At 39.3% G+C, this 144,179-nt stretch overlaps 6 protein-coding genes, 1 long non-coding RNA gene, 1 other non-coding gene and 1 pseudogene across 11 annotated transcripts; 4 read left to right on the top strand and 5 right to left on the bottom strand.

The window, feature by feature from the left end:
• Positions 1-8,506: 8,506 nt before the first annotated feature.
• On the top strand, positions 8,507-8,588 carry Trnal-aag (transfer RNA leucine (anticodon AAG)). The gene has a single exon. It is a non-coding gene; the product is annotated as a tRNA-Leu (tRNA).
• A 7,680-nt stretch (positions 8,589-16,268) lies between these two features.
• LOC146456153 (retinol dehydrogenase 7-like) lies at positions 16,269-24,275 on the bottom strand. Its single transcript, XM_085093409.1, has 5 exons — positions 24,268-24,275; positions 23,832-24,186; positions 22,465-22,650; positions 20,597-20,836; positions 16,269-16,860 (listed from the first exon to the last, which is right to left on the bottom strand). The coding sequence occupies exons 2-5, from the start codon at positions 24,181-24,183 to the stop codon at positions 16,637-16,639; spliced, it is 1,002 nt and encodes a 333-aa protein (XP_084949535.1). The 5' UTR covers positions 24,184-24,186; positions 24,268-24,275; the 3' UTR covers positions 16,269-16,636.
• Positions 24,276-24,732: 457 nt separating this feature from the next.
• Positions 24,733-29,505, top strand: LOC146456152 (uncharacterized). 2 transcript variants are annotated; one of them, XR_014858851.1, is made up of 4 exons: positions 24,733-24,924; positions 28,392-28,579; positions 29,034-29,119; positions 29,450-29,505. It is a non-coding gene; the product is annotated as an uncharacterized LOC146456152 (long non-coding RNA). The 2 variants fall into 2 exon arrangements; XR_014858850.1 differs by lacking the exon at positions 24,733-24,924 and adding an exon at positions 25,477-25,597.
• A 16,331-nt stretch (positions 29,506-45,836) lies between these two features.
• On the bottom strand, positions 45,837-75,550 carry LOC146456151 (uncharacterized). Of its 2 annotated transcripts, XM_085093293.1 has the most exons (18): positions 75,242-75,550; positions 72,073-72,150; positions 71,481-71,594; positions 69,998-70,054; positions 68,940-69,054; positions 67,934-68,094; positions 67,375-67,457; positions 61,025-61,150; positions 60,412-60,484; positions 58,646-58,754; positions 56,694-56,765; positions 54,480-54,545; positions 54,008-54,052; positions 53,086-53,163; positions 51,612-51,686; positions 50,721-50,795; positions 49,432-49,713; positions 45,837-48,244 (listed from the first exon to the last, which is right to left on the bottom strand). In XM_085093293.1, the coding sequence occupies exons 1-18, from the start codon at positions 75,311-75,313 to the stop codon at positions 48,096-48,098; spliced, it is 1,830 nt and encodes a 609-aa protein (XP_084949419.1). In that variant the 5' UTR covers positions 75,314-75,550; the 3' UTR covers positions 45,837-48,095. The 2 variants fall into 2 exon arrangements, with proteins under 2 accessions (XP_084949419.1, XP_084949420.1); XM_085093294.1 differs by lacking the exon at positions 51,612-51,686.
• Positions 75,551-77,645: 2,095 nt separating this feature from the next.
• Positions 77,646-105,119, top strand: LOC146456150 (ubiquitin-like modifier-activating enzyme 6). The gene is made up of 37 exons (XM_085093289.1): positions 77,646-77,739; positions 79,127-79,280; positions 80,021-80,115; positions 80,275-80,303; positions 80,632-80,726; positions 81,604-81,712; positions 81,956-82,036; positions 82,810-82,932; positions 84,005-84,128; positions 84,749-84,855; positions 84,993-85,055; positions 86,140-86,216; positions 87,540-87,606; positions 88,119-88,265; positions 90,235-90,302; positions 90,942-91,020; positions 91,493-91,567; positions 91,681-91,758; positions 91,945-91,993; positions 93,062-93,091; positions 93,756-93,861; positions 94,309-94,375; positions 94,496-94,534; positions 95,133-95,222; positions 95,419-95,499; positions 96,335-96,463; positions 97,051-97,102; positions 97,177-97,240; positions 97,710-97,779; positions 98,772-98,843; positions 99,662-99,776; positions 100,365-100,444; positions 100,754-100,867; positions 102,384-102,511; positions 102,629-102,716; positions 104,044-104,138; positions 104,565-105,119. Exons 2-37 carry the CDS (start codon positions 79,237-79,239, stop codon positions 104,680-104,682), a joined length of 3,048 nt encoding a protein of 1,015 aa, XP_084949415.1. The 5' UTR covers positions 77,646-77,739; positions 79,127-79,236; the 3' UTR covers positions 104,683-105,119.
• A 1,244-nt stretch (positions 105,120-106,363) lies between these two features.
• On the bottom strand, positions 106,364-114,332 carry LOC146456149 (uncharacterized). 2 transcript variants are annotated; one of them, XM_085093290.1, is made up of 6 exons: positions 114,069-114,332; positions 111,532-111,988; positions 110,749-111,004; positions 109,636-109,748; positions 108,345-108,514; positions 106,364-107,209 (listed from the first exon to the last, which is right to left on the bottom strand). In XM_085093290.1, the coding sequence occupies exons 2-6, from the start codon at positions 111,961-111,963 to the stop codon at positions 106,510-106,512; spliced, it is 1,671 nt and encodes a 556-aa protein (XP_084949416.1). In that variant the 5' UTR covers positions 111,964-111,988; positions 114,069-114,332; the 3' UTR covers positions 106,364-106,509. The 2 variants fall into 2 exon arrangements, with proteins under 2 accessions (XP_084949416.1, XP_084949417.1); XM_085093291.1 differs by lacking the exon at positions 114,069-114,332 and adding an exon at positions 113,451-113,589.
• Positions 114,333-115,722: 1,390 nt separating this feature from the next.
• LOC146456147 (uncharacterized) lies at positions 115,723-126,667 on the bottom strand. Its single transcript, XM_085093389.1, has 2 exons — positions 126,541-126,667; positions 115,723-117,411 (listed from the first exon to the last, which is right to left on the bottom strand). The coding sequence occupies exon 2, from the start codon at positions 117,394-117,396 to the stop codon at positions 116,926-116,928; it is 471 nt and encodes a 156-aa protein (XP_084949515.1). The 5' UTR covers positions 117,397-117,411; positions 126,541-126,667; the 3' UTR covers positions 115,723-116,925.
• Positions 117,568-120,222, top strand: LOC146456148 (uncharacterized; annotated as a pseudogene).
• Positions 126,668-133,230: 6,563 nt separating the features above from the next.
• LOC146456146 (uncharacterized) lies at positions 133,231-141,272 on the bottom strand. Its single transcript, XM_085093413.1, has one exon. The coding sequence runs from the start codon at positions 141,241-141,243 to the stop codon at positions 135,244-135,246; it is 6,000 nt and encodes a 1,999-aa protein (XP_084949539.1). The 5' UTR covers positions 141,244-141,272; the 3' UTR covers positions 133,231-135,243.
• Between the last annotated feature and the right edge of the window lie 2,907 nt (positions 141,273-144,179).

The raw sequence follows: 144,179 nt of genomic DNA, 5'->3' as shown, positions 1-144,179 counted from the left end.
TTTTAAGGAAGGACAAATGTAACGAGAGATTTTGCGTTTCACTTTAATACGCTTAGCAAGCGCCGTTCCATAGCTTTGCATTTGGAAAAGGCATCTGTTGAGACCTCGTGCTATTACAACATGTAAGCCACGTAAACAAAAGAAAGTACTTTAACCTTTCGTAATCAGTGAGTATATAAGCGCAAGGCTTACACTAGTTATATAAGTCTCGGTTACATCGTGGTTACATTCAAGATAACGTCCTGGGCTGAGTTGCTCGAAGAATGGTTAGCGCTAACCATTGGTTAAGAGGTATTAAAACCTATAGGTTGTTATGGTATTTAATCCGGGTTAGCGCTAACCATGCTTCGAGCAACTGGGCCCTGGGCTGAGTTGCTCGAAGCATGGTTAGCGCTAACTATTGGTTAACAAGAGGTATTAAAACCAATAGGTTGTCATGTTATTTTAACCCGGGTTAGCGCAAACCATGCTCCGTCGTCACACTTGCGGTACTTGTTAGCCTGTGAACAGGCTGCGGTAGGGGATAGGACGAAAGAAAACACCGCGAGCGAAGCGAGACGGGGTGGGGGGGGAAACTGTGCCGGGGGGGGGACTGGGGGGAGGAAGTGCCCCCGTCGGCCAGCTTTACTCGGCTCACTTCGCTCGTGGCCTTTTCCTTCGCCATTTCCTTCGCCCTATCCGGCTACGGGAGCTTGTTCACAGGCTAGGTACTTGTATGTAGACCGGCACAGCAGTGCCGTGTCGTCATAATTTCTTTGGATTCTGTCTTGTTAATGTTTAAAAGAATATAATCTTTACTAATAATATATAGGATGGATTGTAATAGACAAATTTATAATGGATTGATAGATTTAGGGGAAATTAGTTGCGCTTTCTGTAATAAACAGCTACAAGATATATCAGTAAAACATGACTTATGTTGTGATAAACAAGATATAATTAATAATAATGGTATGAAGCTGTCGAAGCTGTGGCGTAGTTCATGGTTATGATAATTAAACACTACAAGCTAATTCACAAGTTTGCTGATTGGCTGAAAAAAATCATACGTGGTATGGTGAGAATACCTTGGGACCCCCCTAAAAAGCACAAAGCGTCTTGAAAATAAATATAGTTTTCCAGTTTTTGAAATCATGGCAAATTCCAATGGCTTTGAAAAAATGGAAGTGAGTTTTTGCGATTTTAACCACCGCAACGCAATGTAAGACAAGCTTCCCACTAACTTGGGGTCATAAGCATCCTATAACGCATTTCAGTCGATCCCATTTTGTTGTTTCAGAGCTTAGATTCAACGTTGTTTTGCTTTTGGCCTTGAATTCTATCAGGAAAGGTTGCTCCTATTTTATTCGCTGCTTTGCGCTTCGTTTGCAATAAAAAGTAAAGAATAAACTGGAAAGGACCGAAAGCGAAAATGTTGCAATTATACGCGGGATCTGTAAAGCTGTGATTATGGGCAAAATGTTCGTAATTTTCATTACAAAACGAAGTGTTAAGCAACGGATAAAACATTGGAGCAACGTTTCCTAAAAAAATTCAAGGCCACATGCAAAACCTCCGGTGAATTAAAGTATGAACACATGCAACGCAACTTTTGCCGTATTTCCAGCTTTCATGCAGTCAGGTTAGTCTACTTATAGTCTTACCTACCGGACAAAGCACAGGTAGCCCAAGCTCAATTTGAGAGCACTTGCCTGACCCAAACATCGGCGGTGTACGCTGTGTTACAAGGATTTGAATTGCGTAACAGCCGGTAACGGCAAAAATTTAAGGATTTGAATGGGATTGTCATGAATTGGTCGAAGGACATAGAAATAAAGTCGTAAATAAAGTGCTTGTTACGTTGGCTGACTGCATTTGAACGGGGCCGGGACAAAATGTGTCCTCAACGGTGCTCGAACTTATAACACCATCCCGAGAACCATTAGACAGGTAGAGGCGTTCAGTAAATTTAAAACCAAACTAAAGTGCCATCTTAAGCAGTAACGCCCGCGGTACATGCTACATTTATGACTTAATTATTTGTCTAGTTTTTTTTTTTTTTTTTTTTTGTTTCAATGTTTTGTGTTTTGTCTTGTGCTGTGTCAGGGCTCCATTTAAACTAGCCCTGCTAAATTGGATGCCCCTGGATAAATATTGAATTAAATAAATAAATAAATAAATAAATAAAATATATAACTGGCCGCTGACCTCAGTGACTCGCTCGCGTGACAAAGGGCAAAGGAACGAAGGAAGGAAGGAAGGGAAAGATCAAAATCAAAAATGCCTCAAGCCATCAGGAATCCAGCAATCAAGTTTACCAAGGTAGGTCACTGCCGTAGTGAAATAACAATTTCTATTTAAATTTTCATTCAAGAAAAACCATGTCCGATAGCGTTGTATGTTCTTGACGAGCGTGTGCGGGCTTGCTACACTAGTATGCATGTTTAACAGCCGGCCGAGGGTGTAAACTCATTAATATAAAGGTTCTAATTTCCCTTTGCCATTCTTACAAATATATCAATTTTTCGTTTGTTTGAATTCTTAGACACCCAAACACCCGCAGAGAATCAGCCCTTTTTACTGAATGAGAAAATTAATATTAATGTTGGATTTTGATTTGTGAACACTCTTTAATTTAAAGGGAGGGGTTAACGGTTCTGCGCATGTCCATGAATCAAAATACTTTTTCGCCTTTGCTCGCTATGACCCAAGCCTGTTTACCGGTAATTTATTTCGTTGTTTGTGAACCATTCGGAAGGGAATAGGTAACTCGGGTGGTAATTTTTTCATATTTGCGTTATTTTGCATGCAAATAACTGTAAACACATCTTGACTGTGGAATAAATCCTACGGGTCAACGCTAAATTGAATATCAACAATATGAGTACAATCCACTAGCATTTTCTGTGAATTTTGGTCATCAGTCATTTTCAATTTGGACTCACTTTGTCTGGATCATCCCCTGTCCTCAGTGCAGATGGGTACACATTCATCTCTGACAAGGAGAAGATCCTTGAGCGCTGGGCGGAGCACTTCAACAGCATACTCAACTGTCCATCAGCCATCAACAGTAAAGCCATAGCAAGACACAAGTCCCAGTGGAAGAAACGCTTGCAAATCCATCTACTGAAGCGGAAGTAACAAAAGCCATCAAGTGCCTGTCCAGCGGAAAGGCACCTGGTGCTGACTCCATCCCAGCCAAAATCTACACCTCCGGGGGACCAAAACTGATCGAGACCCTCACCAGCCTGTTCAACTCTATGTGGTCTCAAGAAAGGCTACCACAGGAGTTTAAAGGCACTTCCATAGTCCACCTCTACAAGCATCAAGGGAACAGATATGCCTTCAGGTGATACCAGTAACCACCATGGCATCTCCTTGCTTTCCATTGCCGGAAAGATCCTGGCCAGCATCCTGTTCAATCACCTCAACAATCACCTGGAATGCAGCCTGCTCCCCGAGAGCCAGTGTGGTTTTCGCAGAGGACGCAGCAAAGCTGATGTAATTTTTCGCAGCTCGGCAACTGCAAGAGAAGTGTCAGGAGCAGAACATCGGACTGTTCACCACCTTTGTGGACCTAACGAAAGCATTTGACACTGTCTGCCGTGAGGGGCTGTGGAAGGTCATGGCCAAGTTCGGATGCCCCCCCCCCCCCCCCCAAGTTCATTGCGATGGTACAGCAGTTCCAAGATGGCATGAGCACGAGAGTGCTGGACAACGGCGTGTACTCCCAGCCATTCCCTGTCACCAACGGAGTTAAGCAGGGCTGGGTGCTGGCATGCACTCTATTCAGCATGATGTTCTCTGCCATGCTGACCGATGCCTTCTGTGACTGTGACATCGGTGTCAGCTTTCGGTATCGTACAGACAAAAAGGTCTTCAATCCTCAGAGGTTGCAAGCAAGGACCAAAGTGCACAAAGACACAGCCCTTGATTTTCTCTTTGCCAACGACTGTGCACTGAACGCTTGTACACAGACTGCTATGCAGGGTAGCATGGACTTGTTCACTAAAGCCTGTGATGACTTCGGTCTCACAATCTCCATCAAGAAGACTGAAGTCCTTCACCAGCCAGCCCCCAGCAGCTCCCTGCACAGAGCCTATATATACCTTGGAGGCACTCTCTCATGCTTTGCCAATATTGATGAGCAAGTGGCCTACAGAATCGCAAGAGCCAGCACTGCCTTTGGCAGACTAAAGGACAATGTCTGCGAGCGTGGAGGACTGAGCTATGACACCAAGCTCAAAGTCTATAGAGCAGTAGTTCTAGAATCCCTGCTCTATGCATGCGAGACTTGGACAGTCTACAGCCAACTTGCCAAGCAGCTCAACGTCTTCCATATGAGATGTCTCAGGACCTTGCTCCGTGTGACGTGGTGTGACAGAGTTCCAGACACCGACGTGCTTCAGCGGGCCAAAATGGAGAGCATTCGCACCATCCTTAAGCACTCTCAGCTCCAGTGGGCTGGCCATGTCCACTGCATGGATGACTGCCGCCTTCCCAAAAGACTACTCTACAGCAAGCTGTCCACAGGCAAGCGCTCACTTGGAAGACCGAAGCTGCGCTATCAAGACACACTGAAGGCATCGCTTAAGCAATGCGGCATTCCCTATACCACCTGGGAAGAGTCCACTGAGGACCGTCCTGCCTGGCGTTCCCTTGTAAAATCTGGCGTGGCTACCTTTGAGGAGAGACGCATCAGGGACAAAGAGAAGAAACGGCAGAGCAGGAAAGACACTGAGAACTCCTCCTCCAAGCCTGGCTCAGTGTATTCCTCCAGACAAGAAGAAAGGTGTTAACTTGACACTTCAGGTCCAAATAATTTTCCCACCCCACCCATGTAAAGTTCAAATCCCCCACCAGGGCTCTGGACTGGCCTTTCATATCAAGAATGCCCTTCTCCCCTGAGGTATGGTAAATGGTCAAATTCCCAGGATCAGGATATGACTGGGGAGGGGTGGGGGGGGGGGTTTGCAGTTTCAAATTGACTTGTGCATTTTAATGCAGCATGTGGTTTGGAGCTAAACGTATATTTGTCATAAAAATACATGTTTTGGGACTGTGCTTTTCTTTAATTTTGTGGGCTGGTTTTTTTTTTGCCTGTTGATCGAACATTTTGTATGTTTTTTAACTAACTACATGCTTTTGGGCTGGATGTAAGAGGGCTATGGGTACAGATGTAACAGAAAACCACTGATTGGTTAAGATGCATGATGTAAACAGTCGTCATGAAGTTTACGTGTTTGGGCAAAGCCTTTTATGCTGTTCAAAATCTAAAATATGGTGGACAATAGGTACATAGTGTTTTGGGGCTAAGAAAGCCTGCCCTGGGAACGAGCAAGGTTGAGCATTGGAAAACCCAGAAACATATAGAAGGGAATGTTTCTAGATAAGACTGGACTTGTCTGGCAAAGTAAGGATTGGTCAAACATGGACTGGTAAAATAATAACTAAAGTTGATAACTGCCATTCACATAATGTTAAATGGAACTTGATGTCTCACAACAACTTTACAACAACTCTAAAAGTCAGTTGTCCGTTAGAAATCATTGAAAGTATTCCTAGATGTAGATAATTTCTTTCTGCCTGTTTAGTACTAACAGCTTCTATTAATTAAACCAGGTAGATTCATAATTAACTTATCTCTGTTTTTTTGGTGCCCTAGCTTGTGTGCCTGCTGATCGACTTTGGTAGAGCACTGCACTGGCAACGCAGAGGTCATTGGTTCAAATTCTGTTGAATCCTGAAATTTTTTTCAGGTTTTTTTGTAACAGTCTGGTTGTGTAGATAACTGCGAGATTCTTTCTTCTATATAAGAATTAGAAATTAATATAATCTTTCATCTGCAGTACGCATACATGCTTCGTCAATTTACATATTCAGACTCCTTATAAGACTTGAACTTAGTAGCACATGATGATCAGTAACAAAATAAATGCAGGCAGACTCTGCAATCTGTCCAGGTTTAGTCTCGGTCTTGGTGTCCAGTCAATAGACAGTAATTTTGTCATAAAGTGAAATAAATGATTTTGGATTTTCTAATAAAATTATAAATTATGGTTCTGATTTTAGAGGATGATGATTTTGTTTGTTTTCATGAATGAACCAGGTCATTGGGCAAAGCCATTCGAAGACCTGCCCAGATTCTAATGCACCTTTCAATGTTAAACCTAAGGTTAGTCAGGGAGGGTGGGGTTTCTGTGTAGATGGTGCCGACAAGTTGTCTATTTTTCTATCCCCACCCCCTCCCCCACCCTGACTGTTATGACCTGTATCAATATTATTGACCAGTATAGACTTGAATAATTTAAGAGGAAAAGATCATGCCTGATATCCTTTGTGTACAGTCAGTTGCCCATGACCCACACTTAGGCCACCCAGATGAGAGGATTTTAGACACTTTTTGGCCCCATGGAAGGGATTTTGATTAAAGAAAAATCCTGCGTAAAGTCAAATGCCCCACATCTGCCCAGGGTTCCCTTTGGGTTGAATTAGCATTTAAGGTGCAATATCACTCATTCAATATTGTTGTTAGACTCTAAATTTATAATTTATGCTATCAAAGCCTGAGTTAACCATATGCATTTTACTCTCAGGGACACACTGGTACAATAATAATATTGTTAAACAAACAAAAAAAAATACCAACTTTTATTTTATAAAATGTCAAGAAACAAGCAGTGCGGACAGAAACCTCTGCTCACTACTCCTGTCACTTTCATTTGGGTGATCCCAGTTGGTGTCTCAATGCACATACTACATGTTCGCTGTTCTCGTTCAGGGTCCTTCTTTATGGAGTTCTTTGCCTACCAACATTACTAATTCAGAAACCCAATCTTGTTTTAGGAAAAGACTTTTAAACTATCTATTGTATACATTCTTGTTAATATTTGTAAAATTAATTATCTTATATATCGCTGTTCTTAACCTAATTGTATTTACACAGAGCTACCATGAGGAGGATCCTTTGGTATAAGCCCCATGGTTTCTTGAAACCTCCTTGCCACAGTTTATTTTCATCCTAATTATTTTGAATCTCCTTATCTGCAAACTTTTAAGCAAATTATTCACACTATCTACTAGTAACTGTCCCCTTACCTTAAATTAAATAATTTGTTATGTCATTGTAAAAACACTTTGGTGGCAAAGAATAATAAAGTAAAAAAAAGATACTTGAAAAATAGAACCACCTAGCTGTACAGCCCCAGAAACAGTACCACAGGAAAGTAGTCTGCTCATATTTGTTATCAGAATGGTCACGCTTTAGGATTTGATCCACAGTTAGAACCATGCCACCTTGTACAGTATAAAAGTACCACAGGAAAGTTATAAAAAAGAAAAGAGATGTGTGGGAAATGGTTATAACAGAAGCTAACATCATGGGGGAAAGTTCTTGGTATTGTATACATAGGAACCCAGTTTGTAAACTACCCACCTAAAATTTTGCCAGCCTGATAAAAAAAAGAGGAAAATGGTTAGTTGCATGTTTAGGTCTTCTTAAGGGAAAATCCTCATACCACTCAGTGTTTAATACAATTAAGAAGATCTCAACTTGTGTTTTCTTGATGAGGGTAGGGAGGATTACCCCCTGCATAACTATGAAGGCCTTCCTTAGGGGAAGTGGGAAGTTACTTTCCCCATTCATTCTTCCCCCCCCCCCTCCCCCAACCCACCCTTTAACATGTCTTAACCCTTTCTGAGCATTTTTTTTTTCTCTGTTATTTGTTTATGAACAACGGGTAGATACTGGGGGTAGATGGTTGATGGATTGGGTCTTTATCTAAGTCCTATAAGTACGTTCCTGATCGTAAAGCGCAAAACTAAGTCTAAACTTGCCTCAAGTCGTCTTATTCTTATGCGCTGAAAAACTGGACGGACTTTGAGAAAGTCTGAACTAGTTAATACACAATCACGCGTGATTGCGTGACACTTAACGTTCAAGCGTCACACCAGGCATGTCACCTGTTGTGATTAATGTCCCGAATGAATGGTTGATCGAACGTTTCATTGAACATAGACTTGAATGAACCAGTAAAACGATCGAATGTTGTTCGGTTACGTGAAATGCTGATTGTAATTGTGATTAATTGCCCACGTGGCTTCCCTCTCTTCGGATGTTTGTTGATGAGTGACGAAAACGCGTCCAGCAATCGTTGTACAATTTGTGGCCAAAGCTAGGGCTTGATGCATTGTAGACTATGATTGATAACAGCGTTTTCCGTCATAGCGACTTGTATCGCGCGTAGCATTTCGTAGCGTTTCTAAAAAAGTTTATCGCCCTTCTCTATCCCGATGGGTCTTCTTAATACCGCTCGCTCGGTCTACAGGTCCAGTGTTGCAGAACTTTTCTAACGACGTGGATCTTTATCCTTTTGAGGACAACTTACTTTCTTTGAGAACAGTAAGCTACTTTCAGGATTAAAAATGTAGTTTGAGGCATTAAAATACTTTTCAGAGAAGTGGGTTAAGCAATTGTTCATTGCAAAACAGTTCAAGTAAGTTAATTTCCTTCCATTGACTGTCAGTTGGTAGCGTGGCCGAGTGGTCTAAGGCGCTGGTTTAAGGCACCAGTCTCTTCGGAGGCGTGGGTTCGAATCCCACCGCTGCCACTAATCCTTTTTTTTTTTTTTCCTTTTTTTTAAAATTACATGTATATCTTTTTTTTTTCTTTTAAGTATTGCCAATAATTACTCAATCTGCGGTTCAAATCTATTTATATGTTAATATTGGTATAACCTAGTGATCTACTATTTGGTTAAACCAAGTTAAGGACGGTGCCTACTATTGTTACTGCGCATACGTTCTGCGCATCGCGAGATACTCGGGTTTCCTATGGGTGGTGCCTACTAATACTGGAATATTTTTGCGCAGTTTAAAACTATACGGAGAAAGCAGAACTTACCAAATGCTTTTGGTATCTCAAAAGAAAATTGGGGGTAACCATGCATTTTTCAGAGATAATTAAGCTTCAATTTTGGAAAAAATCCCATACATTGCTTTATATTTTGGCGTTTTTTAGAGATATTTTTGCTTAATTATCTCTGAAAAATGCGTGGTTACCCCCAATTTTCTTTTTGGATTCCAATAGGCCTTGCTAAGATCTGCTTTTCCCGCATAGTCATAAACCGCACAAAAATACTTCGGTATTAGTAGGCACCGTCCTTAATAAGTGCAAAACATTGTCCATATCAATAAATTTTAAACACTCTTTCTTTTTTATAAGAACGTCTAATTTTGGGGCTGAGGCTGAAAGTTCTTATTTATTTACTTATTTTTTGCCAATTTGAGGCTAAAAAAATTCTTAAAATGCTATAGTATTTCAATAAATCTATGCGTTCGTGACCAAGACACCTTCATTAAGCCGCAATGTGGTGTCAAGTTGTTTGTGACATGCTCTGCTGGGTTATTAAACTGGACTGTATAGACTGAAGTTTTAGATTTTATCTGTATTTATACAATTCATTTTAAAAAAATTGGTTTGGTCATGTTCTTAACTGACTCAGCCTAGGTAATTTTCATTGTATGATCTCAAATTTTAGTTAATCTCAGCCTAAACGTTCTCATAAAAAAAGTTTCTTATATAAAAAAAGTCAGTGTTCAACACAATATATATCAACCACGTAGACTTAAGCTATTAAGTTAAATCGTTATTTAAACCCACTTACGGCCCTATAAGCGGTGAGGGTAAAAGGAGGAATGAGTTTGTGGAATGGCATGTGGAATGGCGTGCGGAATGGCATAATTATGCGAAATACGATTTACGTGGGAAATAAATTAACTGCAGAGCGCGTCATGTTTTCGCGCTAATTTTATAAGAGCAGCAGCTTTTTTGATGCTGCGGACTCTTGCTGAATATTAACAACAATTCGAGGATTTGATCGTCTGATTGTTGATTTGGAAGAAGTGAGGGTAAAGAAAGCGATGAAAGCTGTTTATATTTTTCGCATTCAAGGAACCATGAGTAAACCCGTAGTAAATTAAATTTCATGTTCACTTTTCTCCATGGTCTCCATGCGACTTCGGTTGACAAAAATAACGTGGCAGCGTGCAGTCTTATCAGGACAAAGATTGATCCTTTACCGAGGGCAAATAATAAACATTTTTTTCTTTTTTTAAACCCTCGGCAAAAGATCAATTCTCATACCCTGTATGCTCGATGATTCATTTATCATGAGCGGGAAAATTGGCGCTGATTAATATTGAGATCTGAAGGGTATGAACAACAATTTGACCAAAATGCATTTGTGATAAGAATAGTTTCACAATCTTTCACACAACCAGTGTCGATAATTAGACACCATACTTGTCATCTCCTTTTTTTCTCTGGGGCTTTTTCGCTTTTAAATCTCATTTTATGTTGGGACGTCTGGCACTGAAAGACCTTGATTAAAGACGGATATGTTTAGTTCGATAACGCGTAACTGAACTATAGTTACCTGAATCGCCGTATTGAAGCTCAGCAGCTCAACAGTGACTTGCGTACTCGTAGCTTGACGAAAATGTAAGGTGAGAAAAAGTAGAACATATTTTTCCCATGAGTTGTACAAATTGTGACCGTCAAAGAGTCTGATAAAATGACCGAGTTTAAATTTAAAATTTCTCACATAATAGTTTTGGCCTTGGACTGATGTTATTTCTCCAGTCTGCTGTTGCTTGTTGCCTAGGCTACTCGCTGCCACGTTCTTTTTGTCAACTAGAAAGTTAATTTATTCTTAGTTCCTTGACTGCGAAACTTCATCGATTTCTTCAATCTCACTTCCTAACCAGCGATCAGACATGTTCTATCCCAGGCCTTTATTTTCTAATCCACGATCTGTTGTTTGGTTGTTTAATAGTCTGCAACGTCGAAAAAACTGCTGCTCTTATAAAATTGGCGCGAAAACAGGATGCGCATGGTCTTCAGTTAATTTATTCCCCGCGTAAATCGTATTTCGCATAATTATGCCATTCCGCACGCCATGCCACATGCCATTTCCGCATCTTACCCTCACCAAACAAAATTAGACGAACCATGCATGCACCACAGGAATGTTTAAGGTGGGGGTTCACCTGAAAGCCGTTTTCACGCCGCTTAAAATCGGTCAAATGGAAATACCTTGTTTGCATTTCAAGCAATACAAAAACCCTCCATTCATAACACAAATCAATGATTTGGGGTGTTTTATGAATTTTTGGGTGATTTTTAGGTATATTTGGAAGGAAATAATTTTTCTTGAAGGATTGGTAAAATTAAAAGAAATAAGAAATGTTGAAGATTTAGTGAAGTTTTAAAATTAGAATTTGTAGTTAATAATTAATAGACGAATACCAAGTTAGTCCACTAGCAACCTGGGGTGCTCTTGCGTGGTTATCGACTGTCTGTTAGTGTTCCAAAAATCATTTTCTTTCTTCTATCCATTCTTAAAACCTCTTCAAATTTCACTCAAATTCAGGCAGAGCCCCACCTTAAGTACAAGTTTAAGTTCATCCTGCGATTCGCAAAACCCCACATAGAAATAATAAAAGTCTGTAATTTACTTTGAGAGCTCAAAGCTGATACGTTTTCATGTGTGTCTAGGAATTTACCAAATCATGATTTAATCAGTATGATTTACCAAAAAAGTAATGCGGCCTTTTTTTTAAGTGAAGAATCTGGACACTGATCGGCGCTGTGTTTTCTGGCTTTGAATGCGTGACATCCAGAAAACCAATTCACCTTTAGGGGCTTATGGTTCCTGCTGGAATCTTTTTTTTAGTAAATCGTAAAATGATTTTATAAGTTAACTCACAGATCTTCAGTTGAGCAAAAAACATTTTTAATATCTTTACAGACTTTTCTTACTGGTTCGCGCAAAGCAAACAAGGATTGGGACGAGCCGATCAAAGTTCATTTCGCCTCGTGGCCGAAGGACAAGAGTGGATAAACCAAACTGATTGCAGGGATGACACTACGGCAAGGGGCTTATTTGTTTGGGCCAATATTTCAACTAGTACAACTAGTCTTCTTCAGGGCCAGAGTTACAATGAGAAAAACTAACGGCTCTAGAGCCTTTAGTACTGTTTTTAACATTCAACTGTGTTGGATTGACTGAATGTTCTCCAGCCTGAGGAGTTTCATCATACACGATTTAAAATTATTTGTTTTGTGATTGTATTTCATAGCTTCAGATTTGTGTGTCATTCTCTTGAAATCCTGAAAATTCCAAGCTATCCCTGTTTGGTTCGATTTCCGTTGTTTTGAAATGCTCTATTGTCCAAACACGTGATCTTATTGGCTGTACGAACTCAAACGGTTCATGCGGGTTTCCTCTACGACTCGTGCTGGAGGGAAAGAATATTCGTGATCGCTTATTGCTTTCTCACTCGACTCCTGCTCAAATAAAAGGGGGGTTTTCATATATGAAAACTGTTCTTCGCGGCGCGCAATACATCTTGGGTGAATGTGGGCCTTTAAGGTAGAATTACAGGCCCGTAGCAAGGCTAAAGTAACTGGGGGGGGGCCAAGCAAATTAGTCAAACAAAACTTCCCCCCCCCCACCCCGTCACTAAAAAAAAAAAAGACTTATTAGGGAGTTTAAACTGATTCAACGAGAACGTACAAAACAGCAGTAGATTTAATTCTAATCAGTAAGCAAAACAATAACTTTGGCTCTTGAGAGGACATATTTGTGTGGCTTTCCTGACAATGCCCGAACTTGTTATAAACTAAGGACATTTATATTGCTATCAATAGTAAGTAAGTAAGATCCTTTATTTAAACACGATCAACAGAATACAAGCATTACATGCTTGAGGGGTTGTGTGCAATTATCCTTCAAAAAGAAATGTATAAAATACATCGAATGGATAATCAGACTTAAAGGTAAAAGTATGACGATGCAAAATGACTTTGTACTTTAATTTGTAATTTTTATGCACTAGTAAATCTGAATTCCCTAAATGTGGGATCAGATTGGACCTTTCTGTGAAATTGCTTAAAACTACAAAGTCTTTAAAATAATCTGAGACAAAATTCCATAATACTGCGCCTCTATAGCGAGTAGAATTTTTCATAAAATAGGTGGAAAATCATGGAACAACGGCCTTTTTATATCCTCTCAAGTCATACGGACTGTTGCGCCATACAGCTAAATCTGAAATCGTTGAGGGCATATTATCGCTAACTATATGTTGTAAAATAGTTTAACGAGACTTTGTGCAGATCATAAATCCAGTCCCGTTGTGTGAGTTCAAGAGAGGATCAAGGGTACCCCTTGATCCTCTCTTGGTGAGTTCCATAACTTCTTCTGATGGTGTATCCCGTGGTAAATTAAAAATTAGCCTTCCAGCACGACAGTGTAGTGCCTGCAAGGATTTAATGTAGTCCATGTTGTTGCAGTTACCCCAGATAGTGATGCCATATGTCACAGATGGGAGAATCACCTTAAAATATAGGTCAGCTTTCTTAGAAAACAATTAGTTTATTTCAGCAGCTTTATGACATGGCTTGAGATTGATTGATTTCGATCCATTTTGTTTCTTATTTCCCGATTCACAAGGTAGGAGTGCCTTTGTTGCTGTTGTATACAGCTGTTTCGGCAAAGGCTGTTCAAAAAAAAGCGTAAAAGCGTACGCGACAATGCCAAAAGGTAGTCTGGGAAATACCCAATAAATTTCAATAAAAGTTCAGAATCCATTGTGCCCCAACCGTAAAGCGAAGACTTGAGATGGCGGGCAATATGGATTCAATATGGTGGACAACCTTTGTCGAAATAGCTGTATAAAAAGCAATGTTAGCGAAGGAAACTGACAGGTAGTAAGCAGATTATTAAAGGTTGTGAAAAGGCACTTGCAGCATCAGAATTCAAGACTGCTTGATGCACATTAATTTGTTTTAATCATATATTTTTGGCAATTTTTTTTAACTTCATAATATTCTGGGGGGGCTCAAGCCCCCCCTGCCCCTCCCCCTGCTACGGGCCTGAATTAGAAGTAATCCTGATGCAAGTTAACCCAGTCAGTACAATGTAAGCATGGTATGACTGCATGCGTGAAAACTTCACCAGCATATTTTTTTTCATCTCACATCTCGTACGAGAATGACGGTTGCCCTGTTATCATGTAACAGTCCATCTCGTTCAAAAGTGACTGTGACAGTCAATTGTTAATTATTAATCTAAGTACATCAAATGTACCTGTTAGTAGAAATTTGGTTGATATTTTAGAAAAAGCAAGTTGCAGTCTGTTGTGGTAGTACATATTCACAATCACAATTTTGCCGCACCAAAATCCGTTGATCAGAAAAAACTGTTGTTCTAACGATTACAATTAAGCAATTTTGTCGCACTAGGTAAAAAGCTACTGCGGAAACGTTCAGAGAGTTAAAGAGTTGTTCCTCTGGGCAACGGGATATGCCTTGAAAGATGCCCTCCTTAAGGTATTATCTTTGCGGTTTTCAGGCATAGGTCCTCACGTCTTCAGGGCCGTAGCTAGCATGAGGCAAGACGAGGCAGTTGCCTCGTCTTGATTTTGGCCTTTTTTTTTGTAAGAAACGTTTAATTGAGAAAATAATCCCTAAAAAAAATTGGATTATTGGTTAAGATAAAACCAGCTAATATAAGGTGGATGGATTGAGGGGAAAAGCGTTAATTCGTTTCATGTGAACTGTGAGTAGCGGTTTTTCAAATGATTACAGAGGGGCACAGGCCGCGTGACATCAAAGGTCACCATTATTCCCGTGTCTTATCTGCGATGGCTGAGAGCCGGTGTGGGAGCTTTCTTTACTTATATAACTGCCGTAAAAGAACAAACACTATAATGCAAACACTATAATATTGAACGTTTCAGCGAAAAGAAAATGTAAAAGAATAGATTTTAAAAGATTTGTGGATCAAGCCTTTCTCGTTTGTAATGGCTCTTAAAAGAGCCGTTAGCACAGTTTTGCCTCTAGAACATCCATACTGTCTACCATTGAGGTGATGTTGTCTTTCAGACCAAAATAGGTTTCTACTATCCGTCGTAAATAATCCTCTCCCAGTACAGCCGCGGTTATCGCAGAGGTGCTTTTCAAGACATGCAGCAGGCTTTCGATGTTCTTCAAAGGTTTCCAGGAAATCGAGGCGATCGTCACGGATACGGTTTATCTCTTCCACGACTTCCATCTTGGTGGTACAGTGAAATTTTAAAGCGAGAAGCAAGTCAAGATTTCGCATACGGGTATTAAAATGCAGATTATTTAAAATGCAGATGGTCATAAACTTGGCACCAGCGTCGCTAAGCAATAAAAAAGTGAACTTCTACACTTGCCCAAGATTGACTTTTCTCAAGAAAAATGCCACGGAAAATGCTTACAAGAGCATTTCTGAGCCTCTAAATTTCAAAATTTTCTGGGGGGGGGCATGCCCCCACACCCCCCTAGCGGCTCACGCCTTCGGCGCTCGAAACTTGCCTCGTCTTGTTCTAAAGTCTGGCTACGGCCCTGGTCTTTCGACAAATGTTGGACAATTCAGAGTCCTACAGGTGTCCTTGTAATTCGATTGTAATGCGAACACTTATAATCCTCATTGCTCTTTTCCGAACTCGTTCGATAGTTTCAGACAAGTACAAAGGGATGGAGTGATGCCAAACTACACAACAGTATTCCAAAACAGAGCGGACAATCGCAAAGTAGATGACAAGGAGGTCTTCAACAGGAAGACCTCCACGGCGCAACACCCTAAGGATGTGGAGGCCCTTTGAGTTCTTAAGGGGGGACTTAACCTAAATTTCAATGAAATTTGAAGTGGTTTTAAGAAGGGATAGAAGAAAGAAAATGATTTTTGGAACACTAACAGACAGTTGATACCCACGCAAGAGCACCCCAGGTACTGAGCTAGTGGACTAACTTGGTATCCGTCTATTAATTATTAACTACAAATTCTTATTTTAAAACTTCACTAATTCTTCAATATTTCTTATTTCCCTTAATTTAACCAATCCTTCTAAAAAAACTATCTCCTCCCAAATATACCCAAAAATCACCCCAAAATTCACAAAACACCCCACAACATAGATTTACGGGATGAACATAGAGTTTTTGGATCGCTTGAAACGTGAACGAGATATTTCCATTAAAGCCATGTAAAGTGCGGTAAAATGGCGTTTACGTCAAGTCCCCCCTTAAGTGGTAATGGCTTTCTGTGTTCATTCCATTTCAAGTTACTTTGAAGGATAAGCCCAAGTACCTTGCTCGATGAAACAGATTCTAATTTTTGCCCATCGATATAAAGTGGTTGTAAGTGGGGCTTGTCTTTGAAAACACACACACGAAGTTCCTTGCACTTCTTAGTTTTATAAGTTGTAATTTTTCTAAAAGTGATGCACTAATTTGTTTCACGGCTAGAAAAATTAATACTGCCGGCTGGACAAAACGTCATACAGTTAAATGTTTTGCATTTTGTTAAGCTTAATTTTCAGCTGTTTAGTACATGTTCTCTGTAGCCCTCCTTCTCTCGTTTGAGCAGAGAGTATACAGGCACAAGAAACGTTTTTCCCATCCTGCATGGTGAAAACATATACCGTTTTTAGTGGGCCTTGCAATTATAAAGGATATGAATAAATATTCAGTGTCAACCTTGTTTGATATAGAACGTTCATAGTCAAGTCATTACTCCTATTTGGGAGACAGTCTGAAATGAAAAGCAGAGTACAAGACTCCAAGTCATTCCAGACATCCTTGTGGTCGAGGCATTTTATACCCAACTCGCAGGAGAAAGTCGGCAACGCGTGCTGGTAAATAGGTCAGCAGCAGGAGCCCATAGCGAGCATCTGGGCCAACTACAAAGCGGTCAGGTGGTGAAATTAAGGTCAGACCATCGACTATTGTATTAACAACTGGACTTATATCTGAAGAGCGAAATACCATCTTCCAAACTTTTTCAATCACTGAAAACAAAAAATACAAATACTGTCAGTAGTAAATCTACAGTAGATTGTAACAAAGTTTGCCTTCAGTCTGAACGTGTCATCTTGTTGTGGTGGTAGGGCTTGTTTGCCTCGGAGATCTAGAAGCTATGCTGTGTTCAGGGCCTTAATTAGCCCCTGGTAGGTTCAGTCTCACTAGATCACGTGTTCAAGAAAGAGGGGAGAGGCATTACATACTAGGGCATGGGGCAGCACCCCTATAAAAAATATAGACTCCTTCAGTACCAGATCACAAATTATAGTATTCCTTGCCTGGTAAAGTTCAACTTTTGTTAAATGTGGGTTACAAAAAATAAATAACAGGACTAATCTGCAAATAGCACTTGCTAGTCTAGGCAGGTAGGCAAAAATGGGTTTTACAGTATTAAATAAATTAACAAACAAATAAACTAAATAATTGATTACTAACAGGAGAAGCTAAAGGAAAACAATAGTGTTATAAACGAGAGAAAGAAGAGAACATTACAAAGGACTGAGAATATTAAATTTGTGTACAGTCAACTCTCTCGTAAGCTACCACCCTTGGTGCACGACAAAGTGGTCGCTTACGGGAAAGATCAACAAACTAAGCCTAATACTGGATTGATTAATTAATTACATAAAAATATTACCTTAGCAGCTAAAATTAGGCAAATAGAAACTAATTTATTTGATTTTTTCACATCTATTCATTCTTCTGATGGAACTGTATAAGATGGTTCATGGTTCATTTTGGAACACATTACTGTAACAATTCCCGTTTACCTACAGATCTAATTATAGCCATCTTCTCTGTCTGTAAACTGTCGTTATCTGTCAGCAGTCCGGGGAAGCGTCATCAAAATTAACTTCTGTCACTTCTGAGTAATGTTTTACAAGCGATCATACGTGATTATGTTGGGTGGTCGCTTACCGGAAACAGAAAACAAAAGAATATGTGTAATTTCTGGCCTTAAAAGTTAAGATATTTGAGTGGTGGTCGCTTACGAGAGAGCTCTTGAAACAGTATTTAACTGAGAAACAAAACGGTTGTTTACGAGGTGGTCGCTTACGGGAGGTGGTCGCTTACGAGAAGTGGTCGCTATGAGAGAGTTGACTGTATTAGTAACTACTTGAGAGGTTTAATTAACTTTTGCCATAATTGTGGAGATAGCTATGTATGAATCTTCTTTTTCCAAAACTCTGGTCAAAATATATGGAGGTTCTCGTATAGGAGTTTTTTTTGGTAGATCAAAAGGGAGATGGTTCAGCATGCTCCACACCTCGGTGTGAACTTTAGCCACACAAAGCATCTGCAAGGCTGAAGTGCCACTTGAGGTGTTTACAAGACCCAAGACTTAACTTGTTACAATAACTGTCCAATTTCTTGGACGCTCATTGGGTAATTTTTTGGGTAATTTTTATTTAACAATTATTCCATGAGCGGGCGTTGGATATGAGATGGTAAATCGCGCCGAGTTGGCTATAACTAATCTCATATCCAACAAGCACGAATGGAATAATTGTTTTATTAAATTCTCCGCGTTTGGACATTGCTGTTGAAGTTTACCGAATTTTTATATTTTAAAAATTTAAACGACCGGATATTGAGGCAACCTCCGACCAAAGCGCGCGAAACCTCATGATCACATGACACGCGCGGCACTTTGCAAACGGAGTTGAATGAAAAATCGAAAGCGAAGAAAATCGGACACAGTCGGACATCTCAAATTCAAGAAACGTTTAAATGTACGAATTATAACCTTTCTGAGACTAGCATTCAAGGGCTTTTGAAGTTCCAGCTCATTGAGAAGCGTAATAGTTGTGCACATTTGAGCAAATGCTCTGCTGTGTGGTGCCGAGCGAAGGAAGAGATCAGGGCAAGGACGGCTTTTATCATGCTGAACTGAATTCCTCGCGGACGATTTAAAACACTTCAGGCACGTCCAGGTGTACGAGGTACAACCTCAATGAGACAAGCATTCAGTGCAAGTTTTTAAACTTCAAGCTTATTTGAGAAGCGTAAGAGCTGTGCACGTTAGTGCAAATGTTTTGCTGAGTGGGGCCGAGAGACGGAAACGAACACAGTATGGCCGCCGCGCTTGTACGGATTTCATAGATCCATCTGAAGTCCTCGTAAATTCGTAAAAACATAAAGGCAGGCATGAAGCACTTCCTGAGAAATTTCTTCGATTGGCTTTAACCTCTTACCGCCAGGATTTGCAAGCCATCCTGAAATTTTTGAAGGTAACCGGTTGTTATTGTTGTTGTTATGTGATCTAAAAAATCGTAAAATCTTGCAATTTTGAAGATTTTAAAGGAAACTTCAAAGATACGTACCATTAAGGACGGTGCCTACTATTGTTACTGCGCATACGTTCTGCGCATCTCGAGATACTCGGGTTTCCTATGGGTGGTGCCTACTAATACAGGGATAATTTTGCGCGGTTTAAAACTATACGGAGAAAGCAGAACTTAGCAAGTGCTTTTGGTATCTCAAAGGAAAATTAGGGGTAACCATGCATTTTTCAGAGAGAATTAAGCTTCAATTTAGGAAAAAATCCCATACATTGCTTTATATTTTGGCGCTTTTTAGAGATATTATTGCTTAATTATCTCTGAAAAATGCGTGGTTACCCCCAATTTTCTTTTTGGATTCCAGGAGGCCTTGCTAAGATCTGTTTTTCCCGCATAGTCATAAGCCGCACAAAAATATTTCGGTATTAGTAGGCACCGTCCTTAAATAGTGTCATACCGAACTTTGTGGCTTTTATTGTTGTTATATTGAGATGGCATTGTTTGGTATTTCTTTCTTTTCCTTTTTTTTCTACATTTTTCCGAAGAAACTTTCGCTTCCCGCCGAAAAATTAAATTAGCTTAGTGACACCTGGGGCATTCGTTTTCCATATAAGGTCAAACTACGGTATATGAGCTGATAACCGAGATTTAGTGAACCAATCAGAACGCTAGAAATGCAATATCCGAGGCTGAGAATTTAATATCAGTTAGAGTACAGACGGAAGCAGATAGATGAAAAGTTGGAGATGATGCAGTCGGCAAAAAAGTTATTATAACAAACTTTTTAGCGTTCTGTTCGTGTTTTGGGAGAGGACTCAGAATCAGTAAAATAAAATTCTTGAATGAGAGAATTTGCTGATTAATACTTGAGGTAAGACAAGAGAAAAAGCTCTGGAGTGGAAAGTTTAGGATCTTTGTTGAGGTTTGACCTGCAAACTGGCGGTGAGCACGCATCACTGTTGAGACTGAAATTACCGGAGCCGAAATAAACAGTGTTTTAGAGGACTTTTTTGAGAACATTGTCAGCTGGAATAAAGGTTAGGTTCAAATTTTCGATGTTTGAGTGCATAGTACTGAGTTCTCAAAGTTTGCTGTAGATCCATTCACCTGTAGACTGGCTCATGGATCTATGACAACTTTGACAATGTTATAACGAAATTTATCATGCGACAGACACATGAAAAACTGATGTCAATTTCTTAACCAGACCTATGGGCAATGCACAGAACCTGAGGATTAGCAGCTGGTTTGATGCCAAGAGACAGAATTAATGGGGACTTTATTTTGTCATATTTAAGACTGAGATGACAGCTGCTTATAAACACTATCTGCAGAAAACAGTAAAACTCAACAAACATATCCAAAAACAGAGTTATAACTGTACCTAGTCTGAGCTATCAAATATTTTAAAATAAACAACTTTTAATGAACAATTCAATACCTTCATTCAAGTACTCTTCTCCATATTCAGCCTTCAGTTCATTACTCAGTCCGTCCCACCCCTCTCTTATTTGTTTGTCAAACATGTCGGGGGCAATGATCTTGGTGGAAAAGGCTCCAGGCTCTAGCATACTGACTTTGATTCCCCAGGGATCCATCTCACGCCTTAGAGCATCAGAAAATGCCTCCACACCATATTTGGTCACAGAATAAGATCCAAAATGATTTAGTGATATTCTCCCTGTTAAAATATGTGAGAGTAAAAACAGTCAACTCTCGCCTTGTGGACACCTCGTTATTACGGACACACCGATAATACGGACGGCAGCTAAATCACCGGAAAAAATAAATTACAGTCGTTTGACTGAAATAAATTCCCGCTATTAAAGACTCTTGCTATTAAGGACATTAACTCCTGGTCCCAAGGGTGTCCGCAATTAAGGGAGTTGACTGTAGGCTGAAACAGGTTTGCAAACAACAACAACATTATCCTAGGTCTGTAGACACCGTTACAGAACCCCAGGCATCCTGCTTTTACACTGCTGACACAGCAGTCAGCAGTCATCTCAGACATCACATTCTTTTCTCTTGGTTAAACAAAACAAAATCACACCTTCCTTCCATCTCCACTACAGTGACAGTCAATCTATAGATATCATGACATTTAATTACTTGTTTCAAAAGAAGTCACTGATACCTTTAAGGCAGCCTGTTTAGAAAAAAAACACCTCAGTTCATTGCACCTAGCTGCACTATTGCATATGACCTTTGTCAACCTCATTCTCAGGGTCTCTCTTTGATCTTCCTGCCCCAGGGAATGAGTGAGAGAAGGGAACAAGAGAGCAGAGCCTTGGGAACAAGCAAGGTTGGAGCTTTGTTAATTTGGGTGGTTATACAAACAGGTTGGCTCATCTCATAACCTTGTTAAGGGCCACGGGGTTGGGGGGGGGGGGGGAACTCCCATAAAAAAGTGATGGGGGTGATCGTCATACCTTTGGGGGCTTGAATTTCTCTTGGGATGTTAAAATCGAAAATGACTTCCATCAGAGGTATGGATTGCACCTTTTAGGGTATTGAGCCGAAAAATACGAGAGGAAGTTATTATAAGTAACTGTCAGTCAACTGATTTGGTAATAATAATAATAATAATAATAATAATAATAATAATAATAATAATAAATTATAAAATGGTACCTGTTAGCAGTAAAAAACTGTTTGGACCACGCCCACAAAACAGAATTCTGGTACCTTTTAGGGGTTCTTTTTTAAATTTCCAACAACCACCCCTGTCACATTTATATGGGAGTCCCCCACCCCCTATTAACTAGTAATGTTTCAGAGTCATTCGCCACTGTCACTGGAAAATGCTAACAACTACCTCCATATGGTTCAAAAATTTGCCAGGATATTTCTTCTTGGACATTAAACTGATCTTTCTCAAAATTCACAGTTTTCCACAAATCAAGACTCACCCTTAGAATCATCACCATGGCAAATGTCTCCAAGTCAGCATTGTGCAGTTCCAGAAAAAATCTATACCCACCCCGTGCAAGGTCATCAGAAATTAAGGGGTCTTAGAAACCAAAATTTTAGAAGCAAAGTATGAAGCTAAACTGGAATTTCCTGGGGGGAGGTGTGGGGCAAAACAAAAAAACCTTCTGCGGAACTGCACATGATATTTAATATATATCATCTCAAAATGGAGGCTATTATAAATGTTGTGTTTTATTCTGTCTTGAAAAAAATTGTGATGCCTTAATAGCCTGCTAATGACAAGGGTGAGACATCATTTCAGAATGAAAGCTGATAAGGGAAGAAAAAGAGAAATATGAAATAAAAGACAAAAAATGCACAAACCACTATCCTAACCTGCCATACTTGATAAATTAACCACTCGTCCCTTGGATTTCTTAATCAGTGGCAGAAAGGTTTTGGTGACATCAATCATTCCCCACAGATTAACATCTGCAGTGCGTTTAAAGACATCCAATGGCGTCCATTCAATGGGGGACAAAAACAAAATTCCCGCATTATTTATCAGGCCCCATAATCCAGCTGAAACAAGAAATAGACACTATAACTTTTTAACGAAAACATAAATTTTAACTACTCTCAAGAATGCTGGGGGGGGGGGGGTTGAGGGGGTTAGGGGAGGAGGTGTTTGAGGCAATGAAAACAACAGAAATAGCCCTTGATCTATGCCAGTAGGGTAGGATAGGATAGCTGCTTTTCTTGGAGGCTGGGTTTAAAATCTTACCTATAAGTGTGGCAACTTATATTGATCAATTTAGTCTTAAAATCATTCAAGGAAGTTGCTTGACGTAATTCCATTGGTAAACTGTTCCACAACTGAGCTCCACTGTATGTCAAGAAACTTTTCTTCAAATAATCAGTGTGGGGTATTGGAAGAGTTAGCACGTCTCACAATATGGACACACCGATAAGACTGGAATGCGTAGCAAGATCCTTACGTGCCAGCCACAAACCGTCCCGCTGATTGCCCCTTTCTGATTGGACGATTGTTAGACAATCGTCGTCTAATTATCAGAAAGGGGCAATCAGCGGGACGGTTTGTGGCTGGCACGTAAGGACGCTGCTACGCATTCCAGTCGCTCGAATACTGTGGGATTTTGATTTTCTTCGAGGACTAGCTCCGGGCCGTTTGGATGGATTTTCGATTGGAAGGTACGAGAAGAATCATGAATTATCTTTTGACCTTTATGCTGTGAAGTTTGAAAGCGGAGCGATGCGTTTTTTGGGGGAAAAATCGCTCCGGCGCTGGAATACTTTCAAAACTTTGATTCCTCCCCTCTCCTTCTTATATATGGAACAGTCAACGGCGAACTCAAACTCCTTCAAAAAACCGCTCAAAAAACCGCTTTTGAGGTAAAAGGACGACTATATACCACAGATAAGGTAATTCAACGTTTATTTATCATTGATTTATATACATAGTTAGCGATATATCGCTATAGGTGAAGCAAACGGTAAATCCAGACACATTGTGTGGGCCCCCTATGGTACGGGTACCACTCTTAAACCGTAACCTGAACCCTCGACCTCGGGTTAGGTTAGGGTCAGGGTTAGGGTTAGGATTGTACCTGTAACCTGTTAGCTGTGACCTGTACGTCTATTTTGGGGATGTGGGGTAAGGGGTGCTTGAAAATGATAGCTACCAACCCCTAACTAATGAACATATAAACCCTTATACATGACTGCATAAGTGAACGACTTACCTGGTGAGATTTCCTCCCAGATCTCTTTGTACACATCTTTGATCTGCTTCGAGTTTGTTACATCCATCTGGTATGTTTTCAGTCTGTCACTCGTCACCGATTTCAAACTCTGTTCCCCTTCCTTTGTCAAACAAGTCGCCAACACACACGCTCCCATCTTGTCCAGTTGAATGGCTGTTGCACGGCCGAAGCCAGTGTCACAGCCCGTAATCAGAACGTATTTTCCTTGCACGTCAATTTTAGGCTTTGGAAAAAAACAAGTGAGAAGATAAATGGTAAGAAGGGCAATAATTATCAGCAGAAACCATGATGGGAAAGGAAATAAGTGTTTTCCGGGATCCATTTCTAACATAGTCTCCCTCGCAGCCGTATTTAGTGTCGTCACGCAACGCTCCACACTAAAAACGGCTGCGAGGGAGACCATTTCCAACAGCACACCCAGAAGCCATTGCCACCCGAGTGCTGTCAATCGTGCTTGAGGGGCTGTACCCGGAAGCCGAGTATACATCAGGCTCCAGTTGTTCAAAGGCCGAATAACTTTATCCTGAGGATAAGTCGCTATCCGACAGTTTCAATCTGTGTAAAGATTTCAGTATTTCCTCTTGTACAAGCGAATATGCACACTCTAACCGCAGTTAAGTTTGGGAGTGTACGAAAACCTTGGACAGCGTTTAACGTGAAGTATATTTTAGACCCCGAATAGTGCCTTATCCAGCGGATAAAGTTATCCGGCCTTTGAACAACTGGGGGCAGAGCAATAGAACATCATAGTAGGTTTAAAGTAAGTTTAATTGACAGAGATAGACAAATTTCTTATTCGCAATGACTGGGTGAAGCTGGGATCGAATGGAAGAAATTGCCATGGTAAAATGACATCATAATGCAAATGTACAAAGCATACTGGACTTCTTGCAGATTGCTTTCATTACCATGTACCAAAAGTTTTGTCTTAGTGGTAATGCGTAAATGAGTACAGTCTTACATAAGGTAAAAAGGGATAAAAAGACAGAAGGACAAAGATCGTAAATTCAGAATCACAACATCAATGGCTGTGCTGACAGATTGAATGCCGGAAAACATTGGGTGGTATGCGGTAAGTTCTTTGAAAGTGAAATTTCTTTTTCTGATTCGAATTGGTAAGTTCAGCGAACTTAATTTTGATGAAACAATTTTAGTAGCTTCTATCTGACAGCTATTACCCCACTTCTTATTTGCGGAATGGTCGATCTTCCAGAAGGTATCCGGCCCGCGCACTGTCACTTCGACATGTATTTAACTTTACTTAAGGTAATGTCACACGCGACATTTTTAACGCAACACAGAAAGCGGGCAACTTTTCATGCAAGATTTTATTGCGACAAAGTGTTGCAAAACTTGCCACAAATTGCTTCTTTCAATTTTTCGCGTGCTATGCTAGAATCAGTTGCATTACAAGTCGTTCCGTTGAAAATCACCTTACAGTTTGCAAGCGCCTGGTCGCAAATCAAAGTTGTTTTGTAAACGTACATTTGTCAACAAGCGCAAATTCAAACTACTGCGGGCACACTTCTATCACGTGGCTACAGAAGATCTGATTGGCTGATTAGCGCGCGCGCGTTTCTCTTCCTTTGTTACGTCATAAAGGAAAGTTGTCAGTTGCAAAACAAAAAGTCACTTGATTCAGCTGTGTTTTACCAAAGAGAGAAAAACGTTTGCTAGATAAATCGAGAAGAGAAACATGTTCTATTCTTTTAAGAGAGAAAGAAGCAGAAATTGGTAGTTGAAAGGTATGTCTAATTCAAGTTGCTTTTCAACCATTTTTAGTGGACTAAAGTTAAGATAAAATTTAAAGTGCCACGGGGCGGCAAACTAACATTACAAACTCCTGCTGGCAAATTGAAGTTGACGTTTTTTAGTAAAATAAATGCGATGCTACTTGGCTAAGTACTGTTTAGCGTGCGTAGACCGATGAAGAAAACAGTTTGTCAAAATATTAGCACTATTTCACAATATAACAGCAAACCTAGTTTAATGGCCTTATTTCCCACGGGTCTTCTGTAGCTCAGTGGTAAAGCATCCGAACTAGTAATCGGAAGGTCTTAGGTTCGACTCCTGGTAGGAGCATTTGGTTTTTCTTCTTCCGCGTATGCTTGTGTCACTTACATCATTTTCAGCAAACCGTTTTTTCCGAGTTTACAAACTTAGGTTTGGCATGCGGAGCCTTCGCACTGCAAATTTAAACTTGCAAACTGGCCTTAAGTCTGTCTTTTCATATACCAGTATCATCTGTCTTCTGTCTTGCCTTTCTTCTTAAATACCAGTTGGTCAATGTCTGTTGTGAACGTACGAAAGTCAGTTTCTGAGCATGCGGCCTATGCTGTCTGTCCTCATTTTGCCAGTATGTCTTTAGCACGTCACAGACACTAACAAAAAGTTGGTGACCTTCATTTTTCCGTTGGCGAAACACAGTGTCTTCTGTGTGCAGCATTTTACTAGTTCAATGGCATTCGATAAGACAAGTTTGCCTCTTTTAACCAAGAAAACAACAACAAAAAATCTCGTTCAAGCTTGAATTGTTTGAGACTTTCTTTTCGCAGCGTTTAAGTTGCATACACAGCTACGATGCTCTCTCATGTCTTAAATAATGATCCTTCATCCGCAATTCAACTGTAGATGATAGTATTTTATCATTTTAGTTTCACATTCAAAATGATTCTTGCTATGATTCTTGCTGGCTGTTCACTGTTACGCTCAGGTTTTGATCTTGGAAACAAATTTTGCTTCCATGAATGGCAAATAACCGTTAACGCGCAAATGTGGAAAGACATAGGGACTGAACATTGAAGTTAAAACATTGCACACATCATGGCAAGCATGCAACTATTAAACTTCTCCTTGATTCCAAGTTGTTGTTTTTCTAAAAATGGCGCGCAACGCGGATTCTGACTTAATGACATTAATTTTCATGTACTCTGCTTTGTTTATCAGTGGTCTTCTACTAAACTGTTACCTGCGTGTTTTGACAATTATTTCACATTTACTTCCTCTATTCATTCCTACGGAAATCATGCAATGAAAATCTCTTTGCAGCTTCCGTTAATTTCTCTAAATACGGTTTATGCTCCCTTAAATTTACTAGGGCTCGTCTTTGGAATTCCTAACCTGAAATGTTACAGATGCCCCAAGTCTTCCAATTTTTCGTAAAACTCTTAAGGTTTCTATGCTCTCTAACTACGCTGGTTAATATCAGTTTAGTCTAGCAAATGAAGAAATACTTTTTCTATTATAAACTAATAGTTATTAATGCCATATTATTGTAATTTTTATACTAGAATAGGATCTTCATTGGATTAGCTGATGTAATATATCCTTATTTTTTAATCAAGTATTTTCATTTAATGTAATTTGTTCTGTTCACCTATTGCAACTGTCTGAGTTGAGTTAATAAATTGTATTGTATTATTGTATTCTTTTGAAAAAATGATGGAGTATTATCAAGAATGGACACATGCTACCACTCTTTCTGGGCAACCAATTTTGACTGCGAAGTGTGGCATAATTCTTTTAGTCCCCTTTGGGATTCGAAGCTTTTCCCTTGTTCTGGACAACTAACTGTGCCTCGCCCCAGATTAGATCCATCTCCATCAGCTCCGTCGTGAAAGTTCCTCGCCATGTTGCCTTCCTGCTGAATCTTTTGATCAGGCCTTTAGGCGTCTCCCTTCATTTGATTAAAGGGACTGATTAGATACATACATACATACATACATACATACATACATACATACATACATACATACATACATACATACATACATACATACGTACATACATACATACATACATACATACATACATACATACATACATACATACATACATACATACATACATACATATACTTTATTTATCCTCGAATTTACAGAGTAGCTTTGAATAGCTAATATCTTCGAGAAAATAAATATTAGAAAGGAAGAGTAAATCTCCTTTACTGAGACATTCTAACTGTGTGTCATTGCTTTGAGAACATTGCTGTGAAATTAAAGGCCTCGGGAATTTCAATGTTTCGGAAAATGTTTTCTCGGTGTTTGTGCGCAAAGAGCTTTTGATAGTTCACGTTCTTGTGTTCCGAGAAGCATAAAAGGAAACAGAAACATTATTCCTTTCTCCTTTCCTTTTATGGGTCTCGGAACACAAAATTAAATGAAAAATAAATTTTGTGAATATGGTGTTCGCAACAATGCTTCCTTGTCTCAGTAAGGAGACCATCTTTTTAGACGATGAACTTATTTTAACCCAGAGATTATTTAAATAAACAGTTTAGTTTATTCAACTGCCTGGTAGAATAAATAGGTACTAGGTACATAAATTTTTTTATTTGCACCTTTCCGCTGCCTCAAACCTTTTTTGAAAATGAATTTGCTAAAAAACGTCTTGGAAACCCAGGCGAGTATTTTTGCGTTTTGATCTGAATTGCAAATTATATGCTAAAATGTACCTCTCACCTTCGACTTACACTGGTGACCGTTAAAGCGAAGAACAAAATATTGCTCTGTAAAGGCAGTTTTTCTGCCTTTTCTTCAGAGCTTTTGCTACGATAAATCCTTGGTGATGTCCCATGTGGCGGCAGAAAACAACGAGAAAAGTACATAAGGACAAAATCTTCGTTGCCATCGAAGAAACTCAAAAAATCTGAGCACGTGGAAGCTGGATCGTGGTCGTTGAAGAATACTCGTCAACTTAACTTCGAAAACAACCTCGTCCTACTCCAGGTAATTTTCGTTGTTCTATTTTACGTAGAATTTTATAAACTTTGTGACGCAAGTAAATGTTCTACTAGATTTAGCTCTGATAATTAAGAGCCACACAGAGCCCGCAACTGGTTAACGTTTGCTTAGTAAAGTAAAGAAAATTATTACAACTGTGCCGAGACCACATTTGTAGCACGTTAAATAGCACCACAAGAAAGTGTTATACTGCATGTTCGCTGGGTTTTAAAGGATCCACAATTTAAACAGTTGAAAACACATAACGAAATTATTTTAATAATTTTAATAGTTTGTTCCTGCTGCAGTTAGTATCGTTCATGTCTTGCCGAATAACACGTTTGTGGTGGGCTACTATTTTATTACCACTCTGAGTACCGCTTTTCTATATGACAAATACTAGAACTAGTGCATTGAATTATGAATTATTTAAGTAATAAAAGGTGTCTTCGTTTTGAAGGGTGGACACAATAAATGCAATGGAGTGAAGATTTAACAGAGCTTCAACGCAGCGATCATGAAGACGAACTTTTCTAATCGCCAAAGGTGAGCTTTTTCAGTATTTACATAGAATCCCAGTGATTTCTGTTATTAGCTGTCCGCGATCTGTTGTTGGACCCACTGGAATACACTTAAGTGAAATGGGCTCCCTGAGTAAATATCATCATCATCATCTGATGATGATGATGATGATGATGACGACGACGATGATGATGATGATGATGATGATTATTATTATTATTATTTTGTTGTTGTTGTTGCTTTTGCCATTGCTGGAGGGGAAAGTTACTGTTTCGTAATTATCTCCCTCATGTTTCACTCGATTAAAAGACATGTCATTGTACCAAGTCTAATTTAACTATTACTTATTTCCAGTCCTTAAGTGTCTGACAAGGAATAAGCAAGCGTTACAGCGGACCTAGCCATTAAAGTTAAAGAGGTGAGACTTCACTTAACAGGTGTATTATAGGATAAATATTTTTGGTACACCCTCTTTTTCAGACTGGCCTAGTGGTCAATCCGTTTTTCCACAAAAATGGCAACGAGTCCTGTCTTCTGGCCATTATCTCCATGAATTACAGCAAAACTGTCAAAAATTTTGTTTACGATAGAGAAATATATATATGCTTTTTAATTTTAGGCAGTCATTTTTCGCTCAAGTTTGTTTTGGGACAAACTCCAACAAAGTAAGATTTTTAGAAAAACATACAAACAGGGAGACTTTTTTCTTTTTTATTTATAATCTATTAATTTTGAAACTAACGCTTGTGGGACCATGTTCAACGAAAATGATCTTTACCTTAACCTCTGAAAGAGAGGAACGAGAACCATGTTTTTCATAACTGTCCCTTACCACTTCACTTACAGTCGCTGATCCTCTTTAACTCTTTTTCTCCAGGTAAACTTCAGACATGGGATGGGAAAACACGAAAGACGCGTGAATCTAGAAATTACTGTCATTTATAATAGATATATTTATAACTACTCTTTGGTGATTCATCATTAACTGAATACATACAATTACAATGATTGATAAAATCTTTCATAAGAGGTTTTGGAGTTACCAGGATGCAAAATGGGTCTTGAATATCGTGCGCACGCTAACGTTTGCAGATATGTCTCCGCAAATTCACACGAAGAGAAGTACAGAGGCTAGAAAAAATGGAAACAAGTGGCAAAATGGCTTTGCAATTCTCCTATTTATCTTAATACAATAACCAGTTCTTAAGAAACATCAGTATTCGAATATTTTTAACACTAGCAACACTAATGATCCAAATTATAGATGGCTGACATACATCATAAAAAGGGCATATAAAATTGAGGCAGCCTTTAAATTGTTAATCAAATACTTTTAAAAGTAGTTTAACTCTTTACTACAATGCTGTCCTTGTCTTGTTTAATTTAGTGATCAACAAATTTTTGTTTTCTTTCTATAAAGGATCCAAGTAACTTTCAGATGCATGTCAGATTCAAACAAGCAACAGAGATGATCACCTGTCGTAATAAAGCAAGCAATACAAGTAGAGGTAGAGAAACAAATTTTACTTTAAGAAGCGCAAAAAGAATTATCGTATTTACTCACGGTTACGCAGCTCGAATTTGGAAAAAAATACAGTACAAGGTTTAAAAGTTAAGAATGCAGATTACAAACGAAGACAAGCAAATCTGTATACTTTGTCTGTTTTGCAAATAGTCCAGCGTTAAGGCTGCGGTTAAAACGCGGGCAGGGCACAGCGGGTAACAGTTGGGGTGTGCGTGCAGATTAGGGCGTGCATATGAGTACGGCCTATATGCGTGAGTAAATGCGGTAGTTTTTGCTTTAGTTTAGTCGCTTGTTTAGCAGCCGAACAGTTAAGACAAATTCTTTCGTTTCAAGATACAGTGCAATCGCAGATATAAAGAACCCAGCATAGAATATAATTTTCAGGGAGAGATAATGAATGCTGAAATTGCGCATCCAAAAAGTTACAACTAATAAACAGCACGAATTTTCATTTGGACGGTCACATTTGAGAATTTTATGTTAAACCTTTGAGGCGTTTTGTTTTCTTGTTTTCTTAAGTTTGACTTACCATATAAATCATTTTCACGATGACAAACGATTTAGAAAGATTTATAGGAACGAGAACTGAGCAACTATGCATAGAAGGTATTAGGCTAATTGTCTTTTTCTAGTTTTGAGGAATGTGCACTATTTTTCAGTGTACTTGATGCAATTATCTTTCTAACAGTGTGTGTCAGTTTTTCAATAATTACTCTCATTATAGCTTCACAATAGCTCGTAAATGTTTTGAAGTGAAAATCATGGACCATTATGATTGTCTTTCAATTCGGTCAAATGTTGTCTGCTTGTCAGCTTCGAGTGGAGGTTTTGATGTTGAGAAATTCCCAAATTTACCCAAAACGAGAAATCTACAAGTTCTTCCGTTTATCTCCATTTCAGAATAACATCAATCCAACGCAGCCTTTAAGTTAAAAGCCATTTTTTCTTTGCTATTACGTGATATTTATTCAGTGTTTTTCAAATGCAAATCGGATTTAGTCCGTTAACATTTAGTGTTAAAATCCGTGCGCCGATCCTAATCCCTGATGAGGGACCATGATCCCAATCTTATCATAGGGTGGGGCGTAAGTGAAGCCGCTAATTAAGCCTTTTAATTTGTCTTTAAGGCCAGCCAGCGATATGTTTCACTGAAAGGCTTCAGATTTGAAAAACAAATGTGACCTGTTTCCCTGAAAAGCTTTGTTTCTTAGCCAGTTTTCATGTATTAGTCATGCAGAATGGGGGAGGAGGGGGTTGAAAATCATTTACAATTTCTGGTTACAACTATTTGCAGGCCACCATTAACGGTCTTGGTACCATTTAAATTTGGGGAGCTCACTGGTCCGCTTTCACTAAACATTCTGTCGTTTATGGTCGATTCTAAGTGATTCTCAGTTTTTTGTTTTCTAATAAAACTTCAATTTTCATTAAGGCGGGGGTTAACCTGAAAGCCGTTCTCACGCCGCTTAAAATCGGTTTAATGGAAATATCTCGTTCACGTTTCAAGCAATCCAAAAACTCTCTGCTCATCCCGTGAATCTATGTTGTGGGGTATTTTGTGAATCCTTGGGTGAAATTGGGTATATTTGGGAGGAGATAGTTTTTCTAGAAGGATTGGTAAAATTAAGAGAAATAAGAAATATTGAAGATTTAGTGAAGTTTTAAAATTGGAATTTGTAGTTAATAATTAATAGACGGATCCCAAGTTAGTCCACTAGCAACCTGAGGTGCTCTTGCGTGGGTATCAATAGTCTGCTGGTGTCCCAAAAATCATTTTCTTTCTTTTATCCCTTCTTTAATCCTCTTAAAATTCCATTCAAATTCACGTTTATCCCCACCTTAAAGGAGTTGAGACACCATTATTCAGTAAATTGTTAACCATTTTTCACTTTGTGGTAGAAAATTGAAGTGAAACTATCAGGCAATCCTCCCAGTTTGGGACTTGAGTTTTAGGGAATTTTATTTACTTTTCCACTTAGTTGGCTATAGAGAGTGAAGTTCAAAAACCATGATTTCTCAGTAAATTTACTGGCATAACCCAAGACCATTGACAAGTTTGGCAGTTTCAATATTTTTAAAAAGTTTTAACAAAGACATTGATCGTGAAACACCACTGACTGATTTCTTAAAGATAACTTGGGGGCTATTTGGCTGTTTTCACTTGTTTGGTCTTAAAATGATCCAAAGCCATCGGCCTTACTTTCTTCATTTTGTTTGGCCTTGTCTCGTTCTTTTTGGGCTAAATTTTACCAAGGATGAGTCGAGCTTCAGTGTAAATGTTACATTTTCCGACTGTTCCTCGTGGAGATATCACCCTTATTGTAGGCAACGAGCTGTTGTGGTCGGCTTGTTATGTTGGCCTTAATAGTCTAGCTTTGATAAATCTAAGGATTCTCTGGTTCTTTCTAATGTTGAAAGGTCATGTTGGGAATCAAGTTTGCTCTGCACTCCTTTCTTTTGTTATCTTTGTCTGTTTATCAGTTTGTCAGTGTTTTGTCAAAGTGACTTTCCTGGTCAGTTTCCATGTCGACTAAGAAGGCTATTAAAGTGATGCTTTAAAGTGGCGTTCGATATTTCCGAGGGAGACTAGCTATTTTATAGACCATGCAAGAGTCCTCTTACCATAAAATTTTATCTTTTGCTTAATGTTATTATGTCAGTGTTAGAAGTTTAGGGCTCAGATATGATTTCAATGTGATTTTAGCTGGTCAATTTCCATGCTTGCAGTATTAAAGTATCAACCCAATTCAGCATAGCGGGGGACACAGTGTCTATGCTGACCTGGAGTATTCATCGATGCCAAACTTGATGATTTCGTGTTAAGTGTACCTGAATATAATTTGTTATAGCATGTAATTGTTGACAGGACTGATGTTTCCATGACAACAAGATTTTGACAGCCTTGTTTCTCAAAATTTGTATTTGTTTAGCTTTTGTAAAAAAGATGTACCTTTGTTGCTTGTACATTTTTATTCCATTCGAGCGTTTCTTTATTGGTTTTAATTATTTTGGACCTAATTTGAACGGATTTCTGTGGTTTTGAAGATATCAAGAAGTCCAAGATGGCGGCAGTCAACAATCATTGACGTAACGGCTACTATGCCACTTTGCCAAAATTGCCATTTTGCGGGCTCCAAAGGAAACAGTTTTGGACATACTATTTACCAATCAGGTTCCATTGTCATAGCTTTAATGCTCTTCAAGTTACGAAGGGGACGGACACAGTGTTGACAACTGGTTGAATTCTGCCATTAATTTCAACTTTCTTTATTTTCAGTCAGACGATGTTGCATATTTATCAGTTTCTATGAAGGTTTTTATATCACCTAAGACGTGTTTTCTAAACGAAAATTTGAAGGTATTCAATCATGAAGGCTTTTAGTTTTTCCTTTCTTTCCGCCGGCAGCAGATAGAAAACAAAATTTGACTTTTTTCAGTGAAAATAGAAAATACCGATCAAGTTTAAGATCTACAATTCCTCAATAACTCAAGGTGTTAAGTTTCACGGTTTTGCAGCTGTTGACGTTTCAGTGATTAAATTTAAATCCAACATACAAAATGTTTCTATTCTCGTCCATTTGATTTGTCATATACCATAGTTCAAGGATTGAGTTATGGCTTTTCTGATTCAAATCTCAGAAATTGCGCAAATTTACAGTTTACTGATTTCGAGGTATTTTTTTGTTTATCGTTGTCATAGTAATATCTATTTTCCCAAAATATCAATCCTGACAAACGTCAATCCTAAACCAATAAGTGGTGTAAATCTCACATCTATCGGTATCGGTGAAGACTACCTAGTAAAGGGTTTAAAATAGTGAGGTACGCTCTCTCAAAAACTGTATCGAAACGTCCATCTTTTGTTATCTTACCGGCTTTTTGGCAAGTCTTTTTTAAGTAACATAACTAATCACTGGCAAAAATTGACCTCCGTCTATTTGTGTTCAATTTACGTTTTGACTGTTTTTAAAGGGGCACTGTTACAGTGTGACATGCGCAGTACTGTTCCCTCTCAGAGAATCTCTCGGACTGTGTGTGTATATTGGTCGCCAAAAGGATTTGTTGCAACTGATGGTTTGGAGGTCAAGAGGTGTGAAACAGCCCAGAAACTTTGCCATGTTTCACTTAGTTACCGTTGGGTTGTAACACGATCCAATGTTGGTATTGACACAGTCAGTGATTTGCTAACCTTTCACATAAACTATTTTCTCTTACACATCTCTACAAATTGCTAAGGTTAGTACATCATTTGAAAGCTAAGAGAATGTCGATTCATTTGTACGCGATAATTTGGAGGTCAAAGGACACTAAATAAGCCAACAAATTATGCTGTGTTTCACTCACCATAGGGCTCAATGTAACGCAACCGGAACAGAGTTAGTAATTTCATTCTCGGTTCACATGCAAACGTCTGACAAATATATTTTTATTCAACATATCTCAACAGATCTCTTAGCTTAAGGTATTTCGATACAGTTTTTTGAGGACTACACTTCACTTTTTCAACCGGCTATTTGATAGTCTTCCACGGTGTCGAATCGATGTTAAATTTACACCAGTTTTAATATTGGTTTTTGATTGAAGTTTGTCAGGATTGATATTTTGTTAAAATCGATATTGCCATGACGACGATGAAACAAGAAACCTTGCAATTAGTTAAAGTGCACCTAACCCCCAATTTTTTTTTTCGCTTAATAAATCTTTGCACCTGTTCGAAACGCATTGAGCCTTTTTGCGTCTTTTTTCAACCAAATCTTGACTTTTTATAGGCTGTAAAAGTTACGAAATCTAGCCATCATCTGTCCAATGACCGAGCTAGTAAGGGGCATGGGTCTATTCCTTATTTGACGTCACAAACTGATTTGCATTGTATCAAGTCTTTGTGAAAATGCATGCAAAGCAGTTTGTGACATCATGTAAGGAATAGACCCATGCCCTTTACTAAATGGTGATTGCTGTAAAATATCTCAACAGATTGTTAAGTTCAATACACCACTTGATCGCTAAGGGACTGTATATTTATCTGCAAATGACGATTTGGAGCTCAAGAGCCGCCAAATTGACCTATTCCACTCAGTTACCACCGGTTTGAAGTGCGTTTGTCGAAATTGGCACTTCATACTTGAAAAATTAAGCCTGAGCTTTTAAAGTTTCGATTTCTTTCTTTCTTGAGGAGTTGGCGATGCGATACAAAAGCGAACGAGTTCCGACCACTTTCGACATCAGTAGATTTGCATTTGATTTTCACCTGTGGAAGTTTCAGCTAAGATGGAAATATTAACACTTCAAAATTTTGCCTGCTGAAGACCAAAAGCTTTTCAATTAAAAATTTGATAAGCTGTAAGTTAATTATAGGAAATACCCGGGTTAGCTCCAAACAAATAATTCAAGGAATTATTTAAAGTTTCACGTGCTGGAGTTAGTGTAAACATTGCACTTTAAATTGAAACTTTGATAATTTATTCAAATTTCTGCATTCTTTCTCTCCCTACTTTTCAAATTAGCATATTTCGAAAACATCAATTCTTTAACTTTCCTTGGTTTAAGCAATTATAACAAAACTTCAAATTTAATCTCAGAAATTTTAAGTTACTGCTATTTCCTTCTGATTGATAAATGAGTACTGGTTTTTCTGGAATAAGTTTGATAAAATTATTCAGTCGTAATTTGTGATTTCTACTTTAAACTTTCAACGGTTTGGAAAATTTACGTTGACTTCGCTTTTGGAATTAACTTATTTTGATCATCTCGTTCGTCAGTTACATCTGTGTTGCACTGTATCAATAAGCTAGCGACAATTTACACGGTATGCATTTGTTTACAACAGTATCACGGCAGCATACTGCTTTTTAGACGACAAATTGCCAATTCGTAGACAATTGTAGACGTTCAACATGACTTCTACTGCTGAAAAGTTTCTTCGGCGTGTTCCAAAAATTTTTCCTTTTGTAAGCAAAAGTCGAAATCGTTGTGGTTACGTGACAAATTGTCGTAAGCAAGTTTAATTTGAGAACAATCAAAACTCGTATAAATATCGTTCATAAAACTAAGGTTTTTTCGCCATCAGAGAATCTCCTATAACATAATTCTATTTCATATTTGCATTGTTTATAATGTAATCATTTTTTATTCAAAGATCTTTTTTGAAAAATACTGTCATAATTTATTTATTGCCAAAATCTATACGAATATTTTACTAGTCTTGCAGTTTTGATTTTGTTTCTTCATTGTTTTGTCTATGGTGAACTCCGTTCAAATTACTCAAATTTTCCCGCCAAAAAACTTAGAAAAAATACAGGCCCTCAAAATACGCATGCGCCGTTTTTTTTTAAATTAATAATTCCAACTAGTTATGCTCTTTTAGAAAATTTTATATTTTCCCGCCAAAAAACTTGAAAAAAAATACGGGCGCTCAAAATACGCATGCGCCGTTTTTTTAAAAAAAATTCAAGGTAATATTTAATATATATTTTAGTTGTCATGTATTACTTATAAATAAAAGACAAATATTAAAACAGTTGTTTGAATTGTGTTCTTTATTTTCTTTCTATCAATATCTTATTTCTCTTAACAATGCTTTTCAATAATAAGTTAATTAAGTAAAGGTGTGACAAACTTTTTCTTCCTATATATACTAAGTCTTTTGGCGGGAAAATTTGACAAAATTTGCACAGCGTTTTCCCTGGCAACAATTTTGGCAAAAAATTTAACGGGGCACCCATTGAAAATTTTTTATCACAAAAAAATTCAAAGAGTACCCCTAAAAATTTAAACTCGCCAAAAGAAAAAGCATACACTACTTCGCAAAGAAACGTTTTGTAAAAATTGTTTAGCTTTTTGTTGCCAATTTTTAGTCTTGAATTTTAGAACGTTTTGGACGAAATTTATTTTTTGAAGTAAAGTTTGCGAAGTGGTGTACACCAAGAAAGCGACATGGTAAGCTGTTAAACAGTTTGGCAGCAGAAAAAATTGGATTATGGCGAAAATTTTGATAAGATTGAACGAAACAAACACAAAAACCCTTATATTTTTGTTTTCCAAACTTAATCTACATTTATAACAGCTGCAAAACCGATTAGCTTACCATGTCGCTTTAAAAGAACTTGTTCAACTAGCAAAGTGTAGTCAGCACAGTGTTACAGAGGACAGGACGAATTTAACGAGTGAAAGCAACTTTTTGGTTGAAATAATCAAGTTGGAACTTCAGGATGTTTTGAAATATCAAGATACTTTATTTCGTTTTGAAGGTGTTTTTATTTAGCGTTACTTGAATGAATTTCTCAAGTTCTCATGCCTATATCAATGTTTTCAAATTCAAAAAATAATATCTCTGGTCGATCCATTTTTAACCTCTCTTCAGTGACATTTTGGAGGATAACAATACAATATCTGTAATGATATTTGATATCTGTTTGCTCTGAAGTCCAAGAAGGTGTTTTGCAAAATATCAAGACAATTTCTCCAAGTTTTTGTTGATAGTTGATTTTTTTTATTTTCCAGGTAAGATCTTTGCAAACATCAAGACAATTCTCCCCAAACTAAGTTCACTTTTGGTTCGTTTACTTTCAAGTTAAAGTAAAACATTTGCCGCATTAAGAAGACAATTTCTTTTTTGTTATATTTGGTGAGATTATTTTACCTTGAGAGAAATCACTTTTTGTGAATATTGATGAATGTCTCTATGTCTTTGATGACTTTGTTTACCTTCCGCCTATGGATAATTTTAATGGCAAATGTCAAAATAGTTCCATTCCTTCAAGTCTTTGATGATTTTGTTCAGTTCGAGTTAAAAATAAATTCGTGATTTCACTCGTTTTTCTTGTCCCATGTAACACTTATTCAGTTGAACAAGATCTTAAACATAAAAATCAATTACTAGATAAAACTAACGTCTGGTTGAAATTATGGGAAAAGAAGAATTCAAAGGCGAAAATTAACAAGCCTCAACGTTGAATTTTCGTTCTAGCATAAGTAAGAAATATCCGTTGAAATTTCGAATTGATGAATTTTGTATCATTGATTTGTTCCACTTTTACTGTCAACAGGACCACAAAGGACAGTACAGATTTTGCCACCAAGCTTCACACTCGAAGAATTGTGTAAAACAAATAAATAACCTGCGCCTTCAATGAAAACTAGATATAAATATTATTTCTTTTTCCGTGCCTTAAGGATTTCCTGATATTTTTTACACGTTACAAAAGTGTGAACAGCAGACAAAACTCTCGTGAATTATTTTGTAAATTTCAACTTGGCTGAAATTATAATCCATTTAATTTATCACAGCAAAATTCAAATTTGAATACAATACAACTGTATAATACTCGGTGAAAATGAAAAATTTGAATTTGTGCATATACTTGTACAGTGCATCAAATTTGTTCAAAGTTTTCACTTTTTAGTGCAACTTCAAGCGTTTAAATCACAACTTGTTTTATGAAAATTGCGAAAGTCTTTCTTTCTTTCTTGGCTTTAAGAATACTTGAAGAAAGTTTTATGTCCTCTGAAACTGTTGTTTTGCTCGTTTGTGGTGACAAATGAATGACCTACTTCTTGAAGCGCCCTTTCAGTTTGCCTTACTGACATGTTTTTAATCATTAAAAAAAGCTGTTTGCGAACGAGAAGCAATTCGAGTGGAAATTATTTCGGAAAAAGAAGAATAGAACAAAAATACAAATGTATGTTTTATCTTCTGCCGGAAACAAAATGGTGGGAAAACCATTGAATCTTTTGTGGTCCGTAATTCTAATTTGGTGCAAAATATTTGCCAGAGATGTTTTCTATCGTTTAGTCCACATCATTCCAACCAGACGCTTGTTTTACCATACATACTACAGCATGTAAAGGGAACATAAGGAACAAAAAAAAGCATCCTCCATAAGGTTTCGTTTCCAAAAAGTTAGAAGATTTTTTACCTAAGAACGTTTTTGTTAAATAAGTCCAATTATTGACGCAACACTGCAGCAATTCAATTGGTAAACACGTTTCCATGGGGATACTCTGTAAAGCCTTATGTTCCCTTGGCAACAGCAAATGGGAAGGTGGAACTGCTAAGTGTAGAGCCTAATATTTATATTTATTTCAGCCACGTGAATTGGCCAAAACAGGGAGAAATCCAAAGCTTCAAGTTCAAGTTTCTTTCTAATTCAGTCGAAAAAGAAAGGCCATCAACAAAGTTTCCATTTCACAGAGCAAACAATATGAATTTAAGATTTTGGTAGATAATCAGACAACTTTATATTCTACTGACCAAAAACCAATTTCATATCGAATTAACCAAGACGCAGAGAGATTCAAAACTGATCTTTTTTGAAATTTAAGATTCCATTTCCTTTCTAAATCCACTCAAAAAATCAAGCTCATCAACAACGTTTCCATTTTACTGACCAAATAAACTTTTCAAGACTACCAGTAAACAATCAGGCAATATACTGACCTTCGAAAACAAACATTTCTTTTGGATGTGTTCAATTCCATCGAATTATTTTATAGTTAAGAAAGAAAACACATTTGCTAGTCTCATCTCTAGATGTCTTTTTTTCGTGTTGTACTTAGCCTTGAACTTGGGTTTTAGACTTCAAAATTTTTCAAAGAGAAAAGAGAAGCAATTGTTTCTTCAGATTTTGATAGAGCTGTCCTTTTAACTAGCGTTTATTTATACAACTCGCAGTTCCACCTTGGCAACAAAATATGACTAAAAATATCTCACTGAACCGACTTCTAAAAAACGTAACACTGAGCGATCGCCGATGTTGACAATTTCCAGATGCCAATATTACTTTAAAAAGAGATCAACTAAGATTTAAGTTGTATCTATGCTAAAATGCTAAATTGAAATCGCAAAAAATTTGGCCTTAAGCTACTTCAGTATGGACTAATCGCTCAGAGTTAACGCTAAAATGCCTTAACCGATCTGCAAAGAAATACCTTTAAAAGATAGTTGCTGGTATATTTCAGAAAGATTGAAACTGGAAATTCTTAGCTGCATCGACAGTGTTTCAAAAATTAAGCTACTGTATATTCGCGCGTCACCATTTTTTTTACTAAAATTATCACCTAATCTCCCCGAACCCGTCTTCTCACAAAATAGTTGCACTCTTATAAAATTGATATTTTAGTGAATAAATCACCCTTTGAATATTGCTGAATTTACTGTGAATTAAAGATTTCAGTATGTTTTGTCACATACCACCACCATCTTTTAAAGGCACTTTATTTATACAAAAATGAAATCTTATCTTTTTCCGGTTGCTTGAGGTCAGCGCTTTTTCCTCTTTTCTGATCCTTTTGCTCCTCCTGTTCAGTCTTCTTTCTCGTGAAAACGTCCTTTGTGAAAATAAAACAAGCAAAAGACATGAGTTTGTGTTCAACAAATATATACCCATACAAAACCAACATATGTACTATGCTAAATACTTTGACACTTTAATAAAGTTTATCGCCGTCGTACGTCATCATCATCGTCATCACCATGAGAGATTTCAACTTGACTTTACAACACTTTGACACTCAGAAGAGCTCAAAATAACCATTCGAGAATGTTACCCAAGTTTCATTTTGCAAAGTAACGAAAAACAAACAGCACCACAGGAAAGTAATGCTCAGTAGCTTTCATTTGAGTGGTCACACTTAAGGATTTCATCCGAAGACTCAAAAGTTAAAACTATCTTGTACAGCATCATCAATAGCACTACACACCGAAAGTTGGTTAAGCGAACCGACAAATTTGAAGATTTTAGGTGAACTGATAATGAAATTGTACCCGATTTTCAAGAGAACAAATTGATTTTACATGAACAACTATACTGTCGTATATTTATGAGTTTTTCAAAGCGACAGATTAATGAAAATACGAAATCATTCAACGCATTTTCAACTCGATGCAAAACAGTTGACGAAATTCGCAGCACGTGGCCTCTTCGAACAATTTGGAAAAGTTTTCTTGCCACAGAAAAGAGCGTAAACTTAGTTTATTTATCGCTAACTTTTCTGCAGCTTTTATATACTTTTGTTTCTTCCAATCTTTAATTTGTTTCATTCTAAAAACTCGCAGAGCGAACAGTAATTTCAATAAAACCGAACTCCAAGACGCGCTCAACGATTGACCTCGGAATTTTACGCACTGAAAACATTTAACGGAATTCGACACTTACCATTGGCATCTCAGTGAAGCGAATATTCCTTTCTTTAAAGTCCTTGATGCTCCTGGCGTATCAGTAAAGCTTCAACGACGGAGGTCATCTTCACACGTCCTCACTCGCCAAGTAGTTGCTCGGTTTGAGACGCGAATTCTTCACTTTGTCATGAATATGGATTAGAAGCTGGAACCAATCATTAGCTGATGGAAAAGGCATATTTGAAGCGGAATTTAATTGATATGCTTCAATGACTTGACATTTTTCATATTGTTGTTTAAATTCAAGCCTGTGGGATTAACAGCATGAAAAAAAAACCGGTTATTTTCCGCACATCCAAATCATGCTTCTTTTAAAGCCTTAAAATCTCTTTTCACATTTGTTTCACAAAATAAAAATTCATATACTCTTGCACTATATGATAAAACAAAATTGCTCTTATGAGTGAAAAGTACTTCATATTTAGAGAATGCTTTACATCTCCATATGCCCTAAAAATATCGACTTAAAATTATATTGGAATAAAAACATCAAAAAAGATTTACGACAATTAATAAAGTTTTATTTTCTATTTTTTATCTTACCACCTTAAAACAGATAGACATACATTATATTAACACGGTTGCAATTAAATAATAACAGTGCTTGAGGCGTCATTTGCTAGTTGGGACAAAAGGTCAAGTTAGAAAAAACTAGAGTGAGAGCAAGGTTTCAGCTTTGAAACTTAACATCTTCCACTTACTGCCTGCGTTTGAACTGACAAACTGTTCAAATTACCCTTTTCCAATGGGAGAAAAATTGAATTTGCCTGATTAAGTTTTTATGGAATAGAAAGACATTTAAGATAGAGAAAAAAGAGGAAAATATTAAACATAGAGTACATATATACACCAAGAGACATTCATGCTTAATAGTTTGGTCAGCATCCATCTTGCCAATATTACCCTTCCCCCGCTTCTCCTTTTTAGCTTCGTCTTCTAAAAAATATTTCAGACTTTTCTGTTATTCTTTCAAATTTTTATTTTAAAAGCCTGTCAGAGATAAATGGGGGCTTCCTAGGTTGCATATCTTGCAGAACAGGCGTTATTATTATTTTTGGGGGGTTTTTCAGGCGAGCGGAGGCAAGCGCGAGTCACGCACGACGGGAGGGGCGCCCCTCCCGTCGCGCGTGACTCGCGCTCCACGCTCGCCTCACGCTCGCCTCCGCTCGCCTGAAAAACGCAAAAAAATAAATAAATAAATAAATAAATAAATAAAAAATAACGCCTGTTCTACAGGCTAAGGTTGCATTGCTTAAAACTTGGAAGAAAGCTATTCTTCAGTTCTGGGAGAACTACTTGAAGCAAAATGTGCAGATTTCCCGCCCTTTTTTTCTGGATAAAGAACTGACTACTTCACAAAAGTCCTCTCCCCAGTCCCTCACTGTTTTATCGAAGATGTGAAGAAAAAAACAACAACACTGGGATAAAGGATTCTTACAAGTGTAGCTTTTGTTGAAAACGAACCAGAAAACGTACCCCACTTATTCTGTAATTGTCGAAAGACTAGTTCCTTTTGGGACAACCCAATTACGTGGCTCTCCTTTTTCAATGTTTTTGAAAAAGAGTTCAATCTTACCTCTGCAGTCGCTCTAGGATTGAGGCCGGTTTTTCCAAAAGTCATGGGGCTCCTAAATCTCTGTCTGCTAATTGCAAGATTGAGCGGTTTTCAATTGAGTGTCGTAAAACCAAACCCAAAGTAATTACTCTGGCCAATCGCAGCAGATGTAAACAACACAACGTGCCAATCAGAATTCGAAGCAAATACATGTAACTGACGCCAATCGCGGGAAAACGCGCGCGCGGCCAAAATACGATTGGTTTTGGTTTGGATTCCCATTGGTTGAGAAAGTGGCGCGAGTTTTGCTAACCAATCACAGAGCGTAGTCATACAAAACTAAAGCAAACGCGAAATAACTTTCGACAATCTATTGAAAACCGCTCTATTTCATTTGGCAATGCAATCAACACACTCCAGAAGGCTACCTTAGCCGCCTACTAAAAAGATACAAAGATTTAGATCTTGAATAGAAAAAGCCAGCGTCAACTAATAATAAAAAAAATATAGGGACCTTTGAATAAATGGACATAGACCCTAAAAATTGCGCTAACTTCTTTGTTTTGTCTAATCTCGTTCCCAGCTCTCACTCTGCAGTTTTGGAAACGTGAAAATGCGTGGGAGATGTGGGTACGAGATTACGTTTTGTCCTCTCTCTCACACCCAACTATAACACATAAACTTTAATTTACGGTGAAAGCAGTTCATATATCCTTTAGTGAATGTGCAATTTTTTCCCTTATCTTGTTTGTACTAGGTGCTACAGTATGTAAAAATTTTCCTGTATATATTGTAGTCTATTCATTGTCCATCAAATTTGTATTCAGCAAAATAAAGTATTTTTAGTATTACAAGTATAGTTTTAGTAGTGGAAGTATAGCAAGTATTGTTAGTATTGTAAGTATTATATTATTAAGTAGTCTAAGTAATGTTTTTTCTTGTAAATGCTGTATTCTGTGTCATGTAATAAGGCCAATAAAAATTGTAACTGAAAAAATATATCTATGGTGTGACAATTTATCAGGATTATTGTCAGCGAGAGAAAGACACATTTAGTGGAACAATTTAATTACAAATACCTCAAAGATCCTCATGATAATGCAAGAAGGTTGGTAAAATAAGAATTGTAATTTTGTTTCTTAAAATAACTGAAATAAATGTTTTCTGACAAGCGTTTCTCCTGGTGAAACATCAAGCCAACTCTTTCGCCACGTTAATTAATCGTCACACGATACAGTAACACCGGGATAACGGTCTTTTCTTACGACAACAACAAAACTCAACATTGATGTTCTTCCAGTAGTTCCCTAAGGCTCACTCTAGAAGGGAGGATACGGCATTTCATGATCAAATGTTATGAGGTGGCGCCAGTTTTCTCTACTAACCTTGTAGACTAGTTTTTGTAACCTACCGTTTCTAATTGTACCCTTAGTTGTTCTCTGTCCTCACTTTGTAATCTCTTAACGAACTGTTACAATGTCTTTACGATTTGTTTACTGTCTCTCTACGAACGCCTTATAATCTCAATGCAATCTCTTCACGAAATCTTTGCGGTTTCTTTAATTTCCGAACCCTTGACTGCTTCTTGACGGTCTTTTCAAAACCTTTTTACTCTCCATTACAAATCTCTTAACAATCTCTGTACGATCTTTTAATAGCATTTTTATTAACGTTTTCCAATCTTTTATGACCCCTGCACATTCTCTTTAGTCTATTTATTTATTTATTTATTTATTTATTTATATTTTCGATCTCCTTCGATCTCTTTACAATTTCCTTACACTTTTTTAAAGGTGTCTTTTCCATCCTGTTACAGTCACTTTATGATCTCCTTACATTCTCTACGGTATTTTTGTTGCTTTACGATCTTTCTTTACGACCTCTTTCCGCTCTATTCCCGATCTCCTTCGATCGCTTTAGCTTTTATACTTGCGAAGTTATGAAGGGGTGAGGAGGGGGGGGGGGGGGGGGGAGGGCGAAATCCGCATCCCCAGCCCCACAAGACATTAAAGCCTGGTCTATATAGGGTTGTGTTACTTTCGTACGGCCAAGATGACCATGTTGAAAATGTGAAAAAAAAAAATTTGCAACTGAAATGTGGTCCGTAATTAAACGCGTGAATAGGCCGTGTCTGTTCTAGTGACCTTATGACGTCATGAAATCCAAACCAATCGCGAGGCAGGCGATAATAATAGCACTCACAACCTCGTGCCTAGAGCTTTCTCCGCTTCAAGATGGTGGCATATTGCGAAGGTTGATAGCATTGAATTTTTATTGAATGTCGATAGCCCAATTTCGACCCCGAAAATATTAAAATTCGTAGTTGCCCTGGCTACGAGGCTAAGGAAAATTCCATTGTGGCTCAGGGATGAATAATTTATTTTGTTTTATTCCCCAAAGCCTCGTTGCCAAGCTAGAACCTTAATATATCGAAGGCACGAAATGATCTAGAAATGGACCACTGCAAAGGAAAGAATTACAATCATTTTAAAGATTCGTTACATATAGTTTCTGTTTATTACTACTTTTGTTATTTTTACAATTTTCTAAAAAGCGTTACTTGAATTCTAAAGTACAGGTGGTGTATGAAGAATCTGGACAACCACATAAACTTTACAACCTAGAAGACTATCTGCCTTTTGAAGAGCCCTTAAACGGTCATCAAGAGTTTGAATCACTCAACAGTAGGCCATTTTCGAGTTGCTTTGGACCTTATTATGAAAATGAGCCTCCATGCAAAGTTTTTCATATGAAAATTAGTTTTGTTTGAATATGAATGAAAACTAATTTCATAAAAAAACCTTTGATCGTAACCTCGCTTTCATAACGAGGTTTAAGCGCTAACCTCTCCAATAGGCCATTTCTGAGCTGCTTTGAGCCTCATTTCGAAAGCGAGGCTAAGTGCAAAGTTTTCATTTGAAACTTAGTTTGTTTGCATATGAATGAAAAATAATTTTCGTAAAACTATGCACGAAGCCTGGCTTTCATAATGAGGTTCCAAGCAACTCGTAAATGACCTATTGATTTATTGGAATAATGAAACGTCTGCTACAAATGTGACTACATTATTTTCTATCTACATAGTTAATTCACCTCAAAATGACAGCAAAGCAATATAATCCTAGGGGAGGTGTCAGAATCAGTCCCAGAGTCGGACCTTGTTGGTGTCGTTAAAATTCATTTTCACCCTAAGAGGAACCAACTCTTTCCGACAGGCCGATCACATCCCAGATATGTTATTCTGGCCAAACGTCCAACCATGACGGCAACACCAACGAGAACGTCACTAAGAAATACATATTAATGTTATCTCATCTACTTTGTGGTATTAACATAGTAACGGCATTATAAGTTCTGAAAGAGAAAGGAAAATTCACCGCCATGAGTCCACTTCTCTTTAAAACTTCATGTGGTCATTTCTAGTTGCTGTTTTGCAGAAGACGTCAAAGCAATGTTCTCAACATTTTTAACGCAAGCTTTTGGTTTTTGAGGTTCTCGTTTCCATCGCCGTCATGTTTGCGAAAGGCCAACATTAAAGTTATTAAGTTTATTTACTCCGTTGGTATCTCTTATAGGTAAAACTTAATTGAGCTACGCCCACAAATTACTTTGTATGGGTTGCTTTGAAATTTCTGACCGTTATCCGGGTCAGGTTCAGAGGAAGCCACAACCCCCCCCCCCCCCCCACCTCCTCAGGCAGGCTCAGAACAATTTCTTCACCCCACAGTCTTATTAAATACTACAAAATTCTGAGCACAGTGTTACTTTAAAAGATAAACAATGCAACTGTTGGCTTGTACAAGTAGTCAACATTTTAAAAGCAGTGTTCTAACAAGAGCCATGATATAGTGCTCTTTCCTCTTTTGAACAATCAACCGGTTTTAAAGGAATCCTGTCGTTTTGTTCAGCGAATTACAATTTTAGCCCATCTGGCACCTAGGGAAAGGTCAGGGAGAAGAGAATTTAACAATCTTCTGTTACCTTCCAATACTCTTTGCGTGCGAATTCCTGTCCCCTCTCCCTCCTTGTACCTGCCCCACAGGCTATGCAAATTTAAATTGTGTGTATTACTAAGTCTCTGCAACTCTGCGACAAGTTGCATCGGAACTTGTTTTCTGGTTAGCCTAACTGTCTCTTTAAACACCGCTTTGTACATAACAAACTGTTTTACAAATTTGCTCTATTGCCAGGTAGAACCAGGCAGCGTCAGTTCTGCCTCTAACAACGATTGTGGCAATGCTGCAACAAACTTTTAGAGCAGTGCACAGTGTCCCATGTTTCCTGGAAGTTTGTCATGAAACGTCACAGTGCTTAGAGTAACACAACCTTAAATCCGAAGTCCCAATCGTGACAAGCAACTGATTTCTCCTTACAAGATCGAAGGTCTTGATTTTTTAACAATTCTTCAAACTAGATTCATAAGAAATATCTGGGGAAAGGTAAGGAGATTATGCTTGTTGATATTAGGACTGAAAGGGTTAAGGCTATGTTTAAGTTAGCTTTTGTCCACGTATAAAATACTGATTTCAACAAGACTTTGTGCTGGAGTACCCGTACTGCTAAGATCGTGAAAGTGTAACACTCTCCTATGGATCAACAGATCGGCGCACTATTCAAATGTCTTTCACGGATTTGCTATGCCATGAACCAAACTACCTTGTGCCCAGCTTCTCCGTTTTGTATATAGAAGATTGTTTTCTGTACTGGCACCGAATGTATCTGGTATAGTGTGAATATAATTATCCTAATACGGTCCCTCGTCTATGTTCATCTTCCCCAAAGTATTCTCTATAATGTGAGCCGGCAATGTTGTTGCTCGCTTCATTGGAGGAGGTGGACCACGCCCAGGAGGTGATGGAGCCCTCATACTTCCATGAGAATGGCGACCGTGTGCTGTCCAAGGAACATAAACAGTACATTGTTACCTTTCAGGCCGTATACGCTGAGCAGAATCTTAAGACTGACTTTAGCATGAACTACAGTAAATGACTTTTGGCCAAAAGAGCGATGTACGCCTTGTTCATTGGTGAAGCCTACAAACGCATGCAATGTAGTCTAATCAAATTCTTGCAGCTTCCAATTCCACCTTTCGCTGATTAAAGGCCTTAACTGCTGGCAATATTGCTAAGCCACGTGGCAACTGTACTTTCAAGCTGTCAACAGTCTTAACAAGGCAATTTCTTCTCAACCATTTCCCTCCAGAAATTAACCTTGAACCAAAAAATGGATTTTTAAATTTAATCTCTTTAAGTCTGTAGATGAGCTCCATAACTTTGGTCTTTCAAATAAAAAAAATAGAAGCTACTTAGCATTCCTTTCCTGTGGTGCTGTTTATTTTGCTGTACAGAATGGTTCTAACTTTTGAGTCTGTGGATGAAATCCTAAAGTGTGACCATTCAAATGAAAGCTTGAACGCTACTAAGCTGTACTTTCCTGTGGTTCTGTTTATTATGCTGTACAAGTTGGTTCTAACTTTTGAGTCTGTGGATGAAATCCTAAAGTGTCACCATTCAAATGAAAGCTTGAAAGCTACTGAGCAGTACTTTCCTGTGGTGCTGTTGTCATGCTGTACAAGGTGGCTCTAAGTTTTGAGTCTGTGGATAAAAACCTGCAGTGTGACGACCAAAATTAAGGTACAGAACAGATCTTCCATGTATCAATGTTTGCTTCTCAATATTTTGCAAAACAAAAAATAAACAAAAACATTTGAGACGTTGACTTTTAACGTGACTGCTTGGAGCTTCTCAAACTCATTAATAATTCATCAAGAGAAAACAAAGTAACAAAGAAAATCACTCCTGTGACCCTGGTTTGGATATGTGTTCCTAATTACCATAACATTTTGCCAACTTAGCCTTGAATTTCTCCAAGAATTATTGATCATTTACGAAGCCATATCAAACATTCAAAGGTGTGTTTCATCAGATATCCAACCACCTCGAAGTCGTTTAAAAAAAACTCGGCTGCGCCTCGTTTATTCAATCTGTGTCAGTGTTTGGATATCTGATGAAACACACTTTCTCGTGTTTGATTGATATATTACATAAAATGCCATCAAGGACACGACACATTGAGCATACCTTGTGATGGAATATTCTGATAGCCTGGCGGTAAGGACCTGCTATTTGATGGCACATTTTCATAACCAAGATGATTGTGTCTTGGACTTCTGGCTGGCAGCTCAGGAGGGTCACTGAGTGATCTCTCAGCCTTTTGTGGTAAATTTACATACCCCTCACCCGTGGGTTCTCTTGGAGGCAATGCTTTTTCAGGGAGATTTTCATATCCATGCCCAGACTGGTTTGCAGGTCTTCTTGGTGGCAAAGTGGGGGGCTCATCAAAACTTGAATTTTTGGGACACCCTAGTGTAGCATAAATGTAATATAGAGAATTATTAAAACGTGATCATTGGATAATGCAATTACAGTGTTTTGATTGGCTTAGCGGCCATGGGATATGACCCATTATACCATGCCAGAGAAACAACGGCCATTAAATTGTTTTCTGGTTGTTCTTGCAAAGTGAAATCAGCAAGATCTACCGATATTTCTGGGCTGTTTTAAATAAAACAATATTATTATTCCACTCACGTTTGTTGGATATGAAATCATTATAGCCAACTCAAACCCTCTTTGGCTATCTATCATCTCATATCCAACGATACTGGAGGAATAATTGCTCAATACAAATCATGTTACGAAACATGTATTTGAAGTCTGTATTGGCAGAATACTGGTGATGTTCTTTTATTGCAAGTTTACCGACTGAGCAAAAGGCATGGTCCATAACCTTGCAGAAAAAGAACGAGACCGATATCTTGCCAATACAGACCAGGAAGCCTGGGACCTCTAGTTCAAAAAATAAGCTTCCTTTTTGCTTTTCAAGGGTCATCTGACCACTTTCAGGTTTTTGAGAATTCACAGAGATAAAGTTCAAAACATTGAGATAAATTGAAAAATTATTTATTAATAAGGGTTTTTTTTTTGTGAAAAAATTGCCACTGTCCCTTGTACTCTGTCTCATGATAAGTCGCATGTTCAGAGGAATTGTTTTCATTGCAGGCAATTTTCAGTTGAAATGACATCCAACTATGAAAGATGATGTTATTTTTGGGTCCAGAAACTTTTGAGGATCTACATGCATATCTGATCACTCATTTGCACCAAGATGATCAAGTAAAGAAAATCGAGGATTGACAAGACATGTGGGGATATCCAAATATGTGTGGGTAGCAATTAGTCTTCCATGCATCTACATTGGCTTGAAAAATCAAGCAGCCTTTAAGATTTTTGTGCATCATATAACCCACCCCTGTGCAATGCAAGTTGTACACTGTTCATTTTATTTAAAAAAGGTAAGATTCACAAACCGTTAGCTGCCATTCTCTCATAAGAGTCGGGATTGCCAGGCAAAGGCGAAGGTCTTCTGCCCACTGGTGGCTGAGCTGCAAAATAAACACACAGGGTCAGTTATTAAAAGACAGTTCAGACGGTGTTTAACAAAACCACATTCAAAGTCATTTTCAATTTTGCCAACAGTCATATCTAAACATTGTCTGCTGCCGATGGTAACAAGAAGGCTTGCAACCCAGACTAGAAAACTATTTACCTAATTAAAAAAATCTTATAAACAGATTTAGAGGCCCACTGATTGTCTTAAGCTAAGGCCCATAACCTTGCAGAAAAAGAAAAAGAACAAGACCAACATTTTGCCAATACAGACCAGGAAGCCTGGGACCTCTGGTTCAAAAAAAAAAAAAAAAAAAAAAACTTCCTTTTTGCTTTTCAAGGGTCATCTGACCACTTTCAGGTTTTTGAGAATTCACAGATATAAAGTTCGAAACATTGTGATAAATTGAAAATTTTAAGGGTTTTTTTGTGGAAAAATTGCCATTGTCCCTTGTACTCTGTCTCATGATAAGTCACATGTTCATAGGAATTGTTTTCACTGCAGGCAATTTTCAGTTGAAATGACATCCAACCATGAAAGATGATGTGATTTTTGGGTCCAGAAACTTTTGGGGATCTACATGCACATCTGATCACTCACTTGCACCATGATGATCAAGTACAGAAAATGGAGGATTGACAAGGCATGTGGGGATATCCAAATATGTGTGGGTAGCAATTAGTCTTCCATGCATCTACATTGGCTTGGAAAATCAAGCTGCCTTTAAGATTTTTGTGCATCATATAACCCACCCCTGTGCAATGCAAGTTGTACACTGTTCACTTTATAAAAGAAGGTAAGATTTACAAACCATTAGCTGCCATTCTTTCATAAGAGTCGGGAATACCAGGCAAAGGCGAAGGTCTCCTGCCCACTGGTGGCTGAGCTGCAAAATAAATGCTGCTGTCTAGTTATGCAAGTGGTATTTTTCATATACATGTAATATCCCATAAGTGACTAAATTTTTCTGCGTGCACATGCACGCATAAAGGGGCAGTGTCACCTATTTTTAGAGTCACTATGACTGGCCAAAAATTTCTGTTTTTGGTCCAAGACTCCTAACTTTTGTCCAAAGATTTTGGGAAATGTTTTGCGCTCAGTCTGTTGAACATTTCTATCAGCACTATTTTTAAAATTTTAAAAATGACAGAAGTACTAAACTGTCTTTAAAGCTGTAAGTTATTAAAAATAAAGAAAGCTATTTTTAAAGGGAACCTCCACTCCAACAACAAATTGACCGTGAATTGTTGGACATAGTTCCTAAATTCTAAATTTTACTTTAAATAGCAGAAATGACATTTAAGTGTGCTAGAAATTAGATATGATTATCGCCTGTTTTGGATTTTAAATTTCCCGGGCGCCGCCATTTTGGATTTTATGACGTCATATGGTTGCCGCTATTGTCAGTAAGCAGAAGTTCTTTTGTGTGAAACAATTGAGCAACCGTTTTACATCAAGAAATCCAAGATGGCGGTGCCTGGGAAATTTAAAATGAAAAATAGGCGATAATCAAATTCTGTTTTGTGCGACCGCCAGAAATACTATTTCCATGTTTTCCAACGAAATTTGAAATTAGATTGTATTTTCAACAATTTAACGTTAATTTATTTCAAGAGTGGAGGCTTCCTTCAACAAATTGAGGGGCTAATAGCATAACTCTCCTGTGTTGAATTTTAGGTCAATTTTTCAAGTGACTGAATTTTTGCATATAACCTTCAGTTTAATATATGAACATCACTCTGTTTTTTCTCCCCAAAGCAAAGTAAAAATTTGACATAAGAGACTTATGCCCTCATTCCTTTAATAATGAAAGGCTGAGGGCATAATCAACCTAAATCAGGGCTGTCAACCTTCCACATCTTCAAATATGGAGAATATGACTTCCCAGCCAGCAATGCTAAACCTTTCAGATTTTATTCTCAGAAAGTCGAGTCTATGACAAATAGCAAACTTTGGCAATTATCAGGCAGATTACAGACATAAATCTGAAGACCGGAAAACACGGTTCAAAATCTGGAGATTACAGACATAAATCGGGAGACCGGGAGATACGGTTCAAAATCTGGAGTTGACAGCCCTGCTAAAATTTTGCACTTCAGATTGCTTTTTGTGGTTTTAGCTCACATTCACTGGAGTTCTTCCATGAGGCATTGAATTCCTTCAGGAAACGTTACTCCATGTTTAATCCGCTGCTTTGTACTTTGTTTGAAAAAAAAAAAAAAAAAAAAAAACCTCTGATTGTGGGCAACATTTTTTTTGGAAGACAAAAACAGTTTTCAACAGACCTTTGGGTGGCAAGTTCTCATATTTATATGTAGGTAGTACAGGTTCTGTCATTCGACTCTTTAATGAGGGTGGTTGAACTGAAAAAAAAAATTATAATAAATAGAAAAATAGAAAAGGAGAGAATCATAAACTACTGTTCAGCAAAGTTTCAAAAGTAATAATTACAGGTCCTTTATTTTAACGCTTTAAACCCTAACAGTCATCAGCATTAAATTTCTCCTTGTAATATCAATGCTTTTCAACCCCTGTGGTCAAGGAAATTAAGGATATGATCACCCAAGGCGAATGTTCTTGATATTTTAATAACTTCTCCACAGTACTTTTGTAAGAAAAGTATGGGAACAAGATAAGGGAATTTGCTCTTTCATATTAGGGGTTAAAGGGATTTACTTACAAAGTTAATCCCTAAATTAAGGGGCTTGCTCTTCTTTGCAAACTTTACAGTATTACAGTAACTACAGTAATTATCATCCCTATCCTACAGAACTATTGATTGTAATATATCAAACTCCAGCAAGAGTGTTTCATCCAATTTCCAAACAACAAGAACTGGGTTGAAAAAAAAAAAAAAAAAAGAAAAAAACCCGAGACGGAGCCGAGTCTTATTAACCAACTTCAAGGTGTTTGGAAATTGAATGAAACTTTCTTTCAAGTGTTTGATATAGCTTCTCAAACTATTAATAATTTTTGGAGAAATTCACAGCAAAAGTTCACCAAATTACCAAATTTCATGATAATTAAGATCACAATATTTTTCCAACCCTCCTTCGCGGTAGTGATTCCTTTTGTTAAATTCTCTTCATGAATTATTTATTATTAATGTGTTTGACAAGTCTGGTATAAGACATTCCACTATTAACCCCTTCTAGAGAATCATGATCAAAATGCCATGAATCACAATAAAATGAATAAAATCCAAACCTTTTGGCTTATTGGGAAGGTTTTCATAGCCATGAGGGGGTTTTGCTGGAGGAAATAACAAGAGATATAGTTGGTAAGATAAAACTCAAGACATGACTAACAACACATGAGCTATCATGTTAGGAGATGTACATGCCGGCTGCCTAAATTCAAAAACTTGTTATGCAGCAATTTCTGACAGCTGGCATGTCCTTGCTAAACTTTTGTCCAGTGACATACACATTTGTATGTATAACTGCAAGACTTAGAACCATTCAAATATTGTTGAGATCCAAACAGCACCAAACGACTTGGTTTTCTTTTGCACTGGTTTTTGTTTCCAAAAAAGACTCCACAGTTGAGAATACCCACCATTAAAGGCCTCTTTCTAATTTTCTTCACATGGATTTATTATGGCTTGTCACAATGTACCCTTACAGGGACTCAAAACTAAGATGAAACATGCTAATAAAAATAATCTTTTACAACTTACGTGATGTAGTTCCGCTTGCACTCTCTGTGAATGTTATGTCTTCGCATCCTACTGCTGGGGGGCGCTCTAAAAGAGAAGATCATGAACGCCCTGTAAACTTACTGGTTTCTTCTTAAAACACTGCTTGTAGTTCAGCCTGTCTGCCTTTTAGTATAGTAGTTTATAGAAGTTGAGCTCTAACAGTTTTTACATGGGCCACAGTGATTGGCTATGCTGATGTGGAATCCCAGCCCTCTGTAATTATTATTTTTTTAATAATAACTTTATTGAACATAGACATAATAGAGTTGGCATGATGTCCCATACGATTTTGCGGACATTATGTATTAAGATTTAGATTTAGAATACAATATTACAAGATACAAATACAAAATATAAATGCAGTTACATATACTTTAGAATACAAATTCATGCTTAAATCAAAGAATCACCGAATAACTTACAATACTAAAGACAACAAAGACAAACAATAGGGACGAGAAAATAAAACAAGGAGAGGCAATAGGGAAAAGAGCAATCAGTGTTAAACTTAAAACAAGCAAGCAACAGCCCTTTTTGTCACAAGCATGGAGAAGTAAAGAAAAACTGATTCCCTCACAGAAGTTGAACTTCTGCACAACAGTGTAATCTAGCAACTAAGCAACAGGCAGGTTGATAGCAAGCTAGCCGGATAATAATAATTACTAGATGGAAACTAGAAGACAACAACTGTAGTTGACAAGAAAAGAAAATATGACATTACAGGCAAATTAACAACCTCTAAATAGGTTGGGAAAGGTGCTCAATTCTTCGACATGTATGACTACTTGCCAATGATTACAAATGTAACATGTTTGACAAGTAGGAAGCTTTAGTTTAAATTATGATCTCAGAGGAAACAGGGGAGACAACACTTTAACCCTATCTAGCTAAAGCAGGCTTTTTATCATCTTCTGGGATGGTGACTGTTTAAAGCTATGAAAAAGACTCTAGGAACTTATAAATAGTATGTGCAAAGATATTCATGTCTGCAATGAATTATGTGGTAATTGCATCATAATAATTAATGAATAAATTATAATTTATTTGCCAAATGGCAGCCATCTTGGATTTTCCCAAAACTTCAGGAAAGTGCCTTGGAAATATTTCAAAGTTATTCAGGTTCAAAGTTGCCACGGGTAGAATACCCCCTCCCCCAGTCTGGATAGGGTTTAGCTATAATATTATGAGAAATTGCCTTAAGTTAATTTTTCAGCATTTTTTCTTCATATAAAAATTGGTTACAGGGTAAAATACACCCAAAGCAACCACATAATCTAATGTGATTTATAAATTTCCATAGATGAAGACTGAGCACTAAAGGCAAAGATGATTTCCTTAAAAACAACATATTTTATTATATCTCTCAGTTAGTATGCGTGGTGTGATTTGGTCAATTTTGTAGGCCATATTTCACTGTACGGCTCGCTAAATATGAAAGTTTCCTTTCCCGCGCGCCCGATTAACCTCAGAGATATAATAAATCTCTTACTAGCCTTGTTTTCTTGGTCCATACTGTAAGTTACAGATCCTTGTTTTTCCTGTTGATTTATGGATGGCCTGCTCATTTTGCACTTGGGCCATAATTCAATGGGAAAAAACTTGTATGAACTTACAGTACAGACTTCAAACTTGGCTAGTAAGAGGTATGTATTTACCTTTTATATAAAAAATTCTCACACACAATTGGGAGCCATGCTAAACCAACCCCCGACAGACTAACACCCAGGCTGCCAGTAGTATGCAAGCATTTTCCGATTCTTTTGTTCCTTAGCCAGCCAAAAACAAAACTTTTCATATGTTTTCAACTGTTAGCAGCTGTCATGACTTTCCTCTTCAGATGAATCACTCAGAGAGTGTACAAATTTTAGCTCCCTGAAAGGAGGGATAGAACCCCTCACAGCAATAACCCCAACACCCCCCCCCCCCCATAACACCCCCCACCACCACCACTGAAAAGAAGCAAAGGCCGCTTAGAACTTTATGGTAACATTTGGTACGTTCTCAACAATATTCAGGGTTCTCATTAGAAGGCGGGACCCGGGTACCAGTACCAGGATAGACAAGAGTCAGTACCCGCCTACTTTCAAACTGAACATAAAGAAATTCACTTAATTTTCTGCCCAGCTACTCTCCTATACATGTAGGTGCCCCCTACTTCAAAACTTAATTGAAACCCCTGAATATTACACTTACGATTCATCATCTCATAACTTTCTTGCTGAATGGTTTGACTGGTTGGACTGGCGCTTGGACTTGCAGTTGCACCTGTGTGTTGTAGGAAAAATAGATACAAGTATGATGACTGTAAGTGTGTTCACAGGTAAGTCATACCTGATGGATAGTATTTTCTATTCACTTTCCAGCACTGTGCTGAATTTCTTTGTTAGTTTGTCAGAAATTAACTGACTAATCAACCCTACCGAAAAAGGTGGCAACTGGTACATTTTACCTATTTCTTAGTATACGCAAAACCCCCCAAAACGCTCATAAAAATGCACAGTTAGGTTCACAGGGTATTGTGGTCACAATGAACAGCTGCTGCCCTTTTCTGAACAGTGGATTAGGGCTGACTATCAACTGGTTTGGTACATGTATAATAATTTGTTTTATTATATGGCTGGCTCCGCGAGCGGGCAAGATAAGTCAAATCCTGCACAGTGATTGGCTACCCGAGCGGGCAAGATGGAGCTATCTTGCCCGCTAGGGAATGCCCGTTGCCCGTCCACTTGGCATCAAAAGTTTAATCCCAAGCAACAATGCAATTTTTTCTTTGATTTTCTCGTTGTTCTGGGGGGAAATGCTCACTAAATCCGTTCAGTAAATTCTCAACATTTACCTAAAGGAAAGGAAACAGACTGGAATCGTCCTGGAGAAGTGAAAATTTTGTTTCAGCTACAATGAATGTGAGTTGAATCTGTGAGTTGCTCTGTGTGTAGTATTTTAGATAGATTGATTTTGTAAAACGCATTGTCTCAAGTCGAGTGCCAAATTGATTAGTTCTCTGGGTTTGCAATGACTGAATTTAAATCATAGCGCAGTGAAAGTTGTGTGTTTAGAGCAGTTCAGAAAAGTGTTTTTCTCAAGTTCACCGAAGAAGCTCTCGTTTTTAATTCAGCCGCGTCTTGCTTGTTATAAACATCAAGATCTTATCAAAGTTTCACCCAGTTTTCTGAGTTACCCGCTCTATTTTTTGGCTTATGTTTGCATATAATTTCAAAATCTATTGTTTCATTCAAGAATTAATGATTAGAAGCTGAAAACTGTGTAAAAATGTTTGTTATTTACACCACCGCGCGATTGGCTGAAAATGGCGAGTTTGCCGGATTCTATTCAAATCTTCCCGTTCTTGCAAAAATCTAAATTTTTTGTTCTCAATAATTGTATACTTCCTTTAAGCCATTATAAAGTTAGAGCCTTAAGATAATTTAGGATTCCTTGTTTTCCACGATTATGTGCTCATCCAAAAATGTACTGAAAATAAATCTTGCCCTGGACAACTACGAAGAATTTCTTTCCGAGCAGAGCAGTTTCACGTCCTGTTTTGGTTTGTTGTTGTAGTTTTAACTTAAAGGTAAAGCCATATAATAAATCCTTTATTGACCACATTTGTTCGGTCAAGATGGCTGGATATTGGCCTTGTTCTTTCTTTGCGTTTTTATGGACCTTGACTTCGTCTGGGTCCATAAAAACGTAAAAAAAGAACGAGGCCAACTTCCAGCCATCTTGACCTCATGCTTCCAAGGTCAATAACACGTATATACTAAAACAACTAGTCACCTCAGTTTTGCTGAATAGTACATATTTACCTCCCAGACAATGTACTATCTACCTCCATTTTGGTGAATAATAATACTGCTAAACTTATACACGATGTTGGGGTTCAAAGGGTTAACTACTAGACTGTTAGAATTGACACCTCTAAGGGTGGAAATGAACTTGAAATGAGGCCATAGAAGGAAGTTTTTGGACTTGTAAGGTTTTCTTACAAAATTTCCTCCAAGCACTGACATCACTTTCACATAGTAGCCCCTCCCTCCCCTCCCACTCCACTCCACCCCACCCCCCCTTCCCTTAATTTCCCCTCTGGGCTACCAGGTCAACTGTTCATGCAAATCACCTAGTTGACAAAGACTGTTTATTGTCACCTGTGGTGCCTTCTTGTTCCTCATTTAATACTGGTAACAAGACAATATCTTTTTCTTGGCTTTTGACAAAGTACTTCATTAATGTTGCAAGATTTGGAAATGGTTTGTCCTGTAACAGCAAAAAAGGGAAGAAAAGTTGGCTACAACTGAACAAAGATTAAATAAGCAGTCCTAGCTGTTCAAAGAGTTGATAACTTTCATTTCATCCTCAAAATGGTAACCTGTTTGCTGCATTAATATTACAGCAGATAGGTTACTATTCTGGGGATAAAACAAATAATAAGTAAACTTCGTTGGAGTACATTTTATCCATTGGATAGTGTTTTATGAAAGTTTTGCAGTACAACAGTCATTATTGTCGATTCCTGAAAAAATCCATACCCACCCCATGGAAGGTCATCAGAAATTCTTAGTGGGAAGGGAAGGGGGGTCTTAGACGCTAAAACAAAAAAACCTTCTGTAGAGGGAGTATGGATATTTTCTGGAACTGCACATTGTATAAATAATTATTAATGCATTCAATGGAACATGATGCTTGGCAGCCCCATGGGGGCTTCATTTGGTACTGTAATGTGGTAGACAATAATATCTTATTCCTTTGTTGGTGTTTAATCTTTTTGACTAATGGTTCCATTGTAGCATTCTGTGACCGTCTAGCTGCCACAATGATGATGATGATGATGATTATAATTGAAGGGTTTTATGCAAAACTATCGTAAGTGATGATTTTGGCCATTTTTTTTAATGTCATCTAAATGAGCTGAGAAGTTTTGCATGTGGCTTTTGATTTAATAGAAAAACATTGCACTGTATTTTTATTATAACAACAATACTTTATTTTCAAAGCGATTGTCAACCAACATTATTGTCTGTTACCGGTAAGTGCTTTTTGTGACTAAGAATAACAATTCAATTTACAGTAACTCCATTATGATATAATTTACAACTATTCCAAAAGACAAATGAAGGTTATGATAAATATTAAATAGTTGTAAAACTTTATGTTTTCTTGGTTGTTTAAGCAGTAAATAATTACATTAAATAAATGTCTCAGTTGCTATTAATATTGCTATATCATTATGTCTCGCTTTGTAAAGTACAGCTTTGCACACTGGCTTAGCACTAAACACTACCTACTGTAGGTACAAAATACAATCTACAAGGTTCAGAGTCAAATGGACCTTATTCGCTTCATTATCTTTGTTGTCCCATCACAGATCATGTGATGGTACTCTAGGGAGAAGCCTTTTATAGAATTGGTCATATTCACACTGGCATGCATTCTTTACTTCCAAAAAGACAAAGAATTGATTCTCCTGAGAACATCACATGGTTTGTAATGGCACTCAGCATACATCTAGCAAATAACGTATTTGCCTTTAGTTGTGTGACTCACTGCAAAGTTCTGTAAAGTTATCCTCCCTCCCACAAATTGTCGTTCCCTGATGGTAGTAATTTCTAAACAAACTTGGGGCCGCCTATCACAGTTATCTACCCGTGGGCCAGTGGCTGGCTGCACAATGCATCTAAAGATAAGTGGAAGTTCTCTGTAGTCCCTCTCTGCATACTGAAGGATTTTCTCAAGTGCCATATTGGATGACTTGGTTGGAGACAGTTTATTGAGAATAGGTAACACAACAACAGTGCAAGAAAATCCTTTGGAATGCAGGCAACAATATTAAGACACTTTATGTAATGGGCTCAGGTCCTCAGAACACATAATAAATTATACCTTGATGCCTTTAAATTTTTATCTAGCTACCCACCTCGTGCTGTTTAATTGTAAGGTTTCCATCAGGTGATGTTTCTATTTTGTGATGCCGACATCTGTCCCTGTGTCTGGAAAACAACCATTGGGACTCTAACCAATGTTTTATGAGAACTTAAAACTTAGCTTCAATTCCAACACCACATTTGGTCACTCCTAAATTTAGAGCCACATTAAATAATAGTTTGTCTTATAGAGGAAAAAAAATACTGCAGGCTCACCAAGATGAAATTGGGTCGCTTCATGTCCCCAAACTTTCAGTTGCAACAAACTTCCAGATTGAACGTTCTCATGTGAAAGAGTCCACTCCAGACCAGTGCCTCTTCATCTAATAACAAGTGAGGCTGCCATACTTTGTATGGTCAATGTCTCTGAACTTAAGCAACGACAACAGCGACATACAATCGTGACTACTAATAATCAAAGATTAGAGAGCGTGTTCTTTTTATGTCAAACGCAATTATGGATACACCTCCTTCTAGTTCAGGGATCACAAAATCTCGACCCTGCTGGGTGCCGCATACCTTTATAACCCACCCCTACTATTTAAAACAAACAAGTAAATAAATAAATAAAATAATAATAATAATTTAATGTAATACAGTACTTACTTTAAGGAAAGGGTGTAAGCTCCTGGTTTACGATTTGTCTCACTGTCACGGACTAAAAATCTCCCAGGACCATATCCTTCCAGAATTGTCTCTGCCTGTTTTCTTGTTATGCTTCCAAAATACCAACTGAAATGATGTCACACACTTGCATTGGTGGAATTTGTACCAGTGTAGTGTACATGTTGTGGTTTAATTTTTGTTTTGTTTTTTTTGGTTTAAAAATTTTCAAACCAGTTTAAGTTTTATTTTCCTTTGTGCAGTATTCATTACCATAATCTGAGACTACGGGAAGTAAAAATCAAAAGTTGGTTAAAAACAAGATGCCTGGAGGCATTATGATTAGGGGGAGCAGGGATGGTGCAGTGGTGAGAGCATTTGCCTCCCACCAATGTGGCTCGGGTTCGATTCCCGGACTTGGCATCATATGTGGGTTGAGTTTGTTGTTGGTTCTCGTCTTTGCTCTGAGAGGTTTTTCTCCGCGTACTCCGGTTTTCCCCTCCCCTCAAAAACCAACACTTCTAAATTCAAATTCGATTTGGAAAGTGTCCCCAATTAGTGCTCCGTGCTAAATACATTGACACGTAAATAAAGTGATTTACTTTTTTTTTTAATCACGCAGGATGTTTTCAATTGGTACTTGGTCAATGTAAGCATTATCTTTAATAATTTGAATGGCTACCCACAGTCACAATCTGTTTAAACTTACAAATAACACTCAGTCTCCAAAAAATGATAACAGAATGTGATTGAAAGTGAATGCATGAAAATTGATATATTTGAACTGCAGAAGAAAGAATGAATAAGTGAATGATCATTGCGGTTATATACTTAACAAAATCGACGGCAGTTTCCTATGGTCTATACTCTTATAGACCATAAAATGACGTCAAAAAATGTTCAGAACTCAAGTAGAACCACGAGCTGCAGGCGAGTGGTTTCACTACCAAGTTTTGGACATTTTATGGCGTCATGTTATGGTCTATAAGAGTATAGACCATAGAAAACTGCCGTCGATTTGTTTTTTACAATAACATGGAAAAAGCACGAGCGGAATTGGCTATTTTTTTCGTTGAGAAAGCGCGCGCGTTACATCTGACGTCATTTTTATTGTCTGTACTCTTATAGACAAAAGCTAAGAGCCAATCAGCGCGCGGGAATTTGGACAGTTATTGTAAAAACAACTTTAGAAGTTGCAGAAAGAAAGCCTGAAAAAAATTCCAAGCTTGAATGGATTCAAACCCATGACCACTGTGATGCCAGTGCAGTGCTCTACCAATTGAGCTATCACGCCGACTGGGAGCTGGTCATTTTGTGAATTCCTATTATACGGGCTCATAGAGGTGATGAGATGAAAGTAAATATAATGAAAATTCCCATTAAAGTATTTAAAGATGTTTCAGTGTGAACAATTAAGAGCGGCTGACTGAGAATATCGAGAACTCGCGGTCAAAACTGAAATTTCGGATTTCCTCATATTTTGTCAGAAGAATCCCTTTAGAGAACTATTTACGAAAATGACATTAAAACTTTCCAAAGATTTTTCGTTTTCGAGAATTCCGGCATAATGTGAAATGCCGTGATCGCGGCGCAGCCGGCGTTAACTTTTGACGAGATTTGGTGCATTTTCAAATCGCTCGGGAAGGAAGACGGCTTAGCGTATTAAAACGATCTTTTGAAGTTAAGTTAGGCATCCTTCTGAGAATACGGTCTTAGGAAAATATTGCTGGAGGATTCTTATTTACATGCAGTTTTCAAAGTCCGAAGAATCCTATTTTCAGCATTTTTGTTGACACTTGAAATTGTGGAAACTTTGCGGACAAAATTCTTTTCCTGGTACATCGAAATTTACAATGAAAGTTACAGTAACGCAAAGCTCTATTCTTGTGCTGAAACATATCAAAAATTCAGCTTGGGTAATTGAAAAGCCAGCCTATGACGGAATAAAACACATAGGGAATTTTTGACATATTTTTTCAAAAAATTCCTGTGGTCACGCAAGGACAAGATGACATGTTTCAATAAATTATTGTTTGTATGTTATTTTTACCGGAGAATTATAAAATTCTTGTTCCAAAACTAAATCTAATGATCTTATAAGTTTTGAATTGTTTTATATACCTTAAATAAAATAAGTCTAACTAGGGAGTGAGATGTAACCCCAAATTTGAAAAGGTCAAAGTGTCATGTCACCTCTCTGCTCGTCCAGATCTCAACCAATTTTTTTTCATTGTCACATGGTGCATCTAGAAGTACTTCTAGAACCAAGTATTTATGATATATCTTACTAAATAAGAACTTGTTTCAATAATAAAGCTAATAGCAGGCGTTAAAACCACTTTTGGGTTTGTGAAGCTGTGCAAAGCAGGCACGTTTTCTAGATCACAGCCTGTCAGCAACATGCCGACTGTTGAACTCCTCGCATGTGAACACTTGAAAATGAGGAAATAATTCGAGGCAAAATCTTGCCCTGGTACATCGAAACTTACAACAACAGGTATGCTTGAGGTACGATCTGTTATTTTACTGCAACATGTAAGAAATCTAGTTTAGGGTATAACATTTATAGTCAAGTGTTAACAAAATGGTCAGTCAGTGGTCAGTCACGCAAGTACTAGTTAACGCATTTGAAATACATTTTATAGTTTGTATAATATATTTTCCCGAGAGAATGACAAAGTTATCGCTACAATACAAAATGTAATACTCTTAACAGTTTTTCGTTGCTGAATATTCCTATACAAAAAATTATTCACAGTTAGAGTGAGTGATAACTAATGCCACAGCAAAATTCGTAAAGGCCGATTGCCGTGGCATATAACGCAACGTCAGAATGATGGACAAATTTCATTATTGTACTTCACGCAACTAGTACGTTTTTCACTAAACAGAAGGGTGACAATCTGCTCAGTTCTTAAATGAATCTGTACGAAACAGCGACACTTTCTACCTCACAGTCGATAGCTAGGGTTAATGACATGTTTACGTTTTTACAACTACAGTGTAGTATCCGAGTTGTATTTGCCTGCCGCTTCGATACCGCTGATATGAGATAAAATTCCATTTTGCCCGGCGCTTTGGCATATTTTCGAGTAGAAGATAGATCACCTACACGTGGTATTGCTCACTGAAGACGAAACTTCCATCAAACAAACGTTGCGGTATTTTCATCTTTTTCGCACTGAGGAGTTCAACTAACCCGTGTAGTCTGTTTGTCTGTCTGCCTGTCAATAAACAACCTTTACCATAGCTAATTAAACAGCATTTTCTGAGTCTTTTTGAGTATTTTCTTCCATAGTAAAGAAAATAACATTGATTTAAAGCTGGTTACAACGCATTCAACTTGTTAATAGATATATAAGTTTGCTGAAAATAATCCCTAGATCCCAGGCGCTTGCTTTTTCCAACTGGCCCTCAAACAATCTTGAGTGAATATGACATTTAAAAAAGAGGACAATGAATGAAGTTAATGCGGGGAGAAGAGGAAGCGGGGAAACTATTGTTTTATCTAAGAGGAGGGTACCATGTGGTATAGAGACACAATACTCTGGTCTTAGAAGGAAAGGTGACTGATAAAACTTAAAAAAAAAAAAAAGAGAGAAAATAATATTCAAAATCCGCTATGGTCTCAGCAATCATTCTATCGCGGTGGCTACTTTAATTTGAACGAATTTTGAATCTCCTTCAGTACACACATACCCTTGCACGAAAAAGGTATTCAACAATAATCCGAAGTATTTCTGCACTACAGATGTCATTTAATAGTAACTGCAGGTTTCTCATGCTCACAAAAAAAGCAAAGCAACATGCCGTACCTCTAAGGCCTTTATTCGATTCACCAATGATGATGATGATGATGATGATGATGATGACGACGATAATGGTGATGGTGATGATGATGATGATAATGATGATGATGATTTTAGGGCTTATTCAGGCATACATGAGTTTCGCGAGCGCGAAGACGAGCAACGCTTGCGGAATGCTAGTCACGCAGATTTCTCCCTCTCGGCCCCTTCCGACTAAACTAGACGTCTTAACTAGATGTGTACGGTCTTCGTTGGCGGTAGCCTCCCACGCAGTCGTTTTGAGGGGACTCGGGGAGGAGTTAATATGAGTCCCCTAAAAACGACTGCGTGGGAGGCTACCGCAAACGAAGACCGTAGACATCTCGACGGCGCGGGCCGGATGGTCTGATTGTTATTCAACTCATCCTTTCAGAATATCAAATTCCATCAATGTAAAGACTGTTGTTCTTGGGTCATCGTAGGTTGATCAGAAATATCACCACTGTTTGTATTCCATCAATGTAAACTCAGTAAACTTAACTTCATATGTTCAATCAACAACATCAGATGATCGATAACTTTACTAACATGCGCGCGCGAGGATTCATTACATTTCACTGACAGTTTTGTCGTCAGCAAACACCTTCCTGGCGTTGAGACCTGGATGACTGGAGATATCTTTTTGGCATTCACCCAAAGAAACGCAGGTTGCTGTAATAGTACGAACTTTGACCGCAACCGGACTCGTCGTCTATCAAGGACGAAAATGAGCAAGGAGCCATAAATGCAACCGAAAATATATAAAAACTGCAAAATATGACATCGCGGAAGAAGAAATACAGTTTCTAGTATCGAGCAAACCACTCCAAACCAAGAACGCACATTGCTATTTATAACCATTTTGCGTCATTGTTTATAAATAGCAAGTTTAAAATAGCTATGTGCACAGTGATGGCCATAATATGCAAACAACCTTGGTTATTTTCTGGTGCTCTTCTATCCGGATCGGACTGAGAAGGGTGGACTATTGCTCGCATTAATGGGGATGGTTCATTAAATGCCTATTTTGCAGGCATTGGAACGGTAAGTGCTCATTTAAATATATTATAGCCGCAGTGTAGCCGTTAAAGATAATATTATGGCCAGCCTTGCACTAAAGTGAAAGCATGATTTTCTCTACCGGCTCTGATATCTCAGTTCTGTTTATGATATATAGTCTAGGACCTGCAAATTAAAAACACATACCTTGTTCTTCAGCTTTTAGAATTCTCGTCTGCCTCTCACGACATTTTATTGACAGTGAGGATGAGGTGCATCTTTGACAAACCTAGGATTTATAAAAACTGCGACTTTTGCGCAACTTTTCTGAACCAAAGCCATTTTTCACGCAAGTCGATTAGTAATTTAATGAAACATCATCGCCTGTTGGGGGTTTCAGATACATTTTGATATGAAATATTTACTGATTTTGTTTCGTATCCTTCGCATTGTTGATGCTGGCGTACCGAGGAAAGCGTGACACAACACCTGAACGTTTCATTTTTTTGTTTGCGATCGGTGATCACCTACTAGGAATGAAATTATTTTTTATAGGGATAAACCCATCAACACATGAGATTTTGTCTCCGAATAACAACTTAATTTTATTCCACCAGAACTGAAACATAAACAATAAATTTATTTTAAACTTATTTTAAAACTTGTCCTTGCGTGGCCACTGCCATTTTTGAAAAAAAAAAAAAAATTAAAATTCCCTATGTGTTTACTTCCGTCAACACTTGGATTTTAAATTACCCAGGCTGGATTTTTTATATATTGCAGTACATGAATAGAGCTTTCCTAAAGTATAATACTTGCTTCAAATTTCGATGTACCAGGACACGATATTTGTCCGCAAAGTTTCCACAATTTCAAGTGTCAACAAAAATGCTGAAAATAGGAATCTTCGGACTTTGAAAACTGCATGTAAATAAGAATCCTCCAGCAATATTTTCCTAAGACCGTATTTTCAGAAGGATGCCTAACTTAATTTCAAAAGATCGTTTTAATACGCTAAGCCGTCTTCCTTCCCGAGCGATTTGAAAATGCACCAAATCTCGTCAAAATTTAACGCCGGCTGCGCCGCGATCACGGCATTTCACATTATGTCGAAATTCTCGAAAACGAAAAATCTTTGGAAAGTTTTAATGTCATTTTCGTAAATAGTTCTCTAAAGGGATTCTTCTGACAAAATATGAGGAAATCCGAAATTTCAGTTTTGACCGCGAGTTCTCGATATTCTTAGGCAGCCGCTCTTAAAGCTTTTCGCAATGTTCTTTGTTTGAACATTGTATTTGATCCTGAAATTTTCAAGTTTTAACACCACAAATATTTTACAAATATATTCACATGCGGTCTGATAAAATTTTTCATGTTTTTTAATACATTTTCTCACGTTAAAACTGCGGCTCACTTAACTTGCATCCTGGCTTGCAGAACTTACATGACTAGCTGGCTTGCATATTAGGCCGACCCTTCAACTGTACAAGAACACACCAGAAGGAGCTACTTCTAGGTTCTACTTACGCTGGTTTGTCGCCTGGAAACTCATCATAGAAAGGCTCTGGTGTACTTTCTGCTCCCTCTGACACAGGCTGGCGACTCTCAGGCTGACAAGAATATATACGTAATATACATTCCAACAAGTTAAAAAAATGATAGTCTGAGTGTAATAAACAATTCTTGTAAATGTCCCAGCCACATCCAAAAACTACATTTTTAACCTCCCATATATGTGTATACCCATGATCTCATAGGAGGATACTCCAGTATGGTCCTACACTCCATATGCAGACTGTTTAATCCTTAAACTTAACAAACTTAACAGTTTTTTACTTCCATATTCTGCAAACTGTGTTGTTCACGTAGCTCTTGGTATGGCTTCTTGCATGTTTATAATACAGTCAACAAATGGTAACTACATGCACTAGAACAAGTACCCAAAAGGGCAACAGATTCTCTTCAGAAAATGAAGCTTTCAGAATGAGGCATTCAGAAAATTCTCTCACGTTCTGTAAGAGATAATAATATTCTGATCTGTAGCTGTCGTCATTCATGTAAGCCAGTACATGAAATAATCTCTCACCTCTTCCTCAACACTTTTTGTCAAGCTTTCTTTCCTGCGCCCCCATATTTTTTTACAGTGGCTGCTAAAGGAATTGTGTTTCTTTACAAATGTTTTCTGCATCTCCTCGTCAGTCACCTCACAAGCTGCATCTGTCCTTACATGTATGTTAAACTCTGGAACTGCATGAAGCAAGTACAAAAGAATACTTCAATATGTGTAAGCTTGTAACAATTGAAGGCCTGCAAGGCTGTTGCCTAAGAACGAGCCCTCAAGGCCGAAAGCTGAGAAATTAGGAGCCCAAAATGTGGAGTGTTGCAAAAAATAAATTTAGGCACCCAGAGCATTTTTGGGGGTGTCCTAGGTTACCAGGCTCCTGCTCTAAGGCAGTAGCCTAGAGTTGATTCTGGGAAAATGAAAACTACAGCTGTAAGACAGATGAGAATCCTAGTCATTTGTTTGTGTTCTTTAGCTTTGGTTCAAACAGAAAACAACAGAAGTCATTCATGCTGTATCTAAAGCATTCAGGGTGAATTTTTGACTCACTTAATATTATTTGCTACATTAATTTTTGTAAAAAAAAATATGTCAAATACATTTTAAGAGATCCTGAATTTGAAGCATGTGCCACAAAACTGCTGAACTAGTGAAACTCAAGGAACCAATTGTCGACTTTTCAGTTGCCTGTTTGGAGGCATTTTGGTAAACTTCAGAGATGCTGACAGAAATACTGGGAATTGCAGAATTTGCTTTACTGTTGTGAGTTATGAATTGAGAAACACCACAGACTTGGCGATGGACTTGAAATGAAAGCACAAAATTTTGCTTTCCCTACAATCAAATTCTTCAGCCAAACAAACTGAAACCAAGCTTGTGTTGGTGTATGTACCGAATTGAAAATCTTGCAGTGTAATGTTGCATAGACTTTAATCCGGATAATGTAAATTAAAATACAGCTGTATAAAAATGTATTTCACTCTTAACACACACTGTAATAGAATAAGAGGAGCAGAGAAGTTTTTCAAACCTTCAGTGTAAGTGTTACCAACTTCTCTCTCTCCTGATGATTTATTTGTTTCAAGGCCAACTGGTTTTTCACCGGGGTCTGGATTTGCAACAAACAGAGGTGGTGGGGGTTTTCCCTGAAAACAAATGAGTAAGAAATCTTCAACAAATAAAATTATGCTTACATGTACAGCATTGTAGCTACATTATACAACTGTTTTACAGCATGCATGATACAGGAAAGTATCACCACAATAATATATTAACATGTTATTAAAAAGACTGTGCCCTGAGTCTGCCATAAGGCCCTCCGTCTGCAGCCAGCTACGGCCTTTCATCAGACAGTGGGAACAGTTTTTACCTAGAAGCGGCCCTACCTTCTGGTAAATAACCTAAAATGTGTATGTAATACAGTTATACACTTAAAATATAAAAATATCACCACATATATCAAAACAATATGCGAACTGCTGAGGAAGCTATCAAATTGTCTTCATTTCGTACATAATCTATCAAAAAACTCCTGACAAGATTTTTAAGGACAGTTTCTACTTCTTTTTGCCTTGTCGGTCATCATACTTTAAAAGTTCAACTGAGAATAACTGATTTGAAGAGTTACTATAATCATAAAATTACCGGAGTCAACAAAATCTTTCAGTTCAACTACATTGTACATGAATTTCTTCTATGTATTAATGCATGCACGCCAGTGAGATTTTCAGAGATTTTCTTTTGGGTTTTAGACATGTTTTAGCTTCAGTTTAGCCCAGTATCTGTCAATTAACTCAAATTCTCGTTTTCGATAAACTTTTTCCTGATAATGGTAATGTGCTGCAGCCATTTAACTGATAAAAGAATTTCGGAAAATGCATTTCAGGAGCTTTCTAATATGCACCCAAAAATTATCAGGGAAAACGATGCAACTTTTTCTGAGTCCAAAATGTTTGCATGCTTTGAGAAACACCAGAAATCATTTTCGGGAGCTTTTGAGGCCCAAAACGTTTTTTGGGAGTTTAAATGAGAAATACACACATGAAGCCACACACAAGAAACTATCTGAATAATAATTTTAAATTCTACCTTAGCGGCAAGCCCTAGTGTATGCACCCACTGAAGACGGAGAATTTCTGAACAAGCCTGAAATGTTGAATAAAGAAACAAACATTATACAATAAACATACACCCGAAGCACTTGTAAGGGGACAGAGCTCTACTTATGACCGCCTTCACAAAACCCCATTTGAACTCCCATACAAACTCTGTATTTACACATTCCCGTAAGCGGGCATTCTGTAAGTGGCCGCGGACACTTTCAGGGGTTACATTTTAGACTTCTCCTTTGTTTTTACATGTACATGGAAGCTCCTGTAAGCAGACACCTGAAAGGAAATCCCATTAGCCTCTGAATCTTATTTTAATCAATCAACCTCATATCGTTTGATTTTACAGCACACTGATTACAGTTATTGCCATTATCGCGGCTATGGCAGAAGACAATAAAACAACAAAAAAATAATTTAATGTATTAGTATTTTTTTGCATTCCCAATGTTTGTTAGCTGAGCAAGCTCTCAGAAGCGGCCATCTATCCCTTACACCTCTAGTGGCTGCATACAAGAACCATCCTCTTAAGCGGCCAGCTCCAGTTATGGACACCTTTTTCACGTTCCGAGGGTGTCCACTTATGAGAGCTCTCACTGTATAGTGATTCATTATTAACCTGAAAGAGCTCTATTAAACTTAAAAATTACCTTCAGTTGTGTCTTTAAAAAAATGTATCTTAAGGATGTGTACTCACAAGATAAAGTGATCATTCTCACATGTTTTCAAGACGATTCCACAAAAGTTACTAAATGTACACTGTACTCTGTTGCTTAGGGAAGGAGAAGAAGGTTTTATGACCCCTCCCCCCTCGGCATACTCTTGGAAATGCCAAAATCCAACAAAAACTATTGTCTCTGAACATGTACATGTACTCTTAGGGGGTGTTTACAAAAATGTTCAAAATGTGAAAACTCACACCGGTGCAAGTTTTGTACCGGTATGACATTGTGATTTCATACCGTGTTTACATGAAGGGACACTTCATGCCAGCCGACGTGTGTTTAAATAAACATATAAATTTTTGTGATTGTTACGTCACTTTGGATGGGATATCGAAAACTATGCATGCGCTACCTGTCCCAGACTCCCGGGATATGGATTTCACGCTGGGATGAACAGCCATACAGCCTTTAGATGACATCGGAATGAGGTTTCGTACCGGAATGAAAATTGCTCTCAATTGGTACAGTTACTGGAGTGAACTCGTACATGTACCTGTATGAGATTTTGTGCTGGTATCATGTGAGCGAATACAGAGCCACAAGAGGAAACCAGAGTGAACTCATACAGGAATGAAAGTCGTGCCGGTATCATGTAAACACCTCCTTAGACACACAGACAAAGTCTACTTATCAGAAAACAATAAATACTATGACAGAAGACAATACCAGTGTGTAAATACTGTTCATTTTAATAATAAAGTATAACTAAAGAAACAATTTCCATGTCATTGTCCTTACCCTTAAAAAATATTTCTTGCCGTTGTCTGCCTTGATTTCAAACTCAAACTTGCCTTTGCTGGTTTTTCCAAAAGCAAAGCTTGACTTGGGCCCAATGTCTACATGACCTTGAATCTGAAATAAATATTTCAATATTTGTACACTCAGACACTTCTACCTGTGTACAGTGTGTTATTACTGAGAGCACCAGTAGAGTGAGGATTTTAGTTCTAAACTTCTTTTTTAATAGTGATATTTTAGCATAAAATTAAAGTAACAACATATCACCCCTACATGTACGTCGTATTCAATTCACTGTTGTGTGCTTATGTTCTTCACAAAACCTTGAACTTGGTCATTTCATGTTGTTGTTTTGCTAATGACGGCAAAGAAATGCACAAAAATCGGGCCTTTCCTGGTGAGAGAAGGAGTGGGGGGCAGGGCCGGTGGAATCTGATTCCAGGTTAGAGACTAAAACTAGTCAATTAGCTCCATCTTACGGGGAGTGGGAAAGGTTAAAAAAAATCTGAGGAATACAGTGGGGAAAAAATTTGGCCACTTTAATAATAAGCCTTTACTGCTTTTTTGTTTAATTTGTGATATGTTCACTTACATTCTCTGTGATGCGAGTATTCTCATCCTTAAAGAAAAACAGCTGTGATCCACGAATAACAACCCAGTGTGCCACCCACTAAAAAATAAATCAATGAATTAAAACAAAACTGCAACATAATACCAGATCTTCTACATGTGGCATGATACACGTGCATGTATGCAATAATAATATTTTCTTGTGTTCCTCTTGCCCCGCCCTGAGTAGCTGTAGCTAGAAATGTATTGGCAGGGCAAGCAAGCCACTACTTAAATGTATGTTATATTTTTGAATAAACATTGATTGATTCGGGACAGTGGATAGATTTGACATACATGTAACCAAGCGACTGAACATTTACACATGCGCAACCCCAGGTCCCAGTCATTTTCATTTTTTTCAAGCATTTGACCTGCATAGACAGGTGAAAACCATACAAAAATGCCAGTATAGCCAAAATTATTTTGCTACGCTTTTGGCAAGATGAAAATTGTGACTTTTGGAAATGTATCAGTGTCAACACAGCTCGTGTGTTTTCTTCTATAGTCTCCCAGTTTGCTGTAATATAGCTAAAGAATTAAGGTGACATTTAAAGTTATCATTGTCATTGCCATTTCATAGGGATCATTTCCTGAAGTCTTCCCTCTTATCAGTCGGGTCTCAGCCAAGAGCTGAGCTTAGACTCCAAGGAATGCCAATTGTTGCAACGTCACAACTTTGATCGGAAGACAAGTATTATGATTATTATGATTATTATTATTATTATTATTATTATTATTATCATCATTATTATTATTATTATTATTATTATTATAAAGCAATGAGGGCCCAAATTAGTGGGTGATCAAAGCTGAATAGAAATACAAAGAACAGAAACTTTGAACGGAATTCTGAAATTCACGCTCGTTGACACTTAATTGGCATCTATTTCAATTCCCCAACAATGCTGTTTCTACATACAGCTGTGCATGTAAGGCTAATTCATGTTTATTGTGAATTCAAATATCTTTGTATTCTCAATGTATTCAGTATTGTGCAAGTGTCCTTCCCATCTTCTGATTTCTCTTCCACAAATAAAGTAGGTTTTCTTTCGTCTTGCACGTGTGACACAAAAAGACAATGAACTAGCAGAAACAACACAAATTGGCTATTTAGCCACCTTAACAAGATTTAAAAATCATTTTCAATAAAAACTGAATCAGTCATTACTTATTTCTTTTACAGCTAGTCGCGTACAATGCTTTATTTATTTTTAAACGCGTCAACAGTTATATTTAATGGTTTTCCATAGAGTACACTCATCAATTATTCACAAATAATTTATCTTTCAAAAGTCAAAGATAGCAACTGTAGCTGGGAAGCTCGCTACTTGTCAAAAACACGCCAGTAAACACGTATTCACAGTCGATCACAGTTGAACATCATTAGTAATTCTAGAAAGCACTAAATTCACTTCGAAAGAGGTGCGGTATCTTCTAAATACTCTTGACATTGGCACAAAAAGCAATGGTTTACACCGCGATGCCGAAAATGTGATATAGTCAGGTCGGGAAAAATACAAATTAAAACAAGGAGTGAAACACGGCGCTGTTGACTCGAGGTCGATTCCAGCAAGCAAATTTTATCAGCTGATATCTCGACAGGTAACCATACTGTTACAGCGAAATTAGAGAATTAGAGTTAAACGATGGCGTAAAAGGAGCTTTTTCAAATTAATGTCTGTCATGAGGACGAATCGATTACGTCCGGGCGTAGGAAATCCTTTGAAAGGTAAGTCTTAAAATAACATGCCGATTCTTATTGAAATTTCCACCACACGAAAACAAATGCGTGACATTTTCAAGGCATAAAGGCTACAAGATATTAAACTCAACTGTACGAAAAGAACCTGAGTGTCCATCAGCGAACTTGAGCCAACATAGAAGATAGCATAATTGAAATTCATTATCAGCTTAGAAGGCCACAAAGTCGGTGAATCGAACATCGGTATGTGCAAAACTAAAAGTGGCCGTTTCGCGATCACTACTGTAAAAAGTTCAACTTCAATTACCTTCGTTAAATCTTCTGCGCTTGTTCAACGACTTTCCAGGTTGACTGCAATGTTTACGGTGATGTTTACCATGCGTAAATAGCTAATAATGAGCTAAACCTGCTTCACCGAAAGCTTCCGCTAAATCTGACACCCAAATCTTGGCAGGTCCGCGTTGGTGATTTTTCGCGGGGAGGGGAAAGGGATGACGTCATTCGCTCGAGCATTGCATTGTCCCCTCTCCCCCTGAACAGTCACACAGCCTTTGTCAGAAATGTAACAATGTTTAAAAAATGAATAAGTAATTTTAAGGCGTTCTGTAGCTTGTAGACAATTGGAAATAAATACATCTATTCATGTTCGTGAAATAGTCCTCTTATTTGAAATCTAGATCTCGTACCCACCCCCATCTCGGAAAGTCGGACGATGGTCGTTCGGATAATAAATTCTAGAGGACGATAAGGTTACATTCCTGTCTTATATGTCCAGCAGTGATATGCCTAGCAAAAGTACATGATCTAAATTTACTGATCTGCACAGTTCACGCAACATCAGGGCAAAATATTTGGCTTACTTTGCAAAACTTTTGATGCTGTTTTCTTTAAAAACACATTGTTTGAATTGTTTGCGGTTAAGTTTGACACACGTGAAAGGAGGAACTTGACCCGCACTGAAGGGAAACTTATTATGTGCATATTTGGGAGGTATTTAGCCTGCCGTGAACATGCAAGAATTGTGACCTCAGATAATCTGTTTTCCTTCGTATTAGAAATGTTACTGTTCATCCGATATTTGCAGAGCGGTGCGGGTTTCCCGGGGGTTTAAACAGCTGAGTTATAACGTTGTAAATAACGCGTATATCAGCGAAGGTGTTTGCAAAGCTGGCAAGTGTTTCCTCTACGAAGAGATAATTATCAATAAAATAACATGTCACTCCAAACCTGCACCATTATTGTACAAAGTACTAAGCTGACATTCAAACCCAAAATCGGAGAATGAAGTAGTTGACTGACATGATAACCGTGTACCGAAGTTGAAACTCTACCTTCCAATTACTGAATATCTTGAATCCAAACACCGTTTGTACGTTGTGTTGTTAGCGTTCACACTACACCACCTCATTAACCTAATTACAGGACTGCACAAATGAGCAGTAATTACCTTGGACGATTCTTTGACTTCCAAGTAACCTTCCATGTATTTTACTCCTCTTCGACGTTCTGTCGTTTCCATAAAATCTGTGGGAGCTACACAGCTTCAACTTCACCCTTCACTGCACCGTAGACGTTGTTCAATCTATGCTGCGAGCTTTCCAGTCTCGAGCGCAAATTGCACCCTCTGCATCAATGCGAACTATTTTACTCGCCCCCTCGCCATCAAAGACTTAATTTTCATAACTTAAACTTCCAGTGCTTTTGTATGTACTAAAAGTAAAGATCTGAATTGCATCCGGTAGTTTGAAAGGGAAATTTGCTTGACGTAATATTGCTAATAGTTAAACAGGAAGTTCATCAAATGTTTAAGGGTAGGGTGGCAAAGAAAGATGGGAGGGGTGGGGGGATGGGTATTTAGCCGGCTTGAAATTACACGGCAGAATAATATGCGATTTTATTTTTATTAGTGAGGGGGATTTCAATATAGTTCGATACAAGTTTTTTATTAGGCTTATTAGATCGCGCGGAATCAGCAGGCAGGAGTCCATGACCTCCTGACATGGGTGATGTTTTTTTGCGGGATGGGACAAACACCTCACGGTGGAGGTACTGTTCATAATCAGGTCAGTTTGAAATGTCAGTTGTCTCCTATCCCTTACCCACAGGGAGCGCGGGAGATGTATCTCTCTCTGCGGGTTAGGGAGAGGAGACGGCTGACATTTCAGACAGACTGAGTGGTTAGTTTTATTCAACGCCTTACGCACGACAAAACACTTATTCCACATGCTTCTTGTAATTTCTGGGACGGATTGTATCAGAAATTCCTTTCCTGTGGACCAAACCTGTATAGAAGGCGTAATCGGGGAGGAGGACCAGCCCCCCCCCCCCACCCATTTTTTCTCTCACTTTTTCTCGCTCCGCCTCCCCCATCCCGATCACGCCGACTATGCTTGATACTGTGTGTTTGGATTATTATCAATTGAAATAATGTCGACTAGGTAAAAGTGCTTTTCACCGTTTGCTCTCTCTACAGTACATGAATTGGTGTATTAGCATAGCTCTCTAGAGCAAAGGGCAGTCACAAATTAAACTATAAAGTCGTTTATTCCTTTCACTGGGTCATCGCGATGCTAATGCACCGCATCGGAGAAAACATCACGTATGATGCGTACACAGATACGAGCCCATGACCATGTCATGGGCTCCTGGCACAGATACGTAAATAAGTCTAAATAGCACTTCACTGGCATCCTGTGAACAGGATCCCAAAGTGGGGTAAAATCCGCGAGCCGAGCGCGGTCTGGGGCTAATTTCATGTCGCCCTATCCCATGCCCACAGGCTGGTTCAAAGGGCGGATAACTTTACCCAGTGGATACGTCACTATCCAGTGGTAAAAATGTATACCAAACAACGTAACACTTCTGGCAAGTTTTCCACACAATCCCATTTAATTATTAAATTAAACACACGCTTCTACTCTATAGACAAATTATAGCGCTATAGGGAAATTCTTTGCACACATTTACTTCCCGCACAGCGGCCTTTCCAGTGGATAAAATTATCCGCTCTTTGAACAATCGGGACCTGGTCTAAAAAAAAAAAAGGCATCAGTACGGTTTGACAGAACGTAAAGAGAGTTTTCAGTCCGTATAAGGTCGGAAAATAACATCGACCACACCTTAAAAATCATCATTACCGTTATTAATCGACTAATCAATCCGTTTTGCTGCTGTCCTGTTTCGAAAACAAATTACCTCCAACCCTCTCACCCCCCCTCAAAAAAAAAAAATAATAATAATAATAAAGATTTATTATTTTATACTATTTTTATTGTTTATATTTCTTTTTATTTATTAAAATATATTATTTTAATAAAGATTTATAATAATAATAATAATAATAATAATAATAAAGATTTATTATTTTTAATAATAATAATAATAATAATAATAATAATAATAATAATAATAATAATAATAATAATAATAATAATAATAATGATAATAATAATAATTGAGGGAACACTGATTTTTCTGTGATGAAAAATCGGGCTAATTGGAGTAGACATCCTGGCCAAGAATATTTCAATTGGTTCTTGTTCTGTCTTTTCTCGGAAATCTTGTTCTGTCGTCGCAATACTAGCTGAGACTGAGGTCCAATTCCGAAACAGGAAAAAATAACTTTGTGTCTACATCATGATCAAAAGAGCTTAGCCAAACAGGACATTGATTTAGAAGCGATAGTTGCCAATCTTTCGGATTATTTTTTCATGAATTATTAAAGAAAATGAAAATGCTATCACGTAACGAACTAGTAGACAAAACTGCTCCTTGGCCACCCTACCCAACAAAAAAATCCGCCCGCAGGGAACTGGGACTAATTTTATTCTCCAGACCCCTATCGGTCTTACGCCGGGAAGAAGTGCTGGGGGCAATCGCAGTGACAGTTCAATGACTTGCTGGACGATTTTTCAGCGTATTTTCTTTTGCAAACGGGATCAACAGGTAAGGTATATTAAACTTAACCTTCTTGATACTGTGTGTTTGGATTATTATCAATTGAAATATACAAATTTCCAGGTTAGGGTTTCCAAATCTACTTCTTCCGGTGAGACGGAAGCAGTGTTGCTAGCTGCATACTAATTTTTCTCTCTCTGCGGTCTAAAATAAGATAAAACGCTTAGGACATTTTTGTGTGGTCTTGATTTAGATCTCGTTTAATTTTCGTATTTCTTAAAATCGTTGTCAAATTGTCACATACGTCGATTAACAACCTGGTGCAGTGTTGGTTTCACTATTAAAATGAATGTATTGTAATTCCAGCTGTTTTTGACTCACGTGACCAATACTGGGCTCTGGCATTAACGAGATACCCTGTATTTTCAGAGGCAGGTCATTATACTACACACCTGTCTCCATAAGGTATCCAAAATCATGACTGTATAAACCAGTGGCAGATCCAGAATTTCATATAAGGTAGAGATCCACATGCCATCGCCAGAAGCCAGAATGAGAATATTTCAGTTGGAATTCACAAACATTTCAGCCCACTGGCCACTACTTTCTTTGAAAATAAGGCAGGGGCTGGATCCTCAGGGCCCTTTCCCTTTATCTACCACTGTATACGATCGCTCACCACCACCTTTAATAAATATTGCGGTGAAATTTCCAACAGTACCCATGCCGAACTCATTGTTATTTCCAAGGCATGGTTTGAAATCTTTTTTAAGTTCAGACAATGACAGCAAGCCACACCTTTTAAAGTCCTTTCTAGGAACAAAATGTGTAGCATATTACATGACACAGATATAGGCCTCTAGCAACCTAGGCCTGTTCAATTTGTTCTAAATAATTTTGTACATTTTGGGGAGCAATTATAGGGAGCAGTAATGGTGCAGTGGTGAGAGCACTTGCCTGCCATCTTTGTGCCCCGGGTTCGATTCCCAGACTCGGTGTCATAAGTGAATTGAGTTTGTTGTTTGTTCTTGTTCTTGCTGTGAGAGGTTTTCTCGGGTGTTACTCCGGGTTCCCTATCTCCTTAAATACACTGAATAACAACATTTACAAATTCCAATTTGATCTGGATTATTGTCAAGCACTTTATCATGAGACTATGGCTTGGGAAATTGTGCAAACTTACCAGATGTGTTCCATAAAGACATAAAAATTGAAAATCTAGCCTTTCGAAATAATCATAAAAATTGGATCACTGTTGAGGTACATGTTTGTTCACATTGCAGTTGTTGTAAATAGTTTTCAGTCCCTGTCAGTTATCAGGATTTTTGAGAAATGGCATGGCCCAGCCAGGACTTGTAATAATATTGTCAAGATTTTACGGATTTATCGGTAAGACAACTAACCATCCATTTGCTTATTTGCCATTTCTCCTCAGAACAGCATTTTCTACAGTTGATTTAGCAACGTTACAACAACAACAACAACAATATTTTTGGGTTAATTTAGCAATACTTTGTGTGGGAAACAAAAGGCTTGCGTCACAAAATGGCAAATACAACTGACATTGAGATTGATGACTCTTTGTACAGGTGAGATGAAAATGTAAATAGTTATGTGTACAGTGTAGCTGCAAAGTAGATCCTGACAGAGTATTTTTAATCACTTATGCGCAGTTCGAGAAAATATCTCCCTCCCTCCAAGAAATTCTAGTTTAGCTTCATACAGAATTTTGGCTTTCAAGACCTCCCTCCCCCTGGGAATTTGTGATGACCTTCCCTGGGGTGGGTATGGATTTTTGTCTGGAACTGCACATTATGTACATCTGAAATGCAATCAAGCAATAATTGTACTGTTTGCCGATTTTATTGAGATCTTTATGTGGGTGCATACGGTTTGCAACATGGCGGTCAATGGCTTGGGTCCCAGACTTTTTTAAAGGTTCCGTTTTTGTGGCTTACGAACACAGTATCGATAAACACTATTTCAAGTCTGGGTGCAATCCTGGAACAACTTTATTGTACATAACCACTTAGACTGTTTTTAATGTAAACAAAGGAAATAAAGAAAACAGAATTTAATTATGAATAGATCAGAATTGCATATATGTACAGCCTGTATGTTATGATATATTTACAATTGTTAGTGTATATTGAAAGTGCTCTAAAATGTTCAAGTATCAGGCTTGTTCGTTTTAAGGAACGATAACATGATCACATCTTATTAATATTCATGAAAAAAAACGGGACCAGAGAAGCAAGTTCGGATAATCGAAAAGTCCGGATAATCAAGGTTCGACTGTAGTTTTAACTTGTCTTATTTTTTTTAACAGTCGTCAACGCTACATGCTTGGTGATGGAGCAATGATCAAAATGGCACAGTCTAAAGTATTTCTAAGTGGTCTTGGTGGATTGGGAATAGAAATAGGTGAGATGCAATTGTGAGAGCTTACAACCAATTCAATGAGTGAATGTTGTTTTTACATGGGATATGGATAAATTTTTGATTAAAAATTGCTGTTGTCAAAACACATTGGTATCACAACTGAATCACTTGTTAATGTATTTTCTTTTTTTATTTTTGCAGCCAAAAATGTTGTCCTAGCTGGTATCAAGGTAAATTAATTTAGAGTATTATCACTATTAAATATGATTTAATATTAATCAATTTTCTTTGTTCTATATGTTGTATGGTACCTTAGTCAGTTAGGGTGCATTTTCTTTCTGCCAACATGTCCCAAGCTTGAATATTGCCTTATGGACATCCAATTTTCAATGTGAAGTTTGGTTACATGTATTACATGGACTTTATCCTTACATGTATTTCAACCTAGTGAGCCTGAAATAAATCTTGCAGGCAAAATAATTCACCGACAGATTTTAATTATGTAGTTATATAAAACTATTTAATTTAATTTTTTTTGTACCTTGTTTATCCCGACAGTCCATCACATTACATGACACCAAGATTGCTTGTTATCACGATCTTGGAAGCCAGTTTTTCTTGAGGGAGGATGATGTCAGAGAGAAGAAAAACAGGTAAATAAAAGTTTAATTTCAATTTTCTGTCTATTAACCTGCCTGCATAACAGGCCAAAGTTGATGTTAGATGGGGCTACTTTCAACGACGATTTTAAAAATTATGTGCACATCACAGCTTGTAATGCAACATTTTGTTGTGGCAACCTATTGTAAGGTTTTGAAGACAGATAAAAAACTTGCAATGGGCTGCCAAAACAAATTGCTTCAATAAGGAGAGTTCAATGTCGCACACCTCTCAGCTGCTTTCTGTTTTTCTCCCCTCCCTCCAACCCTCTCCCCTTCTGCATAATGCCTACAACAAGGGACTGACCCTCCATCTTGATCACCAGCCACCTCGAATTCATCTCTCACTGTCTCAAATGGAAACTCGTGTCCTTGGGCTAATGTTTATACAGTTTAAATGGTAATTTTAAATTAGTTTTGGATATCATGGCCCCCTTCTATCTGGAAGAAATGTGTGTTTCTCTAGAAACAGAGAGAGATAGTGAGTCTATTTTGTATCAGCTAGTTTCAATTTTATTTTTATTGGTTGGTTAGATAGAAAAAGTTACTTGGCCAGGGAAAAATCTGCTTGACTGTGGAGCCCTTTTTGTAAGCCCTGAAAATGTTCACGTAAATTTTATTATTAATTAAGTAATTTTTATTTTATGCATTTATTTACATCCTCAGGGACCCAGGGGCAGTTAATCTGTTTTTTTTTTTTGGCTTGACAGAGAGTTTTTTTGCTACCCTTGAAAGCTAATTTGTTACCCTGGTTTTTCTTGGTTTACTTCGTCCTGCCACAACTACAGCCAACTATACCCTTGGGTGGATGTATATGATTCATTGAGTGAATGACTAATTGATTGTAAATTAAATGTTTTTATCTCTTCAGGGCAGAAGCCAGTGCACCGCGTCTAGCAGAACTGAATCCCTACGTTAATATTCAGACTTCGACTTCTCCAATAAGCAAAGGCGACTTTGATTTCTTAAAACACTATCAGGTACACATGTGGGTAACTTACATTTAATGTGTGTGAACAAAAATTTAAATGTGGCTAAATGTAATTTTGGAAAGGTTATAGTCAGCTTTATTCATATTTGACTTCCAATTCTATGGGAGTACAAATTCCTTGGCCTTGATTGTCACCTGGCAACACACACAAGATCGAGAGAGTGTGTTTACTTAATTCTGTTTTCTTAATATATTTTTCAGACTATGAATGAAGTCTTTATTTCGTTTTTAGTGTGTAATTCTCACAGAAGCCCCACTCAGTCTCCAGCTTGAGGTAGATACATTCTGCAGGTCACAGGAGCCTCCAATTAAGGTTTGTACCATTAGTTTGTTATGTGAGTCACTGCTTCAGAAACAGCTGTTTAATTATTTTTTTACAGAAACTCCAAGTGAGGGATTGGGGCGGGGGGTGGGGGGTAGGGGCTAGGACAACCTGTAAAATTTTATTTCACACTAAACCCAGTATTAATCAGTTCTGCTGTCATGCCAAGGGTCCATTTCTAAAAATGTCCCAACAACTTTTCAAGCCTTAAACCTATAATTTCTGTGAACACAAATATTTCCTTATAACTCAACTTATAACTCACTAATTAATTTCCACATGTTCTCATTGGACAAAATATGTCACATGGTACAAAATCAGACAGTGGTTATCATTATATTAATTATGATAAAAGTCACTCCATTTTTTTTCAACAAGAAAAATAAAGAACGAATGTCACAGTTTTAATTCTTTATAGTTGGTTCAATCCATTTAACTTAATCACAGTTTAATAAAATGTACTAGTCTAGTAAACTGTTTGCACCATGGCCATCACTGCTTGTTTTGTCTTTTCACAGAAAAGCGCGCATGTTTCAGAAATTTATCAGAGGGTGATAAAATACATAAACTCCTTTCCAGTTTGCTGGGTAATACCCTTGGCGTAAAGATTGTCCTCAAAATTTCACAGTTGCCCATGGAGCTTCGTTTCTCAGCTTACTGTTCCGGCATCTTTCAGCCTTGTGCATTACCCTCTGATACACATGTACCAGCTGCCTGTGGGGCTTTAGTTACCAAGTAATAAACTGAATCAATTTTGTTTGCAGTTTATCAGTGCTGGAGTTCATGGAGTGGTCAGCTGGGTATTCTGTGATTTTGGACCTGAGTTTGAGGTGCTGGACTCCACAGGAGAGGAGCCAAAGGAATTTTTTATTTGGAAAATCACTAAGGTGTGGTAGATATAAAATTTCCTAGCTACCTGCTATGACTTTGATTTGTGGCTGCATGCTAAAGTGTGGCTCAATAATGCTGATGATGATGGTGGTGGTGGTGGTGGGGCTGTTGATAATGATGATGATGAGGTGGTAATGATGATGATGATGACATTGAGGAAGTGGAGGATGTTACTTGGCTGCATTAAAACACTCTTACCAATATTTCAATGATACTCCGTGGTGTATTATGCCTAGGTCATAAGTCAAATATAATTCAGATGAATTAAATTCAAATTGACTTTGTCTGTAAGATGATGATAATAGGGATTCGATTAAGACAACTATTTAAGTTGAATCGACTTGATTAACATGGGATGGTGGAACTTGGTGTGGACAACCTGTGATGATTCCAGGTTCAAGAAAACGACAAATCAATATTACGTTTTAAAATGTATTTTCAACGTTATGCATTTAATGTGATGCGTCTGAACTACGACGTCTGGGGCAGACGGATAAAACATCTGGACGAATTTAATTCTATGAATGGTTTCATACATTGCTTTACTGACGAATTTAATTTCTTAAAATTATTAACTTTGTCTGCATTATGTTCGACTGAAATGCGATGTGTGAACTAGGCCTTACGATGTTTCAGGTACATCCCTGTCAACCATGTAGTCATTTACTACTTTTTTCAGCATTTTATATAGCTCTAACTTGTGAGTCTATGGATAAAACCCCATTGTGTATGCTGTACAAGGTGGTGTTAAATGTTGAGTCTGGGGAGGAAATCTCAAAGTGTAGCCATTCAACTGAAAGCGACTAAGCAGTACTTTCCTGTAGTGCTGTTTGTTATGCTGTACAAGGTGGTTCTATTAACTGTTAAGTCTGTGAATGAAATCCCAAAGTGTGGCCATTCAAATGAAAGCTACTGAGCAGTACTTTTGTGTAGTGCTGTTTATTATGCTGTAAGAGGTTGTTCTAACTGTTGCATCTGTGACTGAAAGCTACTGAGAAGTTACTATGCAGTATTGCTGTAAATATATGTTCACTAAATATTTGCCATATTTTTAAAAATATTTTTCAGGCAAATCCTGGAGTGGTGACAACATTAGAGAATCGGATGCATGGTTTACAGACTGGTGATAAAGTTACCTTCAAGGAGATTGTTGGCATGGGAGCTCTAAATGGATCAGAACACACAGTCAAAGGTTAGAAAATTTGGTTTCCTTGAAGAGCGAGCCATGTAATAAAATGTCGAAAAATGGCTCTTATATTAGGTCTAATTGAAAATAATTGAACAATTTGGCCATTCAAATTAAAGCTGTTTGTATAGAACAGGACCTCTATATAACAAACCATTAATTTCCCTTAAGTCCCTTGGCACTTTGTTAAATTGAGGTTCCACTGTAGCAAGATTATGTCACACCCTATGCTCCCCCGGGAGTGATAAGAAGTGATGATGATGATGATGATGATGATGATGATGATGATGACGATATTGTGCTACATAACATAGTATGTAGACTGTACATCCTGGAGATACGCAGTAATAACAGGAGTGGAAAAAGCAGAAGCAAACCGTCTCCAACACCATGCAACAAAGAGACAGAAAAGAAAGGCATCAACACCACGGGATGACTCTGTTTTCATCTATGTCAACTGCAACAGAGATTGCCATTCAAGGATAGGACTTCATAGTCACCACAGACATTGTTCTGCAACAAGGCGCACCGTCACGAGACAGAAGGAGGCTGATGATGTTGCATGTTCTTTTATGAAAAAATATGTATATATGAATAAGTTATTTATTTGATGGCATTGTTTGCAGTGTTGTCTCCTTATGCATTCAGCATCTGTGATACCACTGCGTATGAAGCTTATCAATATGGTGGAATAACAAGACAAGTCAAGGGCTCCTCTTCATTGGTAGCATTTGTAAGTAAAATTAACTTTTCGATGTGTGTTCCGTGTGTTGTTATGTGTGCAGTGTTTGACTGTGTTCAATTGCAGTAAAAAGGAACTCAAGATTATTTGATTTTCTACCAGCTGAAGCATGTGCCTTCTCTTCACAGGAATCACTTGAGACGCAGCTTAGTAAACCAGATATTCTTACTGCAGATCTCAGTAAGATGGAGGTATGAATTTCATTTTTTGTTTGTCAAATGAATCAAGTGCACCCTTACCCAGTGAAATGAGTGGTGTCTAACCGTGACTGGCCAGAGGTTTTAAGTCCCATGCATTCCACAGCTGTTGAGCTTTTTGACAGTTCCACATGAAGCATAGCCTCATAGCTGACTCTTTTAAGAAAAGCCTCAAGACTCTTTTATTTAGAAAAGCTTGGAAAAGCTTATTACAATTAACAATTATTCCATGAGCGCACATTGGTTATGAGATGATAGATAGCCAATGAGGCGTGTATTCCCGAGTTGGTTATAATCATCTCATATCCAACAAGTGCGAGTGGAACAATTATTTCATTAAAACAATCTAGAAATATTGTTAGATCTTGCTGATTTTGCTTTCCAAGAACAACCAGTAGACAATCAATTTTAATGATGCTATTTCTCAGGCATAGAATAATGGCTCATGTAGCATGGCCGCTAAGCCAGTCAAATCCAGTTTTTAATAATTATTGTCATCCCATCAAACTGTGCTACATGGTGAGGATAAAATGACTGAACATCCAGAGGTTATTGTTAATATTACCTTCCACTGCTGTGCCACCAAATTCCCTAAACTACCTATCGTCAAACATTCTCTGACAACAAGTGGTTAAAGCATCTGCCATCACAAGTATCTATGCATGGCTAGTGTCATGCAGGCTGTTATGGAGACTGTAATAGGGAGCTTCAGCAATGACGTTGGCAACAGCAATGAGAATGTCAAAAAAGCAATAGGCTTTTAAAATAACTAAAACAACAACTCTGCACGTGCATTACACTCCTCGGTACATTTCTTTGCCGTCATTGCACGACTAGGCCGTGAAATTTCCTGATGGGATGTTTTATGGAGGCTTTAAACACACGACGGCGAATTGTTTTTTCTCACTCTAACCTTGGGTGCGGTCTCCAGGAAATTTCACCTACAATTGACATTTAAAGCGAGTTGGATTAATAGCGACGACATTTGAAGAAACGCAATTTCATTTTAATGGTGACGTTTTCGCTGCCGTTGCCGTCGTTGTTGCTAAAGTTCCCTAATATACTGGTTGTTCTACAGGTCCCTTTACAGCTGCATTTTGGAATACATGCCATGCACTTGTTTGAAGAGCAGAATGGAAGGCTCCCTGAGATCAGGTAGAAAAGGAAGCGAAGTGGATTCCAACTTTCTTAAATATTGTGACAACTTAATTGAAAGTTATGCTATTCACTGTCTGGCATAGAGGGAAAAACTGTGCATTGAGACTGACGGCGCAGATTTTCCCTCTCCTGAGGATAAACTAGCTAATAAAATTGGTTTGCAAACAGCCTTTCTACGCGCGCTACCTGGCACAACTGATCGAAAAGAGAATTATGTAAAACCTGAGAGAAAAAGGAATAACCAACAAAATCACAGAACTTGAAATATTTTAAGGAACAATTCAGTGTAAAGCAAAACTGTGCAACATTTCATTGCAAGCATATAGCGGTAGCGAATGTAAATAAAAAAGGTAATTGGCACTACAAGTCTTAGTGGCCCACACGGCCGGAGCTTAACCCTGTTTCTGTAGCATGAAGCAACTAGGAGCATTACTACTCCCCCCTGGATGGGAAGGTATTCTGTCACAGGGTTACCCCCATGCCCCTCCCCCCCAGCAGTATGTTGCCGGTACCCATTTATACACCTGGGTGAAGAGAGACAACGTGGAGCAAAGTTTCTTGTCTAAGGAAACAACACAGAAATGCAGAGACCAACTTGGCCTTGAACCAATGGCCTTGCGATCTTTTAAATAACTGATCGAAGGCCAATGTGCTAACCATTACACCACAACATCTCCACTTAGTTTTTTTTTTTTCATTTTTCACAAACAGGCGAAAAAAAATGCTTTTATACATTGCGCTCCCTCTTTCAAAATGAATCCACTCATTTAAATTTAGTTTCACCAAAAAATTCTTTAAAACTCATGCTAAGGTTTTTAGTGAAAAGTACAAAGAGGATTAAATCTCTGTCTCTTTTGCGGTCAAGATTTCATTCTTGAGAGTAGCCTGTTCTCGCGGTCCATACTGGGATAATATCATAGGCTACTAAGAAATAATAAGTACAGTCAACTCTCGCCTTGCGGACACCTCGCTATTACGGGCACCCCGATAACACGGACAGCAGCTGAATCCCCGGCAAAAATAAATTACAGTCGTTTGATTGAAATATATTCCTGCTATAACGGACCCTCGCTATCATGATTAAGGGCACTAACTCCTGGTCCCGATGGTGTCCGTAACAAAGGGAGTTGATTGTAGTATTTTCTTATTGTGCTGTTCATTATACAGCACATCCAGATGGTTCTCTGTGTTTGAGTTATAATGTCTTCATGATGCCTCTTCAAGTGAAAGCTATCAAGCTTTACTCTCTGGTCGTGCTGTTTATTCTTTGTATATGGTGGTTCTAACATTAAAGTTAAACAATAAATCCTTTTAATTCAGAAACAGTGAAGATGCCACGGAATTATGTAACTTGGCAAAATCACTAAACAGCAAAGCAGTTACAAAGGTCAGTTTCATTATTTTTTCATATGTAAAAAGTTTATGTGAATTGCAGATGAAAGATTAAATTGATGCAAGACCATTGTAGTTATGTGAAATATCCCACTCAAACCTCAACGTCTTTCAGACTTTCTTTTTCTAACTGCATAAGTTGCATTCATAGAGCGGTTTTCAATTGACGCTCGATAGTAATTTCGCGTTTGCTTTCTTTTTGCATTACTACGCTCAGTGATTGGTTAACAAAACTCGCGCCACCTTCTCAACCAATGGGACTGCAAACCAAAACAAATCGTGTTTTCGCCGCACGCGTTTTCCCGCGCTTGGCGCCAGCTACAATTATTTGCTTCGAATTCTGATTGGGTCGTTGTGTTGTTTACATCTGTTGCGATTGGCCAGAGTAATTACTTTGGTTTTGGTTTTACGACACTCAATTTGAAAACGGTCTAACTGTCTGTGGTGGTTTTCGTCTATGTTTATTACTTTTTTTGATATTTTTCTATTGTTTTGTTTTTTTTCTAGGCCGATCAACTGGATGAGAAGTTGTTGACCCACTTGGCCTTCACGGCACGCGGCTGTTTTGCTCCGCTCGCTGCTTCTCTTGGAGGAATTGTCGGCCAAGAAGTTTTAAAAGCGTTAACTGGGAAGTACAGTCCCTTGAAACAGTGGGTATGTACAGAGATAGATTGTTTAGTAAAAATCAATTCTTTCGGTCGAAACGACTGAATTGCATAGGTTTAAAATCTCAATGAATGAATTTCGTAGGTTTAAAATTCCAAAATTACAAAATTACAAAATAGCGTAGTATAGGGTGGTTTTCAATTTACTGTCGATAGTAATTCGCGTTTGCTTTGGTTTTGCATTACTACGCTCTGTGATTGATTAACAAAACTCGCGCCACTTTCTCAACTAATGGGAATCCAAACCAAAAGCAATCGTGTTTTCGCCGCACGCGTTTTCCCGCGCTTGGCGCCGGTTACATATATTTGCTTCGAATTCTGATTAGCTCGACAACGATTGGCCAGAGTAATGGTCAGTAATTACTTTGGTTTTGGTTTTACGACACTCATTTGGAAACCGCTCTAAGAGTATATATAAATAAATTAAACAAGCAGTACGCTTATATGAAAGTGTCACAAGAACTGAGTCTGAGAACAAGAGCGCCAGCCCCTCGTCAGAGGGAATAAGCAACAACGTTTAATTTGCCAAGGACATGTTTTTTATATAATGTGATGTTTGAACTGGGATCGATATAAAATTCATGTTCTTTTCCCAGAAAAGGCAGGCTCGAAACGTCAGCACTCCAATCTCTTTGCGGTGGTCAATTTACCTTTAGTTATCAACTCTGTTGATAAACCAAACATCCGTTTCTACTCCACACCGACACAGCAGCACAATTTATTCAGAAACCAACCCTTATCCATAGGTTCTTGTTTTCAGACTCAGTTCTTGTGACACTTTCATATTAGCGTACTGCTTGTTTAATTTATTTACTCTTAAGGCGGTTTCCAATTGAGTGTCATAAAACCAAAACCAAAATAATTACTCTGGGCAATCGCAACAGATGTAAACAACACAACAAACCAATCAAAATTTGAAGCAAATACATTTTACTGGCGCCAAGCGCGGGAAAACGCGTTCGGCGAAGACACGATTGGTTTTGGTTGTTGATCCCCATTGGTTGAGAAAGTGGCGCGAGTTTTGTTAACCAATCATAGAGCGTAGTAATTCAAAACCAATGCAAACGCGAAATTACTTTCGACACTCGATTGAAAACCGCTCTATGAATGCCGTTAGGTTGATTTCTGTCCACAAGTTAGTACACTGACATGTTATGCCATTAGAAGAAAAATATTCGGCCAACTGGCTTTAAATATAGATGTCTTATCAAGTGGAAGATTTTCCACACAGGTTTGATATCAACTATACATCCTAGAGTGATCACCAGAAACTTGTAAAATCATGTGACCTTCAAGCCATTCTACTGTTTTGCTCTGTCTGTGTGACGCAATGCTTTAAGGACGGTGCCTACTTTTGTTACTGCGTATACGCTCTGCGCATGTCGAGATACTCGGGTTTCCTACAGGTGGTGCCTACTAAAACAGGGATATTTTTGCGCGGTTTAAAACAATGCGGAGAAAGCAGAACTTAGCAAGTGCTTTTGGTATCCAAAAAGAAAATTGGGGGTAACCATGCATTTTTCAGATATAATAAAGCTTCAATTTCGAAAAAAACGCCATACATCGCTTTGTATTGTACTGGTTTTTAGAATAATTGTTGCTTGTTAAAATTTCTCTAAAAAATGCGTGGTTACCCCCAATTTTCTTTTTGGATTCCATCATCCCTTGCTAAGATCTGCTTTTCCCACATAGTCATGAACCCGCGCAAAAAAACTTCGGTATAGACCTTTATCACTCGGCGGCCATGTTGAGTCTCGGGGGAATACAAAGCATTGTTTTAGCACGGCAAGCCTCGCCCAGACGCGAATTCAGTGTGAGGCTTGCTGGGCTAATCTATCAGAAGTCAGTCAGGGCTTTTTCCCAGGCACGCCTTAATTCAATTATTCCAAATCTTTAAGATTATCTTCTTTTATTTTAGCAGTCAACATGATTTTGTTTGTCACATTTTTGTTTGACAGCTCTACATAGATGCCACTGAAGCACTCAAGGGACAAGATAATCTAGACAAACAATCTTTTTCGCCCAGGTTTGATCTTTGTTCTTGTTTCGTCGTTTTCCAGAGCAGAGGAATTTATAGGGACACTGTCAACAAGTTTTAGTGTCACTTATGAATAGCTCAAAAAAACATGTTTGTTTCAATGGGAACGCCAAAAAAATGATTCAGTTTCGTTAGCAGTAATCCTACTAGTACACAAAAACTAGAATTATTCATCTTTGGCAGTGGATGGCTAGGATAGAAATGAATTGCAACTTGAAAAAATTGGGAGAGGAATGCGTGACGAGCCCGGCCAAAGAGTGTGAGCGTGAATTTTCGTGCGATTGTCATTGAGTTTGACTGGTTTACTTGTATTCTGTGATTTGCTTTTGTTGTGTTTGGTCAAATATGACTGTCTTGGTTTTGGCTCGACGACAAGCAAAAAAAAAATTATTGTGTTTCCCTTAGTTCCAGCAGTAGACTGCAAAACTATACTCATGTTTTTGCGTTGTGAGTCGTACGAAGCCGCACGGACCTCGAAGACAAAGTTTGGACCGGGCAGCAAAATACAGACTGGGGAGTTTCTAGAGAAAACAATGGCTGTTTTGTAGTCTGTTCCAACAGTGCTCAGTACGGTGATGGCATTTGTTCTTTTGGGTTTTTGTAACTTATTTTCCTTCCTTTTTTTAGGGAAGATCGATATGATGCCTTGCGCATTTGTATTGGAGAAGAGCTGCGTAATAAACTGTCGAATCTAAGGTTATTCATGGTGAGAAACGCGAATGAACTGTTCAATAGTTTTCATTCGAATGGTCACAGTTTAGGATTTCATCCACAAACTCAAAAGTTGAACCACCTTGTACAGCATAATAAACAGCACCACATGAAAGTACTGCTCAGTAGCTTTCATTTGAATGGTCACACTTTAGGATTTCATCCACAGACTCAAAAGTTAGAACCACCTTGTACAGCAAAATAAACAGCACCACAATGAAATATACCGTTAAGTAGCTTTCATTCAGTTGTTCAGTGAACAGTGGAGTTTCTTCTACAGACTAAAACCACCTTGTACAGCACAGTAAACAGCACCGCAGGAAAGTACTGCTCAGTAGTCTTTTTTGAATGGTTGCACAATGGGTCATCGTCTACAGACTCTAAAGCTGGAGCCATCCTTCATGAACCGGTCTTTTCGCTCTAAAATGGTACTAATATACTGTTTTAATATCTTGTTGCAATTGTAGGTTGGATGTGGTGCTATAGGATGCGAACTTTTAAAGAACTTTGCTCTTTTAGGAATCGCAAGTCAAAATGGCATGGTATCTCGTTCTGATTTTCCTTCTTGATATTTTATTTTATGATTGCAAGGATGTGGCAATTTTGTTTTAACCGTTGCTGAGTTTTAATCAAGCGTTCTGTGTTTTTCTTACAGATGACTGTCACGGACAATGACCTCATAGAAAAATCAAATTTAAACCGCCAGTTCTTATTTCGACCTCACCACATTCAGGTAAGTTGTACAAAGTAATTCGTGTTTGCTTTGGTTTTGCCTTACTCGTGCCTCTTTCTCAACCAATGATAAGACTTCAACCAATCGTGACTTGCTCACACGTTTCCCGCGCTTGGCGCCGGTTACATCTTACATGTATTTGGTTGGAAGTCTGATTCTAACAAAGAACGCTTTGTCCCTTCGCAGAAGCCCAAATCGGTTACAGCGGTATTGTCAGTTGGATTAATAAACCCAGGTAGGTTGACGGTGTTCTTGTTGATAGGTGGTTTGCATTGCCGCCATGTTGGTGTACAAAACAAAAGAAAATTTGTTCCTATAGTTTGCATAAAGTCCCAGAGGAGAAAAATCTTATTGCTCTGTACACCAACATGGCCGCCATGACGTCACATACAAACCATCAATACTTATAAAAGGAGTAATAAAATTGCAGGTGGACGCCATGTTGTTAATATCTCCCTGTGAATAATGGGAGCTAGTTGGCCGCGCGAAAAATGGAAACCAAACTTGGCGGAGCTTGAAGTCAGCGTCATTTTTGACGAATGAAAATGCTTAAGAGGGGATTTCACCTAAATTTGAATGAAATTTGAAGAGGTTTTAAGAAGGGATAGAAGAAAGAAAATGATTTTTGGGACACCAACAGACAGTTGATACCCACGTAAGAGCACTCCAGGTTACTAGTGGACTAGCTTGGTGTCCGTCTATTAATTATTAACTACAAATTTTTATTTTAAAACTTCACTAAATCTTCAATATTTCTTCTTTCTCTTAATTTAACCAATCCTTCTAGAACGACTACTCCTCCCAAATATACCAAAAAATCACCCAAAAATTCACAAAACACCCCACAACACAGATTCACGGGATGATGGTAGGGTTTTTGGATTGCTTGAAACGTGAACGAGATATTTCCACTAAAGCCATGTCAAGTGACGGAAAAATGGCGTTTAGGTAAAATCCCCCTTAAACCAAGAGCGATTTCTTTACAAGCGATGGATTTTCAACGTCATATTATCTGTTGGATCTTTTTACATTATTTATGGAAGGAAATTCCCAACACAAGGACGATGAATTTTGAGAGCGGTTTCAATAATTTGGGAAACATTTTTTTTCACGATAACCGTTAACATTTACTTGAATAGACGGTAAAAATAACCGGTTCCCGGCTCCTAACAAGAACTCTGGACCGTTGAGAGATTGAATAAAAGTAATTTTGTACCTTTCTCTATGTAAAAATCTGTAGATTTACATATCACCTATATTTTTTTAAGTTGGATGCATTGATTAGTGTTCGTTTTCTTTTTAGATGTTCATGTGGACCCACATCAACATAAAGGTAAGGTGACCGTGTTGGTTTGAATAGAACAGAGGGCGTATATTACAGTGAATTACGACGGGAAAATACCGATAAAAGTAAAGAAGCCGCTTCCGCGTTTTCGTTGGCAAACAACTGCTCATGGTGCATTTTGGCGGGAAAATGCCGCCATGAAACAGTACAATCTGTCTTACCTGTGCCGTGCGCACGGTGTATATGGCGGGAAAATACCATGGAACTCGGTGCCACCTGTCAGCTCAGTGATCCGTATTCACGGTGTATTATGGCGGGAAAATGCCTTGGAGGAGAGTGAAACCTGTCACGTGTGCTGTTCTTACAATGCGTTATGGCGGGAAAATGATATGGAACACGGTGCAACCTGTCACCTGCCCGCGGTGCACTATGGCGGGAAAATGCCATTGAACACGGTGCAGGCTGTCACTTGTACCTTGTTTTTCGGCGGGAAACATCTGAAGTCGTATAATGGCCATGTGGATTAGAAATGTCCTTTCGAGGCCATTATTGAACGCATCATTACAATTCAGAGTGGCCAGTACGGCAACAAAAGAGCTTGATAAATAATACAAGTAAATAGCATTGTGGAAATTACTTTACAAACGTTTTTCCTGCTGAAATGTTTGATTTTATTTCTCAAGGTCGGTTTCTCTGTTTCACCATCTTTCAGTTTGTCCGGAAACAGAAGAATCGCTGTACACGGATCAGTTTTTTGAGTCTCAGGATCTTGTAGTTAATGCTCTGGACAATGTGGAGGCGAGGCGGTACATGGATAGGTGAGGCGCAATCACATTCAATGAAGAAATTAGTTTACACCATGGTGAAGTGAGGGGAGGGGAGATAAACGATGGGGATAAGAAGTAGGGGGACTTGCAACTCTCCCACTCCACCCTCCCACCCTTACGTTTTTCTTCCCTGCCCCTTCCCTACCCCCTACCCTCCCCCCCCAACCCCCAGTTGTGTATGGTAATGGTAATGGCGGTAGTGGTAACTATATTTATACACGGTAAATCCTTCAGCATAGATTATAAAGAGATAAAAAATAAAATATAACCAAAATCATCCCCAACTAAAGTAACTAACCTAAAATACTATTAACCACATACTAAAAGCTGCTTTACAAGGATGCCGTGTTAAAACTCATTCAAGCCCTGCTGGCTTGTCTAAATTATACTTGTAATGAGGATGGAACTTCAGGAACCTTATGTTATGTGTTTCTATAGCCGATGTGTGAGTACCCAAAGGGCCCTGCTGGAGTCAGGAACCATGGGACCTAAGGGACACGTTCAGGTAAGAATAACGAGAATGTTTTTTCTGATCTTGCTCGTAATTCGTCCGCCAAATTAACTGGTACTGATATGACTTTCTTGCTTTACTCTATGTTAAACCTCAGTAAATTGTTTTCAACAGGTGATAGTTCCTCATCTCACAGAGTCTTATGCCAGTCAGGTGTGTGTTATTAACTTAATTTTCCCTACGAGTCTCCCTCGCAGCCGTTATTTGAGTCGTCACGCAAACCTTCTGAGGAAAGCGTTGTGTGACGTCCTAAGTAACGTTGTTTCACATCATTACTCGAGCAAAAAAAACTCCTCACATGTGTCTAAGGCCTGGATCTTGGCTATCATTCTGTCTTTGCAATATGCACAACCATGCCACAGGGTATTTTATTCTTTATGTTTGGTTTATCAACCGAGTTGATATCTAAAGGTAAATTGGCCACCGTAAAGAGATTCGGGTGCTGACGTTGGGAATGTTAGCCCTTTGTCAGAGCGTCACCATAAAGTGCAACGAAGGTTACACTTGAGCTATCAACTTAGTGTTGATAAAACCAAACATTCATTTCTACTCCCCACCGACGCAGCACCGTACTGTCTCTAGAAATTAACCCCTTATCGATACTCTATTTATTGTTTGTTTGCTTGTTTTGCTTCAGTGGAAAAATAATGAACTACGAATGTTGTCATGCCAACTTGGTGCATGTTGTTCTCATTGTTTGTTTATTATTCTATTAAGCTATTTTGCGATGCTTTTTTCTTTCCCTTCATAGCGGGACCCTCCGGAGGAAGATGTACCTCACTGTACTCTCAAATCGTTTCCAGCTGTCATAGAGCACACAATACAATGGGCCAGAGATAAGGTAAAGCGATCGGGTCCTTTGATAGCGTCCGTTACAATAATGGGCCTGTCACAAGTAGCTTTGATTTTCTCCTTAATGTAATGAAACTAGCTTGCATTTGAACTTGAAGTAATGGAGCAACTTGATGGTTTCCATGTCTCTGTCAAATATATTAGGCGTAATTCCATTTACTGAACATTTGCTTTTTTTGTTTCAGTTTGAAAATTGTTTCGCTCAGAAGCCGAGATTGTACATGACATTTTGGTCAACGAATGGATCTCCTGAACAACTCTTAGAAGTAAGCATTTTTTCTTTTGTTTCTTAAGTGCAGTGAGTTTGTTATCCGAGGTAATGTAGAGATTGTTCAAGCCTTTTTTGAAAACATTTGCCACACCAAAAACAATGGGAAAGAGTAAAATAGTACTGATAGAAAGTAACTTCACTTGTCAAATTACACTATCGGTCTCCATTTACTAATTTGTTGCATTTATCCATCAGTTAACAGAACATTTATTCTTTTCTCCATTGCGATTGTACAAAATTTGACGTCTTTTGTCGCCTTGTTGGGGATTTTTTCACTGTATAATATTACCTTAGCAGTTGCACCTTGAAGATCTAACGTGCACGTATGTAAGTTGACTGGGAAAATATACTTTGACTTCACACCAGATTGTCATGATGAAGTCTCTAAGGTCGAAAGATAAGAATAAGGCCTTGTTCATAGTGCATGTAGGGTGTTCTTTTCAGTTGTTATAGAAAGTAACGAGAGCCACCAAGAAATTAGAATTCAAACCATTCCGCGCGCGGTGTTTGAACGAAAAGTCTGGAACGATTGAGGAAATGGAAAGTGAGACTGGGGAGAGACGTACACGCTCGTCTCGCGCGAGAGTCCACGCTTCTAGAGCTTCCCATCTTTCAGCGGGCTCCCTCCTTGAATTCCAATCAAAAGTAAAATCAAATATGGCGCTCATGCAGTCTACAAAGAAATGAATGGATCCTAACAGAAATCGTTTCCGAATGAAACAAGGAAAGCCCCCTTCCCCCTCCCCTCCTCTCATGCCATGTAGTACTGTAATCCGTAAACCATACTTCCCCTTTTTAAAAAACATTTTGCTGTTTGGTTTCTTTCGTAGACTCTCCAATCTGGAAACGAGCCTGAAGGCGTTTACCGAGTTTTAAAATTGTTAAAACGGCGGCCTAAAGACTGGGCAAGTTGTGTGGAACTTAGCAGAATAGAATTTGAGAAGTACTACAACCACAAGGTAAGAGCAAAGTAAAAAGAACAGTGGAATAGTGAAGGACATTATAACAACGCTGGTGTAGTTGATGTGTAAATAGGCGGGATAGGAACGGCTTCATCGATACAACTGTTGTACGATATTGCATGCAAAAGAATGCTGTTTTTATTTTTAAACGAATGTTGTTGCAATTATTCTCAGAAGTGGGGGGAAAAGTAAAAGAAACAAACGCTTTTTTTGCGCTTGGCATAAGTTCTATGTTTTGGAGTTTGAGTTGTAATTGGTAGATTGTCTTGCGTTTGTTGTGACTGGCTAAATGTGTACAGTTTGGATTGGATAGGCATAGTCAAAAGTGTAGAATAAAGTTTAAAACATCATTGTGGTTTTTGCCACAGACAGTGAAAGACAGTGAAAAGTGTAGAGGTAAATTTTAAAATATCATTCAGGATTTTCTTTGATCATGGTATTTGACCTGGATGTTTTACGCAGGATAATTTTAATTTGGGGCTATTTGTTGATTTTTTTCATGCGTTGTATGTCATGAAGTTAACTGGTCTGCGAAAGGTATCCTTGATTATTGCTTTTTGTGTTAATTTTGTAACTCCCTTCAGGCTAAACAATTGCTTCACGCTTTTCCTTTGGACACAAGAGTCAAGGACGGATGTGAGTTGATTAGCCTTGTGATTTTATGCTTTCACCTTACAACAGTTGTCTTACAGTGTTATCTTTGCTTGCAGCACTTTTCTGGCAGAGCCCGAAGAGACCGCCAATACCACAACAATTTAGCACAAAGAACGAATTGTAAGTGCATCCATTTTTACTTTTTCAAATTCTCGTAATTCGCGCTTGAACCGCAGATGGCTCGTATGACTACTGCTGATTCATGTTTTTTTAGGCGTGAATATCAGGCTCCCCTAGATGAAGTTCTACTCCTTCGCGGAAATACGCCCAGCAGTTTTGATTAGTTTTAAACAGTGGAAACAGGCATTCCATGTGAGCAGAAGTCACTCTATTTAGAGTGAGGTATTTTGCAATAGGTGGGCACAGGAGGGGGGGGGGGGGGGTATGAGGGAAACGAGAACTTTTTGTCGGTTTTCAAAAGTCACTAGCATTGTGCTGAACGTCTAATTTACTGACCAAACCGTATGCGTTTTACTTTAGAACAACCCCTGTTTCCATGGCCTTCCATTCAGTTCACGGGTTTACTGTGTGTCATTTTCCATTCTCAAATCACTCGATCTGAAAATTCGCTTGTTAATTTTCCTGTCAGGCACATGATGTTCGTCAGGAGTAGCAGTAAGCTCCATGCAGATACTTATGGCGTCAAATACACAACACAGGTTTGTTAAACTGAATACAGACACATAAGAGCGATCCAGTGAGTGGGTCGTGTCTCGCGTCAAGTTCTGTCGGCCTTTGAAAAAGTATCGTAGAAAGCGTTTGAGATTGAGAATGGTTTCTACAGTGGAACCCGCCATACGGCCACCTCATGATCACGACCAATTTTTCTTTTCTTTTTTTTTTTTTTTCTCTTCAAACAATATTTAGCGATTGGTCCAGGAGCTAACGGACAGCTTATCTAGGAAGCTTTTGCCTTTACAATAAAGTCAATCTCGTACCCAGAGTCCTCAGGCTCTTTGGCCAGCGGTTGGTCGCCAGGAGAGACTCTGGGGTACTGGAATTTTATTACCGCAGGATTTCTGCGGTAAAACGTTGGAAGCCGTTACGGGGCTTCTACGGGGCAGCCAATCAAAAAATTTAATGTTTTTCGAATCTTCCTGAGTCTCTCCTGGCGCCCACCCGCTGACCAAAAAGCCTGAGGACTCTGGGTACGAGACTGCAATGATACAAATACGACTGAGGACATGAATACGTGACGTAACAGTCACAAAACAGAGAAGCTAACTACTAGTTTTCCACAGCCACTTTGTGGTCCAAACAAAAGATTAGTCGAAACAGCGGTTTCTTGGACATTTTGTCACGTGACTCACACCACCTCAAATCACGTGACAAATTTAAATTTCACTAAGTTGAAAAAAATTCCGCGAAGGAATCGAAAGCTTGTAACGCATTACATGTAAATGTTTTAGATCCTGAAAAGTAATTTTGTTTTCCAAAAGCTTAGTCATTTTCTTATCTGAAAATGCTGTTAATCTGTCCAGTTTTTTAAATGTGACCAGACATACAAAGCACGGGTTCGGAGCGCTGTTTATTATCGTCCCCATCTACTGCCGCGTACCCAGTTTATCCGCGCTTAACCAGCAAGTTCAGATGGCACCACTGAGAGGCTATCATTTAATATTTTTATTGTTTGTTTTATTTTCACAAACAGGATTTAAGTGATAGTCGCATTGTTGAAATACTTCAAGGTATTGACGTTCCAGAATTTACACCGAATTCCAAGGTATGACAACAAGATCTATTTATGTGAAAGAAATGTGATGTTATATTTGAGCCTGGGGAATGAATGATATATGTATTGTTTTCAGTCAGGACACAGGCATCTCAGTTCTCCCAACAGGAGTCGAACCTTACTAGTTCGGATGCTCTACCACTGAGCTACAGGAGACTCGTGGGAGCTAAGGCCATTAAACTAGGTTCATGGGACAAACATCCAGCATGCTGCTAAGATTTGAATTTCGATGCGAAGATCTATGTAGATTCGTACTCAGTGGTCTGTCATAAATCTGCAGATTAAGTCATGTTTTTTATTTGTTTGTTTGTTTTGCGTGCTGCAAGTAATGGGCACTTTCTTACCTTCCATGCAGGCTCCATGTTAAAAGTTACTCGCTAAGCCGTATTCTTTGTCGCAGCCATTACGTAGGTCCTCTTAGGTTGTTAGGGGAGGGTGGGCGGAGGTTGGAAGCGGTGGGGGACATCCCGATATTAAGTGGTTAGGTTACGTGTGACACTTAAAGGGAAATATTTTTTTTCTCCATTCTAGCCTCGTATACGGTATAGTTTCACCTACGTTTGTCCAAGATAGGTATTTATGTTTGCCCTTTTTGGTCTGGAAAGGAAAGAAAGGCCTCCCATAGGATAAAAAAAAATTCATATCTCGAACTTCAAATAAGGATGGGACTTTTGAACTCTAGATCGTCCACCGCCTCCAACCTTTCATGGTGTAGCCCCTCTCCCTCCCTCCGAGACCAAGTAATGGCTTAAAGAGACTAAATTGAACATCAAAACAAACCGTTTTGAATTGTCTCTTATTTTTTCTAGGAAATTGAAACTGATGAAACTGCATCCAAAACTGTTCAAGCGCCAGCCTTTGACGTCGATAAGTTAATACCTGACCTTAAAGACTTGATAGCAAAAGGAATAAAATCCAGCAATGGTAAGATATCTTTCCGTACTCAACCAAGGTCTGTTGGACAAGATGTAAATGTTTTTGATTTGTTGTATTGAATCATTTACCTTACCTTTAGCGAGGTGGAGGATGGTGGTGGTAGGGGAGGGGGGGTGGGGGGGGGATGTAGTTGAGTCCCACAGCAATCATATTATTGTTCAGTGGATGTCAGTTGAATGGTCGCATGCATAAGCTCAAACGTTACATCGTTTGAGTGGTCACGCCTTTGGACTTCAACCACATACATAAAGGTAGACGACGTAAACCTTGTACAGCATTAATAAACAGAACCACAGGAAAATACTCCTCAGTAGCTTTCATTTGAGTGGTCACACTTTGGGATTTCAATCTCTCGTTACGTTAAAACAAGCTTGCACGGAGTAATAAACATTGAAAGTTAAGCCTTTGGTAAAATCTTCCCTTCTTTAATCAAGCATGCAAACGAGGCGAACTATAAGATTTCAATCTCAGACTAAATAAGAGCCACTTTTATCACTCTTTAAAGAAAAGGTCAAAACAACCTATAAAATAAGAGCACATTAGCAGCTTTTTACCTCGCACTACCTTCTCTCGTAGATGTGTCGCCGATGTTTCCTCAAGAATTTGAAAAAGACGATGATTCAAACGGTCATATCGATTTCATCACCTCAGCTTCAGTAAGTTGCACTTCAGCCATTAACCGCAGTAGTGATTAATCCACAGCTCGTCTTGCTGTAAAGGATAAAGTCGTACACGAACAACAGGTCACGATTAAGGATACTATATTGTGTAAACGTCATAAGGTGTCCAGCCTTGTTTGGAGTATCCATTATAGTAACAACCCAATTGTAATGACAGCTAGTGTCATGCATTCGGACAAGTTCTACTTTATATGTAAAGAGTGTTTACTCGTGACCAAATAATAAAAAAAGCACTTCTGTTTGATTCTTTTTTAAACTCACCTCGCATTTTTTTTAATCCTGCAGAACCTCCGCGCTACTATGTACAGTATAGAGACTGCTGACCGGTTAAAAACCAAGAAAATCGCGGGCAAAATAGTTCCCGCCATCGCTACCACAACTGCGGCTGTGGCTGGCTTGGTAAGTAGAGTTGAAGTACAATGAAAAGTGTAATGTTATGAGTGGTAGTGCTGTGGAGGGTGAAACCCTTATAAATCTTCCTGGGCCCGGTTGTTCGAAAGTCGACTAACGCTAATCCACGATTAAACGTTAACCGAGGTTTTCATCTCGCTCGTTAAAAACGTTTTTACAAGCTAATGATAAAGAAAAGTCTCCGTCAAAACTGAGAGACAGAAATCTCGAATCAAAATTCACGTTAATCTAGGATTAGCTTAATCGGGCTTTGAACAACTCGGCCCGGTTGTTCGAAAGCGGATTAACGATAATCGACGTTTTTCATCTCGCTCTTTAAAAAGAGTTTTAAAGTTTAATTTCAACCTAATGGTAAAGTAGCCCGTGAAAAGGCTCCCAAGTGGGGTATAGGGCGAAAAGAAAACTTGACAAGCCGGCGAGCGGAGCTCGATTTTTGTCTTCGGCGCCCTATACCCCATTTGGGTGCCTGTGTATAGACTAATGGTAAAGAAAAGTCTACGTCAAAACTGAGGGACAAAAATATTTTGATAACTTAATTGGTTAAGAATTAATCTCGAAACAAAGTTTGCGTTAATCCAGGATTAGCTTAATTGGGCTTTGAACAACTGGGTCCTGAACTATTGATGCTAGAAATGAGATAAGTACATGGGAATCAAAGGAAAAAATCTTTGACCCAAGCGAGTCAGCAGCGCTCTAACAGACTGAACTACGAGGTCAACTGCGAGCAGGTCATCAGAATTAAGGTAGCGAAGGCAATTGAGATACTCTAGAGCTGAATTACTGCATGTTCAAAAATTGGGAAGCACAGTACTGAGATCATTAGACCATTGTGATTTACATAGCAGATGTTATCAGCGACGTCTGTTTTCTTAGTGGATAGTTTGGTGCATACAATAAGGAAGGAAAGGTTGCTTGGGAATACTGTCGGCAAATGGCTCTTGAGAATGTTCTCAATCTTGAGAATGTTTTTCAGGCTTTCTTTTCGCAACTGCTTAAGTTGCGTAGTAACTGGGAGGTTCTTTCTTCTATTTGATCTTTCATCCGCAGTTCAAAATATATGTTTCATATATTTACATTCATTTATTCATCCATCACGGGTATATTGCGAACTCACAATATGACCAGCTCCCAGTTGGCTTGATAGCTCAGTTGGTAGAGCACTGCACCGGCATCGTAGAGGTCATGGGCTCGAATCCCGTTCAAGGTTGAAATTTTTTCAGGCTTTCTTTTCGCAACTGCTTAAGTTGCATTGTAACTGCGAGGATCTTTCTTTTATTTGAGAATGTTATGTTGGTTTTGCCGCCAAAAGGTCGAAACCCTTATGTTGTTATCGATCAAATATACGATTTGCGTACTGTACCAATATTATATCTAATCCCACTAACCTTTCACCTTTTCAAACCAAACTCGCAAAAATCCATTCCCTTTTCAAACCAAAATGGCTTGAAAGCCATACCCTACGGAGCTGCACAGTATCGTCTTCCTTTAATTTCCCCTGCCCTAGGTCACCATCGAGCTCGTTAAAGTCGTGATGAAGAGTCCCACGGAAGACTACAAGAACTGCTTCATGAATCTCGCGCTGCCTTACGTCATCTTCTCTGAACCAGGTCCTCCCGAAATCACGGTCATTAGGTAAGTATACAATGTTGTGCGTTTCAGTGCTTCTATGTTGTCTCAAATCAGTTGTTTTAAGAGTTCGTTTCAACTTGACGCTATCCTGAAAGTAATTTCCTTTACATTATCTTACAGGGAGGGTCTGTCATTCTCAAACTGGGATAAGTGGGTCGTCCAAGGAACGCCAGACTTTAAACTGAAAGACTTTTTGAGCTTTTTCAAGGTGAGTACTGATGTCTTGACAAATCATTCAAACTCCGTTAATTTCCCCACCCCCCTCCCCCTCCGAGTAAATCGCGCCCTGAGTTTAGGGCCTCTAATTTTGGCAAAAATTCTTTTTGTAAGAAATCTCGAAAAAGCTTCTTCTAAAAAGCGGCGTTACATCCTTGCAGAATGAAAGTGAATTGCAAAACGTTCACAGACCACTGAATAAATATGAAGGTTGGGAAGAAAGCTTAAAGACGGGTTCAAACGACAAATTCATTTTGTATACTATTGTTGATAAATACAAGTTAGCTTGGTGCACGTCCACCCAGAACGATGTGCCAGCATGTTGACATCCCGTTTGTAAATCGTTTACACAACTTAAACAGCTTATATTTCCGCCTTGTATTTGGTACACGATTTTCCAATGTTTGGTGACGGTAAAAAATTGTTCAGGCCCCAGTTGTTCAAAGGCCGGATAACTTTATCCAGTGGATAAGTCACTATCTGATAGTTTCAATCTGTGCAAAGATTTCAGTATTTCGTCGTGTACAAGCGAATATGCACACCCTAACCACAGTCTAGTTTAGGAGTGTACGAAAACCTTGGACAACGTTTAACGTGAAGTATATTTTAGACCCCGAATAGTGCCTTATCCAGCGGATAAAGTTATCCGGCCTTTGAACAACTGGGGCCAGAACAGTCTACAGACAACAGAAACCATTGGAAATTACAAAGTTCTTGTCGGGAGTTGCTCTCCGCTTTTTACATTCCTTTCCGGTGATCAGACAAACACGTATTATGTGATTGTTTCAATATATAGAACAAGTCAAAATTCGCCAACTTCGTAATATGTATAATTCCACAACTTATGTATTACAGAACGACCTCCCGCTGTTGTACATACACAATCACATAATATGTGAAATTAGAAAAACCGACTGTATCATTGTATAATGCAATTCCAGGGATTTGATTGGCTTAGCAACCATGGTATATGAACCGTTAGACCACGCCCGAGAAATAGCCACCATTAAATTGTCTTCTGGTTGTTCTTGCTTAGTGAAATCAGCAAGATCTAGCAGTATTTCTTGAATCTTGATTGTTTTTAAGAAAACAATAATTCCACTCGCTCTTGTTGGATATTAGATGATTATAGCCAACTCGGCTCAACGTGCTTCGTTGGCTATCTATCATCGCATGTACAAAGTGTCCTAGTGGAATAATTGTTAGTTATAAGCTTTTAAGCTTTTCCACCACTTTTCCTTTTTTCACCGTTCCTTTGCTTTCGTTCACGAGTTATTCCGTTGTTTCAATATTCTTTGAATGTGATTTCCCCTTTGCAGAATAAGTACGGGTTTGAGGTGTCCATTGTGGTACATGGTGTGAAGATTGTGTACGTACCTTTGCTGCCAGGGCACTCTAAACGACTGGACCACAAGTAAGTGCAGAGTTCTTTATCTTTTTAGTCCTTCCACATGCAGAGTGAAGAAGAATTACCGGTTTGCCATGAAAACAATGGCGCTGCAATTTATATTGTAAGGGCCGCGGCCGTACACAATCCTTCGGTTGCTCCAACACATTTCAAAATCTATTATGGTTTGTGCCTCGTCCAGGCTGAAAATGCTAACAAAAACATGTAACAAAAAGGTTTATCGGGCTTCATAACCATTGACTTTTACAACGCAGTCTTGGTGTACGGATTCTCGTGCTTGCGCTCAGCTTATCAGTCTTATTATCCTTTTCCTGAGGTGAGTGTACACCCCGCCCCGCCTCCTTCCCGCTTGTCCAACTAACCAAACGCTTAGTCTGAGTGTGAGACGATTAACGACCTTACCGATAGCATTTTATCTGAACTTCTCCACAGAATGACCAAGCTAATTAAGGCTTCTGGCAAAGCCTATGTTGACCTTACCGTGTCCTTTGAGGGTGATGGCGAGGAGGATTTACCTGGGCCCCCTGTGCGGTACTACTTTGGTTCCTAACTGTCATGTATGGACGCGGCTGCTTTCAAAAAGAAACGTAAAAACTACCCTCAATCTAAACAGATACAAAATTCGAATTACCACGCGAAACTAGGATTAAGGTGTATTAGAAGTTGGTAAAGGGACTTCTCGTACGCCGCATATAACCGGTTTTCTTTTGCTTCTTCGTAAAAGTGATGTTTCTCGATATCCGATAGTTGATTTTGTTAAACTTTTGTTCAATGGTGGTTGTAATAGCGTGCGTGGCACGCGCTAGAAAGGGGAAGAGAGAAGGGGAATCGCTCGCGAGAGCTTCCTTCCCCTCCCCCTCGCTCCCCTCGCGCGTCGCGCGCGCGCGATTCTTCCTTCCACTTTTTAGCATCCGCCGCGCAGGCTATGGTTGTAACGAGGGAGGGCTAACATTTTGAATGTACCTTGGATTATGCTTAGCATTTATCAAAACGAAAAAAGAAATTGCTATATTGTGTATCTAGTGGCAATGTTACGAGTATGCACTAAAGATCCACTAAGATATGGAATCTAGAATCATTATTGTAAATGGAGGCCCGAAAAAGAGGTCCGTTATGCACACACTGGCGTTTATTCAAATTTGTATTTTTATTTGACTGAAAGTCATAGTAACATAATCTCTCTAACAACGTAATGTATGAATTGTTTAGGTTTGTACATTTTAATAAATCCAACTTACGGATGCCTGGCTTCACCAGCCGCCAGGTCCAAAGCCTAATTTGAACTACTATCTCTGATAACTAATTGCCATTGCTTAAAGATTGGGGCTGAGAATGTAATAGTACTTTTACCGTTAACTAAAAGCTCCACTACTCCCTCCCCCCCACCCTTAGCCCGCAACTCCCCACTTAACCCCTCCCCCCGTTTAGTGGACAACAGAAGGGTAATAACTATTACGATACAATAGAAAAGAATAGATCATCTAGAAAAATTTATACGAAAATAAGCCCCCTCCCCCCCAGCCCTACTAAACTCTCTGTAGTAAACCCTCCTATTTTGGGGTCTTGGGATCCGGCAGTAAAAAAAATCCCCAGGGGATAAATAGGGCTTCTAAGATATCTGATGTATTTACACTGTCACAGAAAAGCCGGTAGATAGATCAATGGCTTTCAATCCTATGTACATTATGAAAGTTGCGCAATAGCACAGTTGAGGTGAGAGGCCGGTAGTTAGGTGACACTTGATTACAAACGCGACTTTCGACTTTTAAGGCTTTTAACTGTCATTCTCTGATCATTTGCATCACGAAATTCTCGAGAATAGGCAAGTCAAAATCATTTTTCGTGGCCCTTTGACTGCCATAAAGGTCACACAAGGACAATTTGCCCGGCGTCCTCCACTTCAGCCTTCCTGTTTCCGAAGCTCATTAATTTCAACTTAGATCACAACTAATCATGATTGTAACCATAAACCGCCTCTCACACCCACTGCAATAGGACATTTTCACTATGGCGTCATTTGACTACAACTACCAGAATCCTTCAGTTTTTTGTTTTCTCATGCTAATTAGAGCTATTGTTCTTTGCTCTTCAGTGGGATTACAAAATTTGAATTTAAAAAGGAAAACAAAATGAATCCTGGAAGTTGTAGTCAAATGACGCCATCGTGAAAATGGCCTATTGTTTATTAAATCCACTGAATTTCAGAAGACAGAAGGGCCATGATCTAATTGTTGTTTTTGCGACTCCTGTAACATTCATTTTAATCACCAAAACTCCAACAACTTCTAATACTGTGTCTACTCTCCAACCTAGCCATAACGTTGCCACGCTATGAATATAGCATTAAAATAAGGTTGGTTACGGTTCGAAGAAAATTCTACAGCGCAACTGTCGCTTTCGAGTTACCAAAGATCGACTCTTGCACAAAAAGAGCCAACACTGAAACCTCGAGAAAAATAATAGCCGACACCATATTCCATGTAACGATGATTCCCATTATATCGAATCCGATGTTGGGCAGAACGTTCTGAAGATACGAAATGTACTTCTCGAAGTTAAACTTGGGTTTCTTCGCGTTGTGTCGCATCTTTCCGACGGCTCTCGCAGCGCCACGAAGAACGATATCCATAACTTCTCGTCGGGATCTCTTCGGCTTTTCTCCTTCGGGACGATTTTTATCCTTTTCGCCAAGCCTTTCGTCGTCGGACATTTCAGTGCTTTTCGGTTCGCGACCGTGTGGCTTTTGCTCATCATCGGACACCTCTGGATCGCTTAACGTTGCCTTGTTCGGACGAAGATGAGTTTCGCCGGCATAGCTTCGGGCCTTCGGTACATCTTCGACGCCCGACTTGGCTTCGCTTTCCGACTGAGAAGTTAGAGGATGGGAATTTGTTTTCTGCAAAGGAGGAAGGTTCTTCTTCCGAGTGCTTTGCTTTGCGCTGTTGACTCGTCTCCATAGACTTCGTCCTCGCGTCGGCTGTTTGTCGTTTTTCCGAGAACGCTCCGGTTGCGCCTCCTCTTCTTCGGAACTGCTTTCGGGTCTCTCGGCCCAGGCTTTCACTACCACCGCAAGATACCTGGAAAAATTAACAACGGCATCTTCATCTTCTTTATGAGGCTAAATTAATACATTTGACTAAAAATCTTCTACCGCATTATCCATTACAGCAATATAGTCCTTGCTTAACCAGAAGAATTCGAACGATGTGTGTTCATTACTGATACAAAATTTAGAACTGAATGTAAAAGAAAAAAAATGTGGGCTCTGGTCTATAAAGACTCTCCCAACCTTTCCTCCTCCTTAAGCGTTGCGAACCTTGGCTGACTTCTGAACGGGAACTAGGAATACAGTAGTTTCTTGTTCAGAGGCAGTCTTCAATTCTTTTTGAGCTCTCTGACGCTTATTCTCTATTCCCTTTGTTTTTGAGATTCGAGAAATGTGATTCAAACTTTTAAGAGTTCAAGTATCAACACACTCTCCCCCTTCCATCTCTCCCCCCCCCCCCCCCCCCTCTATAGAATACAGGTTGTTTGCCATTTACATGGGGATACCGGTTGGTCCATGATTTGTGCAAATGGTAGGCAACAACAACAAGCTTTATTTGCATAACTACAACAAATACGGTATTGCAAAAGCTATTCATAGCTAATTATTGATTCGTTAACTAATTCCTTAGATAACTTAAAATAGAATTTAAAAAAAAATAAATAAATAAATAAATAATAATAAATAAAGTAACTGAAGTCTTTGCTTATTTTAAACTATTCATACAGTAGAAGTAATCATTCCGGAGAGAAGTTTATCTCTCAATTCGAAGCACGAGGAAACAAATGAAGTTAGGCAGAACTCCCGGATGGGTAATTGCGTTCGAAATTGGCTTGTATCACAGACGTTCCGTTTCTGGCAAACCAAAATAGCCTTTTCATTTAAATTTCCGTGCTTTTTTTTCCCGGTTAATTGCAAACCTCCACAATGACCTTGAAAGCCCATCCTAGGAGAAGTAACTCAAACACACGATCCGGCCCATAGGTCATCAGCGGCTTGGTCCCGCCTGAAAAGCCGTCAAGCCGTTCTTTCTGATGTTGCTGCTCATTTTTTAAATTATTTTAAGTAATTATTTAACAAAATTTATAAATTTGTACTTTGCGCTTGGCGTTCAAAGGAACTAAGAGAATCCCACAGGAAATGTTATTAGAAGTCGCTCTACTTACCACGTGTATTGTTTGGTGACCCAGGCCGCCATGCAAAGTGGGTAGACAGCGGTAATGCTGGGAAGCAGTGCGTAAATAGCAAACACGCTCATCCGGGTCTTGTACAAGAACAGAAATGCGTTGACAGCTAACGAGGCGATACTGTACACCAGAAGGACTGCTAATGAAACCTGTAGGGAGTGGACCATGAAAGGAATTATCTTCAGGTTGGAAAATGAGGTCAGCATCGCAAATGCCAGAAGCCCGTTGCTTGGAGCGTACAGCTCCTATACTGACCCTTTGCTACGGCGTTTTAACAAATCGGTCTATTTTCAGATACGCATGGTAAAACTACTTCATGCTAAAATTTAAATTCCGGTTCACATGTCAATTCTGCAAAGTTTGAGACTGGTTAGTAAGGCTCCCTTGGGAGACTGAATTTGTGGGAACTTCAATTTAAAAATAAGTAGGTCTGCAGAAACGCCGTCACACGATTATCTAAGAGTTGTACGCCCCTTGAAATAGGCTCCTGCAAATGTACAGAAAACAAATTGAAATCTGTTTTTCATTTGCGTGAGACAACAAGGACAAATTTTTGAGTCCCTGATGCAAGTCGAACCCTCGTTTGACTCAGAGATCTAGAGAGTCGGGAGTGGTCAACGAGCAACCTCGGACCGTCTGAGACAAAATCGCTACCAGGGATTCCCATGAAATTTTTAAGGCAAACGCCCTGGTAACGAGGTCAGTCTAGTCGAACCCAGGCTCCTCAGCACACTGGGCTGATGTTTGAACCACTGAGCTAAAGAAAGGCTCATCGCCAGGACAGTTATTTTGCTGGATTTAAATGTGATCACGTCCTGTCTCCTGCTAGGCTCTACTATGTCAAAAGCTTCTGGTGTGGTCCTTGCAGTGCGTCGCGCCTTGCTGTGGCGACCCAACAAACTTTTTTTTACAAGTTAGCCAATCAGGATATCTTCCTCCTTGTTCATAAAATACAAAACGACATGTTTTCAATAATTCGTTGTTGCGTCACTTGCCTGTTGGACTTTGCGAGGAGGGGTGATCGTTAATCAAATTCGCGTATCCTGATTGGCTAACTTGTAAAAAAAAAGTTTGTTGGGTGGCCACGGTAAGGCGCGTCGCACTGTAAGAGAAAGAAAGCTGAATACAGTTTCTTTACTACATTGTTTTATCTAGAGGCGCGTTACGTAACTTGGTCTTTCTTGCCCTCATTTGGCGATCTCTCTGCATTATAATCACTCGTCAGCACTCCCTCTTTGTTATCGATAAAAAATGATACAAGCTGTCTTACCCTGCATGCCGAGGCTGACCTTTTTACAAACTTTCCCCTATCTGAAAATGACACGACTGCTTGTCTGAAGGTAATGGGTGAATCTCTACTCATCAAGTGTGATCTTATATCAGCTGAGGAATAAAAGAGTATTCGTGTTAATATTTCTAACAGGGTGTACAAAATGATAGGGAGTACCCAGGGCCTGGGAAGATGCTTGTCACAAAACTCTGAAATTGAAATGTAAAGCAGGTATTCATGACATTTTCAGCTTCTCATTTGCGCCCGGGCGGGGATAAGGCAAGGCGCAATGCCCCTTCACCCCTCCTATTTTTCTCCTAGTGTAACACGCATAACCAGTGACGTAAAGCAAGAAAAAACATGTAAATGTAAATGTAATTTATTTATCCACGAAGCACCAAAGAGCTCTAGGAACTCGTTCAAAGGTGTCCGTGCTTTCCAGGTCGAATTGGAATTTGGAAATGTTGGTTTTTGTGGAAGGAGGAAAACCGGAGTACCTGGAGAAAAACCCTCGGAGCAGGGACAAGAACCAATAACAAACTTAACCCACATATGACGCCAAGACCGGGAATTGAACCTGGGCCACATTGGTGGGAGGTGAGTGATCTCACCACTGCGCCATACCTGCTCCAAGAAGCATAGCGATAGACCTGACACCGAAATAATTTGGCTAGGCATTTGCAAGATTGCAAAACAGTGCGTATATTTTGCACTGTCTCGTCTCACGAACACGCGTCTGAAAAATTAGTTTTGACTCGGTGTTGATTTCTGATTGGTTTCCATTAAATTCAGTATGGCAGGACTGGCTTTGAAAAGTGTTAGATTTTCTTCTCTCACTGTGTAAAATCTTTGTTTATAAATAATTGAGAGATTTAGCATCGCGTTTACATGAAACGGCAAACGTCACCTTGCCGTTTCACGTTTCACGTAAAATAGTGTGAACCTTTTGACTTTAGCTTCGCGTATGCAACGTCAACTCGGAATGGACTGGAACTAGTAAACACTGCAAGTTGGCAACATTACAAAATGGCGGGAAAATCGTGGTCACGTGGTCATCTTTGCCGTTCGCGTTTCACGTAAACACGATGCTAAATCTCTCTACTATCTACATACCGTGAAACTCTATCATGGAATAACCCGTCATGTGCATGACGCAAACAGTGCAGCTCCAAAACAGCGCCAACGCAGACATGACGTAACAGCCAGCTATGAAGCGCACCACTTTCAGTATGACGAGCGCGTAATCCGGGATCTCAGACTTGTCTCTACTCAGGTTGATCTTGACGTCCAGCGTGTCGTCAACATGCAGGCAGGAATAGATAGCCGCGCCACAGACCAGCCCAAACACAAAGGTGAAGAGCGGCAACCACTGGGTAGAAAAGAAGAAGGTTCTCACGTTATTTTGCGTAGCCTAAAACAGCCGCCTCTTATCAGGTCCCGGTCTCTGGCGACGAACTCCTCTTGCGATCGGGAGCGATCAGGTTCGCCTTTATAAGAGGGCGGGAACAATAAGAGGAAGCTGTTTTTCGCCCGGCTAGGAGGCAGCCCCAGACGTTTTCTTTAACATTTCGTCAACCCCCACCAGTGGCGTTTTTTAGGATTAGATAAATTCAGCCGGCAGAATTTTGAGCATACTCACTACGTGCGGCAGTGAATATTCTGCCGGTACAAAACCCCATTTTCGACACCAGTTGCTTTCTTTTTCCCGCGCGAGACAACGGTTTCATTGTTTCTACGCTTGGCACCGACCGCATTTTTCCCGCGCCTGGTTGTATTTTGCCTTTTTCCCGCGCTTCACACCGTTTTCAAGTTCTTGCTTCGAATTCTGATTGGTTCACTGATTTGTTCTTTGCGTTTTGTGATTGGCTACTTTGATTACTTCAACTGCGACCTTACCTTAAACACTCTCTCAAATCTCTTCAGCGTTTTTGGATATCTCTGTTCTTCTTCCAGTATGGACATCCCCTTTTCTAGCCACGGTAAAATCCTTCTATTGGTGAAAACTGTGCATACGATGCACAACAACACGAGACTCAGTGAAACTGATGCCCATCCGTAGGTATACACTTGACGAGCCGCTAGGAAATCTAATGTTCCATGTGTAGTTAACATGATCAGCCATAGAAACCCGCCTAGGATACCTTGCACGCGATAATTCTGATGCGCATACCCAGTGAAGACTGCCACGCGCAAAACGGGTTTTAAGACCTCGAATGTTTTAGTGACCGGCATTTCAACGGATCCTGTCGCCAGGTCTTCCTTGCGTGGCGATTTTACAGGAAGAGAGATGTTTCCCTTTCCTCTATTACCGAACAGACGTCGAAACATAGCTGCAGTGAGGTGATTGCAGTTCCTGCAGATAAAAAAAAAAGGTAGGGTAATATTGGACACGCCTAACCCTTTCCCTCTCCACCCCACCCAAGCCCAACATGGATGGGATGTTACTAGGCTACAATCGTGGACAATTCAAGTGAAAAATTAATACCCTTCCCCCCCTCCCCTCTTCCCCCAATTTCAATGATGGAAACTGAAATCTTGCGTTTTCTTTTACGTGCAAATTCAACAGCGATTTTGGGGAAGGGGGATTTTATTTGGTTTTTATTGTCAAAGTTCGAAGTGGAAACTCAAGACCACCCCCCTCATTTCAATAATGGGAATTTTCCTTTGCACGCGAATTCATCAAGTTGATTGATTTTGGGGGAAGGGTGTTTAATATTATTTTTTATTCATGTAATCCATTGCTATTTGGCAAGATCATTTTTTTTCGAGGTGTGTGGTAGGTGAGGGTGGAGTTCTCAGTTCATACGGAGCTGCCAGTCTCCCTGACCTTCTAGAAAGACAATGTGGAATAAGGTTCCATATCTATGGCAACACCAATTAAACCAAGACAGAAAGGGAAGTAGCGTTGATAGGGGTGAGCATATATTAAAGAAAAAATCAGCTGCGTGTGGACCCACACAATCTCCAAAATATCTGTCAATCAGGTGTTGCAAAATTGTGCTTTGCCAATCACAAAAAACCATAAATAAACTCACGAGTGACAGTTCCTATTTTAATTTTACTTCTCGTTAAACTTCTTAGAATATCATTTTTTATGATATTAATTTGAATTCAAAATTCAAAAATAATACGAAATATACCATTTACTAATTAAATCTCCTTTGTATACGGTACGGTAGTTTTCCATCAAAAATATGAATCATGCAAATCACAGTTGTTCATTATGTCAACATACAGACATTCAAAATAAATAAACTTCAACTTAATTTGAGTCTCTTCTGACTAGATTGTAATTTAACACGCTGAATCCGAGCAAAAATTTAATTTAAACGTTAAAAATACAAAATAATGTAATTGACAATATTAAAATTAATCAATAATGTTTGAAATTCTCAGACATTTGATTAAAATACCTAACTTTGATTAGCGGCGACCATGAAATCAGCAGCTGAAAAACTTGCAGGCGATGCAAAGTTCGATTTATTGTCCAACAATCCTTCGATTGTTTATCATTCGAATTCAATGCGGAAATTTACACAGCGTATATTAAATGGACACACATACAGGGAATCTCACGGCTTTTACCCGCCGAATAATTCGTACGTTTTATGTCATGATCAGTGATAGGTTATCAAAACATTGCGATTGAAGACGTATTTTACATGCCTGTGTCAAAGTCAACCGCTATAAAGGTGATTCTATTCACAAAAATACGACTGCGTGTTTCGCAATCCATTGATACATAAGCAGGACAAATCGTGTCAATTTCGCAAGTACATTTCACGAGAAATGAACACTTCAAAAGTTAACATTACCTTTCACTTGCAGGCGCATCTTTGTCGATTTCTGTGGCTTCCGTTTGGATCTTATTAAAATTTTTACTTGAAACTGCAGCAGTACGGAATGTCTGCGAGCTCTTTATTGCGAATTAGCCGATTCGATTATCACCTGGAAACGAGATATTTCCTTATTCGTCTTGTTCTAATTCTAGCGGAATAATAAAGGAGGTCGAAACTCGCTGCTTGCATGACGTAGTCACTAATTGACACATAATGTCAATAGCAAACCTCAATGGCAGAATGAATGTACGAATAAACAACGCAAGTAAATCATACAAATTAGACTGCAAATTAAAGTCTGATGAACAATGCGAAACGCTAAACAATCGTATTTCACAAGCTGTGAAAATCGGCAGGCTCCAATTGGAGCGCGATCCACAGAAATATCTACAAACACGACGCGATCAACTTGTTCTGAATATTCGACCTAGTTGATGAATAACCGGCTGTCTGTATCTTCAGCAAAGAAACAAACAAACCAAGTAACATTTGCGTCATAAATCACTGAAAGCTTGTACAAAATTTCAAGAGCATCATCGTTAACATAAAAGCTTTATAGAATGGCATCTCCCGTTGAGACATCAATACACTTACCTCGAACTTTCCTTTAGATCTGAGTCTTTGCGTGTTGTATCTCGTTGTTCGGCTCAATGCTTTGTGTCCTTAGGGCCAAGAGTAGTTAAAATACCTCATTCGCTCCTGGCTGCGCCTAAAGTACGATTATGTATAGATTTCATTTTTCTGCAATTTCTGTTTGGATTCCGTCTTGTCAATATTTCGTCAGACCGTTATAAAGTATTACGAAGGAACCAAAACATTTACGGTATTTTCTTGATCGCAATATTAAAACGCATGACAATACATCAAAAGAAAAATTTGCATATATGACTCCTGAAATAGAAGATATTAACAAAACAAAGAAACTAATCAGCCTTGGAGCCTCCCCTGTAGTTTTTCTTTTGTCGTACCAGAAAAAAGATTTACAAAAGACATTGCATCCAAGCATTTTCAACTTTGACAGTTGTCTCGCTTAGACTACGACTAGCTACAGCTGTCACAGCTGCAACCACTCTTTTTTTTGGAGCGAAACATTGGATCACGCGAAACTCACGCGCGCTCGCGTATATCGCTCGCCTCGCGCGCGCCTATCTTGAGATGAGTTCCAGGCCTTCTTTAGTAGAGGGGGAGGCCGGTGAGGGGTTCTTTCTGATCCCCCTTCCCCACTTTCCGTAGGCCTGACTACTGTTACGCTCACGTTAATTACCTGGCCAAAGCGAGACACGCGCGAGACCACGAAAGATGGACAATCTGCGCGCACAAACTCGCGAGACGAGTTTCTGCGACCCACAAAGCCTTTGAGACTTGGGTTACACTGGTAACTAGGGGGAGTGGGGTTCTGGTATGTAGTGTGTACAAGTCAAGTAAAGAATGCACGAGATGAACTGAATCTAAAAGCAGAGACTGGACGTTTTCCTCTCGTATTATCATTTCTTCCGCTTCTCACAATCTGAACGGTAAAAGACTGTTTAGTGAGAAGCAGTTGCACTACGAGGCTGTGAATATCCTATTGTGAGTGTTCACTTCACAGAATGCGAAACATTAAACAAAATTAAAGGGCAAAGCCCTCCCTGGGTAAGGCAAAGTGTGGTCCGCAGATTTCTGCCAATGTAAATGAAGCGCGAGAACGCTATAAAGTTTTCAATTATGAAGATCGAACATTTGTCCTTTTGATTTTGCGACAATAGGCACCAGTCGCCTCCGTCAAAAAACGAAAGGAAAAAAAAGCACTCCTTCGTAAATATCTTTGTGGTTACCGGAGCATTGTATAAACGCTTCTCAGTTTGCCCGTAACCTCGCATAAGACACCCTGAAAGGTCACATGCACACTTTGTCGCGGGGACCACTGGATACACCCACTTGGTAGTCCTTCGCAGGGCCACTCCACCAGTTTGGTGGAGTAGCCGCTTATACACCTGGCCTGGGCAGTAGACGCCCTGCACCGTTTGCAATGTCTTACATGGTTGGTCGAGAGGACAAAAGAACGGACAACAGAACAATGTTCCCAACCCTAAAAACAATGCAGCTGCAGGTTCCAGTGAAAATAGAGCTTTTGATTCAGGTAAGGTCGCCCTGGCCTGAACAAAGAACAACAATGTGGGCTGCTAGTTTGAAGCTGTCTAGCTCTTCATTGTGTAATAGCACCCGCTTACGGCCCTTCAGAAATGTGAGTCGTTTGCAAAATAGGTTTGGCTCCCGGCTTCGCAATCTGTTAGTTGAAGATTACTAACTCGCCCTAATAAATGCTATGGTTTCAATCAATGTAACATGATTTAAATGACCATTAAACGACCATTGCCCTTTAAACGTTGTCAAAATGATCACTTTTAGACTATCAAGCCACCTTAACACTCCTCATTCAGTTGTGAGTTCCGCCTACTTGGGGTAGCCCCAAAGTGGAGAGAAAGGACAAAGTTAGGCCCACGCACATTACAATTATTCGGGAATTTATTTGGGCCGGAATACAACAACTCTTTTAGAAGAAGAAGGAGGAGGAGGAGGCGACAACAATTTAGTTCGTCTGGGTATAAATGCGAGCAAAGTGATGGATTATCGGCCCACTGCCGTCCAGCTTAGGGTTTATAAAGTTGTTCATAAAGCCGATAACTTTATCTAATGGATAAGATTCAATCCTGCGAATAAAATGCGTGGAAAATCTTCCTTATAGACCAATACATCGTGAATAAAACATTGAACATAGAATAAAGTACGAAAGTATAGAGCTACGCGGAATTGAATCTTGCTACATGCATTTGTGGTCGTTATCTGGAGTGTATTTACTCCCGCGCTGGATAGTGATTTATCTATTGGTTAAAGCTATCCGCTCTTTGAACAACTGCGGCCTGTTTGCTTGTATGTATACACAAATTACTTAGTAGATGGGAAAAACGTGCTATCTAAGTTCATCTAGACTCTTTTTCTGGCCGTTTCTACAATAAATTCAACAACTGAATAACTTAATGATTTGTTTGTTTGGTTTTTACGTGGCCTTTCTTTGATAATTTTCCCAGTGCCTTCGTTTTTACAATGCATGAACATGAACAAATAAAATAAAATAATAACAACCACTTGAAGTGAAACAAATAAATAAATAAAAAATAATTTTTCATCTCTAGTCAGTTGACCCTTCTAAATTGCCATGCTTAAATGGCGGGCCTTCTGTTCTTCCTAGATAAAAATGTTTACACTTCACGGTTGCGCCCGCTGTAAAGCGGTTTTGTCACCATGGAAACAAAGGGCGTGAATCAGAAACCCATTCGCGTCATTTCTATGTCCTCAACCCCAGGCTGAACTAAAACGATTGGTCTAAAACAGCTTGTCGAACACAGTACAGCTATTTTAGTTTTGCTGTCACTGTTTTAATCTCGATAAGTCACATTATTTGATTTTCCAACTAAAGCGTGGTAAAACTAAATTCCGGGCGGGTAACTGCTTGTCGCATTCTTCTCTTCATTCTTCTGATCGCACGCTTTTTTCGACACACCCAGATGCCTATGGGGCACGGATGGTACCTCTTTTGAAACTCATATCCAGTCGATTTCCCTTTTCCGGGTACATTTGCATCAGAGGGTGAGTTGGCCTCGACCTCATGTCTATTGTCAGCGCTGTGATTGCTGGGAACAGACGGTGTTGTTGTGGGCACCCGAGCGATACTTTCATTGGTTGTGTTGGAGAAAGCTGTAGTCAGGTCACTCCCCCTTGTAGGTTCAGGTAGGTTCTCACGTATGTCTGGAACGCAAGGCCCGATTCCGGGGGGACACCTTTCATCGTCATAAGTAGGGGGGAGCTTCAGCCTGTCCACAGGGAAATTGTGTCCCAAGTTTGCCGCCAGGAGGACTGTGATTACGATCTTGATCAAAAACATGTCTTTGGTGCTGGACTGAAAAGGATAAAAGGAAAGAAATTGTTGTCATTATTTTGAATCTACGCAACAATAAGTACAACGAAAGATGGCAGCTAATGACTGGAATGGATTTTATAAATTGTTTTATGTTTTTAGTGATGTAATGTGTAATTAACTTGATTCTTAAGGTGGTATGTACCTCAAAAAAAACGCAAAATTTTCGAGTATTGGTTAAAAAAATTTCCCATTGAATTTCAAATCTTCAATGCTTTGTTCTCATTTTTAGAGGTGTTTTTGTTCTAATATCTGAACGAAAAAAGATATATTCGAGCTCAAAGAAGGTGATGTTGGTTCGTTGCCATGGTAACAGGTTTGTTTAGGCGTCACTTTTGGCGTCAAAAAGGGGGGCAAATTATCGGGATTTGCCCTAAATTTGCCGCCACTTTTCTCCTCTGGGAGACTGGGACCTATTATGAGCTTCTGACCTCGTTTTGATGTTGCGTGAACGAAATACCGCCATTTTGTTTTCCAAAATATTGCTACAATCTGCTAGAAATGCCAAAACCTAAGTTTGCTTCGCAAAGACGTAAGAAACGTAAATTTTACGGCAACAGATTCGTCAATAACAATAAGGAATACCGCGAGGATGTAGGAAATGGTTCTGATGGGCTTGAAGATGAATTAAGATCGCCGAATACTTCAACTGCCTCAACAGCTGACGATCACGAAAAGGGAACTTTGTCTGCCTCTTATCGGAAGCTCAAAGAGGACACCGAAGAAAAGAAACCAGCAGTTGAACCTGATGAAGCATCGACTTCCAGTAGTTGGCCAGCGATTACAGGCTTTAGGTTCTTTGATATGGAAATTCTGTGCGATGTGTTCTCCATGTTGAGATGTCAACAATGTGGTCAGCTAGATCTCCTGTTTATGGAAGACGAAATAAATAGGAAGGGCTGTGCCTCGAGTCTGCGTTTATTATGCGAAAATTGTGGCTGGAAACATTCGTTTTATACCTCCAAACAGCAAGGAAAAAGCTTTGAGATAAACAGACGAATTGTTTATGGCATGAGAACCCTTGGAAAAGGGCATACAGGTGCAAAAAAATTTTGTACTTTAATGAACATGCCCCCACCCCCTGCTGCAAAAAATTATTCGAAGATTTCCAGCGTCATTACGTCTTCTTTGCGATCTATTGCTAAAGAAAGCATGAGCAAAGCAGCTGAAGAAGTCAGAAATCTGAAGGAGCAAAATGATTCTGCTGGAACTGAGCCTATAAATTGTGGTGTGTCTTGTGATGGGACATGGCAGAAAAGAGGATTTTCATCAAGAAATGGCTGTGTAACTGTCATATCTATTGACACAGGAAAAGTGCTTGATGTTGAGGCCCTCAGCCAGGCATGTAAGCAATGTGAGTTACATGAACATTTAGATAAGAACAGTGAAGAATACCAGAGATGGAGAGCAGACCACATTGCATGCAAAGCTAATTTTAAAGGCTCTGCTCCTGCCATGGAACCTGAAGGTGTTGATCGTATATTTAAGCGATCTGTGGAACTTCACAACTTGCGGTACACTGAATATTATGGAGATGGTGACAGCAAAAGCTTTAGCAAAGTAAAGGATGTTTATCAAGCTTCTGGTTTTATTGTTAAAAAAAAGAGTGCATTGGTCATGTGCAGAAAAGGGTGGGCGCAGCGCTTCGTAAGTTGAAACGTGAAAACCCAGGCCTGGGAGGAAAAGGCAAGTTAACCGATGCAACAATCGACAAGCTCCAGAATTACTATGGAATTGCCATTCGTTCCAACGTGGGGAATTTAGCAGGAATGAAAAAAGCCATCCACGCCAGTCTTATGCACTGTGCTTCCAGTGAGTCCCGCTTACTTCACGACCATTGCCCTCCTGGCAGCACAAGCTGGTGCAGGTACCAGCAAGACAAAGCAAACAAGACAAGCCTCTACAAACATGGACCTGGACTTCCCTTGCCAGTTATTGCTAAGCTAAAACCAGAATATGTGAGACTAAGTGATGATAGCTTGCTTGAGAAGTGCTTGCATGGGAAAACCCAAAACCAAAACGAGGCACTGAATGGTATGGTATGGCAACGCACCCCCAAGGAAGTCTATGTCGGTAGAGAAATTCTTGAGATGGGCCTCTATGATGCTGTTGCATACTTCAATATGGGCGCTTCTGCTGTTTTGAAACTTTTTGATGCTCTGGGCATACCTCCAGGAAAGTTCACAGAAGCTGGATACCAGCAACTGGATCAGACACGTGTTCACCTGGCACAGAGAAAGAGCCAAGGGGACACAAAAAGAAGAAGAAAAGTTCTTAGGGGCAAAAGAAAAAAGAAAGATGACAAAAGAAAGGAGGCAGAAGGTCCCAACTATGCCCCTGGACAGTTTTAAACATTTTAAACCTGATATTCTGTGTTGAAATTCTTGTTAAACAATTTTGTAAACTTTTAAAGCCTTTTTCTCAAAATTTAGAATTTTGCGAAACTGCAAAAACTGTAACATTGATATTTCTGTGGGGATTTGATGGATTTGTCTCAATTTTTCAGTGAAATTAGTGTATATATTGTTGCATACAATGAACTACAATTAGCCAGTTTGGTCTAAATGGCTCTTTAAATCAGAATTTTGAATGTTGAAGTTTGTGTAAGTTTTGGCTTCTTGAGAAATTGACATTGTAAATATCCAATCTAATAGTTCAGTATGGCATTTTTTTAGTTTATTGTATAGTACTGCCCCTAAAAATTATTCCCTAAAAGTTTCATTAAGTTCTGTTGAAAACATCAAGAGTTAGGACTGTTATAGTGGAGGCAGCTTACAGCGGGTAAAGCCCCGCCCCTCTGGTCACCATAGCAACATAATTGGCATACAAGTACATAAGTAGACTTGTATTGTGGTCTAGATTAACGGTGCATTGGTTGCATTTTGAGAAAAAGCTTCACAAAAAAGTTCATTTTTTGAGGTATATACCACCTTAAGAGGATAACTTGATTTAAAGGGGCTAATTATAGTAAATTCTGCGTTTTAATATCAAGACTATTGAATCTAAAACAAAACGTCTTTTGTTGTACATGACATGCTTATAGAACACAGACAAAGAGTAGAGATCACGTGATTTTGTCAACAGAGATCAAACCACAATCAGGACACAAGGGAAAAACTTGAAAAAATTCGGCTCATCACATTTTCTCTAAATTTTCAGGTTTCTTTGTTTTTCTCTTAAATCAATCGAAAGGCGCGAAGCACTGAAAGCGTGGATCCTTGCCTCACATTCTCCCCAGTCCCGCTCTCCGTTTGTACACTCGTTCCAGACCTTCGTTTGAAGACCCGCGCATTCGTATGACAGACTAAACGGAAAAAAATACGACTGTTTGCAGTCTTCTTTCAACTATAAGCCATTTTCGGACAGACTATCCGTGACCAATGACAGTCAAGTATCTGAGAAAATTAGTGGAGTAATTTTAAACAAAACTGTACCAGTATGTTTGCGTTTCTTTCGATTCCAATGTGTCGTTTACTTTTACAAAGAAAAACTAAAAACAACCGATATTGTTTCTTTAATTTCTGAGAAGTAAAGGACTAATGAGAGGAGAGAGTGTAGTATTTCAAATTCTTGGCACCGTCACAGGACGAGTTAGCAGGGAAAATGTCAATGAAATAGCTGATGATCAAAAATAGTCCCGATCGATGAAATTCGACGAGAAATGATGATTACCTGACACAGCAACAACAGCTATTAAATGATAACTACTCCGAGGAACACTGACCTTGCTAACTTAACATGTGTATAAGCATGAAAAAAAGTATCAATGTTTCGGTTCTTATTACTGACAAGACCATTGTGAAACGTAACAGAACAGACGATGCGCTAAACTTATATAGAGGACCACTAGAATGGTGATGAAGAATATTGATAGGCTAACAATTACAACGTTAAATATACTCATCTTAGTTCCAAACATTTCGAAAAGCAAAATTATCTGCCTGCCACGAAGCGGGCAAAAGTCTCCTATATACCGTAATTCCTTTCCTTAAAACAAAGAACACTTTGAGGAGAATGTTTGGAGTGACGGATCAAAGCAATAAAAAGTTTGGTTTTGAATTTGGTCGTCAGTTGAAGAAATCTACAGTCGCTTGAAAACGCAGCCTGAAACGCTCATCCATTCGCGTCGTCTATTACAATTGAAAATTGATAGTTGAATGTAAGTTTTAAAACATCAGTTCTACTTTTTCCTGGAAGGAAAGATTACATATCGAATTACTGATCTCGAAGTCTTGTGACCGACTTCCCTGATGGCAAATTGATATCGGAGGAGAAAAAAAACATTAAATTTGTGTGTCTGATAAGTTCAAATGGAACTGCAGGAATGTAAGAATTGGGAGATAAGTTGAGAGTTGAACATGATCTGCAGTCAACATGACATGAAATGGGGATGATTAACCTGTATGGTTTAACATCATCAAATTTGTAACACTTTTTTCCTCAAATGGAAGGGGTGGAGGTTCACACTACCTCTCCCCCACCCTCCCCTGTCAGTACTCTTTGCACTATTGCATCAACCTGCATGTTGTTGGAGCGGCGAAACCGGTCTAATCAACTGCGAAAATGCTCAAAATACACCATAATTGCCCACACTACAAGAAATCTCGTGACGAAAAAATTCCTTAATGTTGTCTTGATTTTTCGAATTATGTTGATGACATCCGAAGTGATAGCACGGCATTACCAAAATATGAGGAAATTGACACTTTAGTCTCAACTAGACTGCTACTTGATCGGTGCACTGCATGCCATGATGCTTGAAGCAAGTTACAGTTTTTGCAGGTATCTTTCGATACAAAGTGTCTTAGTCTTTTTTGATTTTTAGGAGGATTTTGATGACTAATAATTTCGAAAATTTTGTAAATTACGATAAAATAGTCAAGACTCCTTGTAAGGAGCATTTCAAGTAGAAAAACACAGCTTGAAAGGAGAAAAAGTTGCGAAATCTCTTAACATCTGCTAGCGTTGATACTGACAAATTAACATTCCATTTTTGTGCATATTGGTAATAGACCCATTGCCTTAATTCTTCAGATCGGTATAAAACAAAAAGTTTGCACTGCACTGTTTTATAATGAGATGACGATATCTCGTAACAGAACTAAAAGTGGCGTTGTCCGTGTTAAGCGGATTATGGGACAAACACAAATTAATCTGTAATTTAATAGAGGCAGGCGTCCGTATTAAGTGGGGGAACCAATGACACTAATTTCAAGATCAGGTATTTTAAAATTTTAAAAATTGTGAAAAGCGAATTTGTTCCTCCGCGATTCAAGAAAAGTCGCGAAAGAGGCAAACATTTGGCGTCGCAAAATTTCCTCCAAAAGGCAAATCGACTCAATGAGAAATTTGTAAAAAAAAAAAAAAAAAAAAGAGAGAGAGAGAAATTGTTTCGTGGGTAGCCTGACTTTCCTTATATTGGAGGAAATCGATACTGTTACAACCCGTGCGTGTATTGATTCCTACGTGTTGGTCCACTACCTTTGATCTTGTGAATTGCCTGTGAAATCCTGCAGCTGTTTTGCAATTAAATACAAATGGTATGCTATACTTTTTATTTTTCTGTAAAAGTGGTTTTCGGGGTCTTGAGTGCACGTCGCCAGTTCCTGCAACATTTGCAAATTTCTCTGAAATTTGCCAACAGCTACTCCGCGAGACGACTGTTGCGAAATTTCTTAACATCTGTTTTTGTTTGTGATACAATTTCCTTTTTTTGCAAAGAGACCACTTCGATTGTGTCAAATCAGTGTAAAAGAAGACTTGTGCATTCGAGATGTTGAATGGCAACTTGTCGCCGGATTTCCAACTGTCGTAAACACCCCCAGTAAGAATCTATTTTGTATGGGTAACGACGAGTCCCGGGTCTCCAACACGGTGATACTTTTATAAAGAAGTCGCATTTGAAATGAATTCAGAAAAGGACGATTGAATTTGGTTTAGCTGACACTTCACAACAAACAGACAACAAACTCAGAACAGAGGTTTCAATCAGATAGCAGAAGAAATTTCTTAAGTTGTTACTGTGGGTTAAGATCATAAATTTTGGTTTGCATGGGTGTTATCTGATAGCTGGTGAAAGGGGGCCAAAATTTTACTGCCGTCAGCTGAGGAGCGGGGCTTTGCATGTCAAATCAATAACTGCAAAATCTTAACAATGTCAGGCGGTGAGATTGTAAAATTTTTAGTTCGGTCTGCTTACAGCTGATAGCTAAGATGAAATTGAAAATGTAGCAAAGGCGAAACAAACAATAATTGGTCATTTTTTCTTCGGAGATCCCCCTGCAACAAATTACAGTATTGGGCAAAGGTAGACATTCTTTGCGGGTGGAAAATGTTACATGTATTTGGACAGCTGCAAGAGACATAAAATGTCGCCGGGATCAAACCTTAAAAGTTAACACGTTTGGGGTGTTGTGGCTGTAAAACTCAACAAGTAAAGTTTTTCCTGGAGTTTCAATGTCAGTTCGTTATTTAGATACATGTAACCTACATATTGTGTTTGCGTGTTTGTATAGCTTGCTGTTTTAGAGTTATAATTACTTGCCAATGAGAATGCACGAAAAGAACCGCAAATAATTAACCCAGGATATTTGGAATTCTGTTAACTTATTTTCGTTGTCTTGAAACGAACAGAACACTTTTTCGTTTACGGTTTGCTGGAGCGAAGGAAAAACGAAGGAACAGGTCCCAACAAGAAAACGATCGACTCAGTGACACATGATCATCGTTTCTTTTCTGTTTTCTACGAAAGCACTATATCTAAGAAATAATATATCAAGCCACCATTAACTCTCCGGCTACCTGTTATTTTCGAAAGCTGTAGCAGGTACGTTTCTTACTGCAGACATTCATGTTTTTAATAAATAAAATCAAAGAGAATTTATGAAAAAATGCGGGCAATTGGCATTACATACCTTCTTCACCTTTTCGAAAATCAGTACATTTTCTTTTTCCCTGGGATGTCAGTTGAGAACAAAACTAAACTTTGCTGTTTGATTTCTGCACTCTGATTACCGCGCGTTAAATGAACAAGGAAAACAAATTTCTATCCTTATCTCACTTTGAACGCCACTCAGCCTTTATGGACCTTCACTTTCATATCACCTAATTAACTGATTGTCTTGTAATGGATAATCTATGATAACATATAGCTATCACACTGGCTTAACTCATGACTGGCGCAGTTGAATGTCACAGGAGAACTAAATTCTGCTCTGAAATACTACCCTTACGTTAATACTTTTGTTACACCTCACAGGGGTATAAAGAAAACAATGCGAAATGCCTCGGCAAGTCTTTCTGTTCCCAATCACATCGTTAACGTATTGTATCGTAATGGATATTGCAACCATGATAACATCACAGCTCTCACAGTTTAAGCCCATGACTTGCACAGTTGGAAGGTCAATGTTATCAGACGGGCAAGTCTAGCTGAAATTGGACCTTCTTCAACGCGCACGTACTCCCAAAGCATGGCTGAAAAACTGGAAAAGGAGTTAATTCCCCGTAGAATGGTCTGTTCGAAATTTCTAAATTGCCTTGGTATTTGTGTTTTGAAGGTTTTTTTCTGGCAAACACTATTGTGTAATGTTGTCAGATTGAAGACAAGTCACTTCAACTTGCGTGAAAAAGTAAATAGTCGCCGAAGTTTTGAACACATAACGCGGGCTCTCATTGGTTCTGCAGCAGTTTTGAAATAAACACGATACTACGCGGGGTCTGATTGGTTCAAAGCCGTTTCCCATGAAAATTCCTACAAACTACAAAACAAGTTTGTTACCTTAAACAGTCAGTTCAATTATGTAACATCAAGTGATTAGAAAGATCATTAGATTAACGTTACTGCAAAACAAATCGACAGGCCAATAGAGTAACTGAAAATGATATTTTAAAACGTAGAAGATAGATTGGCAGTAAGGCATGAATAGATAAAACTGGCAATCGTGTCACCACAATTTTGAGAACACGAAAAGAGGTGACACTATGTCACGTCTCAAGTCCGCTAGACGGCGCTAACAAAAAGGAAAATATGACTTAGAAAATGAAGGCTTGGCGCTTGTTATCAGATACAAAGTAAGATTGTTTCTTCTGCATTAAGAAAGCACAACACTTACAGAGACTTTAATTAACTCTTCGAAGACCCTTAGTCACGTTTGCGTCAGTTAATTATGCAAACAGAGCATTAAAAACGCGCGATCCGTGGGAAGTTCACCTCGTAACAATTTCCGGTTAGACTGCAAGCAGTCCGAGCAGTCCTCTCTTTTGCTCGAAAATTCGCGGAGAAGAACGCAAAAAAAATGAGCTAGCTCGACGTTCGCGCGCGCCACTCGCGCTTCGAATTTCGTGCTTGCTCAGTTTTTTTGTGTTCTTCCCCCGTGGATTTTCGAGCAAAGGGGAGACTGCTCCGCGCAGTCTAATTTCCAGCTCATTCTGGCTGTTTCTAAAAACGCATGCACTGCAAAAATGATGTCATTGTCGTGGAGTCTGCTTGTTAGTGTACGTTGAGCGAGTGCATGGATGACTGGACAGAAAGAACTTTATGTTGTTGAAGTGCTTTCGTGATAAAAATTAGCTGATGCCAAACGCCTGCTAGACTGGCACACGTCTTGCATCTTTACTGCTAAAAAAATACTATCCATTTTGGCAACTTATGAATACATAGCGCGCTGCCCAGCCGATCGCAAGTAGATTATATTATGCAGTCTCGTTTTGATATCATTAAGTAGCGATTAATTATACAATCATTTTATAGTAGGGGCCCATTCTTTTGAGACAATCCTGCGGGTATTCTTATTGCAGTTCAGGATTAAAATAATAAACAGGATATCAGTTTCCAAAAGAACGCAGTTCCGCCTATTTCTCAGTAATGTCACAACTTCTCGAAAGAACGAAATTCCTCTTATTCCGAGAAAACTGTATTTCTTTCATTCTGGTAACAGGGGCAGAATGAATGGAATGCTATCCTGTTTAATCCTCAAACAGGATAGGTCCAAAAAGAACATGGATACCGTCTATTTCATGTATTCCTATTTCAGAATAGTCCCAAACGAACGCACCTGAGTACAATACACAAGGCACTGTACAAAGTGCGTTGGTTTGATCTTCACTGACCTTGCCAACTAAATTGACAGCGCTGAGAGGGATCTCGATATTTCTAGGCAGGTTAACGGTAACGTAGCTTCTAACTAACTTGGACCAACAACAGTGTTCTCTCCCTGCAGGTAAAAATACTTGCTTATTAAACGCGCTAGATTTAGCCGCAATCATTAATATAACTTTTCTGTCAACGATCAGGCCGAGGCAACCAATTGCTGACATTTATTTGTCATTGACCACTATGACTAAACAAGGATGTGTACACTGATGCTGGTACTTCCTTTAAAGCTGACATACAACCAACGTTTGTTTAACCCTGCTTTAGCATTCACAAACGTTTTTTATTGGGTTACGGTGACTCGCCAACCATTAACAGAGTAAACATAGATATTTTGTTTCGCCGACAAATATGACAGCAATAAGGAAATGGTCGCATTGTGATATTCCTCTCAAGCTGAAAAACAGGAAATTGAAGATGGTGATCATCAGCCGCTTTTGGGCCGGAGATGTTGAAGTCGCGTGACGTGTATTTTCGCTGAGTACGAAATAAAGCTAAAACAAATAAATATAACAATTGAACGTAATCATGGTAATTATAATCAGAGTCTAATCATAATTGATCAGGACGGCTCCTTTAATTGGCGAAATAATACCGACAGTTTAGCTTCCTTGCCTCTATATCGATCGATTTGTTTGCTGGTGAGTATTACAGTATTTTGCTAAACGAAAGAACGTATAACAAGGAAAATTTTTCGTGCGCAGAGGAAGAAAACTGTGTGGTCGAAAATACGAATGGGATTGTTGAATACTCAGAATGAAACAACTGTGGAATAAAGAAACCACGAGACTATACTAAGTGTTCCTGTATTGACGTCACAACCCTACTATCCCCAGTCTCCCACGTTTCGCACTACTGTACACAACCGGAAGTGAAATTTGACGCTTTATACGCCTCAAACGCGGGGAAGAAAAATTGATAAGGATTATTTATTTCGATTTCCATACAAAAACAACATTGAGATTTGACCAAGCAATTAAAAAAATTCTGTTATATACACTCGGCGGATGCATAATGAACCAGGTAAATGACTAAACTTTGTCACGTTTACAACTATAACGGACATGCATGGCGAAGCAAAGCAGTGGCAAATCAGTTTTGTTTCCGAACAGAGCAAAGTAGTGTTTTCCTCATAATTTCTTGAGAAATGCCCTAGTCATTAGATGACTCATAATAACCAACTTCACTGGACTCCCCTCAATAACTCATAATAATCTGATAATCTCACTAAACGATTTTGGCCAAAAGATTTAAAATGTTGTACAATGTAGAACAGGCCTCAAGGTAAGTGCTATGCGGCGACCGACTGTCCAAGATCTGGCCCTATTTCAATTCACACCAAAACACATTGGGTCAGTTATTAAAAGACAGTTTAGACGGCGTTTAACAAACCCACGTTCTAAGTCATTTTCAACTCACAAAAAACAGCATTGTCTGCTGCCGACGGTAACAAGAAGGCTTGCATCCCAGACTAGAAAGCTATTTACCTACTTAAAATAAAACACTTATAAACAGATTTGGAGGCCCTCTGATTGTCTTAAATAAATGTTTAAATAACTGGCCCATTATTTTCCATTCCCGTTCAGGTTTCTCAGTTTCCAGACCTCCTGACCGCCTTTCGGGCGCGAAAACCTAAACTGATACTTCACAGTGCTAACTACCAGAAATTACTGTATTTTTTCGATTAACCGCCGACCTTCGAAGCGCCCACCTTGCATAAGCGCCCACCCTGAAAGCCCAAAAAGTTAATAAACGCCCACCTCAAATAATCGCCCACCCAGAAAGCCCAAAAAGTTTAGCTAAAGTTTATAAGCGCACACCCTCGAATAAGCGCCCACTCGATCCCCCCTCCCAACAAATAACATTTCTGTACTAGCCCAGCGTGAAGTAAGGGGAGCGTCAGTTGTGTTCCAAATTTGGTCTTAGATACGTTAGTCAATAACGTTTCGTTTATGTTGGATTTTGCACTTTGTTTTGTCTTGTTAAAGCGAAATAAACTTGTTATCCTTTGTTTTGTTTTTCTCAAAAAAAATTGTCTCTCTTGCTGAAAACTGAAAATGTTGGGAAAATAATAAGCGCCCACCTTCATTGGCCCAAAATTAAATAAGCCCCCAGGGCGGTTAATCGAATAAATACGGTATATATTCTATAGTTTAGAGAGCTTAAACTTTGAAAGCTTTATAATTACAAGAAGTACATCTCTGATCTGGCTAGTTACGAAAAACTGTACGAAAAACTGTCACCAGTCTATAGAGGGCGGGTTTTTTAAAAATATATTTCTTGGGCCCGAAAACGCTTCTGGAGTTTCGCGAAACGGATCCAATGGCTTAAGATTGGCTTCCGTGTGTTATTTGGCGCAAAGGGGGAGGGGAGTGGAGTATTTAAGTTTCATACGTGATGGCTGTGTAACAGTTTTTAGGCCAAATCTAAGAAATCCGTGACGACTTTATACCATATAGTATAGCATAGCTGGAGTTTAGTTGGAACTTATTAATTTGCATTGATCTGATTGGTTGTTTTTTGGTCTCATGGTGCCCCCACGGGAAACAATTCGCCCGATTTGAATTACAACGAAGGCCTGTTTCTCAAATAAATGAACTTCTCCTAGAATGGGTTGCTCAGAGAGGACCGCACATTATCCTTCTTAGCATATGGCGAGGCAGGTAAGTGTGTGCTTGAGTTTTAAGCGAATTTAGCCAGGTTAGTACAGCTTAGTACAATGTGCTGCACGTGGACCAGCCACTGAGAGATAAACGGCATAAACCGCTCAAAATGGCTTTTGGGAGCTCTGAGAAGCTACGAAAACACAGCAAAACAGACCAGGTGTGCTTTTTAAGATTAAAATGTTATTTTTGTAGGTTTTCGAGGGAATCTTGTTCGAATTTAGACGCGATACAAAATCTTGTATTACGCTTTCGTGACCTGAGATTACACTACCACTGATGTCACGGAATATCACGGACACAACCCAACCGTCACTTGAATAATAAGTTTGTCCGCCGCGGTACCTGACAGTCACGTGTTTAACCAACAAACCCCCCCCCCCCCCCCAAAAAAAAAAAAAATAGAAGGCTACCAGGACTACATACTGCTTAGCAGCTTTCATTCGAAGTTTTACACTTAAGGATTTTATTCTGTGCACAGGCAGACCCTACCATAGAACTGAATACTGCTTTCATTTGAATGGACCGAGAATGATCACATCGTTAATTTCACACTTACGCACGTGGTTAGCATTCTGTGAACGGAGGGGTTAAAGTTCAGTGGAAATTAACAATCGCAATAAATGACCAAATACTTTATTAGAAAGGTTTCAAATAAAAACTTTGAAGAATCCTAATTCAAACTATGACGTCGCCGATTTTCCACAGTTTCAGATTACATGTATGAACATATCTTTATCAGTTCACAGAAAAAGCGGTTTTTGAGAGCAGATACTGACCAAAAGCAGTTATTAAAGAAAAGACTCACTTGTTTCTCGGACTGACTTGATGCTAATCTTAAGTGACTGGGAAACCAGCGTCACTAGAAGTGATTTACAGAATAGTCCTCTTAAAGGCTTATTAATAGGGTTGGTCTTCCTTGCCCTGCGAGCAGAGATTATTTTTCCGTTGGTCTAAGATCGAAGGGATCGGTACTCGCAGGGTAGGTCTTCCTTGGCATAATTCAAAATCCAGGAGTTTGGACGAACAATACAGGTTTCTTATTTCGCACAAAGTACAGAAAGCCCCTTCGAAGTTGAGTATTGCGGAATCGGTTTTGCCCCACCTCTATAAAACAGAATCCTCCATCTTGTCGTCTTACTACGGGAAAATATTGTTGCTTTTTGGGGGTCTATTCTCAAATTTAACGTTTTTGAGGTGCAACTATCCTAACCGAGTCATTTCTGTAAAGTTCTGTAAAAACTAAGAAGATGAAATGCTAAGAATATAAAACACTTACATTTCTTGTATGTCTGGGAAGTCCTTCTGCACAATTGAATGCACTCCTTGATTCCACTTTATCTTATGCAACTGATTTAGCTGGCCTGTTGACCATGTGCTACCAGTTTGCTATAACGCTACAGAACGCCGGCACGCTGATGATCTGTGTTTATAGACCGGAAACCGATACCTCCCACCGACTACCTTTGCATGTGCCGATTGCAAACCAAGAAAAAGTTGATAAGAAATTTTGCAACACTTTCCGAACTTTGAACTGGTGAGATACTCCATACATGTTTGGCGTACTTTTGACATTCGCTGATATTGGAAATGGTGATGAATTTTTTTTAAAAGCGTTATTATTTTACTCACTAAAAGGATAAAAAATGACTGGACTGGTGACACTTAATACTGAGCAGAAATTCCCAAGCGAACAGGAAAGTTTACGCTTGCCGCCGGAAGAAAAGAAGGTGTTACACTCGTTTTATTTGCTTATCGCATAGCGCTTATGTGACCATTGTTGACATAATTTTTTATGTGCAGTAACCATATAACCAATATATTAAACGAAGTCCTCGATATAACAAACGACATTTATCTCCAGCTCGGCCATTTTAAACGTATGGAACAAAACCTCTAAATATCAAACCCTCCATAAAACGAACCAATATCCCTAGTGCCTTGGCACTTCGTTAAATCGAGGTTCCACGTTGAAAAGGCAGAAGGTTACCATTTTTAGCCGTCGGCCGATCCCTTTGAAATTATCATTAGAGTACCCCCTTCCTAGGAGGGTGGGGGGCCATTTGATAGCTATTTTTGACACGTTGTACGTTCAGGTTCGAGAGCGTGATCGGAAATGTAAAAATATAAAATTGACACTCTGGTTTGAGCTTTTTGAAATTTTAAAATTCAATTCGCTCAACGTAACAATGTGCCGAACTATCAGCAGGAACTGAATCGGTAGGAAAAACATCGAAGTTAATAATGGAGAAAATGAGAATTTAGGCAGGGAACAAGAAAGGAATTTACCAAATTTTGTAACCTACGTGCAGTGCCGCTGTTAATTGTGACGTTTTCACGGAAGTCGCCATCGTACTAAATTTGCTACCGACTGACAGTGCTTGTACTATAAATAAGTTCTGGTTGCAAATAGTTGTGACTCCCCACTCCTAGCATCCTGGCGGCACACACGCCACTCGTCTGTGGTTTGTACATTTTCCAAACTAACATTGTCCAGTAATGTCGGACACTAATCATAAAGGGTGATTTTCTCTGTCTTTTGTCTTGTGTCAGAATAACTTAACTTTAGAAGAAATAGGAATCTTTGTACTTGTTGGCCTGTACATCAACCGCTTGCTCCCCTGAAAAAAATCAAAAGACTTTTGAACGCCAGTAATCAACAGCAATTTTATAACGCCCCTCTCCGATTAGCTTGTGGCCTGCACAGGCTATCTTCCGGCATGATTTGATCGTTTTCTTTGCCTCTCACTGAAAACACGAGAACAGAAATAAAGATGTGGCGTTATTGTTTTGCTTCGGAGCACGTACGTGAGTCTCCCCAGTTCCCTATTTTAAATTTTTTCACGGCTACACGTGAGGTAACTTCACACGTGGACCGTGGTTGGAGGGGAGGGGTGTCTGGGGCGTGGCATCTGTGTTTGTTTGATTTTAACGCGAGAACAGCATGCGCTCTTGATTATACAGATAGTGACAACTGCCCCTATGTACCTGGCGATAAAAAAAAAAAACTTTGACCACCATATAAATGAACATGGTAACAGCTTACTAGACATTTGCAAAATCAGTGATTTACGAATTTTAAATGGCAGATCAAAAAGTGATTCTTTTGGCAAAATTACTTACCACTCTCCATTAGGAATAAGCACCGTTGATTATTTTATTGTCAGCCACAACATGTTAAACCTAGTAGAAAACTTCATTGTAAAACAACCAACAATTTTTTCTGACCACTCTCAACTAATCTGTTGGATTAATAATCCTTTGCCTGTCCCAGTTAATACTGTTACAGAACCACTAGTAGATACCTTCAAATTACCAAAACAATTCATGTGGGATAACAATTCAAGACAAAATGTTCTCGACGCACTTAACTTAGGTGAAATTCAGTCGCGTCTACTACTCTTTGAAGAAACGTATTTCGACTCTACCTGTGAGGAAAGCAATCTTGCAACTAAACAGTTAACTAATTTAATAAATGAAATATCTCTACGATCCCTCAAACTAATCTGCCCAAAGAAGGGTCGCAAAAAACAACGCTCTAAAAAATTGTTTGACAAAGAATGTTTCCTTTTGAGAAAGACTTTAACTAAGCTATCTAACAAGCAACATAAAAACCCTTTTGACAAAAAATCTAAGACAAGAATACCATAAAGCCCGTAAGAATTTTAAAAAACTCATTAAATTTAAGAAAACTCAACTACTTAACTCAAAAATCGATAACCTAGTAAGGCATAAAGGAAGTCAAGAATTTTGGAGTTACTTGAAATCAATCAATGAAAATGAGCAAAGTTATAACCACTGTGACAGTAGATTTTCCAACTTTCGCGGGAAATACACGGAACTGTAATGAAGTCTTAACAGGAACGCAGGGGGAAATTACACTCAAACGGGAGCACTCGCTCGCAGGGAGAGACTGTCACTTCTCAAAGCGGTACCAGGGATCAAACCACGAACTGGATAGAACTTCAGTAAGGAAACGAGAACTTGGTCCAACAGAGCTTTATTCTGACTCACTTGTAATTCGAAAGAATATTGTACAACAAGGGCTTATATGTGCTTGTACATTAATTGTTGTTTACAAGGTGCTATACGCGAGTCAATAGAACTAAATGAAAAACGATTAAGAGCGGAACAGCGTCTTTGTAAGCTAACGAACTAAATTATTAAGAGCGGAACCGCGGACTTTTAACTAGAGAACTAAATTAAAATTGTCGCCCGGAACTCTAGATTGTGAGTCCAGCTTGAAAAACTAATTTCGGCGGCAAACGCCTTTCTGAATACTCTAAATTACAACTTAGAAAATCTTAATGAATCCTACGGCTAACAGCAGCTGCAAGTGAATATTTCCGGAGATAACAAGAACTTTTCATTCAGTAGATCAACACGACTAACGAGAACCAATTCAACTAGGAAATGACAGGCCAGCTGAATTTGCTAGTTTTTTATTAAACGTGTAGAAGCTCTCTACTTCTAAAGTAACCGAAACAAGCTCGAATAAAAAGTAATCTTAAGTTAATGAACTACAGAAGTGATTGTTAGCTTAAGTTTAGTACAATACTTCCGAATCCTCGAGGGACAAAAGAAATGCTAATTTAGCTCTACAAGTTGTTTACATTCTGCTTCCGTTGGTTTTCTAAAGTTACAGAGAACAAGAAACAGTGAATATCTTAAAGCGAACTAACTTCTTGCAGCGAAAGCGAATAAATAATTTGCAAGAAGACCCAACTCCTTTTTCCTTATTTAAGATTAAATATGGTTGATTCACGGACAATTACCCGTGGCGACTAGCGGAAATCTAAAGCAAGCTAAATATTTGATTATACTATGACTAATAAATTCTGTGCGAACATTTCTTGCCAAAATTGCCAAAACCCCCGTAACACTCTCCCAACCTTTGTCGAGACTCCGGGCGAGAGAGAAGGGCGAAAAGAAGAACCCAATTGAATGACGTAGAACTTAGTAAATATACATGGCTAAATATGGTGCGAAACATTGTTTTTTTTTTTTTTTTTTTGTTTTTTTGTTTTTTTTTGGTGTTTTTTTTTTTGTGTTTGTGTTTATACCTGGAGAAGTAGAGATATGTGTGTGAACAGCACAGGTAGAAAGAAAGCTAACCTACTATGACTTACGAACTAATTAACGCAGGTTGCTCTGCATCCAGTCTGTTAGGGCTTTGAGTTTATGTCTTGTGGTCATCGGCGTATGGCTAGGCAGTAACCGCTTTAAGGACGGGCAACCAATTTCCTCCAGGTTCCGCACGCACACGTTTACGTCCTCTAAGTTAAATGATCCCAGCAGGTCCTGGAGTAACAACAACTTCTGTTGTCCCTTGACCCATAGGACAAGGGTCGTTGGGGCCGTTTTTCCGTTCTCCAGCTCGTCGAGGACGGCTGCCTGCAAAAAGGACGAGAGGCTGTCCAGGGCGGAAGAGGATGGAATCCCGCTATCTAAGATGGGCCAGCCATGAGTGGCGGACTGGTGGCAGTAAGTACGCCAAGCGTCAGGACCCGCGTTAAGCAAATCCGTCGTGTCGAATTTGCGAATACAGCAGCGGCGGCCAAGGAGACTGTTCATTCCTAAGGCCTTGAGATGAAAAAAACCACGACCATGTTGGAACCCATCGAGCTCAACGACAACGGACATAAGGCCATGATAATCCACAGGATTCTCGAAATACGTCTTAAAACTCTGGCAACGGGTAGCTGAGCAAAGTGAAACGAACGGGGACAGAGGGGGTATTTGAAGGGAACAGCGACAAAGGGTTAACAAAAACACATGTGGTAAAATAATAAGTCAAATAAGTGTGAGAGGAACAGTAAAAGTTGGCAAAATGGGTTTGTGTGTGTGAGCAGCTGGCAGCGGGGCAAATAAAGAGTAAAGAAGCACACAAGGATGTGAAAAGCAAAACAAAGGGCGACTGACCGAAAACTTGGAACAAAAGCCCTTTTTTTTTTTTTTTTTTTTTTTCTTCTACTACACACGCTACAAACCCCGGAGCTAAAGAGAAGTACCGGTCGACTGGTCACTCGTAAGTGGCAAAACTTCAACGCCGACGGGAAGCGCACGAGCAGGGCGCGAAGTAGCCCGTTTGGACAGAACACAACAAACAACAATCAAGATTACAAAGTTGCAGCTGGTCAACGCGAGGGACACAAAGACGGCGACTTGAAAGAAATCGGCATGAGGGACCTCGTGTACCGAGGAGATATCACCTCGGAGTTGTTGTAGCCGACGTGTGAAATCCTGATCCAACGTGGCGTATGTTTGATCTAAGGACTCCAATGTGCTATTGTCCAAAACCAAGGGTTCCGGGATAGAGAAAGGTGGAGGAGAGGAAAAGTTTCCATGGGGAAGGGGAACTGTCTGCCAGGGAACAAAATGGAAGGAACCCGAATGAAAAAGGGGGAACTGGAAGCTTAAACGTGAGGGACACGCCGAGAGGCCAGTAGCTTGTAAATGAAAGGAATAAGCACATGGCAAATGGTACACGTGCAGAGGCGAGATCGGAAGGGAAAATGAACCATTGTGAGAATGAATAGGTATTGATGCAGTGTCGGTCGCGAGATAGAATCTTCCACCTAGGTGTAAGATTGTGCGTAAGTTATTACAATTGGACAATGGAGTGTGTGCATGAGTGAACGAAAGCTTATAGTCAGGCGACCAAAGTGCTCCCAGCCAACTAGGATCTTCGATGACGGTTAAGATATCCTTAGGGCATAAAAGTGTAGAGGAATCTGAGATGCATAACTCGAGGTCGGGCTGTTTGAGCACAAAACGTTTGTCGTTACAAGTTAGTAACAGTAGATCATGGCGTACTATTGTTCCTCCATAACAAAGGCCATTGGAGCGGTATGAAATCGGCACTAATTGTTCCATTGTACACACGGCTTGAGTTGATGATAGCTCCGGCAAGGTAAACAAAAGATGTAAGGCGATGTTACGCGTTGATTGAAATTGGATATCCATAAGTGGATTCATCATGACAGCAAAACCGTTACGCAAGGCGTCAATAGCGGGCGCCAGAGCTGGGACGGTGGACAGTTTGAGTGTAATTTCTTCGGTCAAAAACCGAGGAAGGTCTGCGAAACCGATATTTCCACGCCGGGCCAAATGGGACAATTGACGCAATAGGTCATCAACCTCTGTGAGTCGTAACAATGAGATGAAAGCACGATTAATTTCCATTGAATAAATGGAAATGAATTCCTGTTGTAAATTGAAGTGACACTGTTGTTTATCGGCGAAGGCATCAAATTGTTGTTTCCAGCCTGTGAAAGCTCCTGCTACTAAACGCAACGAGTTGATCACTTGGCTGAGTTTTGAATTGATAAGATCAGTTGTTTTTACGAGATATACGATTTTGCCGTCTAATGTTTTCATCATAGTGTCAGCCTCCGTCATTAACGACGCAAACTCCCTGAGAACCCGTATGAGGCCCATAAAGTTTGTAGAGTCGCATGACCCACCTCCTAATTCGTAGAAAAAACGCGGTATACCAAGTACACCTGTATGGCACCAATAACTCGAGCGTTTTCCACGGGTAGATAGCCATTCCCGTTCTTGAGGAGTTCGTACATGACAAGACTGACGAGCCCATTGTTTACAACCGGTTAGCGAATTTGCATAATGGCGAATAGGGCATACTAAGCTTGAAGGGCGACCAGTAACGTAAGCATAGAATCGCCTCAAATAACTATCACATTCCAATAAATCCGTTACCCCTTGAATTGAGAACAAGCGTGTAGTAGCTCGCTGTACCCCGCGGAGAGAGGACAGCACACGCTCGTAGAATTTGAATAACGCGGGGTCACAAGAAGAGTTAAAGTCAGGGGATTTTATTCTGGGAGCTAAGCGCAAATCCATGTGAAGGCTAACCAATTTTGTGTCCTGGTACAGGACAAGGGGTTTAGGATTCTTAGCAAGCATCATTGCCTTAGGATAAAACCCAACAACCTGTCCCGCAGCATCAAACTCGCTAGCGCCGACCAACAATTGATTCATATGCAGGAAAGCACCACAAAACATTAACATCAGCCACAAACGAACCGCTGTTGGCTTGGTGACGGGTGGAACCCGGTTCACCCGCGGGGTAGTCGGTGGGGACCCTTGTAGTGGTAGCAAGGCCCGGGGTCCCGTAGGAGGGGAAGAAACTGACCGTGCTTGTGGTAACCTTGGTAACGCGTCGGCACTGGCGTTGGGACTGGGCACTAAAGGTGACGTGAAACTAGAGGACGGCTTGTGTGTAACCGCATGAAGTGTTTCTCGTTGAATGATCAACGGAGTGTCCCTCTCGTCCCAGGCTTCTGATTCTGAATGGGACAATTCGCTGTTCCTTAACTGACGTACTGGAATGGTGGTCAGCGGTGCCTGGCGGGAAAATGGCTGATCAGGGCGGAAAGTGGCCGCGTGCCGCGTCTGTGGTGTTATGACAGCAAGGCAGTGTAAAGATGGGTCAATTTCGGTCCAAGACAAAGAAGCAATGCGTGGAGTGTACTCAGGATCAGCTTCGAGGCGTCTTTTGGCTCGCGGATTGTCCTTATAGTACTTAGACAACAAGCGTGGATCAAGGATATTCTCACGGTTTTCCCAAGTGTTGTGACTATTGGGGAACCCGAGCCACTTAACAAGGAACTGGGGTTGACCATTACGAAAACGATGACGGACAATCTTCTCTGCAGGGTAAACATCATCAGCAAAAACCAGAGGTTCGGCTGAATGAGCTGAGCTTTCCTCGTCGGGAACAACTTCTACGGAGTGAGGTGGAACAGGTACCTGTTCGCCTGAGTTTTCAGGGGCTGGTTCTGACGTCTGTTGCTCAGGAGCAAAACTGTCGTCAGGCAAATCCACATCTGCCAGGTAAGGGTCGTCCACATCCGTTACAGGTACACGGGTAGGGCGGTCACTTGGGTCAATATAACGCTTTAGTCGGGACACGTGAACAGTTGTGGTTACCCGGCGATTGTCGACTGCGCGTAGGATACAGTGGACTGGGGACAAGAATTCCACGATTCGGAAAGGGCCGTGCCAGTTGTGAGCTAATTTCTTGGATAATCCCTTCCGATTCTTTGGCGTATAGACCCAAACTCGCTCGCCAAGTTGGAAACGTGTTGGCTCGGCGAAACGATCATGGAGATCTTTCATCTTCTGTTGTGCTCGCTGTATGTTCTGAGCGGAGATTCGGCGCGCGATTTCAATATTCTCGACCACACGGGCTCTGTGCTCCGCGACAGAGGCCGACATCTCACGAGGGGGAATAAGTGCCACGTCACAAGGGGTGACTGGGTCTCTGCCATACATCAGGTAAAAGGGGCTTTCACCAGTCGTATCTGAAGGCGCAGACCGGTAACCAAACAGGACGGCACTAAGGTTTTCATCCCAATTCTTCTGGTTACTGTCCACGTACATAGAGATGCTCTGGACCAGGGAGCCATTAAAGCGTTCTACCAGGCCATCGCACTGGGGGTGGTACGCCGTTGTGAATATCTTGTGTGTGCCCATGAGAGCACAGACTTCTTTGAGCAAGCTGGACTTATAATTAGACCCGCGATCAGTGAGCAGTTTCCGAGGGGCTCCATGCCTACTAATGATTTCATCTACCAGTAATTTGGCGATTGTTTTGGCTTCTATATCAGGAACTGCGAATGCCTCGCACCAACGGGTGCACATATCGGTGAACACTACCAAATAGCGATTCCCTCTACTAGTTTGCACAAACGGACCACAGCAATCTGAAGCCACTACGTCCCACGGGCCGTGCACTGGTATAGGGAGAACAGGAGCAGTTGTACGCTGTTTGGGATTCTTCTTCATTGCACATGACTCACAGGATAAACAATAGTGCTGAATATCCATGTACATCTTGGGCCAAAAATACTTGTCACGCAACTTCGCATAAGTTTTGTTGACACCCAAGTGGCCGGAAAATGGGCTGTCGTGACCTTGTAACAAAACTTCATGGCGGAGGGACCTAGGGATGACCAGCTGAGATTTAGGCGTAGGGACCCGCCTACTTCCAGGAATCCAGATGTGACAGAGAAGACCATCAGGATCCAGATAGTACTGTTCAATGGTGTGCAATAACTTCTTGGCTGCCTTGTTGTCGGTGGGAAGCTCTTCCCATTCTAAGTACTCGATAATATCGGCCAAGGAGGGGTCTTTGCGTTGGAGTTCTCGCACTCTGTCAATTTGAACGCCCGGACTGTCTAGAGCTGCGAGAACAGTGTCGTACTCTCGTCGGGAAAGTGCGTCTGCGTTGCCATTACTGAGGCCAGGACGGTGTACAATTTCGAAATCGTACTGCTGCAAAATCAGGCTCCAACGCATAAGTCTTCCACTAGCGTCCTTGATGTTCATCAGCCAGCTCACCGCGCTATGGTCTGTAAATATCTTGAAATGGCTGCCGTAAAGATAGGTCTGAAAGTGTTTAATCGCTGCGACCACGCCCAACGCCTCTTTTTCCGTCACGGAGTAATTCTTTTCAGCTGGAAGTAACTTACGACCACCGTAAGCGATCGCCACTTCTTTACCATTCTGAATTTGGCCTAAGACATAGCCCAATCCAACATCACTTGCGTCTGTGGCGAGAATAAATTCCAAGGTGAAATCTGGGTGCGCCAGGATGGGGGCCTGGGTCAGAGCGGTTTTTAGGGCGTCAAAAGCGCATTGGCAAGACTCATTCCATTGGAACTTTAATCCCTTCTTGGTGAGGTCGTGTAAGGGGCCAGCTATCTTGGCGAAACCTTTGACGAACTTCCGGTAATAGTTGGCTAGTCCCAGGAAGGCGCGGACATCCTTGATCGAACGGGGAACTGGGTACTCCTTAATGGCACTTATTTTATCCGGGTCTGGACTAACTCCTTCTTTTGAAACTACGTGTCCCAAGTACTTAACTTTCTTCTGGCCAAAATGACACTTTTTTGGTTTGAGCTTGAGGCCGGCGTCTCGGAATCTGTCAAAGACTAAGCGTAAATGTTGCAGGTGATCTTCAAAGGTACGGGAATATACGAGCACATCATCGAGATAAATTAGGGCTATCTTCCAATGTAACCCGCGTAGAACGCACTCCATAAGCCGCTGAAAGGAACTAGGCGCATTGGAGAGACCAAAGGCCATAACGTTGAACTCGTACAGGCCCGCATGGGTAATGAAGGCAGTCCGATCCTTGGATTCTTCCGCTAAGGGGACTTGCCAATAACCACATTGGAGATCGACACTCGAATAGAACTGGGTACCACTGAGTGCGTCTAAGGTGTCTGCTATCCTTGGAAGGGGATAAGCATCCTTTTTGGTAACACTGTTGACCTTTCGTAGATCACAACAGAATCGGTCCGTACCGTCCGGCTTCTTTATTAATACCACAGGGCTTGCCCAAGCACTTTGACTGGGGCGAATTACCCCTTGATCTAACATGTCCTGGATACAGCTTTCAATCCGGGCTTTCTGTGATTCAGGTACTCTGTAGGGACGCTGACGAATTGGCGCGTGATCTCCCGTATCGATGTGATGACGGATTAAGTTTGTGCACCCCAGGTCGTAGGCGGAAGTGGCAAAGATATCCCGATACTCATTAACCAGGTTCTGTAAGGCCCTTTTCTGTGCCTCGGTGAGATCGGAATTGGTTAGGTCCACAGGTACATCCGGTTCAGCCGCGGTAGAGTTGTTTTGCGAAGCTGGGGCAGTGTCTAAACTGGAGACCTGTAGATCTTCGTTCATACTGGTGAACGTACCCAATGTTGCTCCTTTGTACAAGGTGACTGGCTTAGTTGTAGGATTTATTAGGCGAAATGGCACTGTCTGGTCAGCGGTAACGGTCACTAATGCGGCTGCGCCCTGAAGCTGATAGCGTACTTTAAGGTTCTCTGATGCTTCAATTAATCCTGCTTCGCCGGTAGGGGAGTCCTGACCTAACCTAGCAGGAATCATTGCTTCAGAGCTAGGTGGGATCACACATGTAGACAACACGTGGACGGAACACGCCCTCGCTGGGTGTGGCTGCATATGATTATCCTCAAGTTGTAGGGTACCATTTTTTATCACGGCTCCATTGGCGCGTAAGAAATCCCGGCCAAGGACGGCTTCATAGGTAAGATCCTTAACTACCTGAAGATTACAGACATAATTTCCGCCCGCTATTTGAAGGACGACTTGAAGCTTCCCAAGAACTGGTAATGCCTCACCGCTCACGGTTTTGACGCTCGATAAGGAACTTCCGTGGAGCTCTGGGAGAGTACCTTTGTAAAGTGCCCGTAGGAATTGTTCATCAACTACTGACATACCTGCACCAGTGTCTACTAACATCTTGATATCCTGGCCATTAAGGGTAGCTGTCACTGTAAGATCTCTCGGTTTGGGCTGGAAGGGTTCTATATTGCATGCGTCGGCACACGCGGCGGGGGTTGAAGATGGGGTGGGGCCTGGTACAGAACCGCCCTTGACATCTTCAACGTGCTCTTTGCTGACAGCTGGTACTGACCTGGTTGCATAGTTATCATCACTAGGGAGAATTGACTGAGAAACTCCGTCATCGGCCTTCAATATAGGCGTAGGCACCTGGGAGTTAAGGCTAGTGTGGGTAGAACAGGATTGACTTCCGGTTGAGAATACTTCCGGTGGCGTTAAGGCCTGGGCCGAGTGGCTTTGACTACCCAACTCCTTAATCTGAGTGACGCCCAACGGACAGGTCGTAAGGGCACTCTGAGCCAGGTCAGAGGATTGGGGGATTCTCCACCAGTGTGACAGTAGATTTTCCAACTTTCGCGGGAAATACACGGAACTGTAATGAAGTCTTAACAGGAACGCAGGGGGAAATTACACTCAAACGGGAGCACTCGCTCGCAGGGAGAGACTGTCACTTCTCAAAGCGGTACCAGGGATCAAACCACGAACTGGATAGAACTTCAGTAAGGAAACGAGAACTTGGTCCAACAGAGCTTTATTCTGACTCACTTGTAATTCGAAAGAATATTGTACAACAAGGGCTTATATGTGCTTGTACATTAATTGTTGTTTACAAGGTGCTATACGCGAGTCAATAGAACTAAATGAAAAACGATTAAGAGCGGAACAGCGTCTTTGTAAGCTAACGAACTAAATTATTAAGAGCGGAACCGCGGACTTTTAACTAGAGAACTAAATTAAAATTGTCGCCCGGAACTCTAGATTGTGAGTCCAGCTTGAAAAACTAATTTCGGCGGCAAACGCCTTTCTGAATACTCTAAATTACAACTTAGAAAATCTTAATGAATCCTACGGCTAACAGCAGCTGCAAGTGAATATTTCCGGAGATAACAAGAACTTTTCATTCAGTAGATCAACACGACTAACGAGAACCAATTCAACTAGGAAATGACAGGCCAGCTGAATTTGCTAGTTTTTTATTAAACGTGTAGAAGCTCTCTACTTCTAAAGTAACCGAAACAAGCTCGAATAAAAAGTAATCTTAAGTTAATGAACTACAGAAGTGATTGTTAGCTTAAGTTTAGTACAATACTTCCGAATCCTCGAGGGACAAAAGAAATGCTAATTTAGCTCTACAAGTTGTTTACATTCTGCTTCCGTTGGTTTTCTAAAGTTACAGAGAACAAGAAACAGTGAATATCTTAAAGCGAACTAACTTCTTGCAGCGAAAGCGAATAAATAATTTGCAAGAAGACCCAACTCCTTTTTCCTTATTTAAGATTAAATATGGTTGATTCACGGACAATTACCCGTGGCGACTAGCGGAAATCTAAAGCAAGCTAAATATTTGATTATACTATGACTAATAAATTCTGTGCGAACATTTCTTGCCAAAATTGCCAAAACCCCCGTAACACCACAATGTGCTGGAATTGTCTATTGACAAACTTTACGACCATTTTAAGAATTTACACTCAGAACCAAATCCCTCCTCCATCTCTCCATTTCAAAAATCTTAAAACGGGCGCGCCCCACCCAACCACTGCAATTTGCAAACTCTTTAACCTCATCCTCGCCAGTGGTTTTTTCCCCAGTAGCTGGTGCGAAGGTATTATCACTCCCATTTTCCAATCAGGAGACAAACAAGACCCATCAAATTACAGGGGAATTTGCATAAGCAGTTGCCTGGGAAAACTCTTCTCCGCTGTACTCAATAACCGTCTGAAAAATTATGTACACGACCAACATATTTTACATCCAGCACAAATTGGCTTTCTGTCAAATCATCGCACAACTGATCATATTTTCACCCTACGAACTCTAATTGATAAATGCGTCACTCATACCACCAAAGGCAAGCTATACACATGTTTTGTAGATTTTAAAAAGGCTTTTGATTCGATATGGCACGATGGTTTACTCTACAAACTACTCAAATACAAAATTGGAGGAAAATTTTATGACCTGATTAAAACTCTTTATTCCAAAACAAAATGTTCCATCAAACATGGCCACCAAAGAAGCGGATATTTTGATTATGGAAATGGTGTTAGACAAGGATGCATTCTTTCTCCTATGCTTTTCAATCTTTATCTAAATGAAATTCCTTTCCTTCTTGATAAACAAGACACAGACCCTATATTATTACCAAATGGTTCTCCTCTAAGTTGTTTATTATATGCAGATGACCTAATACTTATCTCTCACTCAGCTGCTGGTCTACAAAATGCATTATCCACAGTCTCTCAATTTTGTCGCGACTGGATGATGAACATAAACACAAAGAAAACAAAAGCTATCATTTTCCAAAAGAAATGCAGAAAATCGACTCTTGATAAACAGCTTTTTTACATGAATGAAGATAAAATTGATATTGTCAATAGCTACACTTATCTCGGGGTAAGATTTTCATCAAATGGCAGTTTTAAGGAAAACAAAATGGATCAATTTTGCAACTCGTCGCTACCTTAATTTTCTAAAATTGCCAATTGATGTTGTTAACAAAATATTTAATTCCTCATATCTCCCAATTCTCC

This window comes from Pavona decussata, unplaced genomic scaffold (genome assembly GCF_977016875.1).
Source record: "Pavona decussata unplaced genomic scaffold, jaPavDecu1.1 SCAFFOLD_260, whole genome shotgun sequence".
Classification (NCBI taxonomy): Eukaryota; Metazoa; Cnidaria; class Anthozoa; order Scleractinia; family Agariciidae; genus Pavona; species Pavona decussata.
The sequence above is the reverse complement of the archived record's forward strand: the minus strand, read 5'-3'. Positions and strand labels throughout refer to the sequence as shown.

Excerpts from the sequence above, each read along its gene's own strand:
- LOC146456149 (XM_085093290.1), bottom strand. The coding sequence starts at position 111,963 with ATGTTTCGACGTCTGTTCGGTAATAGAGGAAAGGGAAACATCTCTCTT. Across the intron at positions 111,005-111,531 it reads GATTTGAGAGAGTGTTTAAG|TGGTTGCCGCTCTTCACCTT; the intron begins GTAAGGTCGCAG and ends TTTTCTACCCAG. Across the intron at positions 109,749-110,748 it reads TTCCATGATAGAGTTTCACG|CTGATATAAGATCACACTTG; the intron begins GTATGTAGATAG and ends TTTATTCCTCAG.
- LOC146456151 (XM_085093293.1), bottom strand. The coding sequence starts at position 75,313 with ATGGAAACGACAGAACGTCGAAGAGGAGTAAAATACATGGAAGGTTAC. Across the intron at positions 68,095-68,939 it reads TGGTAACACTTACACTGAAG|TTCCAGAGTTTAACATACAT; the intron begins GTTTGAAAAACT and ends TGCTTCATGCAG. Across the intron at positions 48,245-49,431 it reads TCAGAATATTCCATCACAAG|CACACGGTCGCCATTCTCAT; the intron begins GTATGCTCAATG and ends TTCCTTGGACAG.
- LOC146456147 (XM_085093389.1), bottom strand. The coding sequence starts at position 117,396 with ATGTTTTTGATCAAGATCGTAATCACAGTCCTCCTGGCGGCAAACTTG.
- LOC146456146 (XM_085093413.1), bottom strand. The coding sequence starts at position 141,243 with ATGCAGCCACACCCAGCGAGGGCGTGTTCCGTCCACGTGTTGTCTACA.
- LOC146456150 (XM_085093289.1), top strand. The coding sequence starts at position 79,237 with ATGGCAAATACAACTGACATTGAGATTGATGACTCTTTGTACAG. Across the intron at positions 80,116-80,274 it reads TGGATTGGGAATAGAAATAG|CCAAAAATGTTGTCCTAGCT; the intron begins GTGAGATGCAAT and ends TTATTTTTGCAG. Across the intron at positions 90,303-90,941 it reads AAACAATCTTTTTCGCCCAG|GGAAGATCGATATGATGCCT; the intron begins GTTTGATCTTTG and ends TCCTTTTTTTAG.
- LOC146456153 (XM_085093409.1), bottom strand. The coding sequence starts at position 24,183 with ATGTTAGAAATGGATCCCGGAAAACACTTATTTCCTTTCCCATCATGG. Across the intron at positions 22,651-23,831 it reads CTGGGAGGAAATCTCACCAG|CTGGATTATGGGGCCTGATA; the intron begins GTAAGTCGTTCA and ends TTCTTGTTTCAG. Across the intron at positions 16,861-20,596 it reads AGAAGAGTACTTGAATGAAG|TGATTGAAAAAGTTTGGAAG; the intron begins GTATTGAATTGT and ends TTTTGTTTTCAG.